Source organism: Taurulus bubalis (assembly GCF_910589615.1).
Source record: "Taurulus bubalis genome assembly, chromosome: 9".
Taxonomy (NCBI): domain Eukaryota; kingdom Metazoa; phylum Chordata; class Actinopteri; order Perciformes; family Cottidae; genus Taurulus; species Taurulus bubalis.
In genome coordinates this window covers 8,918,489-9,056,476 of record NC_136597.1, presented here as the reverse complement: position 1 = coordinate 9,056,476, position 137,988 = coordinate 8,918,489, and the positions used below count along the sequence as shown (strand labels likewise).

Sequence of the window (137,988 nt, the reverse complement as noted above, 5' to 3'; positions counted from 1 at the left end):
ACAGAGGCCCTCGGGGGTCCCTTGGATCCCATAGTTGCAACCTCACATTCTTACAAGTACAACTAAATGAACTGTGAAGAATCCAAAAGGACAACGAGTGTAACCCATAGATTGTAGGTGTAACCAATTTAAAGCCATAAACCAACCTCCACAATGCCGAGTAGGGATCATAATTATCTGTAAACTCATATCTCATATTCATGGACTACTGTGTTACCTTTGTACAAGCCTTGTAAAAAAAACGCATGTCAAGTATTACATTGGCTGGAAAAACATATACTCAAATGAAGATTTTTAAGAACTCCAGTTTCTAAAGCATCTAAAAAATAAAATAAATTGCCCTTCTTTGTCTCCTCCCTAGACATGTAGAGAGTGCTTTTAGGCGCGACCTCTCCCCGGCCGATGCGCGCACTGCGCCGGTCGTGATTACTTAATTTTCTGGCGCGTGATCCTTGCGCCGGCTGCACTAGAAGAGTATAAACTACGCTTTAGGCTTTGAAGGCTGAGATGACCCGAGATCTGCCCTGGTGATATGCATCCACTATCATTTTTATTACATCATTCACATCTATTTTAGGGTCAGTTCTCACCTCTTTTATAAAATAGTCTGCTATGTAAAGAAATCTTCTTTGAAAGCTCATACATGTCCCATCTTTGAGAATGATATATAGAGCAACGGCACCTTGTTTGAACCTGAGGTCATGTACCCCTGTAACCCAACTTCTTCTTTCCCTCTCAAGTTTATATTTCCTTTTATTTTTTTTCTTTCCAAAACAGGAACTGTGATGTTTTTTTTCCCTGGAGATGAATTTGTGATATCATCATAAGAAAAGATAGAACAGCTTTGGTCCAATATTCATCTTGACCACCTGGTATGTCGAATATTGTTCTATAACACTGTAGTTGTCTCTTGTTTATTGCCATGCCGAGGTATTTTGTAGTTTTGCAGTTCCATTTCAAGTTGCATGTATCCCTTATTATCTGAAATGGAGAGGTTTTTGCTATATTGATTTAATATCCTAAGAAGTGACCATAAACCATTTTTAGGGTTCCCTAAAAACAATAACATCATCTGTGAAGTCCAATAACGTGTCCTCCTGTCTCTATTACCTTCAGATAATTATTTTTGCCAAATTGCTACCACTAAAGATTGAATACAGAGGACAACGAGTGTAGGGCTCATACAACAGCCTTGTCTTGGAGCCCTTTCCATTCATATGCTATTAGATAAATGTCCATTTATTTTATTTCTGGCAGTTGGTTCTTGATATATGGTTCTAATGCTCTGGATTTAATAATCCTAATAGTTATACTTTGTTGGGAGTAAATATACTCACTACTGCTTCTAGTCGTGCACCTTAAGTTCAAGGTTGTGTCAGGTGCTTGGATGTGAGTACATGTGAGGTCTAATGAGAAAGACCGGACACAGTTAAATGACCACATACTGTAAGTATTGAGGTCAACGACTAAAACTCACACAGCATAAAGGTTTGACCTTTTAATTAGACTGCAATGTTTCTTATTTGTATATCAGTGAAGGGTGAAGGGCATACGATAACACATGGGAGGTGTGTGAAGTGATAAAAAGGTCAGGAAAGCTGCATTATGGATACACACGGGAAAGGAGAGAAAAGAGGGAGAACAAACCTGTGGAGTAGAGGACAGCGGAGAGAGTCTGGAGGCATGGAGAGTCAGAGGAGATGGAGGATGGGTTAGAGCAGGAGGAAAGTAAAAACATAGATGAGGAGGTGTTCCTGCATGCTGTGAGAAGACGGGCGGTGTGACGTCATCCAGACGTTCCACCCACCACACACGCACATTTATGACAACATATAACACAAAGAGGGAAAGACAAAGAGGCAAATGTGTTTGAGAAGTGACCATAGGTAGTTTAGTGGTCAGGGGTTTGGGTGAAGAAGCCGTAGCTGATAAGTGTCTCTTTATATCCGACTGCAGCTGAGGTCTGATCAGATTGGAATCAGGATGCAGGGGCTATATAAAGTATACTGAGTACAGACGTGCCAGCTGTTGGTTACACTGTCTAATGGAGTCTGATGGGAAGAGGCCTCTCAGTGTATTTATGCCTGAGTGGATGTAACACTTGTCCTCAGAGAAAAAGTAGCCACATACTGGACTAAAGCTTTCAAAAATGTGCATCGCCGAATGATACCTTTTAAGAACCATACAAATAAAGCATTTCCCAATTTTAGTACTGTGATCATATCATTTCTTTAGCATAATGTACGTTTGAGAGGTTTTTCGTCAGATTGCTTTAAATTCTAATCACAATAATGATCATCACAGTAAATTGAATGAAATCAAGCTTGCATATAAGATGCTATGCATACATCGCAGCAATCATGCAGTGTCTCCTTGATGAGGGATTGTGTGAAGGGCTCTTGGATTACACCATGACAGACTGGCTGCTCTTGGATTCACAGATAACATTAGCACATGCACTTCAAGTTTAGCAGACCAAACGTGTCTTTGCAGTTCACTGGAGTCTTATGTGGCAAATGAGCCACGCTGTTGCTCAAACTGTGGAAAATGAGATACAGTCAGAGGCGACCAGCCTTGTTATACCATCCGCTGTGTAGGGCATGAAACGCTAAAGCCACAATGAAACATACAATGCATTAAGTTCACTGGGCTCTGAAAGGTACCTATATATATTTGACAAACTAGACTGCGTGCATGTCCAGATAAATACCCCTCAACACAGAACCTGTGATACACATGCACAGTGCTGCACGGCATTGAACAATGGCATATGACATGTGAGAGAACCTGTGAAAGAAGCTATAATCTCCGCAGGCCTGGGTGAAGTGCTTAGGGATGAGGCCAGGTTTTCTCCTTAAAAGCCGCCCAGTAATTTAGGATCATATTTCGATCACTAATGTCAATTACCTGAATCCTGAGTACACAGCTTCATCATCGTCATCATAAATCACACTTCCTCCCGGGATAGAGGATTGTGCTGCTGGCAGAGTTCATGCACTGCATTTGAACACATTAAGAAAAAGACTCAAACTTGAACAATTTTAACAGCCAAGTTATATCCATAAGCTTCTGACCAGACACTGTGCGTTTAACCTGAAAGATGCTGAGTCATGCGGCCTACTTTACGATATTGTGCTTGATGAGCCTGATGAAATTCCCTCATATCGTCACATTTCACAACATTGAAGCAGTTCACAGGATGAATTTAAAAGGAAATTCAGTTTGTTTATTTTAGAATAAAACAAACTGAAAACAATATATATGAGACAATAAATAGTGAAACTGATGACCGAGCAAAACATTGTGCAGGAGAATTTGTAATCAAATGGTGTTTTATCGGCGTCATGTGAGTTTTGCAGTTGAGTCGCCCACATAAGGCTGATGTGAGGTGCCGTATAATTACATGCAGTTGACAGTAATTCTCTGCACTTTCCCTTCATGAATAATCCGGCATTATGATCGGCGGGTCGGCAAGCTGTGGGCAAATCCACAAACAATATTTTCAAAACCCACACGCAATCATGCAATCACCGGGTTGAAGGAATATTTGTGGTGAACATGCACTGAATCTGCTTTGATGGACTGTGAAGAGTGATATGTGACAATTTAAAAACACTTACACACCCACCGGCAGAGTGTAATGCACTTCAGGCTCCAGGGAGAAGCAAAGTCACTCCATTTATTAATGATATAATCTCATCTCCATATCAGTTAAAACCCCAAAAATGGATAAGAGGTAGTGTGGGATGAGCGAGGAAAAAAAAAGTTCTTTAAATCCTCCTTTCACTTACTGGAAATGCTGTCGGTATCAAAGAGCTTTTTAAGACTGCAGGCATGTCTGTAAATCATACAGAGAGGAGCAGAGCTGTTATAATTGCTTTGCAATGCCTGTGATGCCCCACCGCATTATCCATGTCATAGCTCATTGCTTTTTTATTGTTAAGTGCCTCGTAAAAACGGCATCAATACATGACCATTGATTTGTGCACGGCCGGGTAAGCTCCCCAGATGGTGAACATACATGATCCACACACACACACACGGAGAGGAAAAAGAGTGAGCAGAGGCAGTCACAAGAGGATGCCAGCATCAGATCTGCCACATTGGCTCACTGAATAAATGGATGTGTCCAGATGGGCAAGAGAGACGGAGGAAGGATTGACTAGAGGGATAGCGCTGAGGGACAAGCCCCTGTGCTGCTGGTGCTCACTTTGAAACGTAGCTTCTTGTCACAAGTGAACCAATGTGTGAGTGTGTATGCGTCAGTGTTTGCACTGTGGAGCATTGTCTGTATTAGCTCAGGCCCGCTTCCCACATCCTGGCTGGTGGCAACACAGTTACACCAAATACACACACACACACACACACACACACACACACACACACACACACACACACACACACACACACACACACACATGCACACACAATACGCAGGCTTATCAGAGAGAGCAGAACACTCTTCTGATTAATAAGCTATGGCACTGCCGAGTCACAAGCCAAAAGAATCCGTAACCAAATCTGGTTAGCGCCCAGGTTGCAATCCCTCCAAAAAATTAAGAAAAACTAAACCAAACATTGGTTTTGCTCTTCCAAAATTGAAGATAATTTAAGTCCTGATACGCTTTTGGGATCCCAGGAGCAGAACAGACCAGCCTAGTTTGGCCAAAACCAGTCTGTAAAAGTTGTGTTCCAAAATCAGCTCACCCAGAAACCCCTCCACTGCTCCCAGTCCTTTGTATCATCAAACCCTGCAGGGGCTCGAATGAGAATCTTAGCTATAACTCAATCTAATATTAATTGTTTTGTCTAAGAAAGGGCCAATTTCCTCCCCACAAAGGACTAGATGTTGTTCATTACCGTCAAAGAGCTGTCTTCATGACAGAGACATGTTCTAAACGGTATGCTAAGGTGCTCCAGTGATGGTGTGTGTGTGTTTGTGTGTGTGTGTGTGTGTGTGTGTGTGTGTGTGTGTGTGCACTCAGTGGGGGTTTATCTCCGACTATAGCTCATAGTTCTACATGTCTGGCGTTCCTCTGTGTCACATCATCGGCCGTCTAGCACAATCAATCAAGAGAGCCCATTGTGCCTCACAAAAAGCCAATGAGCTGCATCAATAACTGAGCCTGCGCTCCCCACCCATGAATATTCCCCTAATGAAACAATCTCTTACCGCAACACAGGCCTGGAAGTCAGTGAGGGGAAGAAAAAAAGGAAAGAGGCTGCACAGCGACAGGAATGTCCGTACTTTGTCTATTTCTGTCTCTCAATGAGAATGACAAAACAGAAAATGGAACATTTGAAAGAAAGCGAGATACACATGCGCACATTGACCCATGTGCTGCTTTTTGTCCTTTTGCATGTAAGCTGATGCCGTTAACAAAAGGGCACTAGCTGACTGTAACCCTTTCACTCTAATACCCATCCCCCAAAGATGCAACAAGAGAAAGCGATGGGAGGAAATAATGGCCACATTCACTTCTTCAAAACATCACACATGGAAGAATCACAGTAATGTCCTCCCTCAAGTAGCCTTCAATTCCATTAAAACAACATATCACTCCCCGGTCCCTATTAACCCGGGGAACCGGGCCATCCTCAGCTCGCACTAGCTGGAACACTTTGCACCGAAAACAGTGTGTTCATCACTTGGCCTCCCACTATTGCCATTAACTCTGTGCTAAGACCATTATTTAAACACTGAAAGCAGAGCGAGTAATTTGGAGCAACGCAGTGCCAGCTCTAACGTCTATTCTATAGCCGCAGCTGCAGTGTGTAGTCTGGAATCTGTCGAGGGGCCAGTAAGTGACGCTCCATTGAGCCTCCACAAACAACACAAGACAGAAATGAACCACTGAGGCAGGAGAAAAGGGGGAATGTTTTTCCTCCAGCAGAAAGAAGACAGACGACAAAGCATGAAAGAGGGGGGGAAGCGGAGAAAGAGACAATAGACAGGAGAATTGAGATGACAAATTTGAGGAAAAACAGAAAGGTTATGCTTATGATTTATTAAGGCATATGTGAGACAGAAGCACCAAGGAGGCAAATGCGTCATCAGCCAGGTGTTCTGAGTGAGAAATGCCATGCCTGGTTTTCTACCTTCCTATAGCAGCACCAAAGATGCATGTGACCCTTAATCCATAGCCTCTCCCCTCGCTGTGAGTCACGTGGATACCCCCTACCTGGGCCTGTGTCGCTAATGCTCGTGCCCACAAGCACAAGCAAACACAAGCAAACACGTACACAGCACTGTGCGTTCCCTCCCCACCGAGCACATCATCCACCTCAACAGCAACAGCGATATTTACAGCCGACCTCCTCGGCACATACAGGGCTGTCGGTGACTTCAACCATCACCGGCAATCTGAGGGAGAGGACAGCTACTCTGGCCCCCGGCAGGAAGCGCGACGCTGGTGTGAATCTGGCGTCAGAGGCACTTCAATCCTCGGGAAACAATAACAGAGGCCTGGCCTTTGACGTCAGCGTGGTCGTAAAAAAAGGCAGAATCAAGGGTAGAGATTAACAGGGGGTCTCTGAGGGGGCAGACCATCTTCCTGTTGCTAGGAGGCGCTGAGCATCTATCTTTTGATCGCCGAATGAGATAAATATTTAGAGGGTAGAGAAAGACAGAAATAGAGTAAACTGATACTTGGCTGTTCTTCACTTTGACATGTTGTTCATTGTATAATGTAAAGTGTGGCTGTTGATGCAAGTAACTCTATTGACACACATTTGATGTATTTTTTGCTAAAAATGGATAGTGCTTCAGATTATGGCCCATAACGTACAGAATAATAACGCATTTAAATGGCCTATTCTAAACTGAACTCTGTGATAATAGAATAAGCATCGACAATAGATGTTCTTACACGTACATTCTCACATTTTCAGCTCATATCTAGTTCCTTACTGGTACATTGAACACTGTACGTTGCGGGGCCACAATCTAAAGCCATAAAAACTCATCACTCGCATAGTTCCAGTGGTTTATCAGGCAGTCGTGGAGTGAGATGTTATCTATTAAACTCCACGCTGTGGCATCGATGGGATTATCAGTGGTATCAGTACTTATGTCCATTTCTCTGACAGTGGACAAAACGGAAAATGTCAAAAGAAGGTCAGTGGATGTGCTTTAACCTCTACGATACTCGAAAATAACCTTTTTACGGTTAGAAATGGATCTACCAGCTCTGATAGTTTCATGATCACATTTAGTCATGCCATTTGCTCATCAGGGAAACAGCAAATTGTGAAGGAGTTGTGTGCATCGAAATGATTAGACGCTGTGATAGATGGGAGCCCTACAGTGAGCCCCAATTAAACAGGGAACCCTCGCCATGTCGGGCCGCTGACGACACAAGTCAAACTGCATGTAAAAGGTGGAAGGTCAATGGGACTGCCTGGTCAGCAAAGCTGTCTCGTGTCCGCTATCTAGGTGATCCACACATGTGGCTTTGTGTGCGCGAGAATGTGAGAAGGGTGGAAGCTGTTGGTTGTTTTATGATACACACAGTCTTTTGGCACCTTAGCGGAAGCTGCTGACTCCCCAGTCAGGGCTTCACCCTTTGTGAGCAAAGAGAAATCCTGATTATACCAGAGGCTGTAAAGACTAGTAGCTCCTCCTCTTTAGCACACTTACTGAAACGACAGATGCACAGATGAACTTGTGTGTATGCAGGAGCAGAGGTTTGGCCATCGACATAAAGAGGACAGGCTTGGTGCAAAGGACAGCTTTACAAGGTTATCTTGATTAATTTGATTTCAGATGGGCATGAGCTTAGATTGAGTAACATGTAGGCCTTGTAGCTCTCTTCCTGTCTCTAGCTAACTGTGTCTGAAAACAATACTATGCGAAGTAAAGGGAGTCATTAGAGTTAAGTACTCAAGGTTTCCATATTATTCTAAAACAATTCCTTGATTATTAGCCTGCTGATTGTATGAAGCATGCCTGTACTTTTAAAACACACAGCAGAGTATTTGTCCTTGCTGTTCTCCAGCAACCCTGTCTCCTTCAATTACCGCTCGGTATTAGTGAGTTATGTTAAATGGCAACTTTAAGTGCCAATGCAGAAGAAATACTGCGAGGGGCTGCTTGCCTTTTTTTTTTAAAATGTAACCATGAATTTAATGTGAACCTTAAATAAGTGGCTCAATCATTTTGTTGACATGCAGGAAAATCTTACTAAAGTTCAATAAAACAAGGTCGGAAATTGAACGTTTCATCTGATACACTCTGACAGAAATTTGTATTTCCACAGAACCGGTTTTCCCAAAACACATTTTGCTAATATGATGTTATAATTAATTCATGGGGTGAAGTTGGCTGATATTCCCTGCTCTTTCTATTGGCAGGAGACCAACAAGTTAATTTAGAAGAGAACAATTAATAACAATAATAAGTGTCTTGCTCAAGGAGACCAGGGATCGAATCGGCTACCTTGTGATTACGGGACGACCACCATGAGCTACAGCTGTAATAAAAACATTTAAAATAAAAGTAAAATGACATATAAGATGATTGTCATTGTAAATTTCATTATGTTATAACAATTATTTCCATTAGCTAACTGGCCAATACGGTAATCTTTACCTGTGCAGAATCACATGTTGCTCCCAGCTGCTCTGCCTGTTAAAAATGAAGGATTTTTTTTAAAGCAAAGTGAAGAATAAAAGCTAAATAGCTTTTAGTAGCATAGTCCCTGTGCCTATCAACAAACTATCTCTAAACCAAAACATAACAGCCCAATTGTATGCAATTTTAACTGTGTCTGTTTCTTATGGTCTTGTCGTTCTAGCTTTTTATTGGCAGTATGATATACCAAAGTTGTAAATATTTTCTCATCTTCAAACATATATTACATACTACATGATTGGCTCCTGATGAGCTATCAATAAAAATAGTTATTTCTGATTTACTCAATAGTTTTCCCATTGCCCGCTAAACATTTTAACAAAGCTACCTCTTTGCACATAAGATGAGTGTCTGGTGTGATGTGAGGATGTTAAAGTGGGCGACTGACTTCCTTATTGTCACCTGAGAGCAATTCCTATTTGAATTTCATCATGAAAAGAGTGAGCAATCTGCTTTGTATCTCTGTAAAGACCCCTGGTTGTGCCTGCTGTACTCTAATGTGCATTCCATGTATGAAACACACACACACACACACCTTCATACACATAGAGGAACCCACATGCACTAACAAACTGTTGTCCCCATCAATGAAACCCTCCTGCAGATCGGCAGACAACAAAACTGTGCAACTACTCACGTCAGCAATCAGTCGATTCGGATTTGCAGGGGAATATCTCTGCACATACCCGCTGCTGATTTCAATAAGTAACTCAGCCGTGATTTATAGACTGAATCCCCCACAGGCAGCGTCTACAGCCAGCTCTAATGAAACACATTGGGTTGGATGTGATCTGAAGAGGCCAGATAGCTGTGCCATGTGGGAAAGAACATATGGATCACGGAGCTCCTCTCCAACATTCCTGAACAATCTGGACAGGACATTGAGCGTTTCAGCACCACAAGGTCTACTCACCAGTTGCACTGCAGAGGCATCCAGCTGCTTGTTCCCAGCGGCATAAGCATCCTATCTGTCCTCTGGAAAAACAGGAAGAGACCTCTTGCACATAGCTACTGCGAGGTCATGCTTTGTAACTTTATCAGTTGGAGAAACGTTCTCATATCGTCTGCGGTGATGATCTAATTTAAACTTTCAGAGCTCTGGTGGTTTATTCTACCAAAGCATAACTTTGTGATTGCATTGCATCTCATTGCAACTCTTCAATTACTTCAATGACAACTAGTGTAACTCATTCCTTTAAAGAAAGGTCAGCTTCACTTTTGTCTTCCTGACCCGTGACTCACTCTGTCCATAACCAAAGAAAGCATTTGGATTAGCGGAACATGTTGAAGCTCACTGATTGTGAGATCATCTGAGTATATGTCATCAGTTCCACTCGCACCATGGGAGCCTGAATGGACCCTGCTTTATGTTACACAGCATACTGCAGAGCTTAAGTGATTAGCTACTATTAGAGCATTTTATAGAAGAGGAGAGGAGTGAACAGGAGGATTGCAGTGGTAGTAATGCCTTGAGGCATTGTATTTCAGACAACAATCATCATGCTATCAGCTTCCTTATTATGAGGACTCCGAGTGGGCACATGTGGCATGCTGTCTATACACTGCCCTGAGCTGTAAAAGCTTACGTCCCTTTTCTATTTTCAGAGCAACAAATGCCTCTGTATCGCTCAGTAAATCAGGAGGATATGTGGTTGTATCTAAAGTTATCAGGGTTATCTGGCTCGTACTGCAAGTGTGTTCAAAACATTGTAGTTATAGGCTTCAAACATGATAAATCACAAAACCATTATGCTTTCGCAAGTTTGCCCATTCCTTTTTTTCTGCTGACTCCAGCAGATGTCACTCTAACCTGTGATCTCCAATAAAGTCATTGGAGCTGCAACCACCAACCAAACCTGACTGGGGCGGTCTGGGGCTGCAAGAGGTGGGGTCAGTCACTCAGTCACTCAGTCACTCAGTCACCGCTCTGCCTTCACCATGGGGGAGTTCACTAGAGGTTCACTTCGGCCCAGCATAGCAGTGTGAAACCCAGTCCGCCTGCCGCACTGTGGAGCACTCTGCTCCACAGCCTCAGGGGGAGGAAATGTGCCCTTGTTTGAATGTGTGTGCTAAACTGCTTTAGCTCAGCATTTAAGCCAATCCAAGATAACGATCATTAATTCATTATTTGGTGGCTTTGGCGTGTGGACCTTGAGAGCATTCATCTCAAGGAAATGGAAGAGGAGAGACATTCTTTGTGCTAAAACAAGCGAGGCTTTTAGATTTCCCAGGGCATGCACGGCTTGTGCTGTTCAGCATGTCAGACAGGAAAGAAACAGTAGTGCATAGATCTACAGCACTTGATAAACCACTGACATGCTGTGTTTCAAGGACACAACCTTTAGTTTGTTTTGCTGAGGAGTGAAGTTGAAGTGTGGGCGTAATTCTCTATTTGTCTCTGGACTTCGACTTCCCTGAACCCTGTCATTTCTAATCTTGGGGGCACAGCTGCTTTCATACAACTCTTATGCACATATCCAATGTTCTATAGGATGTCAATCTTATTTTATATTGATAGCAGGTTACATAAATTCCACAGCAGCTGCAGTTTCACGAACAGACAGGAATTTACATGTTCTGGACACAGTTTCTCTTTCTCTCTCTGTCATTCTGTGCATGAATGTGTGTACCTGTGCACACAATGTGTGCCCACGTGTATTTGCACACATAATAACAGTGCAAAACAGACATACAAACACCGCCTTCAGCAGTGGAGTAAGTTGGATCAAAAGCACTCACTCTGCACACTGCGTCTCGCCAACTGAAGGAAAAGTGCTACATCTTAAGTGGTTAATGTTTGTCCCACAATAGATGAGCTAAAACCTGGTGGGTCTCTTCAAGGTACACCAGACATGGCAGGCACTCTGCTTATATTAAGGTTTATTGTAGCACAATACTGTGCTCAGAGAGAAAGAAAGAGCAAAGGAGGGGTTGCCTTTTTCCCGTTGTGTTATCAATCGTGCAATGCTGGGTTACATGTGAGTTAAAGAAAGAGAGAGTAGAAAACTCGTTCACTTTGAGAAGACTTTTTGCAGATATAGTGGTGTTTGTTTTGGTCGGTCCATGCTTCAATTTTAGATTTAAACCCCTAAATAATTCCCCTTTGTCTGACATTTTAAACTCCTGCTGGCATTCAGGTTCAATTTAATTTGCAGGGGTCGAAGCCAGATAACCAAGCACGGAGGGTGCACAGTGTGCACAGCGAATACATATTGTGCACTAGGACAGAGGCCCATGAGCGCACAGATGGCATGTCCATTTGTGTTGTCTGCACTTTTTTTGCTGGCCCGTATTTAATTGGTTGGACAAAGGCTTTGATGGGACAGTGAGGTTATTTTCTTTGGGTCCCATCTCACAGAAATAATGGATTTCACGTGTGCTATTAGGACATTCAATAGCTTAATGGAGCTTAATTGGTTCTGTTCTTCCATAAAGTTGGAGAACTTGCGAGAGAGAGATTTAAAAAAAAGAAGGCAGTGGCCAAGATATCCTGACACAATGTAACAGAACCACATCGTATATTAGACCTCCCTGCCCTACGAATGCCTTCATCTTTTAAATTCAATGCCTTCAGATTATAAAGCAGTCTCTCTATCAAATTGAACTTGGACACAGAAGACGTTATACGACTGTTTTCACACACTGAGGGGTACTCCCCGGGATGATTTAACTGATCTTCATGTGTACAAATCAGCGGAATGGCTCTTTCATTTTAAAAGACACCAGTTATTAGCAATGTGTTTTGTCATTGAGTGGGACTTCCACAACATCATTCATGTTGTAATGAAGTCACATTTGGTCATGAAGTTTGACAAGCAAACGGTAGTTAAACTGTTTTTTTCTGGTCCACCAGCACCAGTGATGTGATTTAAACAGCATCTGACCTGCAGTGCCCATTAAAATCCAACTCAGACCATCGAAAGAGCAGCAACCCCCTTTAGCCGGTCTTGACAGTTTTTTTTTGTCATTGAGCTCAAGGCCGAAGTTATTTACTTTCCAGAAAGGCAAGACATGGAATACATTTATACATTAATTACAGCATCCATAATGGAGGAAACACTCCTTAGTGTCACACAACCATCACTATATTAAGGCAGAAGACAGACTACATGTACTGCAGATAGATGGCACCTGGAGCAAAAAGAAGAACATCAGGATGTGAAGCAAAGAAACCAGAAAAAACCCAGACAGAGCTTTTTGTACTTGATGTATCAACATTTTGAAGGATGACTCTAATGATTGTGATGACTCAGCTATTATATTTGAAGTGCATTAGTCATAGCATGTATCAAAGAAGCAAACCTCTCACTACTTTAAATGAAGACAGTAAGTGCTACATTCTTCTCCAGGCTACATCTCTTTGGACTCGGCTACAACCCTGTTTCATGCAGATTAGTTGATTGTTTTCCAAGGCAACCACTCTATCATTTGTTCCACCATTTATGTCAACGGCTTGGTGAAGCTCTCACCGTTCCCCTCCACTGTGACCCAGGAGGCCGTGTCCGTCCCCTTCTCAGTAACGTTGTGACAGTGATAAACCACTCAGAAGACCGTCGCATGCTGAGCCGCAGAAAGAACAAGCAGCGCAGAGAGACACAAGACAGGACGTTGCGACACAAGGAGAATGTTTTGAGACGCATATTGCTGAACACTCAAAATATAGAAAGAGAAGCTAGTGCTTGTGCTCTAGATTTTATAAGGCATGACACATTGCTTGATTGTTGAAAACAGAACTGCATGCATTGATGCGTGTGAAGCATATGGGACAATCATTTACGGCTTTGGGTTGTAATTCATGCGGCTTGTTTGTTGTTAAAGAAATGCCGTAGCTCAATCAAAAAGGTATTCAACGCCAAAATCATTGTCAGACAAATCTAAATTCTGTTTACTCTGCTGAGATGCTTGGTAAACCACCAGTTTCACAGGCAGGAAAAACATTGCACTCGAACATAACAACAAAAACCACAAAAAGGCTTTTGCACAAAAGAAAACACAGCATTTGTGTCGGAGCGGTGTCAGTCATTTAACAGCTCAGGTAGGCATGTTTTTATTGCCACAGTTGTATTTTCTCTTCGTGTTTTAGGTGGTTTCACAGACACTCTGGCATATGGTACCTTTTTACTGAACTCATTATGTCGCCTCATTGTCATCGAGTACTCAAGTCTTGTAACGCTAAAGCTGAGATCAATGAAACACAACTACTCAACCATCAGTTGGCATGGAAGAATACAAGGCCGATAACATGCAGACATCCATAAAAGTTTCTAAAAGTTCAGATTTTAGGGCTCCAGTGTTCGTGGGTGGATGTTTTATGACCTACAGTAATTACCTCTGAAAATCATTAACAAATGTTACTCATGCATGCCATTTTTTGATGTGACACATAAACAGATTGGTTGGGCCATGTACCAAACAGGAATTTTCTAGTTTGTTATTCAAGCGTGTGCCCCCCCCCTTTAAACTAGCCGGGTAAAAGTGATTTTCCCATGGAAATGTCAATTTAGAAGTCAATGATGTCGTCCATGTCAGCGAACCAAGAAACAACCCCTGATTATAACATGTATGAGGTAATAATTGGGCCTGCGGGACCAGCCAGTTGAGTACAGCACTTAGGTCTGAATCAGCACAGAGGCTATTTCGGTGCTAGGCAAGAGGTTAGAGTTCAATAACAACTGAGCATGTTTTCCACAACTGCAGGAGGGGCAGAGTGAAAACACATGATGTTTGGGTTCCTTGACTTCCACTAAACCGGATTTTCAAAGGAGTACACATGCCGTCCAAATAAACATAAATGAGAGATGTGAAGAGATATTTATTTATGTAGGACCACCTACATAACTCACTTTTGGATATAAGATACACCTGAACAAGTACGAGGCAACAAGAGATAATGAAAGAGTGGTGCCCCACAGTATATGAAGCTCAAGTAAAGGCTGCGTAATAAGAGAACTGAAATATTTATCTTCATATTGTGATTGAAGTCTCATGAAAGTTCAGGCATCTTTTTGTGTACCCTAGACACAACCACACACTTACCAGGCTTCTGTTTAAACTCAGGCCATGTGGTAATTCTGAAGCAGAGCTGGCCTGTGGCATAGGTAGTACAGGTGCCATCCATCCACATGGGAATGAGGAGAGAAATCAAATTCACAATTTATAACTTTTACAATGTTTTACTAACACATTTCTAATACTATTATTTGAAAAATATTACCCAAAAAAAGCCCACAACAACATTACTACGTCATCTAATAAATAGGCCCTATATTTTCTTGGCATCACCCCGACACATCATGGCTGCGATGCAAAGGGCACCAGCTAAAATCTTGCCATGGGCGCCAAATCGCTCAGGGCCGTCACACCATCACCATAACACAAACAGGAGCATCCAAAACTCAGCAGAAGTCAGTAAATATATTCTGTAAGTCTCTATGATTACAGTGGTTTTAATTCTATCAGCCGGGTAAATCTTTGGTACCTGTTTATAGTCAATTAAAACCCCTGCACTGCATGTGTACAATGTGCACTTTTCTTTTTGGTGCATTGTACAGATAGGTGGTACATGATAATAGTGAGAGAGTTTGTCAAACTAGTATTAGTGGGAGCCTTATTATAATTGCAAATCATGCACTGCTGGCAGTAACACGACTGTGACTTTATTCTTACAATCTAATAATACATATGTAACTTTTATTAACCTTTAGTTTTTAAGAAATCCTCAGTATTATCTCGGGCTAGCATTTACAGCCACTCTCCCACTGCTTAATAATCATTATTCTACCTGATTTATTGTTGAGTAGTAGTATCCACACGCACCATATCAACCTGTTTGTTACTGTCACTCACTGGGATTTGTAGTTCTGTCCTGTCACTCATATTTGTCCTACAAGGTGACCTTGGGGGAAGGGAGATGCATTAATCCATTGTAATTGCTGCTGACCATCTGTCTGTCTGTCAGTCTGTGTGTTCAACATATCATCATCTGTTGGTCTGTCACACACAATGTATTCAACAGCCATGACTGGATTCTAATGAAGCTTCAGGGCAAGATTGCTATATTCAGACTTTTTTTTAATTACACTAATTGGCCCAAGTGGGTTGTCATAGTATGGGTTTCAATACCTGTTGCACACCGTGTTGACTATATCATTCTTTACCCCCATGGAGACGTTTTAGAGTTACAATCTCAGTTTGGGAAAGCAACACAAGCAGTCAGAAATCTTTTATAGAAGTCCCCACTTTCACATAAACTCTTCTTGTTGGGAAGTGAAAGGTGAAATCATATTTTTAAGTTATTTCCCAAACAGTTGAGAAATGCTTTTTGCAGAACTACTTCCTTGCCCTTGAGTTAACGCAGTATTGCAATGAATGACTATAATGAACATTTTGAGTATGTTGACGTATTTTTTTATCTCCAAATACGCTGTTTAAATATTTTAAACAGTGCAAACGGGGAAAATATTATATAAATATAAAACTGGACTATAGATCTTTAAAACGATGGATTTGAAAGGCTTGGATTTTTCGGAAATTTAGGAGAAAGGGAGAAGAATATATATCTCACTGCTCCAATATGCCTTTTTATAATTGTACTAAAAGGCCTAAGGGAGGCACAATAGCTGCAACATTTATTTGGCCATACCACAATAAACCAGATGTTTCTATACTGAATGATTTGAATAATTTCTCTATTTCTGGGTTTTCAAATGTGCTGATTCTCCCGAGGAGGGCGTGGGTAGTGTTTAAATGCCTTTATGCCGTGCACACTTCTTTACAAGAAAGACGTTCCCTGCTGTAAAACCAGCAATCAAGAAGCCAAGTTAGCATTTTTCCTTATTGTCCAAATCCACACGACAACCCATGTTGGTCTGTTTATGACTCAATGCAACGGGCAATTAAAACCTATACAATTATAAGAATGAACCGGTAAACAATTTAGAAGAATAATATAAAGAAACGGTACCGCACAGTTCGATAGTTTGGGAATAATTATAAACATATTGTTTTGTATTGTATTCTGTAAATCCAGTATCTTCTCAATCATGCATAAGCTGCCACGCTCTATTTTCAACGTGCTCTCAGTATTGAGCAGTTCACCACAAGCAGTTGTTCCCTTTAGGAACATGCTCATGGCTTTTGTTGAGGAAGTAGCATGAATAAACAATGCACTGCTGATGGGAGCGTTGCATTACTTGGGTGTTTAAAGGCCAAACAAATACAGGTCTGCACGCCCTGTGGGCTTAAGACCTGATTTGATGTCCTGTCCTGCAGTTACATCACCACTCAAACCTGCAGTGGTCAGCTCTATGTGATGTGTGTGCAGGCTGAAGGCCCTGTGACATACTTAAACTCAATGAGTAATTGCACAACTCGTTGCAAAGCTGGATGGCATAGAACATGCACATCATCTGCTGAAGATATAGCATCTCTGATTGGTTTTTCACAGTGAGACAATGTAACTTTTTGATTGAATGTATGATTGTTCTGTCCAACAGCGGCAAGATCAAAGCACTTCTACAGAGACATATAGCTTTCAAATTTATTTTCAGCCTATAGTGCACTTTAGTTCTATAGGGTGAAATAGCTTTGCTCTAATGCTCTGCTATATTAACAACCTCCCACGTGTCGAAATCGACATGTCTAATTTAGAGGTTTGGTGGGCATATTGCTGCGAGTGCATTTTGGGGTCGCTGGTAAATGACAGATTACTCACATTTGTGTGAGCCTATGTAATCCGATTCCGCTCCAGTTCATTCTATGCAAACCTCATGTCGTCATACTGTGCCTACTGTAGGAGCGCTTCAGCCTCGCGCAGGCATGACAAAACACGCGCAGAATCATCCAACCCAGATGCACTTTGCACGGCTATGAATAATATGGACATCTGTCACATCATGTTTGAATAACTATATAATGTAACAGTAAGTAGCCTGCTTACTTGATTTCCATTTTTTTAAAGTATTATTATCATTATCATAATTTCTATAATTGTATATTTTTGTATTAGTAGTGGCAGTTATATGTGTACTATGTGTACTACATCACATGTTTTTTTTTTTTTTCAATCTATAGCATCCAACTCAAAATATAAGCAATCATATTTAACATTTCACAATAAAAAGGAGTAGGAAAAAAATAAATCTTCCTCCTCAAAATGAAAAAGAAGAATATATAGCTTAACATACAGTATACGTAGTAATAGTAGGATAGGTAGGCCTAATAGGATTAATAGTGCTTTGTAACGGTATTGCTGGTCTGTCATCATAGGTTGCATCTTTTTTAAATCTACTTTTATTACATTATAATATTTAATTTTCCTTTTGGCTTTCTTTTAAATGTTGCTCTAATATGTATTTATTCTCCTTGCAGTACGTGAATCACTTTAAACTGCCTCTGCGTTGAAAAAGTGTTAAAGGAAGAAAAACAACGTGCCTTACTAAAGCTCTTTTTATTCTCCTCTTTCCCCCCCTTTTTAAAGGCTACACATTGTTATTAATCATTACTGCGAATGCGTCCTGTTCTCCCTCTGTAAATGACGATGATAACGACGTTGGCACCCCCACTATCGTAGTATCTCCTCCTCGTCGCCTCCATCGACGCGCTCGTCGCTCGACTCGCTCACTGTATCCCAAACTCGCAGCGCTCTGACCACTGCAACTTTTGCAGAGACTCCTCACTCCTCAGACATGTCGCACAATAGCTGAAGTAAAACCCGTCACCAGCGGCTCATCATCGGAGCCTCCCGGAACACACCGCAGGTGGCTTTCGGATCGCAACAGCTTCGAGCTCCTCCGCAGCCGGCTGCCCTCGCGTCGGATCCTATACGTTTTGAAGAACAGAAAAAACACCGCCTGGATATGAATTATGAGCGTTTCCCTCACTAATGAACTGGGCCAGTAATGCAGGAGACCGCGGCGGCGACTCTCTCATCAGTGTTTCAAGATGGCAGATTTTCATTGAGTTTTGAACAGAAATCTTGCTTTATTTTTTTGCCATGAATAACAGAAACCCTTGCACCGATGGCCCCTGTATACGAAGGTAAGCGGCTTTTGAGAATGTGATGTTTTTTCCTCTTCTCCCCCTTCTGTCACTGAGCTACTGTATCAATTGCGATACGATTGAATTGCGGCTGATACGTAAAAAGAGATGCGTTGCACCTTCTCCTCTTTCTGTCAAAGACATATACAACATAAGCTGCGGGCTATTTGCGTGTTATAATCTATAGCAGAAGTAGGTTGTCATATTGCCCGCAGCTCTGTGCATTAGTGCGGTTGGTCACAGTTAAAGAGTAAATACTCTGAGCCGGGTCCGTTCAAATAGCGCTGATAAAGCAGCAAACCCCCTCCGGAATAAGGTCAAAGACAAGCTTGTCCCACGTAGCAGCCCGCCTGCATGTTGTGTTGTGTCCTCGTGTTTGTTCCCGGTACGGATGATAGAGATGATGGGATGAGAGAAGGTCGGAGACCGATCGGTGCGAGTCTCGCCTCTATATCTCACTCCGCGTCTTCTATGTCCGATTATTCCACGCCGATCTTAACACCGACTGACTTTTAGGTCATCCAGTGCCTCTGTGAATTGATTCAAATGTTTGTTTTCGTTTTTAGTTTTTTCTTCCGGAAGCTTAAAATACAGCGTATATTCGCAATCGCTGCAGTACTGTCGCTGTGACTAATCCAATTGAGAGAATGCGACCGCATGCTTCTCTAAATTGTTTGCTGTCACACAGGTTTTTGTTTTTTTTCCTCTTTCAGTCTGAGAGAGTTATTCACAGATAAACAGTGTGTTTGCTTTGCAATGTCGTTGCAAGGTGGGTTATAAATGTTAAACAGTGCAAAGCGGTCCGTTGGGATCCGTGCGTAGATTGGGAGTCTGTGGATGTGATACAACTGCAACTATACTAATAGTACCAATACGGTAAATATATGATGCATCAGGGGCGTTAGTATAAAACGGTTTTATGGACTGTTATGTGCGATTTTGCTTTAATTTCTCTGTAATAATGTACTTAGTGACTGTAGCCTGTAGAGATGCTTTTCTCTCATGCAATAAGACAGGTAACCTTTAACAGTATTTCCAAAGGAAACAGGGGTTCACATGCTGATCAGAAGCTTATGCAAATTCAATTGCAGCACAAAGCAAATGATGACCCTTGATGTTTCCAATATTTATTTTCCAGCAGCCTCATGTTTGATATCCTCTTGTCTACTCGATAGTCCCTCTGCTGGTGTTAAAGGGAAGCCCTTCTCTTCTGTCGAAAACTACCATTGAGAAAAATAACTATTGGAAAGTAATACTACACGTATTCAAGTGACATTATAGAACGCTCTCATGCAAAAGTGTCTCTAATATGGATATTTGGGTTATTTATTAGGCTGCTATAGACGATACACGATCATGAACAACACTGAGGTTGCTACAAACTACAACAATATTGTAGGGATTTCTCCTGGGGGGTGTTGAAGTTCATAACCCGAGACGCCGGCGTTTCAACATGAAAAGGAAAGTTGAAATGAGACTCCTATGCAAAAGGTAATTAGTGTAAATTACATTCCCCGGCTTTTCCCCTTCGCCACGGAGAGGAGGAGAAGCGAAGAGAAAGAGGCGGCAGGGGGAATTAATTACCTTGCCTGTCCTCCTCAGTGTTGGAGGGGCCTGTTATGTAGAGCAGTCATGGAAATGACCCGAGCCAACGGGGGAACATAGGTTTGGGGGGGCCGGCAGCCATGGTGATCACTCACCCTTTAGTACATGGCGACTAATAACTTAAATCTATATGATAAATGATTTCCTTTCATAGTTTAAAGTTGAGCTTGTTGAGGAAAAAGACTGAGACGTTTGTTTGTGTTTGCTAAACTTGCTTCACTTATTTGGACTTCTTTGTTTAAACACAGTGGAGCTTTTTTTTTTTTTTTTAGGATTGTTTAGAAGCTTGTAGTGGTCATTGTTGTGTCCTTTTTCCTTTTTCTTTTTTTTTACGTGTTTGCCTTTGGTCCGTCTTGGCCCAGACAGAAAGCCATGAGGCGGGCCTGCTGGCAGGCCGGGCAGCGTCCTGAACACCCTGGGAACCTGGTCTCATAACCCAAACTGACACCTTGATGGATGTCTGATGAACGGAGCAGGTCCAGCAGCCCCCAGCTGTGGAAAAGCTAATATTAACACAGCGCCAAACCCTGCCGGCCCTCTTCCCTGGCTGGATATTGGTGTTGTGGTGTGCTCATGCCTGCGTGAGCATTTGTCTCTATCTGCGTACATGCGCACTCACACATGTGGCTTCGCCCATTTGTATGGCAGGCCTGCAAGAGGATTAGACAGCTGCGAAGCTGGGCACCAGGCAGGGAGGCGACTTCATTTGCAGATCTGCCTCTCACAGGTCAACCAGTACTATTCCAGAGAGGATTCATTCATTCACGCCTGGAAAAAACGGACAGAGTATGACTCAGAGGCTGCTGGTGGTGACAGGCGCTACGGCATCACAGGCAGATTAATGTTTTATCCATCGACACGGCCATTATGTCTTCATGCGACTTTGAATAACCTCATGGTTTCCAGGTACGGGGAATGTACCTTGCCTTGTTTGAGGGGAAGTTACTCCTCTGAGGACAGAAGGGCAGACTTTCTCAGCAACTGCCCTCAACTCTCTCCGTCCCGTCCCTCCTCCTCTCCCCCTCACGCTTGTTTGGACCCGCTTGATTGATATCTTCCTCTCAGGCTACGACCCAGGCTTAGGCTCCAAGGTTGCAGCTTTTTAAAACTCTGATTAGAATTGCAGGAAGAGCCCCGGGGGCCTTTGGGAGCCGCGCCCGGTGGTAGAGTCGGGGGAGCCGAGGAGGGTCTCTCTCTTCCTGACTGTTATGACAAGCAGGGTGGTGTGTTTAGCTCTTCACCGTCCACAGCGGAGAAAGAGGGAGGCCTGGGGAGGGAGGTTAGCTAAACAGTTGAAAAGAGATGGGGCGATATTTTAAATAGCGCACAGGAAAGAACAGTCATCCCTCAAATCCTGTACTGTAGGTGCAAATCCTTGTAGGTGCCATTGAGAGTGTTTATCTCTTTTTTTTTTCCCCGCTGTCACTCAGCGGCCGTTTGGATCTGTTTGTTGACCTGATGCGTCACCCCATGACTTGTTTGAAAGGCGGTTTGCCCAGAAAGGGTTATGAAAATGGATAAGCTGTCTTTACAAGTATCGCTTTTGCATTATTCAAAGCTTCCTATCTGAAAAGGAAGATAAATCCAGTGTTCAGGGATTCTTTGTGCTATTGATTTGTTGAAGCATTTAGTAGAAGAAGCTGAAGCTTTGGAGGGAGATAGAATGTGAGTTTTGTGTGAGATGAGGTGTGCGGTGCGTGTGTGTGTGTGTGTGTGTGTGTGTGTGTGTGTGTGTGTAGCTCTCAGTTGAAGACAAGGGAATATGTGAGCTCTCTGATGTGCTGAAATAGTTCACAGGTGTGATCTGAAGGTTTTGGAAACAGATGAGGGGGGTGGATGTCAGCCTGAACTGAAATGACAGGTTAGTAGAGGCCAGTCGGACACAGGAGGCCCAGCCTTGAATACGAGCACAATACTTCTGGCTATTTCAACAGGCTCAACTTTTCATATAGTCTTTTTAGTACATTTCTCTGGAGTGACAGTGCCTCTAGTAACCCAGCACATCATTCTTCTGGCTCTTTTTTCTTTCTCTTAGCTTGGAGGAAATTCAATTGAGATGCAAGGGGCCTTTGCAATTCTTTAGTCAGTAAGCCTCCTGTTTTAGTGCTCCTGCCATATGTTTCAGACTTCTCTCGGAAACAACTCTGAAAGCCGGGCTCTGCAACCCTTGAAGCGGGAGACCACATCAATTGCTGACATGAGTTGGTTTTTATCGAAGGGGGAGGCTGGAAGGGATGGAGCCTCAACCCTGTTGACTGCTTACACAAGGCATTTCCGTGTTGGTTGTCATGCATGTGTGAAGGCCCTTTTTCTCCCTGCACTGTTGTTTCACACTGTGTATAGCGTCTGTTTGTGTGGAGCAGCTGCCTTTGGCTCTGACTCCAGGCTCTGTTAAGTAAGGAAACTAATGTTTCAGGCATCTTAAAGTTGCTTTGCTCTCTGGCCTGTAATGTATATATAGATTTAAGTTGCAAATATGTGATAGCTGCATTTAAAATGACAGCACGCAACTTTGTGAACCCGATAGAGCGGGGTTGTCCTTTAATCACAATGTTGGCGGTTCGATCCCCAGCTCCGCATGTTGCTCAGGTTCCTTGACCGAGTCACTGACCCCAAAGTTTCTCCCCGGGCGCTTCACAGCAGCTCCCTGCTCCTAAATGAGGGGTTAAATGCAGAGGTACAAATTCATGCGTATGAATCACTTAAGGTTTTGGATTTGCAGCATTTTAGAAACCTTGTTCTCATTGGTTGCCACATTACCTAGAAAACATACCCACCGTCTTGTATTTGAGGATCAGCGTAAGAGACAAAAATAGATGAGTGTCCCCCTTAAATCTCGATAACCTCCTCTTGCTAAAAGTAATATAATAAGCACTCAAGAGCGAGGATGAGAGTAGCATCTGCTAAAACGAGCTGAGAGTCTCTGCACCTTATGACACATCCATTGCTTTGATCTGCTATGAGAGCCCCGGTTCAAACAAAGGTTCACTTTTACTGCTTCTCAACACAGCACAGGGTGAATGAGGCCTTTTGTTAACTTGGACCTGCTAAGCAATAATTACGCCGGGATTCCTTGAAGCATAAAGGGCACTTTATATGCTGAGGGTGTCACTTTTTTATTTTATATATATATAGACAGTATATATTTAAGTGACTCATTTCGCACAGTGCAGCACTCGCATGATCTGCATTATACTCGCATGCCATATATCGCTTGCTCACTTTGTAATCATTCGCCAATGAGGCCTCCAATTCCCACCCCCGCACCGCGTTACCCCTCCCCACCCCCACATTCATCTCTTATCTGTCCTTCCATCCCACTCTGTTTGTTGATAAGCCGAGAGGCCATTGGCCAGCACACATGGTGCCCATGTGACACTTCAGCAACAGCCTGATGGCCAGATTGGAAGCCCCATGAATGTGTGTGTGTGTCATTGGAGGCTGGTTTGAGAAGATGTCTAACTACTGTAGCTTTTTTGTTCTCCCTAATCATGACCCCCGCCCCCCCCCAAAAAACGCCCCAACTCCCCCACCTTACTCAGCCCCCCCCCCCTGGTTGTCTTACTGCCATCACTAACCCCCCCAAACCAAACCACCAGCTTGTTTGTGGCACACATTGTCCCAGGTCTTAATCCTATTGTTTGTGATAGTGTCCCCCACCCCCTCACCCCCATACCAGTCCATTTGACATCACACCCTCTGGAAGAGAACTGCTGTATTCATCATGGGCTATTTTGGCCTTTCAACTTGACACGTCAACATGCACTCACCAAGCTGGTAAAAAATTACAAATTAAACTAAACCTAGAATGTGGTGCAAAATCAAGAGATGATGTAAGATACTACAGTCAAATGGTGAGGGCAACCACCACATTCACAGCCTCTTCATTTAAACAAAAGATCCTAACCGTCTCTATTACACGAAGCTCGGAGTGAAAAATGGTTGGCCGTTTTTAATCAAGCCTTTCATAACGTCCACACTTGTCTTCCGAGTGAAGGAGACAGGGAGGGAGGGTGAGGATGGAGCGTGTTTACAGGCAGACATGGACATAAACTGTGAAGGACTGGATCATTAAGATTAGGGCTCATGAGGTTGGCGTTTTTTAGGGTATATGCTCTCGTATTCATGGACATAGACACAACTGTGCCATGTCCAGCCAACGTGGACTAAGTGCCGATGCCAGCCCCATCACCGCTCCTGGCTCCGGCCCCTCTCGGTCATGGAAGGGAAGCGGAGCGATGGGTGGCTGCTGGCGGCCCCTTCACAGATGGCTGCAGGTACAGCGCTACGCTTGGCTGATAACCAAAGGACTTCAAAGCTCAGTCGACTAGCACTCGGGCCCATTTCTTTCCAGAGCCAGGAGGCAAAAGGCACAGAACAGAGAAAGGAGGCGGCAGTTGATGAGGACCGGTGGTCAAAAGAGTCAACAGGCATGGAAATGAGCAGCTTTAGCCCTCCCCTTCTCCCCCGGTTGCTTTCTTTGCAGTATTTGCACTCATGTTCTCATCTTCCACTTCTCATCTTCTTACTTTACCATTGTATTTTCTCTTTCTCTACATGCTGTATGATTCTCATTATTCTATTACTGGGAAAGTTGTTGTGATGACACAACCCTGTGCTAGCCAGAAATGGAAATAAAAGTGGCGGTCACTGTTACCCTCCCGTCATTTTCTCTTCATTTGGTTCAGACTGGTCATTCTCTTATAGGAAGCCCGTATTCTCTGTGGAAAATCTGGGTCACGATATAGTAAACTAACAGACGAGCAGGAGGTGGAAGTGTAGAAATGGGTTGAGACGTCTAGGAATTATAGTCATGAAATGTAATAGAATTGTCTCTATATCTATTTGATATTCACAGAGAAAATGATTTCTTGGTTACCATTGAAGGCTGGATACCATCCTTTTATGAGCTTTTAAAGGATGATGTAGGGAGAGAGTGAGTGTGAGAGAAAGAGAGAGAGAGAGTGAGAGAGAGAGAGAGAGAGAGAGAGAGAGAGAGAGAGAGAGAGAGATGTTAAAAAGTCATTGATTCAATTACACTATCTTGTGGCTCCTTTAATACCACTCCAGTACTGGCATGAGAAAATGCTGAATGTCCTAACTGCAATACATATCTCCTCACAGCTGCATGAACATCTCTGAATACATTTAGTAACATTAAATTGGAGTATAGGTGAAGGATTATGGTTGTTTAATGGCAGTTTGGACTTTTTAATTTGAAAATGCAATATTTAGAAAGATTTGAAGAAATGGTTATGCCTATTATTTTATTCTGAATTTCCAACTAAGGGCTTCTTTCAGCCATTGCATTTTAGTGCACTTAAAGCGGAAGAAAGCAATCTTTGCTTCGCTTTGAAGAACTTTAGTGCTCACTAAACAGAAACAATTGAGATATTTAGCCCTATTACTGAAAATGTTCCTCATGAACTCCTCGTGTAAGAATGTTCTACTACTCATGCTAAACTTAGCTAAACATCATTATTATTATTATTATAAATAGCATATTATTGTTATAAATAACAGCACCTGTTTATGTTTCTGGGCCTAAGTGTGTTGCAGGATAAAAAACAGGCTGCACACCTTTTAGATCCACTTCAAAGCTTCAAAGCCCCAAGCACCACGACCAACCAGCAGCTCAGCCTTTTGAACCGACCCCTTATATCAGCCTGAGAGACAGACGCCCAATCCCAATGTCCCCCTCAAGCCTTCAGCCCGAACCCTATGGGACCTAACTGACGTCACCTGGTAAATGGTCGAGTGGGAGAGGAGGTTGCAAGGGGTTGAAATGGTATAAATACGAATGGGACAGCACTTTGCAGCAATATATCACGTTACAGTGAAAACACTAAAACATCTTATGTGCAATTGTGTGGTTTTAGTTTACGTTTTTTACTCCCTGATTGAACGTCTTCCAGGCTCTTGCCTTACAAGACGAGAGGTATTTGTCAAATAATCTATTTACTAGGTTTTTGTCAAAACAGCTTCAGTAAGCAAAGTGAAAAGGAACTGTTGATGAATAAACCAGGTGTGTGACAGTCTCTGCTTGTATTCCTCTGAATCATGTCTTAAATGCTTAATGTTCACGTTTCTGTGTAAATGTAATATGCCAGGCTGAACACCCATATGCCTCTTTGTTTACCGCTTTGTTTCAGTCGCTGGGCTTCCCCTGGCAACCCTGTGTTTAACGTCACAACACTGTGCATTGTGGGTAATTCCATGAGGCAAAGTGCAGAAATGCGGTCTTATGGAAAGTGTGCATAAAGGGCTCAAAATGTCTTAGAAATCCCTCAACGAGTTCAACAATTTGACAGTGGGACAGCCCCTCATGGACTTTGTGGGAACTCAAAGGTCTGTGAGTCCGTGAGTGCGGACTTTGGGACTGGGCTGGAGAGTGAGAATGGCAGAGAGACAGGGAGTGACAGGGATTGAAGAAGTAAAGGAGAGGGGCAGTGAAGCTGGTGTGGGAAGATGAATACCCTCTTGTGGGGGCCCATGGGCCTAAGGGGCACCGACAGAGGTCAGGGGAGCTCGAGGGGCGGGATGGTGAGGAGGTGTGGGGGGTCAGTGGTCTAAAGAAGGATTTCGGAGGTTGTGTTGCGGTTATATCTCACCCTTTGTCTCCTTTAACCTGTCTCCTCCTTACATCTGCGATCAACGGCCTCCTGCGAAGTGTCCACCCCTCGGGCTCCCGTGACAGAGCCCAGCAGCTGCTAACACACACAAACATGCTCCCACCCCTCCATCACTTTCAGAGAAGTTGGCCCGGAAAAAGGCCAAAAGTTGACCTTTAGCTATGTGGACCTTTTTCGCTTTCCTTTACTGCTCCAGAGGGGTCCAGGCCTGGAAAGTTATTTTATTTTTTTCTCATTGGGTCTCTGTGAGACACAGACAGCGTGTGAGGAGGAGTTCTGCATTTTTAAGCATTAAACATAAAGACACAAACATGGCAGCGTTAAGTGGCATCCATCGCAGTAACATAAACCTCATTCAGATCCATTCAACATTTTAATAGCCTGGACAAAAACATACCCAGGCTAACGCACCACTAGCATTTATATTTGTATTCACAGTAAAGCATCTTAAAGGGTGATGAATCATTATTTACTGGCTTCCCACAGGTCATCCTGTCCATCTGTTAAAAACCCTCCCAGCTACTCAGCTGGGTTTAGAAACAGCTCAGACCACAGGAACAAACCCAAATTGGCAAGTTCTTATGGTAGATGGATCTTCTTTCATGTAATTAACTAAACAAAGTGTGTCATATCATAATGATTAGGACAAACAACTCTTCTTATTCTCACGTTTACCTTTTATACAAGCCAATTCAAAATGTGTCCTCCTCATATTCTCAGTGTGTGGGTGTTAAACTGACGGTCAGAATAGCCATTTCCTGCCTGGTTTTGGCTGCTATTTGCGACTGCGAGGACACTAAATATAATTGGTTAAAGCCATGATTTTCACGCTGAATCAGATGCAGAGGGCTGAGTTGGCTCGCCATATTTATTACCTCAGCTCTGTGGCCAAAAAGACTCAACCCCCATGTTTACGACACACTGTCAGTTGGATTAAGGACACATATGCTTTGCTAAATTGGTATGTGAGCATGTGTTTGTGTGTGTGTGCTATAATCTTTGAAAAGCTGTTTGAATATATAGCATGGTGGGCCTCCTTACTTTGTCAAAGACAGAATGAGAGGAGCTGCAGAAGGAGAGAGGGTTAAAAAGAAGATGATGAAGAGAGATTAGGAGATTAGAACAATTTGTCAAGCGTGTATATGGATGAGTCACCTGCAGTATGAAGGGAGGAGTGCATGTTGAGCATTTTAGAGGGAGAAAAAAAAACCATCTGTAGTCTAAATTAGTCTGATCTGTGGCCTTAATAAGCCCTGAGCAGCAGCCTCGCACACCCCACTGAAATACCACACAGTCCTGTTGCCTGGGGAGGCATGTGCACCATCTCCAGCTTGTATTTGATAGCATTGGGAGGTGGAGTACTGTGGGGGAGACAGGAGAGCAGAAGGCCAACCGCATGTGGGGGTTATAAAGAGCTCTGATGTGAAAGGGATAGAAGTTGCCGGTTTCCTCCTCTGTCTGCCGTCTATCAGGCAGTAAAATGTTGGCTTCGTGCTCCGGCGTCAGCACTAATCATTATCAAACACACTCACTGGCCTGTGTGCCACAACTTGTCATTAAAAAACACCCTGAGCCACCCTGGTTTCAAGCTGACAAGTTAGAAGTAACTGTGAGCAGAAAGTAACAGTCAGGCATTGGTAGCTGTTTACCAGCTGTGCACAACACAAACAAGGAAACAATAAGAAATCTGCAAAGCATTTTCTCTTATGAATATAGCAACTCTCGACTAAAGTAGCAGTTTGTTGTTTGAGTACAGCTGTGTTTTAGAATTACAGGAAGTGGTGGGCCTGCCTGTATGTGATTGGTTCCCAGGTGCCTGGTCAGGTTGGACTGGTTCCTCTGTTCCAGCTCATCGCAGGGTTTCGAAGGGGTGGGCATAAGTTTCATCCCTCTGGTGTGTGTGTGTGTGTGTGTGTGTGTGTGTGTGTGTGTGTGTGTGTGTGTGTGTGTGTGTGTGTGTGTGTGTGTGTGTGTGTGTGTTTTTTGGGGTGGTGGTTTTATGCATGTTGTTACAACACAGCTATGATTTTAAAGCTTTGACATACATTGGAGGAAGTCCTAAGAGGCAATAGTCATGAAGTTACACACACACACATGAACATGTGGACTCTGAAACATGCAGAGTTGCATGTCTGGGTGAGTACACGCCTCCAGTCACGTGCACAAACATCTGCACACATGCAGAGAGCTGTGTGTGCAGTGTTGGGTGCCTGCCTGGTGGAGCAGGACAGGCCTTATTGCAGCTGTATATGTTTCTGAACATTAATGCAGAAGCAGACCCCCTAGTTCAAGAACACACTCAAATGTGTGCTTGCTCCATAGAACAAGGCAGGGGGGCACACACTGCCAAAGGCAGGGCTTCCTCCACCTGGCATCTTTCCCCTCGACTGTCTCAGTCTTTGCCTGCAGTTTTTCATGTCTGCTGCTGTTTGACTTTTCTTACTTTGCACTCCAAATCAATAGTTTACCAACTGCAAATACTGCTCCAAAAATGTAGTCGAGAGAGAAGACTGTTAACTCCCTCAACACTTAGATCACAGGATTTGAGCATCATTTAAGTGGGGTTGTAACAAATCTAAACCGCATAAATATTAGGCAAACCATGCATAAGTAACGAGGGATCACACAAAATGGAAATTGTGGTGGATTTTCTTCTTTTTTTAATTCCTTTGTTTTTTTTCTTTTGGTCAGAGACTATAATCATATGTGTCTAGAGAGAGTTTAGATCTTTTAGAGATAAAATCTCGGCATACCTCATTCTACTTCAGCCTGACAGGAACCTAGCTCCCAGTGTTTGTGTTTGCAGGCATGTGTGCACACGTTTGAACATCAGCCTCATTGTATTTAATTTTGTATTTTGGCCTTTGTCCTTCACTCGCCGAAGCGCTGTCCTTTCAAAACCTCAGGTTGTGGCACATTGCGAGGGCAGCAAACAAGGCCGCCATTCACATTCACACTAAAAACCTCATACTTTGTCGGCACGCAACTAAATCCATACTGCACTGGCCCCTCTCAAATCAATTAGCCATTGTACAGTGTTTTCTTCCCACATTGTACTCATCTGTGTGTCCTCCCCCATTGCTGTCTGTGTTGGGTTACTGTTCCTTGCCTGCAGTTCTCATATGTTGATCTCATTATAGTACATTGTGTCCAGCTGTCATTGTTGCTCCTAATGACATAAGAGGAAGTGTGGTGTGGTGGGGTGTTTCTCGCTGTGTGTACACGATAAGCATTCTGGAGAACGGCTGCTTATCAGGTGTGTGTCCCTGCACGGCCCTGCAGCGTTGCAACGGTAGTCAAAGCTGTGGATGTCAACGGTAGTGCAGTCGAGCCGCGCGTTAACAGGTGCGGTTGGTTTTATGGTCGGTCACGTTTTCACTGTGTTCTCATGTTTATGCCGCCACACACAAGAACTTTGCACAGAACAAATAGTTTTTCTGATCCACATTCTGCTGCAGGAAGGGCATTTATTTCAAGGCCTCTTTCTATCCGTCAGTCTGTCTGTCTCTCTTTCTTTTCTTTCTTTCTTTCTTTCTCGGTGGGGAGGAAGTTGGGTGCTGTGCTTTGTATACTTGCTGCACTCGTGATTTGATTAATAAGAAATCCAGCTCAAGCAGAGCCACTCTGCTGCCCCTTCCTCCTCCTCCTCTTCCTCCTCCTCCTCCTCCCCGTCTCCCGCTCCTCTCCTCCACCCAGTGCTTTGGTTCACCGCCTGGTTAGGCTGACCTGGCAGTATAAACAAGGCAAATGTTTTTCTCACTCCAGCCGTTTTATGACCACACTTACAGCATTAATGGCAGCCTCCTTATCTACTGACAGTTACCCAGGGGAACCAGCTTTAGCAGCTTTACTTTAGATTAGAAATGTTAATATTTCTCAACCACCACCTCAATGGATGTGAACGTGTGTGGCCGCATGCGCCTCTTTGTATCGATGTTCCTGTGTGCTTGTCTCTCATTGTTGATGTATCTATGCATTGACATTTGAACAAGTACTGGCCGAACATGTTATCTCACAGCTAACACAACATGCTGTATCTTTGGCTGCTTGCGTCCAGGAAGGGGAGAGTTTAGGGAGTGTCACGTTTACAGCGGGCATGTTGCCGATTTTACGAGCTGAGAAGCCCTGTATGTGTCTGTCAAACGGCCTTCACATTTTCCTCTTACGCTGTCAATATGAGAGATGGATATTTGCCCTTCTTTTGTGTGTTTGTAAGAGAGCCGAGAGACACGGCGTGCCCATTCCAACTGGTCAAATACTGTGGTCAGGAAGAGCATAAAAGCTGATGGAGCAGCAGCCTGCATGGCAGTATCTCCCTGTGAGCTGGTCTGATGCATTATTCTATAAATAAGCAGAGATGAGAGAGCTAAAAAGGCAGACAGGATGGTAAATAGTGGTGGGGGTGAGAGAAAGAGGGCAGAGCTCAGTCAGGAGGCAGCAACTCAGGCTAGGCCGCTCTGTGTGGACAATGTGTTCCTCGCCGGTGGTGAGTTCACTGTTGTGTTTAACCACAGGGACACTGTCCCAGTTTGTCATCTAGTTGTTTCGTTGGTTTATCTATATATGTAGATGAATGTTACAGATAGGTGACACTGAATGCTTTGAGCACTAAATAGATTTGAGTCATATGCTCTGGCCTTTGCAGTCAACCCAGCTGCACACCTATCGGAGAGTTCGTACCGACATGTTCATCAAACTTCTAAAAGAGGGAATATCTTTTGGAAGTTTCATGTTCTTTCAGAGGATTTCCTTGGAGAATCTATCCAGGGTGAATTGAAGCGGTCCTGGTGGCTCGACACTTTACTAAGACACTTTATGTTGGTCTTTGTCTTCCATCTGTGTGTGTCAGGGTGTTCATAAAAGCGAGGTGCAGCAAGTATAGTGCTCCAACACCAAAACAGCAGCGAAGGGTGAGATAATGCTTTGTCTAGACAGTCAGAAGTCATTTCATTAGCTAGCAATTTGGGCCTCCCCCTCCCTCACCTTCCAGTCCTGCAGACACTTGGATGTCCAGTAAAGAGACAGGGTCATCAGAGCGTCTCGGTCTGTGTCGGTAGCCATTAGGCCTCAGGAAGTAGTCCAAATATATGCAGGCCAGGGATCATCGACCAGACAGACCTGACTAGGTGATGGCGGAGGGATATATTTAAAATTATAAGCCTGATTTTCTTTGTATTTATTTTTATCTCAACCTTAAATCGTTTTAAGTAATGATTTGTAAAAAAGCACAGACCTTTGAGAAGAGGCCTGGTTGCGTTGAATGATAAGCAGGTTTTGAATTAAAAGACTATTTGTAATTACAAAGGACTCTCTGGTAGGTTTGGTGGTGTCTAAAGGCGTCCTCATCAATACTCTCTGTCATGGTGTCAGCGCAGTATAAATGACGAGTTTAATAAAAGAGAGCAAACAGAAGCAGGTCACAGGCTAGAATGTGAGGGCCACTCATGGCCCCGCTCTCCACGCTCTGTTCTCCTTCCCTCCCTTTTCAGTCCATCTCTCGCCCTCGGATGGCATGCAGAACGGCCCTGATCCTCCCAAAAAGAAGATTAACAAAGCCCTGACAGAGAAGTAATCTCTCTGAAAACATTGACTCCTACCATTTCAACACGCTGCCTCTAAACATTGGAAAATGCCGCTCTGGTATGCTTAATTGCAGTATGCGGGACACACGGCGTGCCTTTAGGTATGCTAAATGGAAAGCCTCGGCTACTGAAGGCATTCCAACATTGTAAATGTGCAACAATGGACCTTTACAATTTCACACTTGGCAGGTTAAAAAATTCAAATAAACTTCAAGGGGACTATTTCAAGGGAAGGTGTTGTTCCTAACAATAGTAAAGTGGGTTTGGTTGTTTAGATTCTAGATCATAAATATGTTTGAACTTCAGTTTGGATGAAGAGTGATTCATGATGACTGGAGCGGCTTTTCTCAATGAAGTATAATTGGTCACATTGTTGTCTGTGTATGTTGTCGTGAGATAAAGTTCCAGGCATTTGACCTGTTACTTTTGGTCTATTTAATGACTTATCTGGGTTCCGCACAGGGCTCTAAACTGTGACGCTGTTTGTGCAGCCTTGAGTTTTGTGGCAAAAACCAGCCGTGCAAAATTTCTTTACAAGTCAAAGGTGAATTTTAAGAAAGCCCTATTCATTTCCAAATATTTTGCTCAGCTTTATTTTAGAGGCGTCCTCATTTTAGGAGAATATGTGTGGCCTTCAGTTCGTTGCACCGTGTAGGCAATGTCAAGTGAACTCTTTGACCAAAGTGTTAAAACTGACAGAGAGTCAATGAGTGACTAAGATCAGGGTTGGGGAGGAATTCATGTGATGCTAATGCAAAGAGCAGCACGCCTCGATCTGGCCTTGTACAACCCAGAGCTATCCATAATCCTACTGCCAGATATTTAATGCTGGAATTTTCCATAAAAGGAACAAGCCAGCTCTGTGTCTGTTCATCTATCTTTGTGTCCATCAGTCTGTGCCTGTGATTATCCTGTCAGGCTCTCCGTCACACACTGTTGACGCTGCTTTGTGACGCAACCCATCATTCAAATTATTTTTAGTGTAAAGTCCAGGCAGAGGAATTGGTAATCCAAGGAGTGACATCTGGCCTTCAGGGTTTATGTGATTAGCAGAGAGCCTTGCCCCTAATAGCCTAGCGGACGATCTTCATTACCTCTCTGGACTAGCCTACAGGACCGGTCATGAAGTGGCTCTGCTTGGGCACTTGAAGCAGCAAAAAAAAACAAGAAAAAAAAATCTTGATGATTGTTCAGATTATATGTGCAGATGTCATAGTTGATGCTTAAATAAGTATTTCAGGAAGCATTGGTGGGCTATGCTACATCAGCTACTGCACAACACCTACCAAGCTTACAGTGAGCCCTCATAATGTGCACTGCATCTTCAATCCTGCAGCATTAGGGCTAAGACCAGATGACCACGCAGATAACTAGTAAATCCAAGCAAGGCCACAGAGCGACAAAAAAAAGAAGGTAAAAAAGGAGCAGGGAGAGAGGTTAGGAGGGTTAAAGGGTTAAAACAAATGAGGCAAAGTATAGTGGAGGACTGCCAACTTCCTACTAAATTAATCATCATCACTACTCAAAGGGCTAATAATGACAAAGTGACCAGGCATGTCTCCTCCTCTCCGCTTTCTGTCCGCAGAAGAGAGCCCACAGTTGGAAGTCCTCCCGTCTTGGAGGGGAATGCTTCTCTAATTATCTTTGAACAGAACAAAACTTCTCAGCTTTCAAGAAGTCTATTAAACACAAACGCAATTATTTTTTTTCCTGAGCAGCAAACAGTTTGCGTGCATGGATTTTTCTAATGTTTGTGCGCGAGTTGCGACTGTGGCGCCCTTTGATTCAGCAGATCAAAAGCACAACCTAAGTGTGTGGGCATTGACACGGCCAGGTGGAAGCTCTTAGTTTAGTTTGTTAGCAGTAAACTCATGTTGGGTTTACTGGAAACACAGCATTACTACAAGTCTCGTATAATCTTTCTTGCTCTGTAATAATCATGTCAATGTTACAAACAAGCCTGTTTGCAAAGTGAGAGATAAAGAAAAGGACTATTTTTGGGCCGTTGTTTGCTTGGAGAAGCTTTTGCTTATTCTGAGGCAGCTTGTTCCCAGGAGTTCAGAGCACAGCCTCGCTGCAGTTTTGCTTTTGTTTTGTTGTCTTCAGGATCTGTAGTTGAGAGGGAGTTCAGTGCCCCTCTCCTGTTCTCATAGTTACTTGACCAAAATGTCTTCCTCCACCTTCCCCAAAGTGAGTAATTGTGTACCAATAAATGCAAGTGCTGGGTTGTGTGGAGGGGAAGGAAATTGCAATCACTCAGACTTTTCTGTGCGCCTGTTTTTGTGTACGGTTTTGTGTTGCTCTGCTGTCTCTGTGGAGTGACCCATGAAAGGGTGTTCTTTTAGTATTCAGCCTATTTACTTTGCTGCAGATGGGAACAGTGGGGAAATGGCATTGCCTCCGCATGAACCAGTGGTTTGCATAAGCACCACTCAATCTAAACCTGCTCATCTTTCTGCTAAACATTCTGACTTTTATTTACGTTATATAACAATATCAGAAACAACATATCATCGTGACCACAAAAAACAATCCCTTTCCCCCCAGTTGTATTGATGCAGAGCTAACAGTATTTTGCATAGCAATTATTTAAACAAATGCGTAATGACATTTTGAAGGTCTTTTATTTAGTGCGTGTTAGTTTACTATGATGTTAAAGAGTTCAAGAGGTAAACATGCTGACGTATCAGCATTTACGCTTGGTGTTTTAATGACCTGCTCTGACCCAAGCTGTCTTTATTTAAAGCTACTGGCTTCCACTCGTGTTTCAGACACTCTCAATTTCCTAACCTCTCACTTTCATCCCCCTCCTGTCCTGTTTGCTCCTCCCCTCTGCCCCTCTCTCATCACAGGTATGGCCTCGCAAGTGCAAGTGTTCTCCCCTCACACTCTCCAATCAAGTGCCTTCTTTAGCGTGAAGAAACTGAAGGTGGAGCAGAGTTGTAACTGGGATATGACAGGGTACGGCACCCACAGCAAAGTCTACAGCCACAACAGCAGCAAGAACTTGTCGGCCGCCACCGGCCCCCTCGGCATCAACAGCTCCCTGCAGATCGCCAGCTCCATACTGCCCTACGAGCAGGCACTCATCTTCCCAGCCAGCGCGGGCCACATTGTGGTCGCCTCAGCCAGCAGCACTTCGGGGGCCCTGGGGTCTCTGCTGGGCAGCGGGGGTGGAGGCAGCAGCAGCAACAGCAGCGGTGGTGGAGGCGGCGGCGGTGGCAGCGGTGTGGGTGGCGTGGTCGGTGTTCACAACCTGACGCGCCGCAGCACGGTCAGTCTCCTTGACACCTACCAGCGATGCGGGCTTAAACGCAAAAGTGAGGAGCTTGACAACAACAGCAGTGTGCACATCATCGAGGAGCACGGCGCACCGATGATCCAGAACGGGGCAGCAAGTGGAGCCACGGTGGCTACGGTGGCCGCCGCCACCTCCACCGCCACCTCCAAGAACAGCGGCTCCAACAGTGAGGGTGACTACCAGCTGGTGCAGCATGAGGTGCTCTGCTCCATGACCAACACCTACGAAGTGCTGGAGTTCTTGGGACGGGGCACCTTTGGACAGGTGGTCAAGTGCTGGAAGAGGGGCACCAACGAGATCGTGGCCATCAAGATCTTGAAGAACCACCCGTCGTACGCACGGCAGGGTCAGATCGAGGTCAGCATCCTGGCACGTCTCAGCACGGAGAATGCGGATGACTACAACTTTGTGAGGGCCTACGAGTGCTTCCAGCACAAGAACCACACGTGCCTGGTATTTGAGATGCTGGAGCAGAACCTGTACGACTTCCTCAAGCAGAACAAGTTCAGCCCCCTGCCGCTCAAGTACATCAGACCCGTTCTACAGCAGGTGGCCACAGCGCTAATGAAACTGAAGAGCCTGGGCCTGATCCACGCTGACCTGAAGCCAGAGAACATCATGCTCGTGGACCCGTCTCGGCAGCCCTACAGGGTCAAAGTCATTGACTTTGGCTCAGCCAGCCATGTGTCGAAAGCAGTCTGCTCCACTTATCTACAGTCCAGATACTACAGGTAAGAGCTGCCGCTTTGAAATGATAAATATATTGCTGTAAAACGGATATGAAAGACTTACTTTAGGCATTGTGTGTAACACTGTTGATGAGCAGAGGAAATGGCACAAGCAGAAAGAGATATGTCCCCCTGTTTGTTCCTGATCGTTTTGTTTGGATGATCATTGTGCTTTCTGCATCTTGTTTGATTTATCCCAGCTTTAATAGGAATGTTTTCCTGGTTGAGCTGATTATTTGGCCAAACACCCAGTTTTTTTGCCAGCCTCATGAGCTGCTGCTGATTCTGCCTTTCCTGTTAGCTTATTTACCCCCGTAGTTGACCCCCCTTCCAATGTGGGACAGAACAGTAAAACTCAAAGGCTTGCTGCTCAGTCAGCTGCTTATTGTGTTTAGTGTGATAAAAACAAGCATGTTGTGGTGTTACTTTGAAGACTATCAAAGGCCTGTTTAGTTGCTCCAGAACTCGATGAAACTCTGGTAAAGATGTGAGAGACTGCAGAAAATATTTGAAGCAATGACATGTTTTAGTGTCATGGAGAGGGTCCTGATTTTGAAAAACTCTCCCATTGAAGACGGACAGCAATCGTGTGAGGTGGCAGCCTGCCCACATGCCTCTATTCACCCGACCGCACCCCAGGCTCCTGGACCCTCAGCCCCCCATCACCATAGCTGGCTCCCATTTCCCCCGGGATAGAGATGAGAGGTCAGCCTGAGTTCTCCTGTAATATGTGCCTGTAATCCACACCAGCGGGCCCTGCATTAGAACCAGATGAGTCTCTGGGAAGGCCTTTCTTTCTTGTCCCAGTACTTCTTGAGCAGACTTCTTTCGCCCATACCAAACAGCATGTTTAGGTTTCAGCGGAGGCAGCATTGGGGAAACAGTGCGCGGAATCAGTGCCATGTCCGTACTGAGAGGAGCTTTGTTTGGGGCTCAGGCCTGGTGCCGGGGGAGAACAGGTGTGTGTGAGCCACACACACGTAAAAAAACACACATAAACCCAAAGACGAAGGCCAGGTGGAGCCTCCGCAACTGTGCACTGTGTAGTTTCTGTCGACAGAAGTTCAGTGGATTCTTAGTTTGGTTTTGTCAACTTTACATTTTATCACTGCCGTTTTTAAAGTGCTACACCGGAGACCCTTGTTTCCTGTTAAAACAAGAAGCTGGCAAGACCAACAGTATAGATAACTTTGAGTGAACAGTAATGGAATTCAAACTGCTGCATTTGGGAAAGAAACCTGTAAGCTGAGAAATCCTCGGATCCTGATCTTTTATCACGTCTGACAGGAATATTATTTTATCTGAGCTAGTGTTTAGTGAACTGTTTTGTATACACTTCTCCCCAACTGTATCTTGAAACTACATTATATTAAGGTCCCTGCATGGAAATTGGATTGTTTGTGTCAACAGGGCAGTGCTGTTATATCCGTTTAAGTAGCTCATCCTGAGGTAAACACCACGGGTAGCCTGTTGTTGCTCCTGGGCTGTAGGTCAACATGTGGGCCGTAAAGTGGTCCTGTTTGTTTTCTGGCGGAGTGACGAGTGGAGGAGAGAGGAGAGATCATCCCTTCATTTCCTCTTGGTAGTGGAGGACGGGAAAGGAAGGCTGAAAATTACCCACTAACCACCGATACCAGTTTGTGGCATTAGGTGTGGTGTGTGTGTGTGTGTGTGTGTGTGTGTGTGTGTGTGTGTGTGTGTGTGTGTGTGTGTGTGTGTGTGTGTGTGTGTGTGTCACAGGCCTCTCTGCAACGCATAATGTCATGCACGTACAGGATGTCAACAACAAGAGCGTTTGCTTTACCAGGTCTCATTGTGAGGAATGAGGCAAGCCTTACAATTCAATTCAAAGAATGGACTCATGGGAGATGAGCACTACGGGTGTCTCAGCATCGCATGCCGTTTGGGCAGCAAGCAAACTTGGGCTGCGGGTGGAGTTCATGGGGAGTTCAAAAGCTTAGAGGAGAACATCAAACCATCTTTGAGGATTTCAGATGAGAAGATTGCAGGATAGTTTCTGTTTCTGCAGACGGTACGTTTACAGGGTAGAGATTACATACAGGTGGGATTTGCCAGCTCCAACCTGCTGGCTCTGTGTTACTCTATATCCTCCACAATAGCAAAAACATTGTTGTCGTTTTTGATTCTTGTGAAATAAAATATTTGAGTCTTGTCTTAGTGCGCTTACGTTTTTCTCAACGAACCTTGTTTTGGGGTGATGAAATGAAATGACATGAGAATGAAGAAAGAGTCATTCTAGGCCTATTGCAGACATTCTACTTACAGAGCCATTATCACTCGCTTTTGCTTACATCCATTTGGTGGGAATTTTTATATCCCTCACACATTGCTGTTTGCATTTTGAATGCCATAGATAGCGTTGCATGTGCTGTAAGAGCCTTGCAAATGACTTATGGATTTTCCACAAGGTTGACTCATGCAAATTAAACACCAGGATTCAAGGTAAACAAGTGATGTGCTATTTGCAAGAACAGCTCTCAGGGCGCTTAGAGTTTCAACTTTGTTCGCTTCACTGCTTAGCGAATACTGGCTCATGTAGCTGAGCTCATCTATCCTTGTCAAATAGGCCTGTCTGGAGCACTTCTGCACTCGGTGCCAATGGACTCGAATTCAGCCTTCCCACTATCATTTGAAAGTATTTAACTTACCTACCTGTGCGGTCTGTTACGGTGTCTCTTTATCGTGTTCTTAATATTTGTGAGGCGTTTATATCCTCATTACATCAACTTGTGACCCACTCCTGGTCCCACTTATTTTATCCTCCTCTCTTTCCCTGCCACTCTTCTTGCGTCTCGCCCATAGCTAATGATGTCACAGGTAAGCCGGCTAGTCAAGCCTACCCCGGGCCCAATAAAGGGATTATTGTCTTGTCCCAGTTGGGCATGTTTGTCCTATTTATCTCATCAGGTAAAGGCCATGAGATGGGTGGAATGCAGCAAGACATTAAGACATTATTTAAGTTGATGTTAAGTTTCCTGAGGCGGTGCAGCTGGCAGGGGCCGGGCGTGTGGTAGAGGCAGTGATGTGAGGAGAACTCGCTCTCTTCCTATGTGACTGTCTGCTGGACCGTACAAAGGCCTCGTCTTTATCGCAAAGGGCCTTTACGTACATCCAGTAGAGCTCTGCATGGTTGTGAACCCGAAGCTTGTGATTGGTCCGTATCTGTGACTTCCAGACTCGACTACAAGCTGAGCCTAACTGGAGCCTAACCTGAACCCAAACCAATATTATACTTAAAAGGTTGATGCAAAGCACAAAAAAATCCTCACAGAACGCCTAAGCATACATGACAGAGGTCGAACAATTTCTGTAATTCTGGAACCGACAACCCATCTGCCTCACCTACTTTGCACAGTTCCTAGCTGAGGTGTGCAGAGATGAAAAATTATGCAGAGCTCTCTTCAATCTTACATTTTTCGAATAGTGCAACACTGTGAACGGCTTCTCGAAGCGTGCTCCATTATCCCAATATTTCAATAATTAATTATCGAGTCTATCCCCTTTCTTTTCACAACACCTTTGAGTGTGGCTGTTCAGAACAGCCTGCACCTGCACGCATCACAGACTTCACACTTGTGTGAGAAACCTACATGGCACATACACTACAGCAGCAGAGGCGGAGGAATTAGTATTTAAGACGTTGTACAATGAGTCAACAGTGTCTGAAAGGGAGGAAAGGACTTCTTGATGTCACCAGGGATCTGAAGTGGCCAAAGTCTGTGTACTCGTGATGCTTATCAGTGTGCAGCGAAAGGCCTCTGGCAGAAGAGATCTTAATGCATTCAGATGGAAACTTCACAAAAAGCCCAGATTATGGAACTCTCCGCACTTTACTTTTAGAACCAGTGTCTTTTTTATTCATGTTGGCAGTAGAAATGGGTGCAGCGGATGCTAGAGTGGGATCTCCGACACCGCCGGGCTTATGTCGAAGCCTTAAAAACTGATGAAATATGTATCTGTCTCCATCAGGGGTTGTGCAGTCACTGCTGAGGCGGCTGAGTGTAAGACGAGCCCCTACCCCACCTGCCTGTCTATCTCTCTATCTGTTGTTAGCGTTGCACAACCAGAAAGACAGGGCAGGCGTTCCAGCACATTTACCCTGACTCCGTGCGAAACATCAAGGTTTTTTTTTAATGAATGAGGTTGCTATTAGTTACTGTTCTGTGAAGCGTGTGTTAAAGTGTGTGTGCCGCAGATGGGGAGAGAGGTGTAGGTAAACGCCAGGATCGGGTTGCCACTGAGGAAAGATGGATTAGAAAAGGACAGAAAGGCAGATACGCTCCGCGGCAGTGTTAGTATTGTAGGAGTTGTTTATGTGAAGATCCTGGAGAAAGAATCTTCCATTAGAAGGGAAATGGGGGAGCAGAGGGTTGAGGGCCGGAGGTGGGTTGGTGGGTGGGTGGTGGGGTGTATAGAAGGTCGTTGTTTTGCATTCCTCACCAGCACCTGGAACAGCGCTATTTCCCCCCCAAGCCTTTGCAGATTATTACTAATGCAGATGAGCTTTCATTAGGTTCAGCCTGACTGGGTGGCTGCTGTGGCACGTTGTGACTTTGCTGCTGACTTTCTGGTTGGTTTCCGTTTGTTTTTTATTAAGCCTTATATTTCCAGTGCGTGGCCACTCAGGGCCTGGGCCATCTTGTTGTTGTTGACAGTAATTGCAAAAATCATTGACTGCTATAAGGAAATAAAAAAGAAATGCCCCTAAAATGATAATTACTGCTCCCTGTATTCACTTCTGTGCTCTTTATGACAACCATAACACCTTACTATGCATGACAGAATCCTAATAACCTGTTTCTCATTTATAATTTGCCTCTGGGCAGCTTCTCCATGTGTCTCAGCGGAGCAGCCGGTAAGCAGGAGACATGTAGCAGCTAAGCTAATTAACTACTGGTAGTCAAGCATATGCATAGGAACATATATACAGTAACCGCTTCATTTGGGCAAATAACAAATAAGAATTATTTAACTCTTATGGAAAAAGTGAACTTGGCCACCTAGCACCAATCAATACACTCTGACAAGCTGCCCTATATGTGTGAGTTTCTGTGTGTGTTTGTGCTACCCTGCTAGTGTGGGACTGTGTGCTCTGACGATAAGACAGCGCTTTCTGAGTTTCACCACATCGTTTCATCCTGGCTACTTGTCTTTGTTCTCCTTCGCAGTTCAATTTCCATACATTTCCCAGGATATTAAGCTGACGGAAATTAAGCTGCCTTGATAAAATACAGTGAGCCGCCCACTTGAGCTCAGGGAGGCTGCTCTATATTGATTGGCTTATTTGAAACATAGCATTTTTCCTCATCTAAGCTTTTTTTTGGGGGGGGGGGGGGGGGGGGGAGTTAATGTATGAAGGAACTTGCTCAACCTTAATGGTGTTTGTAGAGTTGCTGCATAACAGCATAGACTAACGTAGAACATGGAGTGGAAGGTCATTAAAAAGTCCAGACTCAACTGTGGGGTTACGACTATGAACAATGGAAATTTTTTCTTCTCACTTGAGTCTGAAAATCATTAACTGGACGGGTGAAATTTCCCTTAGCAGTAGTCGTATATTAATTTTCCTGCTTGCCACAGATTTGTCTTTCTTTTCCGGAGTCAAGCACCAGAGGGATGGCAGGGTGATGGCTGCCATCAGCGGCTGACTGGCACAGGTGCCCCCGGGTCTAAATAAATCATGAGGGCCCCTGCTGATCCCCCCCTTCCACCATTCCTGTATGCCCGCCATCCCTCCGCAGGGAGCTCCAGAAAGGGGGTAGCCCCCACCGCTGCCTCGGCTCCTTCCCGCCCTCCTTCCTTTTCTCTTCTCTCCCACCTCGCCTCACCTTCCCTTCAAACCCCCATCACCTCTTCCATCCACTGGCATGAATATTTAAAAGCCAGCACCAGGATGGAAAATATGCAACAAGGGCAATGAAGACTTGTGAAATGAAAGAAAAGAAATGTTCATTTTGGGACCTCTGAATTCATGGGGCGGTCATGAGAGTATTGATGAAATTCAGAGTTGTCCAATCACAGAGGGAGAGAGTTATGAAGACTGAGAGAAACAGTGATTGTCGGAAAGAGAGACAGAGAGAGGAGAGGAGAGACACTAAGAGAAGCTGATCCAAGCTGGATCGGGGAGGCCCGGTAGGGACCTGCAATTGGCTCCATGCTGGCTGTGTGTGTGTTTTTGTGTATGTGTGTGTGTGTGTTCGGACTGACTGCAACTTTGACAGTGAATGCCTGGTGTGCAGAGGCCCATGCAGGCTCCCATGAAGTTTTCAACAGAACAAAACAGATGCATTTGTTTTCTCAATTGGAGGAATTTGCTAATGTGCATATACAAGGCTAAATAGTTTGGCTAATTTGCAACAGGCAAGTGGGCAGAGCTCTCCATCGCTCAGCCAACCAGCTGCGGCTCCTGTGTAGAGAGAAAAAGAGGCTTTGATGACCCCCCCCCCCCCACCCTCCCATGTCTCTCTCTCTCTCTCTCTCTCTCTCTCTCTTCATTTAGTATCATCCCTGGCTCAACACAATAACTTGATTTTCCTCTAACTGACATTTGAACGATTTTATCTGCTTGCTTTTATGTCCCGCCTCTCGCTCCCTTTTAAATGTGTTGAGCGTGTTTGATAGAAGACGCTCAACATCCCAGTTAAACATAGCTCATATTCATCGTGACAGTTGTCGCTCTATACAAATGTTGCTATTTTTCATTGCAAAAGGCTGAATTAAATGAGGCTCTGTTCTTCTCACACAGGCTATTTTCAGACCCACTTACAAAGTCAAAAAGCAACATCGCCATGTGACTTTTAGATTCCAATCATTAACGCCTGACACATTTATGGTTGATCAGAGAGGATCAGATATGAGATTTTTTTTTTGCTTTAGTGAAGAGGGACTTATGAAAAATAAAATGAAACTAAGGCAAGGCAACAACAAAATACTATCTCAGCTTTGAATAAACATTACACAACCCTGAAGTTGTTTAACCATATAAGAATAGATGGGTCAACAAAAGAGTAAGGGAGGCGTATGAAATGACATTCATCAACACAAAGGATCTGATGTCGCTATCTGTTAGCATTGTGCAGTCATTTGTGGTGAAGTCTTTCACAGCAATCTTGTTTAGATATCATTAGAAAAGGCTGTTTCCACAGAAAACGTCAGCATCCTCATTCGTTTATTGACCTTGTGTCTCAGTGAACTCCTCACATATGGACGTCTCCTGGGTTTTCTGAGGATGAGCCACAGCAGCTTTTCATAGAAATTGCTTTTATGAAATATAAAGGCCACTCAAGAGTCTGTCGAGCAGTATAGTCATAAAACAGGTCTGAAGCAAATCCTATTTCACCCAAGCTTGATAAATAATTTAAAATGACTAATAGTGCCTTGTGACAGAGAATGTATCGCTGTGGTGTATCAGATTGCGGCGGTTTTGGCCTGAGGCGTAATTTGTTTGGAAAAATAATTACTCCTGTATTGGATCCTGGTTAAATATTAAAATGGTTAGCATTAGGAATGGTTCAGCATTCAAGGGTGTTTCAGTCGACTTCTGTGCAAACCCGTTGCTATAGACATCACGGCTGCAGACAGGCAGCCACAAATGGGGAACAACTGCTATATTTACTTTTATATTCAAACTGCTACATTGCTAAATTTCACAAGAAAGAGAGAAGCAAACTAATGAACTTCTCCTGTGTGCTTTGCCATCGAGCTTTGAAGACTAATCCCAGTGTTTTATGAGCGGAGAGCGTCGGATTGTCTGTTGAGTTCAGCTGGTTATTGAGTGCACAAGCTGGGAGGCACCAAAGAGAATTAAGACGCTATATATCAGCCCGCAGAGGAAAGCGAGAGAGAAAAAAAAGAAAAGAAAAAAAAACACGTTTCTAGGAGATTTTAGATAACAAAAAGAAGAAACACTACAATAAAAAAATGAACGGACAAAGAAACAAAAGAAGAATAGAATCACTTTTAATGTGAACATTAGCTTCATAACCCATACCAGGCAATTTGGCGTGCACACATGTGTGTGCCTGGCTGATAACAGAGGTGATGTCCTGTCCCTATACACACAACCTGTTCACACCCTCAAACCACCAAATGGCCCCGCAGGATCGACTCATTTACAGCATGTCGGGAAGGTACACACACACACACACACACACACACACATATAGACAGTAAACACAGGCAACGTGGCTCCGGGTTTTGCCCCCGACCGGCTATCACCGCGCTGAGAGAACACGGCTCTGTGTTATCAGCATGGACTGGACATAACTCACCTTTAAACACAGCCGTGACGTCAGGGAGCCACACAGCCTTTCATTACAGCCAGAATCTATATATCATCAAACAGATGGCTTCTCTTTAAAACAAGGACGCTGTTGTTGTCGACGCACAAGCCGGTGCCTCTGCAGACAGGACGAGTGAGGCAGGGTCTGGAGAGATGAGATCTGCCTGCACCTTATTAAAAGCTCTTACTATAACTGTGTGCTCCTGGTCTCATCTTTCCAGATCCTGTCACAGTGTTGTCCTTGTACCATGCGAAAGGGAATTAAATGCATCCCCCCCGCCCACCATCTTTGGTTCTATTTATGATGGCATTTACATATACATACTGGCTTCAAGCAGACTCTTTGTACATTTCTACATTCATACCATCCCTGAAGCAGAATTTAATTGTTCATTCACCAACACTACACTTTGACTAATCAACAGCGAAGGCTTTTCCACGATACAAAATGTGTTTTTCTCTTATGCAGAAATCAAGGCTCAGTATAGACATCTTACACAAATCTATTATCCCGGGAGTGACTTTCGACACGCAAATAAACTTCGGCATAATACTCTCATTTGAGCAGGAAGTGCATTGAAAACGTCCTTGCACCTTTTTTAATAGAAACCTTTTCTCAACGCTTTCTGTTCCGTGCTTTTATTTGACAAAATGAATGAAGAACATTAACACACATCATTTCACGTGACTCCTAAAAAAAAGAGTCTCTCTCTCTCTCACTCTGTTGCGGGCCGTCGCCATAGCAACCAACGCTCTTGTTCCAAAATGGTCCGTGTGCTTCTGAAGGTGCAACACCTGAATTAGACCGGGGCTGTTTTGATCTGCCCCAACCAACAGCTGTGTACTTTAGGGACAGGGAGGGCCCTTGAGCCACACTCTCATCTCGCTGTATTGTTTGCCCAGGTGGGCCCGTCTCCCCCTCTCCTCTCTGCCCAGCTCGTTCACTCTCTCACTCTCGATCTCTTCCTCTTTCTCCCTCGCTTCTTTCTGTCTTTGTTCCACAGGGACCTGTGGTCCAACTGAAGCTCTCGGTTACACAAAGAAACCAAATTGGCTTTCATCTGCAGCCTGTTACCAGCTGTGTGCATTGTGCGTTTGTGCTCCCTCTCAGCGCAGAAGAAAAGTATAGATTTTTACCCATGACAATGTTATTATTATTGGCTTTGAGTCACGACTTTTCTTGCTGAAAGGTTTTCTTCCCTTACAACTCCAGAGTAGATTTCTAATTCTTCTTATTAAGGTCTTGGGTGTTGCTGTTAAACATGCCCCCAGAAGCCCGTTCTCCACTTCCACCCTGGGTCAATATGTGTGCCAGGCTCTTGACATAACACACGTAGGTGATGGAGGAGCACAAAAACAACCCAAAGGCCCAAAGTCCCTCACCAGCCCTGTTATTCATTGTCACCATGGTGACAATAAGGCTTCAAGTCCAGACACAAAGATGTTTTTTTTAGGTGTGCTCATTCCCCGTTCCTGCTGAGTGTGCGCTTGAGAGAATAAGGAAGAGGTAGAAATGGCCTTTTTAGCATAGCAAGACATTTCTGGCCTTGCACACAGTGCTGCTCAGGGCACCGGGTAGGACAGCTGAGAAAACAGCAGGGTACTTTCATTAGTGATCCCTGCCCCTTATCCCACTTTCCCCTCTTTGCTTCTTTTTACATCTTTCCGTTCATCGTCATCCTCCCTTAACCTCCCTCTCCCCTCCTGTTTCTGTCCATCCCTCCCTTCCTCTCTCCATTTCCTTTATCCTGACCTCTGTCCCTCACGCATATCTGCCTGGCATTTCAATCATCACATCCAGCGGACATATAGGATCACAGAGCTTCATCCCTCTCAGCTGGCCATAAGGGAGGAGAGCTTCCAGACACTGTGCGTGTCAGTATTGTATTTCTTTATACAGTCGTTGGGTGTTTGAGCAGGAGCTTGTTCCTGAACATTCAACAGATCATTGAGCAGTGAGATGCTGTGAAAATAAAGAATGGAAAAAGATATATAGCTAACTGAAATATTTCCATACACATGCACCGAATATGTGCATGTTATGTTGCACAGAGGAGTTGTGGAAAACGTCTGAATATAGATAAATACAGCTCTTGAGTAAACAGGTGGTTAAAGGAAAGAAGGTCAGGTACTTATTGTGCCCTCCTTTGTGTGTGTGTGTGTGTGTGTGTGTGTGTGTGTGTGTGTGTGTGTGTGTGTGTGTGTGTGTGTGTGTGTGTGTGTGTGTGTGTGTGTGTGTGTGTGTGTGCTAACAGGTGTCTTACAGTCAAGTATCTGTACCCACTCGCATCACAGACACCCTTACTGTGACAGCGTTAAGGCTGCTGCTCTTGAATCAGTCAAAGGCAAGCGTTGCCGCAGGAGGAAAGAGTTTAACAGGCTCCTTGAACTCGTGCACGTCTCGGGTCTCTCACTCTCTTTGAATCGTCGATGCACACTGCAGCTCAAATCATAACTACAGCACCTGTTATTCAGCTTTAGTTTAAAATAAAGGCCTTGTTTGTTTGTTTGTCCGTGTTCTTGCTTTCTTCACCCTTTCTTCACGGGAGAAGGAGAATGGGTGACAAAATGCAGTGAATCATAAATGAGTGGAGCAGAGTGTTGGTGCAGTGGAGAGGCTCAGTGTGATAGCACCAGCTACCTGTCACATGTATGTCTCCTCTTTGTTTTCAGCCTGAAAAAGCTTCTCGTTCTCCTTTGCGAGCCCTACGAGTCATGATTTATGTAAAGAAGCCATTTTGTGGGTCAAATTGCATAAAGCCGACTGCTGAAGCTTCTGAGGAGAAGTCATAACACCTTTTGAATATACTGCAGACAGCTGAAGAAGGGCAGACCCTGGACCAGAGCAAATCACCGGTCACGAATGTTGAGCCTGCGTACAACAGACGATGACCCTCAGTCTGCTCCCACCATATAAGCCCAGTTTTTTCAAAAGGTGTATTTTACAGCACGTTCGGCTGGAGCAGAACAATATGCTATAAGAATATATAAGCATGTATAGATTATATCTGCTTGAAAGACAGTGAAGCAACTGTGTTCTTTGAAACAGCCTCCAAGTAAGTAAAGCAGCGTGCTCCGACACACCTCCCGCCTCCTTTCCCCGTGTTAAGCCGGGAGTGAGGAGTGCTATTTGCATTACAAGGTTCCCGTGGAGCAGAATAAAACACAGACAGAGCTGTGAGCAAAACGAACACTCTCAGGGTGGCCCTGCGCTAATTGCAACCGGGGTGCATTTACTGATTATAGTTAAGTGGTCCAAAATGGTCCCCTGCTCTCTGTTACATTGACCCAGTCCCTCCCCTGGTGGATGTGGTCAATAGCAGGCCTGTTGAGATGCCTTTCCACTGAGGAAAGAAAACAGGGTTCAATCATGCCTGGGTCCGTGTTTCATCTCGGAGCACACGGGACATTTGGAGGGAGGCTGCGCTGATTTTAAATCAGAGTTTATAACAAGGTGAACAATGAATTGGGGATAGCAGGAAGCAGAAACTGCTTTAAAATTAAAATAAAAACATGTTGAAATAAAAGTTTGAATTAAGACACATACTATGTGAAGAATGACTGAAAAAAGATTCAACACATTTTAGTTCTTAAGGCTGCAAATCTTTTTTTTTTGTGAGCGCATGTGCTGCTCATGACTATTCATGTTGCCCGCAAAAACATGCAAGTGTGGTCAAATGGAAATTAATGGAATGCAAAGTGGAATGTAAATGTAACTGCAGAAAGAGGGGGTTGGGATTAAATCCTCGTTAAAGATCCTCGAAGGTTGCATGCATTGACGGGCCCAGGTCAGTGTTTTGTATTCCCTCTCCTCCCGGTTGCCTGCGCCGTAACAGGAGGCCCCGCAGTGGGAGAGCAGGCCGGGGGTGATATAACAGCCACTGGATCACACAGGCTTTGATCTCCCCTCTGGGTTCCTGAGCGTCTATGGGATAGACTTTAGGCCCACTGATGAGGAGGTGGAGATCTCATACCCCCTCTAGTGCCGGCTCGCTAGCAGGTCTTTTTAACCACACTGAGCATATATTTAGGCCTGGGTGTCAGTGTGATATTTATTCCTGGATATACTGGTGAAATTGTTGGCAATTTCCTTCATTCTCATGCATAAATATAGAGTGATGCAAAAGTTCACTGACTCTGCTTTTCTTGATCGTTTTTTCCTGATGTACCATGGCTATCCTGAGCACAAAGAGCAGTGTTCTGGTGAAGCTAAAGAGGCCATCTCTTTCTCTCCTGAGGAGTTATTTCCTTCTAAATGTTTTTCTCAGAGGGGGCTGGAGTCTTACAGCAGGTCTAGTGTTTTACATAACCACAACACAGTGATGTCATTCCCTCTCCCCCTGAACGCTGGTGTCAAAAACACTGTGCTGTGTCCCTCCAGCCGCTCAGTCTGCCCTGTGTCATAATCTCTCTCATGCCTGGCCTGATCCCGCTCCAATTTATGTAATTAACTGATGTCACCGCTCTGGATCGCTTGCAAACACAGTATCACAGCCCCGATTTCCCTAAAAGTAACTGATCCTTGAGGAACTGTGGTCTACTCAGGCTGTTATTCACATAGCTTACAGTTAAATGAGGGGGGGATATTAAAAGGCAGGAAATAACAAGCCCCATTACATAAACATGGCAGAAAAAAAAGTTTCTTTTATTATAAGAACTAGCAAAATTACTACGTGCCAATTAGAGGGTGAGTGCTTTATGAGTTTGGCTTGCTGACGTAGAGGGATTTGTTTGTGTGTGTGTGTGTGTGTGTGTGTGTGTGTGTGTGTGTGTGTGTGTGTGTGTGTGTGTGTAAATGGGTGCATAGAGTGAGAAATGGGTTAGCATTGTGTGACTAATAGAACACACAACCTGTGCTTTTAGAGCATGAATACTAACAAGAGCACATAAAAGCCAGGCTCTGCTTTACAAAAAAAGAAGAAGAAAACTCCTATCATAGCTGGATTTGCACTCCTGTATGCACATCTGTGCATACAAGCACAAGCAAACATCCAACTGTGCTGGATGATTAGATATCCAGGGCATGGTCAGTGGCTCGTATGAGCTCATGCATCTTTACAGTGGGAGGGAAGGCAGGCGCTCTGGCAAGCAGGCCTGACCTACAAACAGTCCGACAGACGTATAGACAGACGTAAGCCAAATAGACCACCAGGAAGACGGAGAGACAGGCTGGCTATCTAGCAGATTGGCAAGAAGCAGAGAAACTGACTTACAGACAGATAGAGGGCAGGGTCTGGCTTCAGGGAGACACAGGCCCTTTGAATGAACATTTAGGTTAGACAGACTGGGTGCACGTGTCAGGCTTTGCGACTGCCCTGAGACATAGATCAAACATAGAACCAGCCATCCAGGACACATAACAACGCTCAAGGCCCAATGTCGGCCCTCCTGGAGGGAAGGAGAGCCAAAGATGTCTCCTGAAGTTTCCATGGTTGCATATCTCAGCGAGATCCAGCCTTGTTTGTTTCGCCTGCAACATGCTCCACTGCACCGACCCACATTAATGAAGTGCTCGCAGATTTAACCCTTGAGTGACCAGCTAGACAGCCAAACTTGCACACATTTGCATGGCACAGACGGTGCCATTTATTCTGTGTTCTCATTTCATTGCCGGCGTGACATTTAGGCTAACGTGTGATGGGATATAAACTTGGTTTGTGTTTCCTGTGTCCCATGCACCATGCCTGATGATAATGAGGGGGAAAAGGCCAGAGCAGAGGGGTGGGGTCAATATGCTAATAGTGGGTGTACATTTTGATGCCTCTCTACCAGCATGGAGTGGTTTGGATAGACAGGCTATCATTCTCCACCTCCTTTCCCCTCATTATCCCCCCGCGTCTCTCTCCATCTCTGTCCTCCCCCATCCCCTGCTTTCTGCTCTCATCTCTCTCCATGCCCTTCACTATCTTCTCTCCTCCATTTCTCCCCCCTTTGCTCCATCTCCCTCCTGGTGCTCCTCCCCTCCAACCTCCCACCCCCTCCACCAAGCGCCTCTCTCCCAGAATATGAGATACATTTGTTTTTCTCCGCCAGGCAACGCGAGTGGGACGCGTGGCGTGCAAAGTGCTGATGTGTTGGTTTCTGGGTAATTATAACATCCCTCGGTCTCCAAGAAAACTCCAAACTAATGTTTAATTTGCCTCTGCGCTCAAAGGAAGCCCTCCTTTGTTATTGCTGTGGCAATTAGCTGGAACTGGGGCCCAGGCATTTTCTGTGATTGTTGTGATTTGCATAGAGAGCGAATCAGAGAGAGTATCAAGACCCTATACTCCTCTTCTCTCACTGCCATTACAGCCACCCACTCCTCCTTTCCTACCACTTTCACTTCCGCCCCTCCCTCTATCCCCCTCTGAATCTCCATCAGTGGCCTAGCAACGGAAACTTCAACCCCTGTGTCTGATACCTCTGTACATTGTGGCTGATTGACAGTGGGGAAATTGACTAACTGGAGGGTACAACACAATGGTTTCTTTTCTTTTTTTTTCCAAGACGCAAGTGTCAGAGGGTCCCGTGTCTCTTCCCTAATGGTCATCCTCCAGTTTTAGCCGAGAGCTCCTCATTAACTTTCTGTTCGTAAACCAAGCTGGTAGCATTCCGCAGAGGACGCCGCTAATGGAAGTTGTTAATTGAAGGTGTAAACATACTGCGTGCATATAAAGATGCCACGCTGGCTTCGTGAACACTGGACACACACACACATGCATGCAGTGTTTTGAAAGTGCCACAGCAGCATGGAGGCCTGCGGGTAAATTAATGAGATTATCAGTCAAAAAGTAAACAGTCGATGTTGGTGAACGTGCTTTTTTCGGTCCTGAGGGGAAACCATTAGCTAGCAACGCTGCATCACAGTGCTATTGTGTTCTCCGCTCTCTCCAGATAAGAAACAGATTCCCACCAACTGTTTAATCCCAGAGAGTGAATGTAGCTGCCATCTTTCTTTATGGCAGCCTCGTTACCCCATGTCTGAATAAGTCACAATTGGCATGCATTATTGTATTAGCACTCGTGTCATATTTGTTATCACAGAGTATCTTTGAGTCTCTGGATTTTAGTGTGTCGAATCTAACCTTAATTAACTCCTACGCAACAGTCCACCTTTGCAGCTTTGCTAAGCTTTAGTTTCATTAGAATACCTGAATGAATTTGCATCGCCTTGTTATCAGCCACTGCCTCCGTGTCTACGCTTACTATAATAGTACCACTGTGTGGTATGATAACCACATTTGCTTCGCCGCTTCTCTCTTACGCTCTCATCAGATTATTAGAACTGGTATTTTCCCATTTGTGGGTTTTGATGCTGAGAGCTGTGCCTTCAGGGAGTCTGTTTAGTGGAGAGAGAGAGAGAGAGAGAGAGAGAGAGAGAGAGAGAGAGAGAGAGAGAGAGAGAGAGAGAGAAAGAAAAAGATGAGAGAAAGAAAAAGATGAGAGAAAGAAAATGGTAGGCAAGGAGCTAATGGCGAGATAGAGGGGTAAGCTGTGGGGCTGTTAAACCTGAGGAGTGGCTAATCCATGAGACGGCACTCTGAGCTCATCTGCTCTGGACTGGTGTGGCATGGTCGGCAAGTGGCACATCCTGGGCCCCGGCAGTCAGACATAGCCTCCTGATCTATATTTCAAAGCCGAGAGTAGAGAGGAATTCAGTAATGAGCTCCCATCTTCCTTTTGGTAGAGGAAGACTCTCTTTGTGGAACTAATTGAAAGTGGCATGTGGAGCGCCGGGGAGCTCTTTGGGGGCTGTGCCACGTTTCAAGGGATGTGGAGAGATAAGCCGGCATGCCGGCGTGGCTTTTGTGTCACAGGTCTGAAATAAACAGGTCTCTACGAGGAGAGTGATGCACTTTGCGTCTGCCATTGTGGTGGGCGATGTTTTTTGGGTTGTTTGTGTATGTGTGTGTGTGTGTGTGTGTGTGTGTGTGTGTGTGTGTGTGTGTGGTGTTTGACTGTGTGTTTTTGTCTACAGCAAACTGTGTCCATTTCTGAAACTACACCCCCCACACGCATTCAGCATCTCTCCTTCTCTCCCTCCCCTTTAATAAATCTAGTTTTCTGTGTCAGCTCATCAGAGATACGGTGTGTGTGTGTGTGTGTGTGCGTGTGTGTGCATTTGTGCAGACACGTGTGTGTTATTTGAGCTCTCTGAGCGCAGTGGAGGAGATGGGCTTTCTCCATTACAGATGTGGATATGGCCCGAGACGTATGCAGTTAGACTGATATACTGCATGGCATTTACTGAAATGATGAAACAGAGCCCGACCTTAACTATTTACACACACACACACACACACACACACACACACACACACACACACACACACACACACACACACACACACACACGTACACACACGTGCACATACACTCATATGCATGAACACTAATACACCCACGTGTGAAAAATCACATTCAGAGACATATACTGCCATTTGGGGGTCTCTTAATGTGCTTCTCAGGTGTGTGTAGTCTGCCTTTTTTTTGTCCAATTGGCTTGCGGTATATACTTTTTTCTCATTTCCGTGGAGTCAGTGAGAAACCCATGGGCAGGATGGACAGGCGCATGTTGCTGTGACTTCTTCATGAGTTTCTTTTCAACAAAATGAAGCTTTGAACATGTGGGAACTGTGCGTGTTTGCTCTTCTTTGAGGAAATAACTTCTGAAAGTACATTCTGATGGTAATACATAATTAGACATGACTCAACTATCAGCTCATTCTCAACTTTAATTGATAGTTAAATGACATTCACCGCTGCTGAACAGGTGCCAAAAGAGGAGGAACTGACAGAGGCAGCGTGTCTCATACCTTTTTATGTATTGCATTATGAGGTCTGTTTCATACGTTGACTGCTATTGCTGTACGCTGGCAACCAGATAGCCTCGCAGTCACAGATGAATTTATTAGATTATGTAGTCTGTCTGCTGACATGTATTTTTACCCCTGTCAACATGGCACACCTTAAAAGAAACCGCTGCTACAGGAGAATACAACGACATTCGATTGCAGCAGAATTCAAAAGACCTCATTAACATTCCGGCCGCTCTTGGTCGCCCTGATCCACCGGTGTTTTGTGGGCCTCAGCCACTTTTGTATAACCTCAGCATGTAAACTGTGTCTGAGCCGATGGGCGCGAGGGCAGGGCGAGTTCTCCTTTCCCGTCCATTTGATCCACTGATGCAGGGGTGAAAGAAAGATATGTTTTAGGGTGTGTGAGGTGGTGAGCAGAAGGAGGGAGGAGGGTTTGGCGATGGTGAAAGTCGAGCCAGGGAGACAGGGAGCAGCCCAGCTCGGTGCCCAGCTGTGAAGATGCCCCCCGGGGCTTTGGGAGGCTCTGGAATGTGGCTGATGTGAGTCTGGGTTTGGGCTGGAGATAGCAAAGGCCCGGGGCATGCAGCTGTGAGCAGTGATGTCTGGGAAAAGGTTGTGTGTGCACATCCATACCTACATGTTCAAAGAAGGAGAAGAGAGGACACAGAGAGACAATGTGTGGTTGCAGTTATGTGTTTTTGTCTGTCTTGTGTGTACATCAGCTTTCGGACATGTTTGTATTTAGACATGCAGTGTTGTTTGTAACCCTCTATCGGCCATAGCTGAGGCCTCATCTCAGGGAAAGGAACGACATTCGGACTCATTTCCTGTTTAAGGGTTCAGGGCAGGCTTGTTTGCCTCGCTCACCAGAGACGTCTGGAATTTGAGACAGAACCAGATTACAACAAGCTACCTCCCTCAAGGATTGGTCGGTTTGCCAGTCAGCTGAGAGCAGCTTTGTTCACAGCGAGCCTGTCAGGCGGAGATGACAGCTAGCTTTTGTTCTGGAGATTTCCTGTCCTGTTCTGGGCAAAGGGTCGGTTAAAGTGCATAGAGGAGACGTAGCCCCACTCCCGCCCTGTCTCCTCCTCACGCCCTCCCTTTTTTCCCGCCACTCCAATCCCCACTGGTCATATTTCCCACCCACCGACCAATTACAGTGCCCTATGTGTCGGGAAGAAGTGATCCGATTGGCTGTGTCGGGGGTGTCTGGGAGGTCAGAGCTGTGTTCGTTTCACACTGTGTCCTTTTGGACTCCCTCCAGCAGCACCATCAGAGCGCTACACATACAGCGGAAGAATGAAAGTGGAGAAAGGGGAGAAAAAAGGAGAAAAGAGGGAGACAAATATACGAGAAAGAGAGAATTCCTCTGTACACAGCCTTCAGTGCGATATGAATTCTTGCCTAAGAAATCGTAAATGTGTCATGTTTAGTACTAGTTTAAAATTCACATTGACTCCAGCGAGCTCCTGCGTTGCTGCTGCTCCACAGTCTGCGCTAAAACTGTCTGTTGCCTCCAACTTGACAACAAAAAGAAATATTCAGAGCCAGAAGGCCTTTGTTGTGAGTGTGTGTGTGTGAGTGTGTGTGTGTGTGTGTGTGTGTGTGTGTGTGTGTGTGTGTGTGTGTGTTCAGTGAGAGGGGATGGTCTTCCCTCTAGGCAAGGTAAACCTAGACAGGAAAACACCTGGCTGGTTAAGGAAGGCAACCATCAGTTACAGAGATGTCACAGGACATGCATATCTGTATGGAATGTTTCTTATCGCATTCAGACCATGATGAAAGCATTTTTGTTATCTGTTCCCTGGTATGTCTTGTCATGGAAAAATATCTCAGCATCCTTGAAAGAGCTGAGCTATCATGTCTGTCATTAGAGTCCCAAGAGCAACAGTCTCCAATCTCAGGTGGTGCTATCACTTCTTTTCAGACTTTATCGTGTGGCTTGTAAACATGACCTTTCCCCCTGTCTGTATCTTAGTTTATAGCTTTTTAACTTCAGGGCAAAATAGAAACCAATGGCTAAGAGTCATTTGACTTTCCAAGCCTCCACAAAAACACAAGGTGCTTTCCATTCGTTCCGTCTCGTGTGAAGCGTTTCGCTCCATGTTTTCGGCTAGGTGTTGGGGCATGGACGTTTGATCAAGAAATAATCAAGACATCACTGTGAACTGTGGGAAATGATGTCATACGCACATATACATATTTCACTATTTTATAAACTAAAGAATATATGAGTTGATAAAAAATAAAGATTAAATGAAATGAAAATAAAAATGATTGCTAATTCTAGTTCAAATTCTTATGAAGCTTTTCAGAACCAGTCACACCTGTTCATTTCCACATTGCATCTTAAGCAAAGCCATGACAATACATTTACGTCACTCGCTTTCTTAATCAGACACATCAATGTATCTAATTCCCCCCTGGACATAGCAATGTGATAGCCAGAATAGATCAATCCGAGTCAAATTACATTTTAGAAGGAGTCAAAGCTTTTTTTCCTTGAGTGAGGCCACAGCAGCAGAAATAACAATGCCTATTTGTCCATAATAATTGAATCGTCAAGTATGGCTACATGAAAAGGATAATGCCGTATTGATTATTGCTGTACAGTAATTGTTTTCCCTCAATAGACAGTGTATGGCATATTAAACGCCAACCATGCCTTCATTGTTTGTCATGGTACACCGTATAGGGGACAGCAAAATATGATCACTCTTTATATGACAGAGGCAAGGAATGGGTATTGTCATTGAGAGGTGATTAACTGTGACTCTCCTTACAAATGACTGCAGGGCACTGTTGCCTGGCCAAATTAATTACCTGTCATTGTGACTGATTGTTTTTGAACTGAAGACATCTCTTATTGTTGTTGCCTGCTCTAAAAATGGAGTTCAAACTGCATTGCACCATGCATTGGCAATGTAAACATACATCGCAGAGTTAGAAGCTAAATAACATATTGTGCACCTGTGTGTCTGATTCATACGTGGCTCAGCTAAATCATTGCTTTGAGTTTTGAATTGGTGTGTCTTAAGAGAAGTAGAGTAAGAAGAACATCACCTGGCTCTTGTTTTATAAATGTATGCATGCACATATCCACGGATGCGTGTGAAAACATTACCAGCAGTGTTTTTCTCAGTGTGTTAATGTGGCTGAAACAAATGCACACATCTGTCCCCTTCATGACATGGCTATGCCTCGTCCAAGACTGATCCTGACATGAGCAACTGCTCTCTCACTTGCAAGTCCAAAAACACGCCACACACATCTCTATCTGTCTTCGTTTGGCTAGCAGGCTATGAGGGAATGGCCTATTTGTCCATATTCCTTCCGAAAGCCTTAATAGTCCTGCTGTTGTTTGTCTACGTGATAACATTTCTAATTCTTGTCAGGAAAGAATGCAGCGTGACAAACGGCATCAAGAGTGTCTGAAGGCCGAGCAGGCAAGGCGGCATGCTGGGGCAGATAGAGGGACACGAGTCTGAGGAGGGAAGACTCGTGATCGAAGACTTCACCTTTCCCGAAGGACACTGTGGAGGGTGTTAGTGTGCTTAGGGATCTGCGTATTTTCTTGTATGCTTATGTGTTCGCTGGCGTGCGTGTATGATGTTAATTGCGGCAAAAGGGACAGGGTGGGTCAGACTTTGTGGTCTGACCACATCTGGCTGACAGTTGTGATCAGCCTCTGTCAGTCTGTCCAATCCCGTCTCTTATTAAGCATGAGACTGCTGCACTCCGGGGACTCGCACACGTGCGCCACAAAGAATATAACGGCACAGACCGACCGACAGACACTGAGGTGAGCAGATAAAGAAGGTTAAGGCTGGGGAATCTCATCCAGGAGGACTCTCCCTGTGTTACATTTTAGAGAGAGATAGGGAGCTGCTCTATAGGACCTGTGCGAGCTTTAGTTACAGCCCTCTGAGGCCCTGTAGCTTGTTGTGAGGCAGCGCAGCCTTGGGCACCGAGAATTCATGTCATACAGACTAGAATTTGATTAGGCAGGAGATGGTATTACTGCCCGACTGGGTGGGAGGAAGGAAGACGGTAGTCAAACAAGGGATGGTGATAGAGAGTGGGAGGGGGGGATGGGTGGAGGTAGAGAAGTGTAATGCACGCTGTACTGTATGTCAGCGCATGCCGGATGGGGGTATGATGGAGATTTTGCAGTCTGCCTTGCAAATCTCTCCCCCATGTGCTCTTTCACTTGCCCCAGAAATAAGGAACTAGTCAACCAGAGCAGCGTTTATGATTGAAACTGTGCTGGGGCGTGTGTGTTTTGCGCGCGTGTTTGCGCGTCTTGAATGGCAGGGAGACGTATGTCATTACGGTAGGACGGCGCCCCCGTGGCTCCTCGCTATATGTTCTCAGGCGCCACATTTCAAATGGATTTTCGCCGTCTGTTGTTTTACCACATACCCAGTATGTAAGGATCCGCCAGCCAACCGCATTGATTGTGGTCCCCCCACACACACACACACACACACTTCTCTTCCTCACTATCACTTGATCTCTGTCTCAGTCCCCCTAAATCAACAGAATGGGACATATCAATGCGGGGCCTTGCGGTTTCTTGCCCTGGACTGTATTGAACTAAAGCAACTGCTGGAGGAAGCTCGACAATAAAACGACGATAAAGCCCATCAACCAGACAGCAGAGAATATACAGACAAACCGAAAGAGAGGGAGGGAGACAGACAGACAGTCAAGCAGGCAGATGAGATTGTGATTGGTTTGGCCAGCAGTTTACATAACTGTCATTCTGGACTCTCGGACTGAAAGGCTGTGATAGAACATTACGATATATATATATACAGTATATATATAAATATATATAGCCTGTGGGCTGCTCTGCTGCGGCTTGCACTGTGCTGGATGAAGGATTTAAGTCTAGCTCACCGAATCCCTCATACACTCTAATCTGCTGAAGTGATCAAGGCTTTGGTTTTCGCATCCCTCTGCCACGAGCGGACCCAATCTCATCGGCCTGACTGGCGGAGGCGTCTGTGGAGTGTCTCTCGCTGCCCGCTATGCTGTTCTCCTGTCTGTTTTGTTCGAACGCCTCGGCCGAGGTGACAGGCTTGCCAGCTGGTTGACTGAGTGACTGCATGTTAGAATGTGTTATCGTCTGTCTGCATTTCTGCCTTTAGTTTGGCTTCACCCACTCGTAGCCAGCTCTCTGCGTGACCCACATATTTCCTCTGGGCTTGTTGACAGTGGAGAAGAGACTTACAGAGAATGAGGGTGGGATGGCTTCATTCTGAAGGGGGCAGCACCAGATTATATATTTTCCAAGAAAACGTGTCTCTTTTTTTATTTTTAGCTAGGATCACTTTTTTGATTTATCCATTTTCAAGTAATTGTTGAGAGATTTTACTAAAGTTTCATATAGCAGGGCTGCACATGCCTGAGGGTTGGGTCAGTGTCTGGCCAGTGGCTGGTAGACTGGCCTAATACTGTCTGACTGTCAGTCTAATACCCTAATAGGGCTGGAGAGACTTGAGGGTACCTCTCTGCGTCCCCTACATCTTCTCTCCAGGCTGTCTGCTGAGCAGAGAGCATCATTGTGTGACAGATACCCATCATTTACCGATCGCAAATCCTTCCCGGCACTCTTCCCTTTGACAAGAGAGGCAGAGGGGACCTGTGTGTGTGTGTGTGTGTGTGTGTGTGTGTGTGTGTGTGTGTGTGTGTGTGTGTGTGTGTGTGTGTGTGTGTGTGTAGGTATGGATGGCTGGGTGTTGATGGAGAGGGGCATTCATCTTCCATTCTTTTGCCCACCCCACCCTCTCCGTCTTTCCCTGCCTCGTCTCCTTTCCGTCGCTTCTCCCTCTCTTTCCACCTTCGTTCCATAGAGAGAGGTTTGTCCCTTTGACCCCTGCACCAGGCGATGGGGGTTGGGGGTATAGAGGGTACTGCAGGGAGCGGTGGACAGCCTGCTGGCTGCAGGTGGAAATGAGATGTATTACTTATAGGATCAGCCACCTGCTGGAAAATAATAATAACCACAGGAAAGAGGTAATTACCAACCAGGAGCAATGAACCGCTGCATAGACTTCTCAACGTACAACTGAGCCGCGCTTATTGTTTGGTTTTTGTAGTTGTTAGCGTTGCTAATGAAAGTTTTTCCGAGCAGAGGGAGAGGAACGAAGAGGGCGGGAGTAAAAGGGTACCACACTGCTTCTCCGAGGGGGGAGAAAGTCTCCATAGCAGCAAATGTATCGCTGGACCAATAAAACATGTGTTTGATGTAATGTGTTACATAACAATAAATCTGATACGTTATCTAACACCGCTATGAACACAGCCCCATTTGAAAAACAGCTTGTTTCAAAGGACATAGGGTGATGCCATGTGAGAGAATGTGGCATATCCCGTGTGCTAATATTGTCTGCGCCACGCTTCGACAACAGGCCTTGATGTGTCATATGCGTGCCGCGGTGACCGGGGCGGCCCTCTGCCCACTGAGGAGTTAAATGTGCGGCGGTGAGACCGGGACAGGGAAGAGACACGTCCTTTGAGCAATAAAATGCTATCTATGTTAGCTCTCAGTTACAGTTTACTCCCTCAGAGGCTGCTCAGCTGAACTGTACTTCAACTTGTGTTGAATCAGCACAAGCATACGCGCAGCTGTCACTCATATGTCATTAGCCTGCTATGATGCATGTGAGGTGCTGCAATCACAGCTTATGTTGAAGGTGAGGTGTATTAACAGTCCCATTGACCAATTTTCTGGATATCGACCCCTCCCTTTTGTATGAAACACCCTCTCTCCTTCTTTCCTTCCACGGGCCTGTATGTGCCTTGTTGTAATGCATTGCTAAAGCAACACAGGTACTTTAACAAGTAAAACAGTGACAGCCTCGTCAGCGCTTTCACTGTGCCTTTTTTCTGAGAGCGAGAGAAAGAAAAAGAGAGAGGAAGGCTTGTTTTCTGGACCTTGAGCATCAGGAATGTCTCCCCTGCTGAGAGAGCGAGACAACATATCGCAAGGACTCTGGGAAAATAATGTACCTTGTCCAGATACAACCCTCCTCCTTTCCACCCCTGAACCACCTGGACCACACAGTCTCTAAATGTAAATGTCATCTACAGCCCCTGCCTTGATAAACGTGCATTTACATGAGTACTGCCATGCTTTGCTTATGTGCAGAGTTTTCTGATGTGATGGGAGCAGGTGGAGCGGTCGGAGAGGTATAGTGTGCACTGTATGTATGTGTGTATGTGTGTGTGAGTGTCTTTTTGGGGGTTGGGGCGGGCTCCTGCGAGCCACAGGTGCACGGTAGGGGATGTAGCTCTGCACATTGATTTCACAGTCAGCGACCACCATGCAATATATCTAGAAAAGTGTTTCTCCATGGTGCGTCTTCAAAGAGGTTGTGGAGGAACTTTTGAGGGCATGAATATGTAGATGAGTTGCCCGCGGGAGGAAGGGAGTCATTCACAACACCAACCCGAGCCTTTTACATTAGGCAAGGAAGGGCAGAGCGTGGTATGGAGCGAGGGAAAGAGGCAAAGAGAAGGAAAGGGACAGAGAAGAGGCAGATGGAGGGGACAAAAGTTAATGGAAGCCTCTTTTCTTGTGAAGTGCTTTTCCCTTTTAGTACTGGACGCCTGTCTCTCTCTCCAACCAGCACTATGTCACAACTCTGCTCTCAACATACCCAGAATAAGATTTTATTTACCTCCAGTATACATGCTGCTCTTTACTTATGACTGCCCTCCTGCCTGTTGAATAAAACATACTTGCATGATGAAGTCTTCGGAAAGAGATCAAACCCATTACCTCTGACTGGCTGACCCCTGTATGTTTGTGCGTGTGTGTGTGTGTGTGTGTGTGTTTTTGTGCGTGTGTGTGTGTGTTTGTGTTTGTGTTTCTAAATGCTGCGGGGGTCTAGGGATCCATCAGTCTCCCGTCTGGAGCCAAGCTAAGGGAAGGTCAGCCTGATGGATACATACTGACATGCACACAGCCTGTGATGTCAGCGATGTGTGTGTCTGCGCCTGTGTGTCTGCTTGTGTGTTCATGTGTGTGGCCAGCCAAGCGCAGGCACAGTTCAACAGAGCAGAGGGCGGACAGGCGAGCAGGGGAGGGAGCGCTAGCCGGGCCTCGGCGCCCTAGTTTGAGGGGTTTGAAGGGGGTTTTGCTGGCAGTGGGGTTGTAAGGAGGGGGTGAATGGTGAGGCTGGGTTAGGTGTAGGGTTGGCTGCGATGGCAGAGGGGGCGGGTGAAGGGGCTGAGGTGTAGGGGTGGGCTGGGGTGGCAGAAGAAAGGCTCCATTCATGAGTCGTGCCATCTCTGGCTCCTAAAGGGACTGGGGCTCATCAATGACCAGGCCAGCTGGGAGGATGTCAGCATGCAGACTCTCTCCCTTCCTCTCTCTCTCTCTCTCTCTCTCTCTCTCTCTCTCTCTCTCTCTCTCTCTCTCTCTCTCTCTCTCTCTCGGCCTCCCTCACCCTCACCCATCTCACCCTCCCTCTTTCTTTTGTCAAGGGCCACTGCTGTCAGAGCCACTAGCCCGAACACTGAGGCCTCTCATGTAGTTGGGTCCCTATTGAGATCCAGAGAAAGCCTCTGGCTAGCCGGTGGTTTGCACACCGTCTGTGCTCTATTTGACATCTCTGGTCTGCAGCGAGAAGCTCACCACCACCCTCCGAGGGACACTGTCTGTGGTAGCCATGCCAACTGGAGATGAGCTAGGTGGGGTGCAGCTTAAAGAGTGATAAATTGGCATCTGTGTCAGCTGATGGTGTATCCAAGTACCTTGTTTATAGAAATTACCAAGAGGCTAGGAAGTAGTTTATAGCCATACGAGGGATGTGGCTCTGGAATGGAGTTTCGTCACCTTTTTAATTGGTTATTTTTGTCTCCATACTTAATAACGTGCAAACATTTTACCTGCTGAACATCACCACGGTCGCCTCGCCTTCATGAGCACGTTAGCATGCTGATTAAGTTTGCCTAAAGTACAGCCTCACACAGCCACTAGCATGGCCAAAGACTCTAATGTTGTTCTGTTTTTGACCCACAAAACTGATAGACAAAACAGTAATTCCCTTTAAAACATTACTCTTCTGCTGTCCTTTTTTTTTTTTTTTTAAGTTAAGTCTTGATACACCCCAGAATTCCTTTAAACAAATAGTCAAATAACAAAAATGTGTCAACCTAACATCTGGCTGCTCGTGTGCAGTTTTTTAAACTTTCAATTGAGATTAGCTATGACATCCCCTCTAGCATCAAGAACTGAAATGGCCCTATCTGCATAAATTGTCATTCTCATGTGCTCTGCTACTTTAGGAAGGAAAGGGGGACAGGAAAGGAGCAAGGTTTGTGAGCTGCGCAGATGTGTGTGCTGTTTATCACTGCCAGCGAAAGGCCTGCATCAGCAGCAGCTGTGGGGCGCTTTGCATGCGATGGCAGCGGTGCATTGGTAGGGACAGATTTGCATTTGTGGTTTCATATCATGAGCAACGATGTTACTCCCTCTCTCTTCCTTCCTCCCTTCCTTTGCTCTCTCTCTCTCTCTCTCTCTCTCTCTCTTTCTCTCTCTCTCTCTCTGTCTCTCTGACTTTCGCTGAACGGGAGGAGCTTTCCGTGAGCGGCAGAGGAGCCATGAGAACAGCCTAAGTGGAGCACTGGAGCATAACCCAGGAAGGTTCAGGCTGAAATGGATCCAAGCATAACATCAACACTAGCAAATCTCACCATCACACTCAAGGGCAAAGTCCATGTGGTCATGGCACACAGCTATACACACATGAATAGAAACATTGCAGTAAAGCTGAATACCTAATTCTGCTCTAATGAAAGTACATTCTGTTGAAGTTGTCTGCTATGAAAGCCACCCTTCTTTGACATTCTGTGTAAATTACATACCATGGTGGTGACTCGTGTTTGAAGTGACTTAGTTCAGTGTCTTGGTTATAAAAAATAAAAAAAGGGAAAGGTTGACGGGGGTCCTGGGGTCTGCTTGTGTCCGCTGGAGTCACAGTGATCTGGAGGACCATCTGATGAAAGGGTTTCCTGTTGCTTTCATCTCCACAATGTGTTTTGATGCGGAGAATTTTCTCGCAGCTAAGTCAAAATAGAGCTTTGTGTTGTGAGAACAGCCTCTTTTTGCAGCTCACGATAGCTCATACTCATTTTGGTTTTCTGAAAGACAAAGAGAACTCATCCTCACACAAATAAGGCGGTACATGTTTAATGTTTTTGTGTCGGGATGAGTCCTATTTAGATGACAAATGCAGCGCAGAACTGCTGCAGGATGTTGGTTTCACTGTATCGTTAAAATATTGCACAGGTAGAAAACACAATATATGTGATGATGATGGAGTCCTGCTTGTTTCTATTATCAACCTCTGCACAGACAGCGTGATAAGAAAGGAGTTGAAAGTACCAACAGTGATATTTGAATATATAAATAGAACATAATCTTCCTAAACGTCTGTATTGCACTGTGTATGTCAAGGGGAGGTTGTCATTAAACTGTTCATGTGATTTGGCTTCAGTTTCTGGAGAATTTAAATTGACCCACTCCAAAGGAATTCTGGATAACGAGACGGTTAAGTGTGTTCATGAGCATGTGCATGTGGATTCCTCATGTTTGATTGAGCACAGCTCCTGCTGATGGTGTGATGGGCTCTGAACCATCCGTGAAGACGGCTCCTGTAGTTTACTCATATGTTTGCCTTTTTGTGGTGGTCTACCTGTCCACATGTGCGTACAGGTGTTATAGTTCCCTCTCCGTTACATCCACTGTGAAAGTCCAGCTATTCTAAGGAGCACGATGCTGACCCCGGTCCGGGTCTCCCATCTCTTCAGCAGACCTCGCTCTGCCCCTCTGCTATCGCCTCGAATCAGACTCCTTTATGCCTCTTTGGCAGCCCATTGATAGACGTCTCGGCTCATTGTCTGTGAAGGTTTCTTTGTATTGGTGTGTAATGGTGCCCTAAGATACTGTTGCTAGCGTGTTGTCTTGGTGTCTGTTCCACTGCTGCCCTTTAGACCCCAATAACCACCTTCTGTGACAGGAGCTCGTCACTGAGCTCTTCACTGCTCCCCCTCATTTACTTTATTTGTGCCTGTGCCTCTCTTGAACTCCCGTCGCCTTGTTCCGGGTTTTATGTTTCTTATACAGCTCCTCATCGTCTATACTTGTGGCGTCTTCTGTCTTTCTGTATTCAATCCATCTCAGTATACAATGAATCGCCTGTGCCCTCTTTTCGATTCGCTTTTTTTGTGTGTCCGCGAGCACTGAATAGAGGGGCAGGGAGCTACAGTTGGAAATTAGCTTTTAAGTATGTGAGGTATGTTCATTAATTCTCCTCCAAATCCCCCCTGCTGCCCCCGGACCGCTTCCCTCTAGAACAAGCGTATAAAGTCCTTTAGGGGACCCCATGCTGCTTTCCATATTCTCTGTTTCCCTGTTACCTCCAGTTCCATCGGGACCTCTTCTCTCTCTGCGACCCCGCCAGAGCCCTCCTCGGCTTAGGGGGGTGAGCCAGCCCAGTTACCATGGTCACAGCAATCAGCATTGTGAACTAAGCCATGAATGAGAAACTTTCCAAGATCAGCCATAAGATCCTGTGATCTGTGTGCCATGCTGTTAATATGTTATACATAGAGAAGGATTTCCGATCCAGCAGTTCAGTCTAGATTGAAGTTATAGAGTGGCTAAGTTTCACCAATGGGTAACATGTAAGACCAAAAGATGTTCCCCCATGTGCTGATGACAGCCAGAAAACCTCTTGAAAGGGATTGTTTGGATTGTTCGTCGCTGTGTTCTTGGTTATTTTAAGCCCCATCAGAGACGTGAGCTCACTAGAAGTGTATTAGTCTTTCTGACAGGATATAAAACGTGTTGAATGGAAGTTGCCGATTGTTTTGGACTGCAGTGCTGCTCAAATAACTGAAGCAATATTTCTTCTTCTTTTATCAAATCATAGATGTTTATCTCCTCTTCCACTGAAATGGTCTCTTTGCGCATCACTGTTAGTTAGAGTGTATGTATGACTCGTAAAAAGCCAGTGTCTAGGAATTAAGCGCGAGCATTATTAACTCAAGTGCAGCCCACTAAAAGCCAGGATGAAGCTCATTGCATGCGCCACAGAATCTTTATGTTTTTTTTTTTGTTTTTTTATGGCATAATTGCTTCCACATTGCTTTGTGGCTGTGGACCGTGGAACTCTGTAAACATACCCTTCTACCTCTACGCAGAGCTCCTGCATGTTTATCAATCAGCTATCTGCCATGTGGCACCTTGAAGAACTGCCTAAACAAGTGATGTGAAAAAATGACAACCTACTGCACAAGGCTACATTGAGAGATCAATGTTAAGATAACACAACAGCCTTCAGACATGGAAGATTAATGGATTGATTGATAGTCTGTCTTGGTGTGGAAAAGTGTGTTTGTGTGCAAAACGAAATGTAATCATCTGTGTGTATGTTGTCTAATTAGATCTTATTGGCTTTGGAAAACTCTCCAGCTCACTCCTACATTAGATTATTTTCTCTTCTGACCTGTGTGTACTGCGCTGGGCTCATTCGTCTGAGTCCTTGTCAGTCACGGCACAGCGCTGCTCCGTGGGGTCTTATACATTTATGTCTGATTTCTAACTATGCTGTGTGTGTGTGTGTGTGTTTTCTCTATACACAGGGCACCAGAGATCATCCTGGGCTTGCCGTTCTCTGAGGCCATAGACATGTGGTCCCTGGGCTGTGTGATAGCCGAGCTCTTCCTGGGATGGCCCCTCTACCCCGGAGCCTCGGAGTTCGATCAGGTAACATACAATGATTGCTGGGACTGTCATCTGACCTCTGCAACTTATAATCGTACGTTTCTGGGTGCACACATAATCACGAATCTGACTTCCTGTGCAGTTATATTTACGCGTATGCACTTGCGTGTGTTCTCGCTCCACCAGTGTGTGTTTGGGAGGGTGGGGTGCTTCTCCAATCCCCCTGACAGACCCTGATGATTCTTGCGCAGCCTCCCTGTTTATCTGAACAGATGCCACAGAGCCACTTGTCCAATTAGCACAGCCCCTGTGCTCCAGAGCAAGACATTGCCGCGTTCCCCCTTCTCTATCAGTCAGACGAGGCTCAGTGGGAAAACCTTGAGCAAGTTGTGCTCCATCACTCAACAAGCCCGCCTGATTTTTCACTAGCCCGAAAACTTTGCAAAGTGTCTCATTTACAAGTCTCAAATCAATCTTAGACTCTTGAGCTGAGTTTGCAGCCAGATGAGTCTGGAGCAGTTAATTTCAGCATAGATCTTCCATCTGCCAAAAGAACATCAATCCCAAAGTTTTAGCCTTTTTTTTTTGGTCTTTGGTTACATTCACCGGAGTTCCCCAATCCAATACAACGTATCGCTCAATCATGCATTTGATGTGTAAAGCTTCACATACATTTGTCATCTTTTTTCATCTTCTGTCTTGCAGATCCGGTACATCTCACAGACACAGGGTCTGCCTGCAGAGTATCTGTTGAGTGCGGGGACAAAAACCACCAGGTTCTTCAACAGAGACCCCGACTCCACCTATCCTCTCTGGAGACTTAAGGTATGGCTGGAATGATGGAGATGCATGCACACAAACCCACAAATGCCTTCCGGTAGCATCAAGAACATCCTTCTAAGAGCAGGTGCTATTTTTACCAGCAATATCTGTCATTAATATTCTACGACAATCTGGCATGCTCTATTTGAGGCCCTGACGACCCTGGCTATAAAGAAAGTCAGAGGGTAATGAGAGCAAAGTGGATCACTGTGAGAGGATTTGGCAAATGGAAGCCCAGCCGGATGAATCCAGCTCCTTCCACTGTCCCTCCATGTAGGCCGCTCTGTGAGGAGATCCGCTCTTTTCTTTTTTACCCTCATTAACTTAAGTTGAACTTTTCTCCTGTAGGGTAGTGATGTCTTTAAAGTGTCTAATCCGGCTGAGCCTAGAATTGCCTATTGCGTTTGCCTCTTATGAATCCCAGTTACACACCATGATAATTGCCCTTTAAATTAAGTCATATAGCAACATTGAGTACATAGTAAATGCTCTCGAGTCAGCTGTTCATGGGTTTTTAGCAGTTGTCTGGTAAACGTTGCGCCACCTCTTCATGTTTTTGCTCAAATAAAAAAAATCTCAGTCCTCTTGGGATAGGGAGGCTTTTTTATGAGACGTTGTTGTTGAATAAGGGGATATTTGAGGTCCTGGAGATAAGAGATGACAGCAGCATTGTAGGGAAGACCCCGACCCGACACCACTGCTGCAACTAGTCTCTTTGCTTTGTGGAAAATCAAACGTCAAAGCATCCTGACGACTTTTTTCCACTCTGAAGAGTGATTGCTCAGCTTTAATTTGACCTTGCCATGTTTTTCCACATAACAGCAGCTGCATTGCTTTGCTGACTGTAATTAAACATATCATGTGTTCAGTGGGGGGGCTTCTAAAGTCAACTCAGATTAGTTTTGTGTAAATGTTTTCAAACCTTTGAAAAACAGTGATCACCTGTGTTCAAGTGAATGTGTGTCCATGTGCACTTGTGTGTGCAGTTTACATTTTGCATGTCATCTGGGTGATATAGTGTGTGCCTCCACATGCCGTCTCCCCCGTCTCCCCCCATCTTGCCTGACTGTTAGATGAGTGTTTGTGTGCTACCCCAGGGTTGCTCGGAGGGCAAGCCGAGTCCTGCTGCACATCAACAACAAGAGGCTGTAATGAGCCAAATGTAAATAGTGCGTTTCCAGAGGGAAAGTGTGATGGGATTTGAGAGGAACATCTGCTTCTTGTCTCCCGCAGACTCCAGAGGACCACGAGGGTGAAACGGGGATCAAGTCCAAGGAGGCTCGCAAGTACATCTTCAACTGCTTGGATGACATGGCGCAGGTATGCTGTTTCAGTAACACAAAGCACGACTCTTTCTCCCACGAATCGTACAATAGATATATTATTTGCCTTTGCTCTGTCTTTTGCTCGACTCACATCCACCTGTCATGCATTTGAAGCTTCAACTGATGGGTCTACTCAGGTCCCGGGGTTAGTTTCATCCATCACATCCCGAGAATTATCCATCAAATATTTGAAATCCTTTAAAATATGTATGCTGCCAAGGCCTAATCTCCAAATGCAGTGTAGCTCCGCTTCTATATAGAAGTTTACAAAGTGAAATGAAAGCAGCTGTTCACTAGAACCCCTCCTCAACTCTGCCTCTGCTCTTCCTTTTGCCTAACCGCTATATAATAAGTTACAGACATTTAAGCTGAGCATGTGATAAGGGTGGTTAATGTATATATGCAGTTTGCCTTCTTATTTAAACTGGAGTGAGTGTAGGTCTTCACTTTCTACATCAATAGTATGGTGAGCATGTAGAGGACAAGGGAACTAAATGTTTCACTCTCTCCCCCTCTTTCTAAGCACATATATACACACACACACACACACACACACACACACACACACACACACACACACACACACACACACACACACACACACACACACACATTCCAGAGTTTCCCCACCAGTTTTTCAGACCAGCTCAGTGGGACCCGCACCATGTTGTGTCTTCATGACTCAGCTGGTTAGCCCCTCTCTCCCTGCAGCCCTGCACGTCACCTGTGGGAATCTGCTTGTTAAGAAAGCTCTTGTTTTAACCCCAGTTTTTGACTTGTATTATAACGAGACTTCTATATGAATGCGGCTACATCTAATGTCACTTTTCCTCTATGTCTCAGAGTGAATTGGTCTCTCCACGGTGGGAAAGTTCACATGTAGCCATTACATTTTGATAGGACGTGCCTGACAGGGAGATGATATTAAGTGTTGTTTTTTGACCCTTACTTGGCCAAATACTGGTTCTGCGACAGATATGGCAGCGTGGTGGAAAATTACAATGTTTTTCCCAGGGCCCCTCGAATCTGTGACAGTACTCTCATGTCATCATGCGCCTCGATCCTTCCTCTGATAAAGACCAGCCAAGAGATAAGAGTTAAGCAGGTGAATTATTTCTTTTTGAAAATGGTCGACTTGGTGCCCGACCAGGAGCAGCTTCTGGAGACTGTCCATGTGGATAAGTAGAGACTTAAGTGATGGAGACAATTATGGTCCAGTAGCGCCCAGGGCCGTTGTCAGGCCTGTCTGGAATAACATGCTGTCGGCTGGGACAAGATAGTATCGCTGCCCGGGCTTGTTGAGTTTACAGCACGCGCGCACACACACACACACACACACACACACACACACACACACACACACACACACACACACACACACACACACACACACACACACATGCAGTTTAATGAAACCAACCTGCACTAGTATGATATCCCCTGGGTCATCTCTGTCTACGCTTCAAGCTCTGTGTCCCATCTTCCTCTCACTGCAGCAGCTCACTACAAAGGCGATACAGCCGAGCTGCACAAGCTTAATGTGGGAGAAAACTGCCTATTTTGCCCCATCTCACTATCCCGACCGTATAAACAAGTCAGCATTGTGGACATCTGTCTCCGCGTGTATAATGGATGATGTAGCTGAAGGCCCTGTAAGACAGAGAGGCTGGGTGCCAGGAAGAGATAATGAACCTCCTCTCAGTCGTGGGAAATGTTGGGAGGCTTTAGTCACAAGTATATCTAATTTGGGTAAATCAGAGACCAACTTAGAGCAAATGCAGCTTTAGGCCTGATGTAGATGGGAGGAAGGCCTGCTCGAAAAATGCATTCACTTTGATCTGCAAACCTTCAATATCTGTAAAGTGAAGCCATGGCAGCATGGCCTTTACTATGTCTTTTTTTTCTACATACACTTGCAAATACACTTTCACAATCTTCTGCTACTCTTCCCTCTGAGTAGTAAAGTTTATGAGTAAATCTGCACACGTCGTGGTGCTGTGCAGAAGACAGGCCTGCATCCTGCATGCCGTCTCCACACCTCCTGAGGCGAAGCCCGGTCTGTCTCGCTGCTCGACATCTGCCATCCCTGCCCTAACTCCAGAGTGGCATGTCAGTGCTCCCCACGGCACAGATGTGGCTCCATAAAGAGCTGTTGACATGCAAAACACGCAAGGCTGACCATATTAGCTGTTTTTATGGTTTTTTCTTTAGTGGCCTTTTTAAATTTTCATTTAAGAGTAAAACATGTTTTTTGCAGAAAATGAAGCATGAAAATGCCTTTTCTATGTAGTAAATTCCCATCTTTAATGGATGATCTTGAAATTAATATTTCCTCTTCGGGCTTACGCTTATCCAGTCTGATTATTGTGGCACACCTCAGCCAACTCCCACCTGCTATCCATGCGCAACCAAGCTGTGTACATTTCCCAAAGTCATCTCTTCACCTCGCAGAGGACGACGTGATTATGTCTCACCTCATTCTGCAGATTATTCCTTTATCACAGCCAGCGGAGGTGGCAAGCAGAGAGGAATGGTTACAGAGCCTGAATAACCTGCATAGAGAAAGAGAATTGAATCAGATTTGCGGCGTTGACTGGCAGCACATCTGATAGCCCCTGGAGCAGGCCTACAGATAAGCGCTGCGTCTTTATTAAAAACAGCCCTGCTACCTCTGCATGGCAGTCACAATAAACAAGGCTGCCTGTCTGTGCCTCTGTCCTCGTCTCTGTCCTTGCACTTCCTGCCGAACTGCTTGTTCGCTTTAACCCAGACTATCTGTATAACGACCACATCCCACTTCTTTCATACCTTCCCCCACATAAACGTAAACCCATTCCCCAGAATTAGTCCCCCTGCTTAACAACTTAATCCCTGCTAGTTATGTAGGTTTTCATTAGAGCACAAAATCTGCAGAAATCTGCTGCTTTGCCCCATGTTCATCCACAACACAAGCTGCTTTACAGATGAAGCGACGCAATGTTCCAAAGCAGCTTCTCAGAATTGCTTCAAAACATATTCAAGTTAAGTTGTCTCACGTCAGCTCTCCAAGAGGCTCTCACAAAACGGTGTCCTTTGTGAAAGGACTAGCCAATGGCAACATTTATTTGGTTCATGTTTTTGTTTGTTTTCACATCTCAGGAATAGATAAAAAACTCAGCGAGGGCGCCAGGAGATATTTCAAGTGGTGCTAGAAATACCAGTGCAAATGTTTATAATGTCACTAAGGTGCAAGGTTATCACCGGGTTCTGTGACACTCACACTGACACCCTAACTGATGAGGCCTTGTGAGTATTAATAGGCCCCTCTATGGGAATAGGTTGTGGGATTTTTTTCCTCTGCCGTCCGCAGAAATACGAGAGTCCTTGAATACTCAATCAGGCCTTATGCTAAGACCCATGTGTGTCTGTTTCCGTGCCTCCAGGTGAACATGACATCGGACCTGGAGGGGAGCGAAATGCTGGCAGAGAAGGCTGACAGGAGGGAGTTCATCGACTTGTTAACCAAGATGCTGACCATCGACGCGGACAAGAGGATCACCCCTATCGAAACGCTCAACCACCCCTTTGTTACTATGTCGCATCTGCTCGATTTCCCACACAGCACACAGTACGTGCCAAAACGGGCTCTGTTGTTGTGTACATAATCATCATTCAAAAAAAGTGAAATAACATCTGCCGCTGTCACAGGACGCAGCACTTATTCCTTCTCCCTCTCTCTCTCTCTCTCTGTCCGTGCAGTGTGAAGTCGTGCTTCCAAAACATGGAGATCTGTAAGCGTCGTGTCAACATGTACGACCAGAGCAAGACGCCCTTTATCACCCACCTGGCCCCCAACACCTCCACCAACCTCACCATGACCTTCAACAACCAGCTGAACACTGTGCACAGCCAGGTAAAGCCTCTCTCGTCAGTGTGTCAGGCAACCTCTGACAAGATCACTTTTTAATGCTGTGAGATGCAAGTATGTTACATGTTTTAGCTATGGTTTACACCAGTTACATTGGGAATAAAGATGGCATAAGAAATGCGGTGTGGAATATCAAGTAAACATATCACAATGGAAAATTAAAGCCGAGCTGCCTCAGGCAACAACACGAATGATGCATCTTGCTTACACACCCAGTCAAATGCTGTCTTCACCAAATAATCTTATTTTAAACGCCCAACTGTCAGTAGTTTAACAGCTCAGCAGCCCATAAGCGGCTGTTTGTCTCTTTGTTCTATTTTCTGTGTCCGTTCTTCCTGTCTGTTTCCATGCTTACTGGCCTGCCTTTCTGCTTTGGTGCATGTATATCTGTCTGCCTGCATTTCTGTCTGTGCCCCAGGTCCTGTGGGATTGTCACAAAGTGCTGATTACACACATGACAAGCCCCACTTCCTGCTTGCCTTGCATTCTGGGGCTTTCAGGCCTTAAGAATCCCTTTACCAGGCTTCCTCTCCCTTTCCCTCCTCTCAATCCTGTCCTCCTCTGTCTTCTCCTCTTTCCTCCCATTTCCCGGGGTTGAGCCTGTGGTGCTTTACCGCTTCGTTCCCGTACGGTCTGTGAATCGAAACTGCTGATTTTTGGCTTATGCCGGAATCACCGTGTTGCAAGGTTTTCCAGATTGTGCTTAGTTACGACTCCTGCTCTCTCCCCCACCCCTCTCTTTAGTAAACAAAGTTCTTTATCACCAACTATATCGAGCCAGCTCACACTGTGTAGCATGCGACAAAAACCCCATCTTGCTGTGATTTAAATGGATTAACATTCCCTCAGCTTGTCTTTTCTGCTCCTGCCTCTCAGGGCATATAAACAGACTTAAGTTAGTGATTTATTCAGCTCGATTCATTTGCAAGGCTGGAATGCATCTTTGGCTTGTGTTTTGCTGCTTCCGTGCTTGTTTATGATGAATGCCACAGTGGCGTATTGATTATGTTCCCTCCCCTGGTGTTTATCGAACACGCTAAAGAGAGCAAATGAAAAATGAAAGCGCTGTCTCTCTATTTCCCTCCGCCCCTATGTGCACTTAATGAAAGGGCTAAAATTAGACAGTGTCTCGTGAAGCTATACTACTTACGAGATGAGCAAACGGTGTCTCTTAAAAGCATTTGTTTGTATCGAGGATGTTCACCGGCATGTCTTCCACATGTCTTATTAATGGTCAAGACATGCTGGAGTTACCTAAGCTTACACAATTATATAATGACTGCTGGCTGTGAAATATTACTCCTGTCAGGCATATTGATTTGGGGGCTAGATAGTGAAGCTGTGACATGAAATGTCAAGTTTAGCTGCAGCTCGTTATCTTGGCTCGTTATAATTCAGTTACATTTACATTTAAACACAGTCTTGTAATATGATCTCCTTATGCCTTTAACACTCATCATTTAAACGGGATAATACAGGGGATGTTAATGCTGTTGTTGTTGCTAAATTGTGTACTGAGACATATAATACATTTATGTTCAGTATATTGTCACCAGAAGTCTCGACGTAAAAGCTGTAAATGATGCACAATTATCAAAATCCCAGTCTAAATGTGCTCGGGTGGCATTTTGCTCATTGATGGTTGATTATTCTAGGAATTGCAGCATTGATTGCATCTCTCCTAACAGCCTTTCCCTTCTCTCTAATTAATCAAATCAACAGTCCGCATATTTAAAGACACTTTCAAATCAGTCGTCTAATTTCCTTTTTCTTGCATCAGCTCTCATCTTATCTTGAGCTGGTGGTTTTTTTGCATCTTTGTGTATGCATTTTTCATTTTATTTTAGAATACTGTTATCTTTTTATCGTGCCTGCTGTTCAACCCTGCCTCCCTAGAGCACTTCCACTTCCCTGTTGTTCCCATCAGTTCCTCCACTCTCATGATTTTTATTTTGGTCCCATCATTCCTTTAGGCCACCAACCTGGTTCCCTCCTCCACCAACAATGCCACCCTTTCCTTTACAAGTCCTGATGTCTCCATACTAAACTACCAATCTGCACTCTACCAGCCCTCCGCGGCCTCCATGGCAGCCGTGTCCCAGAGGAGCATGCCCCTGCAGCCGGGGCCTCCTCAGCTCTGCGCTGCCCGGCCCGACCCCTTCCAGCAGGCGCTCATCGTCTGCCCACCTGGCTTCCAAGGTAAGGAGCTTTGACCAGTCAGTATGCATTAGTGTGAGTGGTGGGATTTGTGGTCATCTGTGCAAAACATAAAATCCCAGCCATGAGCGCCTGCACTAGAACATGATATGAGGATAAAACACGACGAAACATTTATTCAATACAATACATACAGCTCTGTATATCACTTTTGGTCATTTTGCTTTGCCCTTTTGGTCTTGCACCCCCACAGGTAGTGTCAATCATACCATACAAACTGTCATTCCATGATAACGTGATGAAGCAATTAATAATTTGAAAGGAAATTGAATATGTTTGTGTAAGGCTTACTCACTCCCCTGTTTGTGTCCTCTGTGATAGCGCTGGGAGGGCAGAAGAGCTCTAAGGCATTATTCTGTTTGTTTACTTATTCTTTTTATGGAATGGGTGATAAAAAATCCATTATTAGACGCAGTTTTTATACTATTGCCATGACTACTGTTTGTGTTTTCCTAAGTGTCGTTTCTATATTCGAACACAACAGAGAGGTTTTGACATCTGTTTGAATGCACATAAATCAGTGTGCAAATAAAACACATTGTGTGATCTCTCGCTCATAATTCTGCAGAAATGCATACAATTATTTTTGTTGTTTTTGTATCAGTGGCTATGTTTTGTTGACATTCTCTGTACATGTGCTTTTTTTTGTGCACAGGGCTGCAGGCGTCCCCTTCCAAGCACACCAGTTACTCTGTGCGGATGGAGAATGCTGTTCCCATAGTGACGCAGGCCCCTGGTGCCCAGCCTCTGCAGATTCAACCTGGCCTGCTTACACAGGTAGAGTACCACAAAGAAGGAACTAATAGAGTTTTTTGGCTCTGAAGACAAACAGTGCCTTTCAGACTTGGAACTGCTCGCATTCGAACAAAGCTCTCTGCATCCTTTTTTTTCATAAGCCTTCACTAAGAATAGTACCTATCGATGGAGGCTGGAAATCACTCAGTGTTCCTGACCCTGCCCCTGCTGGCAGCTGTTTTTTTTTCCTGAGCTCATTCAGGCCAAGCTCTCCTGTGCATTGCTCCCTGCCTCGCTCTCTCTCTCCCTCCTCTTACTCTCTCCCCCTCACTCGCTCTTTCTGCTGTCCCGCTCTCCTGGAGGCTGAGGCTGCCATGGTCTGATGCACACAAAGGCAGGAGCCTTTCACACAGAGAAGGCCTTCACTGGAGCCTGCACAGTGGGGCCGAAGCTTTAGCGTCTAATATACAGTTGTTGGAAGTAACAGGGAGTGACTGTGCATCACTCTCTCTGCACGCACACACACACACCTACACACAAACACACACACAGACACACAGACTCAAGCACACACACACACACACATACCCTGTAGACCACTTCCATCACCACACCTCCTCTTTCCCTATGGAAATTTCCATGAAGGCTTTAAATATCCCTGTGAATCCAGGGAGTTTGAAGCGCTCCCTTATCTCCAGTTAATCATGCAGTCGGCAGGCAGACAGGCAGCGAAGCTCTGTGTGTGTGTGTGTGTGTGTGTGTGTGTGTGTGTGTGTGTGTGTGTGTGTGTGTGTGTGTGTGTGTGTGTGTGTGCCTGGGTTTCTATGGTGGGTTAATCTGTCAGATACCAAATGCTGATTAGCTCCAGGGCTGCTTCCAAGTCAGGCGCTCCAAATTATAGGCCTCGGAGGATCCTGGGAGGTCAGGGGAAGCTTGGCTGAGGCTCTGCATGACCAGAGAATTCACAGCATCACCAGATCCATGGACATGATAGTTGCGTCAGAGGCAAAACGAATTAAAGCATCTCTGTGTCTTTAAGGGAAATGTAAATTACATGGCATGTTGTATCAAGTGTGGATCACACATCGGTGCCCAGGTCTGCAGGTATTCACCTCTGTCTGCACACGTGTTAAGCAAAGACATGCAATAGATAACGGTTGTCGGTTGAATTCTCCCCACCTGCGTCTTCACCCACCCACTGCTCACTGCTACACATGCCCATACCCTCTGCCCACCTTGGACCCATGCAACTTTAGCCCTGAGCACCCTGGGCGAGCAGAGAGGTGGGAGAGGAAAGGAGGCTCTAAGTAGGGAAGCAGGGAGACCAGCAGGACATTTATCTGGAGCAGGAATGCAGAAAATGTGGAAACAATTGGGGAGTGAGAGCTGGGGCTTTCAAGGCCCCGAGGTGACAAAGGGTTTTCACCCGGGGAGTGTAGGTCGAGGTGGGAGGCGGTGGGTCGCTGATAGTGATGGTGTACTCTGAGAAGAAAGAAATGGCCTCTTAACTGGGTTACCATTTCAGGGCAGACAGGGTGGTTACACAACGCAGACGCCGAGTGAGAGAGGCACGTAGAGTGCCGGGAATGGAGATAGAGCGAGCAGGAGGAGCGGGAGATGGATGGATGTATTACAGTCTCTTAATGGCATGTTGATAAAAGGCCTTGGATGTGGTCTTAGATGTAAAGACCATCTCCAGCTCCAGAATGTTCCATTAGAGATGTCAGTCATCAGTGCACAGACAAGGCAGCACCGCTGGCCTGCAGATGCCCCCTGCAGCACTTCAACCACAGGCTTGTTGGTTTGGACTTTGCAACCTGCTTCAGACAAAAACAATTCCACTTCCACAAGCCTGCAGCCAGAATACAGAACAGAACAGCTACTTTGTGTCAGAATATAATGGAAACAGACAGTGCAAAGCAAATATGTGAATACAAAGATAAAGGTTAAGATAAAGTTAAAAGATGAAGGTAAAAAATAAAGTTACCGTAGCTAATGCACAGATGATCTGCTTTGCATTTTGTATGGTGCCTCTCTGTCTCACTCCCTCCCTCTCTCTCTCTCTTTCTCTCTCTCTCTCCCTCCCTCTCTCTCTCTCTCTGCTTGTCTATCTTTGTGTCTTTTTATTCCTCTATTTAAACGTGTGTGCTGCAGCACATACTGATGCTGTTGTAAATTGATGTGCAAAAGGTATTAAAGGAACAATTCATTAGCCCTGACATTAAAGTGCTAATCAATAGAACTGCATTAAACTATTAGGGTTACACACGCAAACACGTCCATGCATGCACGGACGCACACTCATCTTGGGGCACATAATGTCGGATACTCCTCCTGTTCTGCATCAGAAATACAAAGTAGCCTCTTTCACAGCTGCTTGAATAGGCCTACGAATTTAATTAGAACATAGGTTGAAGTCAAACACATAATCACACTAACACACACACACACACACACACACACACACACACACACACACACACACACACACACACTCATACGAAAGCAGACAAAGAAAGGAGCTGCTGTACATCTTTATTAATACCTGCTTATCTCCTTTGTGGATGGATGTCTCCTTGAAGCTGGCGGAGTTCATTTTACATGCCCAGTAGCTGGTTTAGACCAGCTGTTATGCACTTTGGAAAAGATACTGTAATTTATTACACACCCTCAGAACTAATGAATGAGTTCAATGAGTTCCCTTTGTCCCTTCATTTATTATGCCTAAATGAAAAGACTCAATCATGGGTGACTTTGCAGTCCCTGACAGACTTTAGAAAACAAATTAATAAAATGCATTGCTCGGTTGTTTTGTTACATGGCAGCTGACTGTTTTTCTGTATCTCCTCTTTCTGTCCTTTCAACACATTGTTTATCCCCCACTCTGTGTTCTCTTCCCTCAGCAGGCTTGGCCCAGTGGCACCCAGCAGATCCTGCTGCCTCCAGCCTGGCAGCAGCTCACCCACACCTCAGTCCAGCATGCCACTGTCATCCCCGACTCCATGAGCAGCGCACAGCCTCTCGCCAACTGGAGGTGAACAACACTGCTTTCTTTCTTGTAACTGCTCCCAGCCCGTCTTAACCGTTGATGTCTGAATATTGTGTCCCGCAGAGTCCACCTATCTTCTCCCAAGGATTTAGCTTGATTAATAAATCTAACAGGTGGACATGTGCCACTTTAAAGCTTTGAGAACAAAGCACTTTTGTAAAATCAAGTTTATACACATAACATTCGGGGCAAGACTGTAGGTCAGGGCAGACAAATTGATTTCAAAGGCGAGCAGTGGTTTTATGGCTTTTATAGGTCAAAATGTGCTATAGGAAGATGGTATAGCGTAAGACTGATTGACCGAGGAGCCTGCATCTCCCTGACAGCTTGTCCTTTATTGTCAATGAATCACAGTCCCCACGTGAACGCCGGCGCTTTTATAAGAGCACATTTACCTCAGGGAAATGGGATATATGTACATGTAGAGACATCAGGTCTAGTATAGCCTGTCACTCAATAAATGGATGGATAGATGGCAGAAGCCGATCTGCAGGGAGATAAGGAGGATGCAGGTACATATTGTGTATGCCGAGGACTGCTGGGGCCATGTATGCACAAATTCATTTGGAGCAGTCCATCTGTGACCAGACGCTCACCTCGGCGTCCCTCCCCTCCCTTCCTGTCCAGTGGCAGCTCTGTTGTCCTCAGAGAGACGATTGGGAAAGTGTCGCACTTCCTCTGCAGAGCTATCGCTCCACAGCTGCTGGTGTCAGCTCCCTCTGCCCTCCCTCTTCGCTCTCTCCCTCACTTGTTCCCTCTCCTGCTTTGGTTCTCTTTTGAAAAGTTAGCTGCTGCCACCCGCTGGCTTCTGCGGGAAATACTTCCCCCTGTCTTTCTTTTTCCTCAGGGTTGGGTTTGATTATCCTGATGTATCGATGTATTTTTCAGCCTGTCCTATTGTTGTGGTCTCATAAAACGTGTTGTGTTACAGGAATACCCATCCACATGGCAGCCATTACAATCCCATCATGCAGCAGCCAGCCTTGTTGGCTGGCCACGTCACGCTCCCATCCAACCAGACGCTCAATGTGGGAGTGGCACACGTTATGAGGCAGCCCTCGACCAATAACAACTCCACTTCCAAAAAGAACAAACAGCACCAGATGTCTGCCAGGTACTCCCACACAGCTGATTCTAGACTTATTGTAAATAATCCTATAATGGCAGCTGAAGACAATCACAAAAAGATTATCATGCCTCACAGCTCTGAATCAACAGTGTCTGCTTATATGACACTTAACTCCTGCTCTGTCTTTCAATTAGGAACATGTCAGCCTACGAGGTGTCGTCCTCTCAGGCGGTGCTATCCCCGCAGCGCTCCAAGCGGGTGAAGGAGAACACACCTCCGCGCTGCGCCGTGCTACAGAACGGCTCGGCCTCCAACTGCCTGCCCCCGCAGGGCTGTGGGGGCGGCGGGTGGGGGGTTAGCGAAGCAGAGCAGGCTTCCAGCACCACCCGCGACCACCAGCACCAGCACCAGCACCACGTCCCCAGACAGACCATCATCATCCCCGACACGCCCAGCCCTGCAGTCAGCATCATCACAATCAGCAGTGACACGGATGAGGAAGATGACCACAAACAAAACAAGAGGTCAGTTCTGGGTTCTAAGGGAATAATGTGGTTCTGCTTCGCTCGGGTTGATCGCTTAACCGGATTTAGTGATTTGCCACACGGGTAAAAGGTTTGCAGGCTTGTCGTTGATATATGAACCTTCACAAAAAGTACATCACAGAGGCCCAACACAGAGAAAAAAGAGACCTCTGTTGAAACATGGCATGTGTCTACTTTGACTTAGAGACATGTTTTCACCATACCAGTAGAACTAAGAAGCCAACTTTCTGCCATCTTATGTATGTTTCTGTGATCACATATTTGGGTTTTAAACATTTGAATAATATAAAGCATTTTAAATGACTTATTGCTGTGTTTCTAGTATCAGATGACCATAAAAGCAATTTGATCTGAAGTCATATACTGCTAATGGGGCCATGCAAGGCCAGTGGTAATTACTGTGGCAGTGGTACTTTGTGACCATGGATCAAATCAATTTTATTACCATGCAGTCATCTGACAACAGAACAGAAAAGAGGTGCCAAAGACAAGTCCTTCATGATATGCCGTACTCAAACACAAACTAAGCAATCACAGAGTAGGAAAAAAAAGAAAACCAAGCAGCTCGCAGTTTATCCACTGTGAAAGTATGTTTTGACGCACATAATGAGGTTCAGTTCTTGGCAGCCGCTTATAATTAAAGAGAGAACAAATAATCTGATGATGAAAAATACAGTGAAGACATTTTACCATTAAACCAGCACATATGATATCATAATATTGATTGCCTTGAGTTTTGCTCATTCACAGAACGTAACTTTCTTCCCTTCTGTTTCCTGCAGATCATCTTCAAAGCAGCGGAAGAATGTCATCAGTTGCGTGACGGTCCACGATTCACCCAATTCAGACTGTTCCAGCAACAACAGCCCTTACACTGTGGAATCCAGACTCCCCAACAACAATAGCTACGACACAAAGACCACCATCCTGGACAACTACAACAATGGGAACCCCCGCACCATCATCATTCCACCTTTCAAAACCCAGAGCAGTGAGGTCCCAAATGAGTGCGAGCGCCTGATGCCAGGTAAGGGGCCGTGAGAGAGTCCTCCCTCACCTAAAACACAGCCTCATGCATTAGCTAGTAACACTTACGTTGTGTATTGGAGTTACTGCTTCCCAAATAACCAAATGTGTATCCTCTCCTGTACAGAAGTAATGAACCATCAGAATGCAGTTTACAAGTTCAAATCCTCCAATGGAGTGCTGTCTGGCAATAATCACCTGCACGGGGTCGTGACCGGAGGCGGGTCCTACCGACAGCAGCGCTCTGGACTACACTCCCTCCAGCAGCAGCCTCTCAATCTCAGCCAGGTATGATGAGCGTCAGCGTGGGAATAAATATGTATGATGTGTTTAGTGGAATAGTGTATATATTGTATATACAGGGCTCTCAAGTGTCACGCATTGAGCGTGACTGTCACGCATTTCGGTCTTAAGTCACGCCCTACCGCCACACATCGTATTTTTCATGCTGAAAAAAAACTCTAGGCTATTTAATGTGCCGCAGCGCGCAAACATGACCTGGTCGCGCTGCCCTCACCATGGAGGAATCAAGGACGTCTCCCCCGAATCCCCAGCCAATCAATAAAAAGAGATGGGCGACACGAATAGCCAATCAGAAAAACGTATCTGTTGTATCTGGGTGAAATGTAATCCCGGCCGTGCCTCCTCCCCCCTCTTCCTCCCCCCCCCCCCCCCGGCCGCACCTCCGTCCGGGGGGAGAGAGAGAGAGATGTCACGCTTACCTGTCTTAAAAACTTGAGAGCCCTGTATATAGTATGCACAGTATGCATAGCTTAATTTGGGGAATAAGCTTTTTCAGGTTCTGTTAGCTTGGAAATGACAGCTAGCCTGACTTTGTCCAAATAAGCTCATTTCCCAAATGATACATGATAATAATAATAATAATAATAATAATAATAATAATAATAATAATAATTTGCAAAATGATCCAATACAAAGTGTTTCATATTGTGCTAAAACATCTCCTCATCCAGGCCCAGCAGCATATGGTAGCTGAGCGAAATGGTCATCGGCGCCAGCAGGCCTACATCACGCCCACCATCACCACTCAGGCCCCGTACTCTTTCCACCACAATAGCCCCTCTCACACGGGCAATGTCCACCCACATCTGGCTGCCACACACCTACCCAGCCAGCCCCACCTCTATACCTACACAGCCTCTGCTGCTCTGGGCTCCACCGGCACCGTGGCCCACCTGGTGGCAACACAAGGCTCGGCGCGCCACGCAATCCAGCACGGAAGCTACCCACCAAGCATCGTCCACCAGGTCCCGGTCAGCATGGGCCACGGCGTGCTGCCTTCGCCCTCCTTGCACCACAGCCAGTACCAGGCCCAGTTTGCCCACCAGGCCTACATCAGCGCTTCGCCTGCCTCCGCTGTCTACACTGGATACCCTCTGAGCCCCACCAAGGTCAACCAGTACCCTTACCTCTAGAGAAGACACTGACTGACACTGGAGAGCCTGACCCAGCGCTGCTGCTGCCCCCAAACCCTCCCGCCCTGAACCCCGTCGACATCCTAAACATCCTCTCCTCGACCTCAGACATAAACAGAGACAGAGGAACATGCAATCCTCATGAAACTGTCACGTATAACTTGAAGATATAACGACAGAGAGAAAAGAAGAAGAAAAAAGAATTCACAGCCTCTCTAGAAGGGAAAGACGGGGTTGAATTTCAGAGGGGTACAGTTCAAGATGTTTTCTTTCAATTTTTTTTTTTCTCCTGAAAGGGCCAGTTGTTGTGTTTATTTGTCTATTCTTCACTTTTCTTTATGAGGAAAGTAATGTCTTATTCGTTTTACAGGGAAGTTTGAAGCCGGCCTTTTGGGACAGTGGAGGCTTTTTGGTTTGTTTTCTTTTATTTTTCCCCTCTTAAATTTGGGAAGAGACTGTTGAACAGGGGTTACTGACTGGAAGTTTGGAATCCCAAGACATTTGGGAGAAGGTGAAATACGAAAACCTGCTGCTCTTCAAAGAAAAAAAAATATTGATGGCCTTGAACTGTCTTAATATTTCCAAATCATTCATGGTGTGGGGAGAAAAGAGAGGCAACTCCCCCCACTCCACCTTCTCCAGCCGAGGAGGCTTCTGGAAATATAACCAACAGAAGACAACAAACTTTTTAGTGTATTTATAGATATTCTGTTCCTTTATGTTTCACTTTTATGACGATACTTCAGTTTTAGCTAGGTGTCTTAGTTGGGCCCCGTTCTTAGAATGTAGCAGTCTGCACCTGTTTGTTTTAAGAAGAAACACTTCTTTTGTTTTCCTGATACCAATAGATTTATTTCTTCCTCTTTTTTCAATGTGATTGCACAAAGTGGTTATAATAACATAGGCATGTACAACGTGATTGTCTGTGTGTGCTACTGTCAGCCATGCGTGTGTAGTCCACCTCCTTAAAACTCTCTTCAGTCTTTAGGTTTTGACCATTGTTCCCTCGTAGTGCCTTACAGATATAACGACACAGTTTACTTGGCTTAAGATCCTGAAAGCCACAAGAGACTCTAGCTACACGTAGAGAGACATGTTTCCCTGGTTTGGCATCCTAGTCGGGGCAGTTGTAGCTCTCTTCCAGGTGTAGGCTCAGCCCTTGCTGTTTCTTGTCCTTAATGACAGCGTACTATAGATGATGAAGATTAATGTCAGAGTTGATATCACGCTGAGCTATTTTATTATGTGTGCATGAGATAACTTGCCTGGGGTACTTACCAAAGTCATAGATAAATTCTTGTTACATTTTGCTCTGGATATTAATGTAAATATGAAAATGTACAGTATAGCTGTAGCTGTAAACCTCTATCACAGTGGCACCCAAATTGTGGCTTTAGTTTGGAATATATTTGTTTTTTTTATAATCACACAAGGGAATTCATGCATCGTGACAACGGAGCAGAGATATTAGCTCAGTTTTCATGTCCAGGGAGTGAGTTACAGGACAATGTTTGAGACACAGTAGAGGTCGTTCTTTTAAGGTTTAAAGCTAGTCTGAGAGAAGGGCCTGACAGGAAGTTATTGTTGCCATGAGGGCGGTCTGTGAGGCTCGGGATAGCCAGGCTGCAGAGGAGAGGCAGAGTATCGAGGGTTGTGTGAGAGAGATACTGCGTGGGCACGAGGGAAGGGGCTGTTTGAAGGAGTAGGGTCAGTTTAGGTAGGGACTGTGGAGGGCAGGGTGAAACGCTATCTTAAACGGGACTAAAATGGTAGCAAGTTGGCACTGAGCAGGTTGATAGTGACACTGAGCTTGGGTGGTTGGTAGGAGCTGAAAGGAGGCACTACCTCACCTGAATGCACACTTATAATTCTGACATGGATTCTTTTGTTGTTGTCATTTGTTGATAATGTTGTTTGTTCCTCCAGCCAAGATAATTGCAAGTTATTTGTTGAGCTTAAGATTTGGGTTGCGTCTCAGAGCTGCAAGAACAGAACAGAAGGGAAATGCCACAGCATACACCTGGAAGGGCACCTTGTGGACGATTTTGTGGCCACTGTCCATTTGTCTTCGAGCTAGGTAAATCACAGACATCGCCACGCCAGCCGAACGGGATACCTGAACACTTAGAGAACCAATAGGGCTGTCACGTTGTGTGTTTGCTGCTTGATTTAACAGACATATTCTTCTTTTTTGTTTTTCTTGTAGCCAATGATACAAATAATCTCCTCTGTTCATTTGTCCTCTTGAACGTATACGCACATCAGTACTACTGGTGGTTTAGTGAAAGCCTTCCCCTCTCCTTCATGGTTTGCCATAGTACTTGCATTTTGAAGTGATTTTTTCTTTTTTTTTTTAACTTAACATTATCTTGAATTTTTTGACATGGCTGTAGTGCATATTGTGTTTATTTTTTAGAGATTGTTGCAATAATTCTTGTGGATGTGTCTTTTTATGATATGTCAGGCTCATTTCTATTTTGTAACCTGGAGGTTGATGTACAGTAATGTTTAGTATTCCGTGGAGGTGGGTGCACCTGTGTATAGTGTTGCAACACTGCTGGTGATAGTAAGTGTTGAGTTGATGATAACCCAATGGGGCCCCTATAGATAGATGCTTTGGCTTGAGGGGGCCATGGCCAGGTTAGAAATACAACAATCTCGTAAAAACATCACTTGATGGGCCCCTTAGTGGTTTGTCATCCTGGTACTCCCCTCGCCCCTGAACTCTCCACTCCCCGTCAGCTCCAGCATGCAAGCCTGAGGTCAGGATAGTTAAAGATGTGATTACATAGTACGTTGCTGGTTACATCATTCTTCTCTGTTCTGTTGTTGTCTTTTTATTTGATTTACTTAATGTCCTCTAGGTCATTGGGGCCTAAGCACACACACATGCATAAGGGAGAGGATTATCTGCAATCTGTTGGCTCCTCTGTTATGAGACAGACTACTGAAACATTCCACTGTTTGAGGGAATCTGGCGTTGCCCATGCTCCACTGCTGTCCTGTCCCCTCTCCTGTCAGCACGGGGATAGCGTTGTCACACTTGGTCTTTTTTCGCTTCTCCCACCAAAGAATTCAACAGCCGATCATGTACAGCACAGCACAGTACAAGCAATCCTCCTCCGCTTTGCTCGAGCAGCCGACAGGCAATAACGTTTGGTCTCATCTTTAAATGCTTTATGGGTAATTTTGAGGACATGTCCCCCCCCCCCCCCCCCCCCCCCCCCCCCCCCGAGCAAATGCATGTTCATGAGGACGATTTAACGTATTTAAAGCATACAGCACAGTAATCAATTTGTTTAGAATCTGGACGTTCAACTATGAGAAAAGCTGCAGTCTGTTTTGAAGCTTGTTTGCTTTCACTTTCATTACTCCTCCCACCTGTTTATGTTGAATGATCAATAATTATCTCTCCAAATTGATAAGCCAGTTGTTGTTGTTTTTTGTTTTTTACGTTGTTGATGTTGTAGCTTTATTGGTGTTGTATGAAAATGAATTTGTTAACTAAAAAGTTTGTTTTACATTAGCGTGCCATGGAATAGAATGACGTGTAAAAATGAATTAATCAAAAATGTACCAACTATACCTTTAAAACCACGGTCACCCGCACAAAATGAATGTAATGTGTGACCTGCGACATCTGAAAATGGCTTTAGATCTTTCTCAGTGGGTGACCATTCATTTAATTTCTACACCGTAAGTGGCCATGCATGATGCAATAATTATAGATCTGATCTCCAGCAAAATCCCATGTAAGAGAAGTAATGTAAAACTACTACTATCCTCATGATTAGGGGGTGTCAAATAATTGCTATTTTCTCAAATGAAAGATCCAATTAAGAGAGGCCCTGTATGCGCAACATTGTGGAAAATGACTTGATGTGTATGATACCTTTGTCTATTACTCTGTTTCACATAACCAATGTTTTGTGTTTTATAAAAAAAAAGGGGGGAATCAGAAATGTGAGCATTAACGTAGATCGAGTGACCTTACAATTACCAAAATGTGCTTAAGTAGAGTGTAAAAATGTTTTGTGTTGTTGAGGTGAGCATAGCCTTCCCAACTAGCGACTTTACTGTTAGAGTACTGCCTTCCAAATAGCCAACAATACCTAGAAGGGTCATGGTGACATTTAAAAACTAAACAAGGCAGTGTCTCACTCTCTATGAAGCCCGGCGTTCTCCTATAAAATACACTCAAACTTCCAGCTTTGCTCATGGTGTTATTGTGATTACTCCCCCTGGAGCTTTGGAAACACTGGGAAACATTCCTGAGAGCGCTGAGGGCGCGCAATGCTACATTCGTCTTCAGACAAACTCCTCTGAGGTGACTTGGAGAGCAGACAACCCACAACATCAACCCGCACAAGCTTCAGTATAAACAGTTTGGCAAAGTCGCAGCTGCCTCCCAAAGTACAGGAGTCAGGAAGAGGTGTTAGGTGGATTAATCATGAGCTGATGTACTCTCTGTCACCAGCTACTTCATAATCTAGCCACAGAGCATTCTTAAAGCCCTTTCGGATGAGAGTATATGTTTTTTTTTTTACTTTTCGTTGAGGAGATCTGCTCCTTTTGCTGGCTATTCCTTGGGGGAATTCAGGGTGAGGTGGTCAAGGTTTGATGCCAAATGAATGGAATTAAGAACCAAAACGGATTGAAATACGATTGTTTTCCTATTATCTTAATTTATTCTAATTTATGTAAAACCAGGCAAGGATATGGATCCATTTGTATCACTTTAAATCCCCTAAATTGCTGTGTTGTAAGATCTTTGGTCCTACTTTACATAACTGAAAAATGTACCTTTTGCCATCTTACTTTCAGAGAGATTTCTAGCCAAAGAGTTATTTTTGTGGTGTTAACGGAATCTAGAAGTGGCAGATCAAAGCTACATTCAAAGGCAGATTTGCCTGTTTACACTACAAAAATATGAACCTAAAGCTAGAGGTCATGTCAAAGTCACTGTTCCTTTCTGGTACATTCTCAAAATTGTAAATCGCTCAATTTCTACTCCATTGATGTATCAGTTTATTTGCATTTTCTAAAGACCTAAGAGTGCATCAAACCCTGACCCCCTTTTATGTCCATTGCTGTATGATTTCTCAATGGTGTAAAATCTCATTCTTTGTCGATAAAGGTAATGTGTGCTGCAGTATTCCTAGTATACTTCTCTGTTAATTGTCTTTTCTTATTTACTTTTGTTTATTGGGGTGTGATGTCTCATTATTTCAATCTTCTGATCTGTAGCGTTCTATGTATACCCTGTTCCTTAGCCTAATATTATTAAGGATGTTATGAGAATGGATATTTTACTGGCTTTATAGAATGTTTAAATAAATATAATAATGACAATAAGAAGAAGGATTAACTAAACCTCCTAAGAAGTTGAGTACTTGCTACTAAGCGCTTGTGTTACCATTATGATGTTGTGTGCTTCTCTTAATCATTTTCGTTGTAGAAAAATGGAGTGAATTTATATTAGGCTTCGAAAAAACTAATGATAGCGTTGTAAATTTTTCAGGAGGATTTTAACAGACAAGCAGCTTCGTCAAATAGAAGAATATAGTTATTTTAATTGTCCTCTTTACTAACTGTAGGGTGAGAAGGGGCTCGCGTTGTGGTGAACTATGTTATAGCTTGTTATTCACTGTTACTTTTGATCATTTTTTCGGTCTCCGAGGTGAATCGAGTTATTAATGAGAATTTGTATGCTCACATATGCATATTGTATATGTGTAGAAATGTAATCACACTTTGTCTTGGATTTACATTAAACTGTTAAGTCACGGCACCGGTCTCCTGCTTTCTGGTGTCTTTGTGTGCGTATGTGTGTGTGTGCGCATGTGTGTGTGTGTGTGTGTGTGCATGTGACAGTGCTTGAGGTTTGTTGTGAGTGCCTGAGCAACTTTTTTAATACATCTGAAAATAAATGAAATTAGACAATGCAAATATACTACACATTATAATTCCAAAATGTAAAAAAAATGGATAAAAAAAAATGTAAATGCTATACACACAGTGTTTTCACTTATTTTACTTATACACCCCGTTGAAGTGGCCCCAAGTAAGAGATTGAATCCAGCAATGCAAGAATGTTCTGTTCACCGGCATAAGTGAAAATAGAAGTACCACTTTTTAACCTTCCTCTTGTGTTCGCTTTCTGTTACCATCTCTTATGTTAACGGGTCGATTTTGACCCATGTCTTAAATCAGCTGTGAAATTCGTTTCTCATCTCTTGGTTACCTTGTTAGACTAGGCTTCCTTATTCATGAAAACATTGTTATATGTTTTAATATTTTTGGTGTGGGCCTCTGGGCCTTTTCTTTGTCAGTATACCCCTCGATTTCAATAAAAAAAATGGTCAAATGAACCTCAAGAGAATCATATAAATAAATAAAAAGGTTGATGTGTTACCTGACTATTACTGAGGGGTAATAGAATACATCTCTTAAATTTGTTTTATTTATTTTTTAATTTTAATATTATTAACTATAGTAATATCTATGGTGTTATGGGTCAATTTCGACCCATATATATTTACTTAAAGAAAAAGGCTAAAAAGTATTTTTTTCAGCAATGGAACTTTAGTACAAACACAAAATGAAAAGCAAAACAAGTCTTAACACAACATATAGATTTGCAAGGTCAAACTAACAACAACCAACCAAGCAAATCTTATTTTTATAACTGGGTTGAAACCAGCCCTAACAACACAAAGGTCATAATTTCAACCAGAGCATTTTATAATTTAGTGAAAAAAATGATTTTGTTGAAATAGAGGTTCCTGACAAAAAACAAAAAGCCTTGATGCAATAAACTAATTGATGTGGTTCTTTTATGCATTTTAACCTAAAACGGATCGGTGTCGACCCTAACACAAGAGAAGGGTTAAGAAATACTATAAACATACTAAATTACCGAAAGTCATGGAACATGGTAATTATTAATATATTCTAATAGTTAGTCGAGGTAGAACTCCTTTTATTTACTTTATACAATTGGGTAGTTACAATATTTTGCATAAACTCTTTATACTGTATGTTTTTTTATTTAACATCTTTATCTGGAAAGTAACTGTCAAATATATGTAGTGGGGTACAAAGTACAATGCAATATTTGCCTCTGGAATTTAGGGAAGTAAAAATGAAGTAGCATAACCTGATAATAATCAAATCAAGTAGAAGTACAAAACTAAATACAGTGGTTAGTTACAGTAGTCCACCACAGGCTTGCAGCTGCTTTCATATAAGTAAATAAGGGTTTTTCATGTTTTGAAAAGAGACATTCTTTAGGATTGTATTTTGCATTATACCATGGCGCACACAATACCAGCTAAATGTTCAGATGGAAATTATAATAGAAAGCCAAAATGATTAAACGTCAGCAACGTTAGTCACACTATTCTACCACCAAGTGGCGGTGTGCACCAAAATGTTGATGTCCATTCTACTGGCGCTGACGTGATGAGGTTATGCTGAACGTCTCCATTTATTTTCAACCAGAAAACCAGCACGATGTAAACCGTGCTGGCTCTTTGGAACTTGGGGCATTTACTTCCTGACTGAAATCATGCAGACGAAGTGTGCATCGTGGTTGTGTCTTATCAGAAACGTCCTTACATAGACTTAAACATGCTGATAGGATTGTATATTACTGGACCCAACAACCACTCGGCTGCACCAAAAATGACTCATTACAGAAAGGTAAACGGTGCCTCTGTGATGACTCGGGTTATGACTTCTTTCAGCATGACTCGTCTCTGGCTAAACTCCATTCAGCCAATAAAAAGCCTAGCATCGACACGTCCATCCGTGGCCTATACCTCGTTAAGTGCATCATCGCATGAGGCAACGTTGCCGTGGAAGCCGCAGACGCCAGTCGAAGAGGACCAACCTAATTTTAAAAGCCCACTTTGACAGAAATGAGCCACAGCCAATGAAAGCCCGACCCATAAATCATAAACTAATCAGATCAGCCGGGGGGCGGGACTAACCCGATTCTCGGGACGGGAGAAGGTAACCGTTACCAAAAGAGTGTCAGATGAAAGCCAGCGACGAGCTCGCGCACAGTCCGTTTGCACTGAAATAACTTCAGACGCAGGCAGGTGGTTACGGGAGGTTTTTAATGACGAAGCCTCTGAACGAATTGTATTTCTCCCAAGGATATTTCTCGTAACCCAGACAAAGGAATTAATAGAGTTGGAGCTCCCTTTTTGTGTTGGTAAGTCTGAATGCGCAGCTCCGAGCGGGCTGACAGGAATGGCTGGGGGGGAGAGGGGAAAAAAATCCTGTTATCTGTGCACTCAAAGCTAGCTGTCGGACCAAAAGTATGTTAGCTAGCCCGTGTGTAGCATTGTACAGCAACACTGAGAGGAGATATATAACCTGCTGTGTCTGTCGAGCCTCACCAGACACATGACCGCTAAACTTGTAACGAGACGTCGGGATGTCGGACTAGAGACGGTGTCATGATGAGAGCGAATGAGAGCTAGCCGCACAGCCGGGGATGGAGTCCGGCTGCTTCCTTCTGCCTTTTTTCACCACGTCTGTACGTCTAATCGGAGTTAGTTAGGTTGTTTACTTTATCTAATGGGGTGATAATACTTCATTTGTGTTCGTTTGACTAATATTATTAGCTTTGATGACCGGCCATGTGCTTTAAATGTGTCAGGTTTCTTTCACAATGTCAAAACCCCCCAAATGTGTGATTTATTTAATAATAGTTTTTATTTTCACGACATTTCACTTTAGTGGAAAGATGCATATATAAATGCATATATGAATGTTAAAAGTATTGAGTGAGAAGGCACTAACATAGGATAGATATCTATTCTTTTTAAATCCACAACAAAAATATTTAATTTTAAAATCCAAATTAAACGTACCATTCAATGACTTGTATAAGAAAAGCTCAGTGCTTAGATTATGCAGAATGTAGATCATAAACACATTTAAACTATCAATGGCTATTTTCCTATGAATCATTCATTTTCAATTCCAAAAGAATGTCCCACGTGCCTCTGTTATTACGTTTTTATTGTTATTATTATTGTGTGCATTGGGAATGTAACTTTATAGAGCTTGTGCTTACGTGGGCCTCCGTGGTTCTTTCCACTTAATGGCTGATTAATGAAGTTGATCAAGTAGTAAGATAAAATGTTATTGCTTTGTTTTGAGTCTCACACTGTTGCTCTTTTGTCTTCAACAGCCATTCTTCATTTCGAGCACATGTTATGGAAGGAGGGGCCTTAAACTAAAGGAGACCAAACCAGGCAGCCCAAAAGAACCAAGTCCTCAATAGTCTCTTCGGAATGAATCTTCTCTTCTTAATTGGATGAAATGCCTTGATCATACCCCCGCCGTACCATGGCAGGTTTAGTCTCCTCTGTGGGTTTAGTGGTGATGCTCGAGGTTCTGATGCATGCCCATGGCCAGCGTGCAGTGTTTCTGGGGATTACAGTGTTGGTATCAGTGATCGCAGCTGATTCACCTGTTGCAGGTAAGAGAGCACCTGTCGCTGACTCACAACATTATCCACTACTTTGTTCCTTGTGTCACAGCATCTTGTACAACATTCAGTTAGCTTTGAAGCGTTGGCAAGCGATAGATGCCGAGTTCATTTAAATCTGCACTTGTAAGGTGGTTAATGAAAACGATTAATAACTTAAGAGATACTTTTGAATGTGTTAATGGAATCCAGGATCCATCCAACAAAGGTGTAATCAAGAAGATCTTTGTCTTGATGGATTTTAGTTTCTTGCTTCTCATGTCCTGAGAATTGGGTTAGAGAAACATCAGAAGCTTGCAACTATCCATCCATGCTCTGTACCGCTTGTCCAATACAGTGAGTAGCAGCAAATTACAAAATGTAAATATCTTCATATATATTTTTGTCTTGAACCTTTATTTACCCTGGGTAGATTAGCTGAGCATGCTAATTTGCAGCAATAACTGACACGTTTACACACATCCACATCTAGGAGATGCTTAGAACAGCCGCGGTCTTGTTTGTGAGCTTCCGAGCAGCTGCACTGGAGGTTTGATGATGTGCCTTGCTGCAGGCCAACGTAACCAGCGACCTTCCAGTCGGAAGATTGCTGTCTTAACCTTCAGGCCACTGTTACCAACTCTTTTACTTAAAGCTTGTCATCCCCTTAATACAAAGACATCATAGATGACATATCGCCTGTGGTTTGTTTTCCCTTAAGTTTAGTTGTGCATGTTGTTTGAAACGCCAAAGTCTATGTCGGGTAGTTTACCTCAACATGAACTTAGTAATGTCTCGATTTTCTTGTGAACAAAGTCAGGGCTGCTGCATCATCTTCGATAGTTAATATTCATAATGAAGACACTCTCGTGTTTGATTCTGGGTTTTCACAAGCGGTGAAGCGGCTCGATCCCTTCAGTACAGAGTCTGTGGCGTTAAACCACTTTCCAGTAATTAGGGGAAGAGAAAGGGCCTACATCCATCCACTTGATGGGTGTTTTCCCCGGGCTTACTTTTATACATAGTGACATGATCCACACACCCATCCCCCTACACATTGCCCAGTGAAAGGAACACGCTTTAGGAGCAACCAAAAACTCATGCTATTACATGCAATAGGATTATGTAGTAAATGCCAGAACCAAAGCTTGGTGCAGGAAATCAGGAATTAGTCAATTTTAAACTTTTATTATGAACAGTCACAACTTTATTTTATTTGTGGGCTACCACAAATGTATCTGCAGTTGACTGCTGATACATTTGTCAGGCCCAAATAAAAGACCACAAATCAAATTTCTGATTTTGTTTAACTAGTGACCTTGTGTAGGCAAAATACAGCTCAGCCAAAGTTTAAACGATTGCACAAGTGGGAAGTTTTGATAATGTTGTCAATACTTTGGCAATGATTTTTTTGTTTAAAAAATATCTCAATCTCTCTAGTTGAATGGGCATCACATTTTGCTCTGGTTTTGACAAAAATGCTGGATTTATGTATCATCTCTTATGAGAATATGTCTTCTGGAGCTGGTTTTTATTGATATTTCCTCATGGTTTTGATGACCATACTACAATTAATGAAGCACTTTTATGATCACGTCAAACCAATGCACTGGACCAATTTAAGACAACTGTGTGCCTTTTGCAGCACTTTAACTTATTGCTGCTCATTGGAACACCAATTTAGTAAGAATAATTGTAAAAATAAAAAAAAATTAATCAGAGCCCGTTGTTTGTAAAGTATTACATATAACAGTTGCAAATGTGTGGTATAATTTAGGTGTGCAGCAATAGTATGGATTTGTTCAGCACATTAGGATTTGTAGCACAGTACAAACAGAAGATCTTGCTACATTACGTCAACAAACAAATCTTCACTAGTATGTTGGCCCATAGACTTCGCCATACTTAAGGATTACATATCACCACGATGTGACACTGTAGATTTTTACAAGCCAAGTAAGCAGAATTTTTTTTCTTCTTTTCGCTAAACATCGTAGGTAACAAGGGGCTGAGCTGAAATTGCCATTTGTTGTCATTAGCTGATCATGACAACAGCTTCAATGTAAGATTCACGGGGCCATCTTTGGTCCTTGGTGTTGAAACATTCACGGGTGGATTCATTGCTGCTCGGGTTTTAATTTGGCCTGTTTCTTTAAACCAGCAGTTATTTTGATGTTTAAGATTCTTGACTTTTATTTTCAGCGACACACAAGCCAATTTCGTTGGAAGAAGTGGGACCTGTTCTTTCTGTTGAATCAGTATTATCTGCAGAGCAAGCCTTTGCCTGTTGCAGAAAACTACAGTTGTATAATTATGGTTATATGTGCTACTTGTATGTCACAGTCAAAGATATAATTAGTTGTGGTCAAATTCTCGCCCTAAAAGGGTATATTAGTTATTGTATGACAGGAGGTGCTATAATTAATTCATGCACAGAATGACAACTGTGTTTCCATGGTGTAGTTCAACAGTGAAATCACCAGTCATACAGCTTTCCTCTTACAGAATCAGAAAAGCACACGTTATAGTTTCTAGGTCAAATCCTACGTTCCTCCAATTCCGACATCATAGTCATCTTCCTCTTTAATACTTCCGTACTTATCTGCTCAAGTTCTGGGGAAATTAATAAAAAAAATGTCCACATCTATACCCCTAGATCTAAGATGAAATATCTTTTCGAACATATAGGATATAATTGGAAACTTTATATGAGATATCATAAAGTGCCCTTGCAGTTTCACTTCAGTAGTCTCTTTCTCTGCACTGCAGTGGTTGGCAAGTTCAACACAGCAAGCTGCAGGCCGGCCAAGTCCTGGCTAATTACCAGTCCAGTGCCATGTGAAATTTGATCTGTGTGGGATGACAATATGGCCATTCATTATTCATTAGAGCTGGAAGCCAGTTGCAGATCAATAGGTAGAAAAACCAATCAAAAGTCAAACAGTGGGTATTTTTGCTCTCACCAGGCCTGCAGCTTAACCAGAAAGATCTTTTGGAAAGCAGCTCAGTGGCTGACCCTGCCTTTCTGTCCACTGGCCTCTCCCAGCATTATCTGGCTATGTGGTCAAAGGGTGGCTCAATGAAAGCAGACTGGCACATTTTAAAAACGGCATCTCAACGTTATTCCTCCACACATGACAATCAGTGTCCATACATCTACATCTGTTCTAGTAGTTATACGTTATTATACGCTCAGCTATTCTGAGCATAGCTCAGATGGCATCCATCAGAATCAAAATTGTTTAATACTAATAACTTTAATACTGGTAGAAGATTGTAAAGTGAACTGTGAACGTACCATAGTTCAGGGAGGGGGGGTTGGGAATATACATCTGGTAGTGATTTTGTGTACCCTTTCTTGTGTTTTACCAAGGCAATTTTCCACTGAAGTTTAAGCATCCTACAAGTGTCCAAACCTTGCATCAATTGTGTGGACAACAAACTTATGTAGTGAAGTACTCAAACAACTCACCAGTGCTTCTTTGTGTTTGTGTTTTGTTTTTTTTGCCATATGTAATTACTATGTATGTATAAGTTTGAGGTCATTATTTGTCTACTGCTTGAACCATGATAGTTTAATTTATTTAATTTACATTTTTGCACTCAATTATGATTAGTCAAGTGGAAATAACCAATTGTTGCGTTTAGGATATATGTTAATATATTATTTATTATACTGTTTTATATTGATTTGCTATTCATTTTTGACCCATTGCATCACACATTAAGGTGCCAGAAGTTGTTGGTATACAACACAAGCCTCCAGTAAACTTTTATTCTGACTAGATTATCCTGACTGTGTTTACAGTTTCTTGCACAAGCGGCCCGTCAGTGTTGGGAGCATTGAGGCCGTTCTGTGCTCAGCCCAAATCGCTGTGCTCTGATGAGCTGCAGCTGATTATTGATATATTTATCAGAGCAGATGGTCCGGTTCAGCACGGCCTCTTTTGAGCTAATCCAGGCTAAATCATTTTGTTTTGGACAGCAACTACTTTGAAACCTTACCAAAGTGTTTTGCTTACCCCAACACAGATATTTCTCTTTTCTGCTCACATACATAAGAGAGCTGAACCTAACTCAGTAGACATGTGTTTGTTCTCAAAGGACCTAAAGCCTGAGAGTGGCTGGGAGGACTCAGGAAAAGTAGAGGAGGGTGGCGAGTGACACAGTCCTCTGGGCCTCTCTGGTTACAAGTATTTGCCTTCCTGTCTTTCAAAGAAAATCAGGACTGCAGAAAGTGAAGGAGTTTACCCAAATAGTGTGTGTCTGTCTGCCACTATTTGAAATTGGTCATAGCATCATAGCCATGGATTCTGGGGAAGCTTCGGTGAATGGGTTAGGGAGCTTGAATGAACTTAAGTCCTTAAGACTCACTGAAATTGTTAAGTAAAGTCAGCTATCCTTGTAGCTAACCTTTAACTCAGTTAATCAGCTCATTCTCCCTCTGTTACCCCTTGTACCTTTCTAAATTGTACTCTTGTACTACTCCCCTTCCCCTAAGCCTGCTCCCCTTTCTCTTACTCTCCCCTTTCTCTTATCTTGAAAAGTATTCCCTCAGGAAAACAAAACAAGGGTCACATGAATATTGAGTGCATGACCTCGGTCCGTTATCTATTCACATGCTCATTTTTGGCCAAATCAGACCACTAAATACAATTACGGTAGATGTACTTCTCCAGCTATACAACTTGTATGTTGTGCTTTCCCTTCATTGACCTTTTAGATCATGGGCAAGATTTGGATTAGCTTTCAAACTTAGCTTATATTTCTAGCATTCACTGTATTACTTCAATCTGTTCTTTAATCTATTACTGTTTGATGTAGAATGAATTCAACAAGTAAGTGCTCAGGAAAGCAACTAGTGTTGATTTATAATAAATGCACCCTTTATAAAGTTTTTTCTCGAGAGGGGAGGAGGGGCGGTTGTAGAGAGCTTCGGCAGAGAGCTTGATCTAATTGAACTCCACTGATAAAAACAATGGAATCTTTCCCATCTTAAAAGCTTCCCCGATAAACCAAACGTCAACACAGCCATATCTTGATTGTTCGACTGCACTCAGCGTACTGCCTGCCTGCCAACTGAAAAGAGCCAGTCACGCAAAGGGCTTAACTGAAAACAGAACCATGTGTGGGGTTCTAGTTAGCTAGCATTAATACCAAAAGACCCTTTCTTCTCTCTCCTCTTTTTTCAAATTATACAACCATTAAATAACTTCTTCTTTTTTTCAATAAGGAGTCTGGCAAACATAGGAAATGATATCATTAGAGGGCTCTGTAATTGCTATCTCAGGTTACTCAACACACACAGGAATGCATGTGTGCTTGTTTGCATTATTCTGTGTGGCGATTGCATGTGCACTGCACACACATCACTGCTTGGCTGATGCTTTTTATTCGCCTGCTATAGAAACCTTTTTCTGATAATTAAAGGTAGGTTGTTTTGCCCCCAAAATCAGTACTGAACAATTCCGTTCAACCTCATGTCTTTATGGTGCGTTTCTCTGTTCATGTGCAGTTTGTTTGTAGTGAGATCCATCCATACAGCATGCCTCTTGCTTGGAAGCATTAAACAAATAGCACACTTATTTAGTCACCAGGCAATTCATATTTGGGCTTCATCCAGCCACTTGCATTAAAGCAGATGGAGACAGAAGTTCTGTAAATGCTGCTGTAAACATAATAGTTTTGCCTGTCAAGCCTCACATGCCCAAATATTTCACTTTGTTGAAGGGCATCGATTCAGTTTAGATATTGCCTTGCTTTCTTTTTTCTATGTAGTCGGGTATAGTAAAGGAGACCATGGAAAGGTATTTTCAATGATTCAATTCCAGACATCAGCAAAGTGCTGTCTGCAGACAGGCATTATCAGGTTAATGTTTTTTAGCCTTGGGATCAGTACAATAGACATGGGAGGACAGCACCTTTTATCTTACTTTGAGGATTATGTTTTGTTTGTGTTCATTGTTACAGGCTTTGTTCATGTCGCCCTTTTTTGTGATCAAAGTGTTGCTGCTTGCTAGGATATGCATTGAAACTAGTAATTAAAAAATCTCATAAAGTCACATAAATCAGCCCTATATGCACAAAGCAGAATTATTGTGCAGTTTATAACTATATGAAAAATGAATTGAAAGTTCTGGGAACATAATTCTCAAATCTTGCATAAAACTTTAAAAAAATAAACATCCAAACATTGATATTCATGTTCAAACAAGTCAAATAAAGGCAAAACATTTCTTGCCTGCGATGTAACTAAACATATTTTATACTCGTTTGACTGTTGGAGAAGGCTACATAATATTATCCCCCTACTGGGTCTGACCTTTCAGAAACAAACTCTTCACATTCTGTAAAGGTTAAATTGATTAAGTTAAAATGAAATTAAGCAAGTAAACTTGCCACTGATGGCAACACTACACAAATAGAATTTTTTTTTTTTTTTTTGCCATCTCAATTGTCATGTGTAAAAGCAGGTTTATTCAGACACACTGTGCCTCTGCAGAGCCATTCTTACCAGTCAGACACATCTATGTTAGTGGAGAGATGTGATGATCCAATATATGATCTCATACGATTTAGCCAATATCCATCCTGGGTAAGTGGGTTAGTGCTTTTTCAGATGCCTGACGTCGTGTCTGCCTTCAACAGTCTTTCTACCGTTGGTCGACCCTGTTTTTTCCTTTTTTACATTTTATCGTGGGGATTTTGCAAACACTTTAAACATCAGATCGGCCAACAGCAGTAATAATCCCTCTCTTGTTAGAATCCTTTTTACATGATTGCTGGCAGGGATCCAAGCCTGCAACCAATTGTATAACGGAAACAGAATAAACCCAACAAGCTACAAGAAGGACATCATCTGCTTAAATCTGGACAAATAGGTTTCCACTGAAACATTGTTATAGATGGAAATGTGTAATTAAGTTTACAGAAAAACGATACTCTACCACCTTGTAGAAAACAACAAAGGCAAAAACTATCTTTCATGCTTCCACTTACTTCCCAGTCGCTGCTGTGCATCATGTGATTGAATTAATAGAGGTAATAATGCAATAAGATAACCACCTGTTTATAAGCCATAGTATACAAGCTAGAGTGAAATGACGAAAGACTTGTACAATTCTTAACTTGTCAATTTGGCCGAATGCAAATGTAGTAGCTTGTACAAGGCAGCTATTCATTAGACCAAGTCGAGCCGAAAAGACACATCCTGGTCTGATGAATGGAAATGGAATCTCATTAGCCTGAGATTTTTCATGTAATGAATAAATGAAAACTCACTGCATTAATTCTTTAGTGTTGTCAGAGCAATGAGACTGTGCCTTTTATATTTTCATTCATGTGTTTTCTGAGGAGATGACGCAGGGTATTATAACTGTTTTTGTGAGTAGGCAGGAACATATTATTTATTTAAGGTGCTTTTATGAGTCTTTATAAACCACATATATTGTTTAATTCTCACTTGTAATGACTGCTAATTTAATAACAGCCTGACCGTGTCTCTGCAATGAGTTTTTTTTTTTTAATCATCAGTGAAATGATGATCTATTGGGGGAAATAATTCACATATTCCAGAAAGAGAAAAGGTGACTGTGAGTGAGATTAGAAGGAGAGAAGATGACTGTTCAATTTACGTGAGCTGAGCACTTAACATTAACGCTCTTGTGACCTGATATTTAAAGTTGTCCCTCTGCAGGGGTCTCATTGCTTAGTCTCACAGACAAGCCGAACAATGAGCGGCCAGCCGAGTGTGACACACTCGTGTTTCCAGGGACAGGTGGCATTCCTGCTTTCTGTAATGTCAGCCTCAATTCAGTCTGTGTCTGGCTGCTGTCTTACCTGAGCGTAGCCTCCACGTTATAGGACCATGCCGTTCGAAGAACTGCAGTTTTTGGCACATGGGCTTCATTTCGCTGCAGCGGAGAATGTTGCTGGACAATAACCGGCCAGGTCTTTCAAAAATAAAAATTCTAATGTTTATTTTGTTATTTTACATGGAACTATTACCATAACTATATTATTAACCTCACAAAGCTGTATTTTACAGAAATTATTATAAGCACTGCTTCATTGTGAAAGAGATTTTTAGTTCCACTATATTTTCTATGTCTGTCTGTATTTCTTGTCCTTGTCTTTAACTACCACCATTATTTTCATGATCAGTCCAATTTTTAGGGTTATCATCAATTACCTGCCAATAATAGTTTTTGTCTTAATTAGCTCGATGTTTTGTCCTCCATTCATGCATGTTTAATTCATTTGGAGTCACAAGTGGGACGATTTGTTTGTCACTGTAGGGGTATGCTGAGATGAGATGACATTTTGGGGTCATGTACCACAGTGTGACCTCAAACATCATCACGTTCTTCAGACAAACATGGTCTCCTATAGAGCTTGTCTGCATAGTCTTTGCCTGTTCTTTTATCCATCTGCAGCACTTATTTACGTTTATTTATTATTTATTTATGTTTATTTACAGCCAAATGGAAAGACAAGTGCAGAGTTTTACATATCATATTGTATGTTTCAGTGAACAGAGAACCACACTCACATTGACCTTTCACTTTTTGTTCCATAACGTGCTTAAACTGACACACTTTATTCTTTGTGATTTCAGTCTAAACAATTTTTTGTTTATCACAAATAGCTCTAGAAGAATTGACAGAGCACAGCAAACCAAATGTTGTCTTCTTCTTTCCATGCTTGTGATTATTTATAACTTCCTCACAAAACTGAGAAATCAGGTCATCAATAAAGAAGCCTGGATAGAACAGACAACTAGTGGACGGTTCAGCATTGGGTCTGCTCAGAGCGAGCTAAGAGTTGGTCCGTGCTTGTGTGTATCTGCCCAGCTGCGTGATACGTCTCTGGGCGTTCAAACACTTGGCACAGCAGACAAAGAGCTGTGTGGCAGTTTTGGAAGATGTGCAGCGCAGACCAGCCTTCAGAGAAGAAAGTATTGGCTTTTCTTTCCAATGGGCTCTGTTATAATAGCATGCTGACTCAATTAAGGTACCAGTGTAGGTTATAATTAAGTTGGGAGTTTTCTTCTGGGCCAAGCCAGCGGCAGTCTTGTTGTATGAAGCGATGCAGTAAATTGAAGATGACTCTCCAGAAGTATATTCTTTTTTGTTGATGCTTTTTATACATGATCTGTTCTGTGCTCCCAGCGTTAAAAATAGTCTTCTCCCTCAGCTTCTGCGTCTGTTTCCAAGTGTGTATGATTCTACAGAGCCTCTCCAAAGAGCAGCAGCATTACCAGCAGCTGCTGAGTCACTATGAAGAGTGTTCTGGTGACTTGCTTCTGGCAATGGAAATAATGGCGCCATTAAAGTCTTGCTTCGTTCAAGACCTTCTTTCAAGACATGTGGTCTGCGTTGACCTTTGCTAAACAGAATCGTTGTGTGTTTTCGCCTTGATGTGGTCTGTTTAGGCTTGTAAACTCTCTATGCATATATATTGCATATATATTGATTTTCTATAACCCCAATAACTATAAGATATCATCCTTCAATGTGAGGTAAAGGTTTCTCTCATCAGAACCATCAAAATGTCTGCTTGGGCTTTGAATATTAAACATGTTTAGGCAATATAAAGAGGCTAACTTATACTGTTACCGCCTACATTGAACTGTGAAGTCTATTACTATGAATTATATAGGAATTATTCTGTTCCTTTACCTTTAGTTTATCTAGTCTTCTTTGAATACGTATATGTTAGATTCATGTAGTGTAAAGGAAGGCTCTTCCCAAATTAAATTATGCATGATACACTATGTTATGCAATATGAAGACACAGGCCTTTGGCACTCAAATTAAGTCGGAAATGTGTTGCGTAAGCCACATTTGACGATCTAATGTCACCCTGAAGGATCTCAATGTTGTGTGTAAGAAGTAGAGTTCCTTTCCCGATGAGCTCAAAACTAACTGCCCCATCCATCACTCCAAGGTCGGGTACTAAAAAAAAGGATAGATGTTCTCCCTAGAGTGCATCGCTAAAAAGCTCAGGTCATCGAGGTGCGGAGCCAAAACGACCACTCATTCATTTTGCAGCATATGTTCAGTGCATGCATGTCAGCATATTCCCTTAGTTCAAAACTGGAACACAGTCATTGTCAGCTTTTATTATGACTCCACACTATAGCCTAGCATCGTCTTTTTATCATTGGCAGTGTATTAGCCTGTGACTGTTTTCTTACTCCCTCATCTTATCGACATGTTTCTCAGGGTGAGTGGTTCCATTTTGTAGCCACTTTAGCAAATGTGAGATGAAGTGGTAAATGTCAGTTGATGGACGGTAAAATGAGCTGGGCTGAATAATTAGTGTTTACTGGTAAACCGACGTCACTATTTTACAGATCTCACATTTCACTTTGTATCAATAGTTGTTGTTTGTAAATCATCTGTCAATATAGTATTGATTTGATCTAAATATAGGCCAAGATTAAGATGAGATAACATCATCCTTTATTAGTCCTGCAGTGAGGAAATTGCAGGATTACAGCAGCAAGAAATACAAAATCAAGTAATATAAATAGACAGTAATAAAAACAGTAAAGAAGAACACAATAGCAGTCTAAACCCACAGGTTATTTCCAGTACTATACAGCCTATTTATCACTTTTAATTTCATTGTAGTTCATGTTCAGTTATCCTGCTTTTCTGTTGAACAATTTGGCCACACTATTTTTGCTGAAAGTGATGACATTATAGTTGATTGAATCTTAAGACTGATATCAGATAATAACACATTGACGTGTATTCATGTGTGTAAAAGTAACTACTTTTCTAAATTATTCACATCGAGATTTCACTTTCAGTAATAATCAACTGTGGTGATGAAAAGAAATCCGATTGAGTGGAAGCAGTATTTTAATCACAGTATATATCCCTCATCCCTGTAATTTACTTTGTTTGAAGTCAGTGGTGAATCTTTCATTCAATACTAAACTGAAGCACTTTGTTCCTCTGCAGATGATTCTCCTTTGGCCTCCACAAACCACCCCATGGGATTTCCTGGACATGGTCAAAGTTCAACGGGGTTCAACCCATCCGCCTTACCAGCCTCATATTATACTGCCTTTGAGAGCCCAGACTCACCTGGTGCCCTGCCATCCATTTCTGAACCAAACCGTGTAGTTAGGACTGCCGACATCCCACATTTTCAGTGGGCACGTGTTGCTTTTGAAAACTCCAAATCCTTCACAGCAAGTGAAGTCCCTCCAAAAGAACCATATCCTCTGGCCACTCCAACATTAAGCCCCTCTGAACCTATATTGGGTTCTAGTCCGCAATTTGAGGCAACTCCTTCTAAACCCCAGCTGCAGCTGCAGCCTCAGTCAAATATATCCATGGCATCATTAAACCCCTCTACTTTTACAAGGTCAACTTCACCTCAGCTAGATCCTAATTCTGAGCAGAAACCAATCAACAAGCAGCAGGATGGTGCATCAGATCAAACCGAAGCAATCATTACCTCATTTCCTGCTCCGCCTCTTGAGCCCCCTAAACAGTCTTTCAATGACTTTGCAGCAGATAAATCTTTTAGTAGAATCCTGGATGTGAACCAGCCGAGCCCCAGCAGCGCCCCCTTGAAGGACAACAAACCAATACATGACATAAGCATGCTACCAAACCCAGATGAGATTCTGGCCCCTGGCTACAATGTGCCTTTCATCGCCCCCCACCCGACATCACCTTCATCTGAACCCACTGAGGTCCCTCCAGAGGACTTCTACCCCACCAACACCATGGAAGTAGACTGGGGGTCTGGAGACTACTTGGAGACAATGTCCTTCTTAAATGCAGACGGAGAGGACTACTCTATGGTCACAAAGGTGCCCTCTGACTCGTATGATCTGGAGGACTATACAGAAAGCTATGACACATCCTTCCCTTCCAGAGTAGGCATATCCCCTTCGTCTTTGCAACCTCTTCATGCCTCACGTTCTCCCAGCCTCACCACAACCTACAGCACCATTGTTCCACTGAAATCCATTGATCCTTCCTCTTTGTCTTCTACGATTCATTATACACTGGACCCTACTCCCACAGCTAACAGTGATATACCCGACGCATCAGACATAGATTGGCCTGATACTTTCACAATTCAACCGACAGATGTTCTCTTACCTGACATGAACAGCTTGGAGTATTACGTCACTCAGTTGACCAAGGAGAACAACGGTTCAGACACTGTAGTTGAACACAAAGGGAACGTTACCGTAGTATCCATCAGTGCTACAGACATCACACCCACAGGCAGCGTCACAAATGATACCAAATTGACTGAGAATGAGTCCTCCGGTGATCTATCAGGGTTTGAGCCTCAAGATGAACCAACCCCAGTAGTAACAACAGAGGAGAGTCCTCAGCTGGTCAATGGCTCTGAGCCTTTTCTGGATCCGTCTATAGTCCCATCCCACTTCTTTGATCTATCTTCTTCTGTCCAGGGTGGTCAAGTGTCCACCACAGATTGGTCTGCACATACTCTAACTGTTGGCCTGGACAGCACTGTGTTAACAGAAGCTATGCTACCCACTGCCACGCCTTTGCTGCCAGATGATGTAATATTGTCCTCCTCTCTGACAGATGTTCATTGGTTTGTTACAGAGACATTCCCATCAAGTACCATACACACCACTCCTGTCTTAACTGCAACAACAGCCTTCTCCCTTGTTCCCACCGAACCTCCTGCCAACACCACAGCTGGTATGACAGAATTAACTCCCCAAGACCCTACTTTCACAACTGAACAAACTCTCAATATAACTTCAGTTTCAACTGAACCCATATCTAACATCACTTTGGGCCCTCCGGGCGTGTTGGGTGATCAGGGGGTGACTGAAGATCAAGTTGACATCCCAGCCACAATGACCTTGATCCCAACTAGCAGGGAAGCTAATACAGACTCTGCTGTACCCAAAACCACAGCTGCCACCACTACTTCTCATCAAGCTACAACTAAATCTACTGCTACCACTGAAGCATCAAGTAGTGTCAACGTCATCTCCACCACCAGTGGAAGGACCACAACAACAGCACCAATGTTAAGACCGTACTTCTGCAAACTTGACAGGCCTGCTTATTTAGTAAAAATTGGTATGTTTGTCATTTATTTATTTTCCAAAAAAAAACGAACAAATGTTATCCACATTTTGACAGAAAACTATAACTTTTAATTCAAATATATGTTTATGAGCGCTATACTGGAATAAGCTATGATAACAAGCTTATGCTTTCTTCTTAAGGTTTTCCTTCCGGGGCCACTGTTGGATATGCCAAATCTCAAGTGAGAGACATACTGAAAGGGGAATTCAACAAGTCTATGGAGCTGCAGGTAAATTTAAAATATTTTATTAATTTTAAGGTCATACTAGACAAGATGGTAGCCTTCTTTTGGCGATTTTAGAAGGATCTTTGAGGGCAACATAGACACAATTTGATGTGAAAGAGATCCTATATCTCTGTATAATATAAATAATGTAAAAATATAAAGTGATTCTGAGGAGGATGGCCGTGTAAAGGTCCCCACATACAATATGTGTGTATGTTGTTTTCTTATATGTAGCTTGTGTGAATATGTATGTATTGTATTTTGTATGAGTGTGTGTATATTACAGTGGTACAGATGATCCATTAAGGCCAGACCACTTCCTGAATATTCTTTTTTAAATATATATTTATTCTGATTTTACAACTTTACAAGACAAAAACTTTAAGGATACAGTACAAAAGAAAGAGGGAAAGAGAAAACTAAAAAATAGAAAAAAAATAATAACACATTCACACATCAAGTACATCTTGGTTATATCATCAGTTCAAGTCCGCGTCAGGACAAGTGTTTTTTATCTGGCAGAGCAAAGTCCAGTCCGGAGGGGTCCACCATGTCTAAGACCGGTTTCCATACAAATCCCTTGACATTGTCATGGAGGGTGTGGGTCTTCCTGAGTATTTTATCAGTGGTTCTGTAATAAACAAACCGCAGGAGTAGTCACATCAAGATCCACAAGATCACGATGATCTTCAAAAACACCAGCTGTTTATTTAACACAAGTAATTTCACCGTGAGTGAATGACTCCAATGAGGGATTTAACTATGTCATATATTCTTGATTTGTCTCTGAAGGTTGTGGACCCCCCACCAAAGTTTGTGTTTCGTGTGGTGTCTGGTCCAGTTGTGTACACAGCCATATCTGTCATCAATGCCCTGCGAAGGTCAGGACGCCGATTCTTGTCTGTGTCTCCCAACTGGACAACACCAGACAGAAAATATCAAGTCCACACAGGTAGATGACCTTTCAACAAGCTGTCAAGATTTGTTCTTGTCTGTGATTACTTTCAGTTGTTAAACCTGATCTAAAACTCCTGTGTCTTCACTCCGTGCAGTGCTGCAGTTTGTTCCCAGTGACATAGATGTGCGGTTCTGCAACTTCAGTGAGAGCATCGAGAAAGGTTTGACCATGGCCTTTGCAGAAGTGCGTCGTCGCTCAAAGGAGTCAACCAACTTCACAGTGCATGTGAGTGGGACCAGAAAGCAGGGAAGCTTGATTAGCCTCGCTCCTGCATTTCACTGAGATGTTTTCATTAGTATGTGTTTGGTTGTGACTTCGCGCCTCAATGGTGAATGACCCAGTGACCATGCTCTTAACTCTTTTGAATAATGGCCTTGTCTGCCACAGCTACTTATCTCCAGTGGGGGCTATAGTTTTACTAATCATTTTGGTTTTAGTCTGTCTGAAAAAGGATTTAAAAAGTTTATTTATGCTATATGTGCAATATTTGCTGATTGAGCTGAACCCAGACCACCTCCAGTCACTTCACCAGTGGATGACTTGGATTGCTGCAGCGGAGGCTAACGTGGATTGGGATATTGCTCTGCAAGCAGGAGCTGTTCTGTCTAATCCCAATAAAGGGTGGCAGAAGTGGTTACATGGGGAGCCAGAGAAAGCTAGTTTATTAAGATTACTGTTTACTATAAGGCCAACATTTTCTAGTTTGGTTTGAGAAAATTAAATTCATGCTAAATAATTCATTAGGGGTCTGGATGAAACTATCAGCATGGCAAGCATAGTAGCCCAGACATCACTCTCCCCGTCCATATTCTATTTTTCTTGTTAGATTTCATCTTGATAAGATACTCAGAGAACCTCAGTTGGCTCCTTTCAACACAAAAGAGAGATTCTACTACAAGCTAATTTTTGCCAGCTATATCCACAATCTTTCAGGTCACTGCACTGATGTTATGACCATAGGCGCATTACAACTCAGCTTTTTCCTTACTCTGACTGGCCACACAAATCATCCTTCCCACCTCATTGTCCATTTTACCATCACTGATAAACAAGACGCCAGAATGGATCCTTGGATCCTCGTACTTGAGTATTAAAGAAGCTTACTGTTTGTTAATAAAGAGCTTATTTGGCTCTGTGGTTAGTTGGTTTCGATAGAGTTTTCTGTAATCCTATTACACTGATGCCTGTATTATCGTTAAGTATTAAATCAAGCCTTTTTTTGCAGCGTAGAAACGTTTTATGGACAACTAGCATACTGTGCCCTGAGCCACAATGCTCAATTTTGTGTTCTACTTTCCAATCACTGAAACCAGTGGTTTTCCGATTGAGAACTTAACTTAACTCTTACAGAGGCAAAACAAGCTTCTCCAGAAACAACATCAACATCAGATTTGAATTTTTTTCGTACATTCTGTTGCATAATCGTCTGGCCACTGAACAGTACATGTCTGTCTAATTGTTTTTTAGATTGTAAACATCACCGTGGCCGCTCCTAAATATCAGGAACAAAGGCTGGTGAGACAACCAGTGGACTTGACCTTCACAGTGCACGGTTCAAGGGGTTATCTGGTGGGGTCAGAGGTCAGCAATGCTCTGATGAAGCTCACAATGGTGGAATTCAGCTATTACATGGGCTTCCCTGTACTGCAGATTGCTGAGCGTGAGTAACACAACAGAGTTGTCTCTCTTTATTTGAACTATTTCCATTTTCTCGTATGTCACCTTTACTGTCATAGCTGGTGCTTTCTGATTGTTTTGTGATTCTGACAACACTTAACTTGGGTAAAACCTTACTCTGCCTAAACCTATTTTTTTTACTTTTTCTACCAGCTTTCCATTATCCAGAATTGAACACCAGCCAGTTGCTTCGCTCCTCCTGGGTTAGAACAGGTACCAGTTTCAGTTCATGGCGTGGTGAAAAGCTGCTACAGCTTCTTAAAGTTAAGACCTTTTGTGCTGATGTTTCCTCTTGTCTGCGTACACAGTGATCCTGGGTGTGCTGGACCAGAAAGTGGGTGAGAGGACCTTCCAAGCCAACATGGAGCGCCGGGTGGCCATGTTGCTCGGGGAGGCAACAGGACTAATCAGACGTGTTAGGAGAGCTACCCTTATAGGCAACAGCAGTGTTCAGGTATTGAATCTATCTATACATTTATTCAATAATGTATTCAGTGGTTATTTACAGCTGCATAGCCTTTGAAGAAGGTAATACATACAGTGCAAAATGTATAAAGCCTCTCTAGAAATCAGAAACAAGTAGTGTGGAGTAATTTCATGTCAGGTGTTTTTTTTTGGTGGGACGGAGGAAGGCAACCAGGGTAAATAACTTCACGTGTATGAAATACAACTAAATATAAATTAGTTGCCGAAATCAAGTTACAGGCAGACTTCTTTTACTTTTTTATCATAAATCAAAATTTAAAAACTCAACATTAGACTGTTATGATGATGATAGTGTCCTTCCTCTGGAAAGTATACAAAATAAATACGAGTTTAATGTCTTGTTTATTACCCAACAAACCTTTCAAAACTCTTTCAAACAGGAAGTTTGTTAAAGGATTACTTACTAAATCTTGAAAAAGCTTCCTTCCTTGAGCTTTTTATTTCACGATTCCCTGAGGAAAGCTCTCTCCAACTACCTTGTCTTGAGTACTGAGAGCTCATTATGTGAGCGCTGTAGTGTTTGTAACCACTGAAAGCCCTACTGCTTTACTAATCAGGCACTTGCTTTTGTGGGTTTGCCCCGCACCTGCTCATCTCTGAGGGGACAGGATGGTGCTCTGTCTCCATGGCAACAGCATCCCATTCAGCCCAGGGGCAAGCCACTCAAAGACCACAACCTCATGAGTCCTTGTTCTTTTTCCTCTTCCTCATTTCTCCAGTCCTGCTACTTGATGTCTCCTGTGAGCCACAGAACTGCTAAGAGCGGATCAATTATTAATTGTTTCTCTTTCTCTGTCTGCATCCTTCAGTTGTGATGATTAAGAGTGCGCCTCTGTTGTTGAGAGGTTCAACATTACGGAGGTGGAGATACAGAAAAGCTTTAGAAATCAGAGGACTTGTTATGGAAGACGAAAGATGGTTATTTTGAACTGACCTTATAAAGTCTGAGCACATACTGTATGGTGGTCTTTAAACAGCAGGGCTGTCAGAGCGATACGTATCATTTTTGGCTGAACAGCAGCCTCACTCTTTCTGACCTTTCTGCCTCCATTGTTGTCTCAACCAACCCACGGAGCAATTTAGGAAAACAGATGACCATTTCAGTGGTGAAACTTGCCTCTGTCTCCGTGCCAAGATAAGGTCTTTCATTTTAGACTTTGGCATCCCTTCTCTCTTTCAAATATGAATAAGTTATACATCGAAGCCTTGCGTGTTTGTTTTCTTTGTTGCCTTTTTTCGCATTTCAAAGACACTCCTCTTTGAGTGTCTGTTGAATATAATGAGAGTGAGGTGACTCAGACTGAGCGTCTAAACTTCAGAAGAATCCTTTATCTTGCTCTCTTGCACATACAACCACACACACAACCACATACACACACACACACACACACACACACACACACAGCCACACATCAGGCACTATCTCAAACAGATGCCATAGACAGAATTTGACAGAAGCAATGAGTGTTGTCACCTTTGAGAATTTGTTATGAGTCTGCCTAGACAGATAAAAGAGGAGGTTGAATTGAGGTCGTGCAATAACACACACTCACCCTGCCGTCTTTCCACTCTAATAACCATGCATGGACTGGATTAGACCCTGGACGAGAGAGCCTGCCCCGCCGTTTTTCTGTGTCAGCCCAGGCATGACCTGCGCTTTACTCTTTCCAGTAATGCAGACAGCAGACTGTGCTGCGCCTCAGGGCACCCGGAGGGAGCCCGCACACACAGCGCACACACAGCGCACACACACAGACATATTAGACAACGAGGAAAAATATTTAAACAATGAATACTCTAATGGGGCTACAGAACGCAAGCCGGTATATATCATGAGTGTGCTATTTCTGTGTATGTGTGTGTGTGTGTGTGTGTGTGTGTGTGTGTGTGTGTGTGTGTGTGTGTGTGTGTGTGTGTGTGTGTGTGTGTGTGTGTGTGTGACAATAGACAAAGTAATGGAAACACCTCATGTAAAATGCCTTGCAGCAATTGTAATTACAGCTACACTGGCAAGTTAAGTTAAAGGGGTCTACAATACATACAAATACCTCTAATATAATTACAATATTTAACATGTTATTTCTGTGCTTGAAGACTTAAAGTACATGTAAATTCAATTCAATTTCAATTCAATTCATTTTTTATAGCCCAAAATCTGAAATATTTGCCTCAGAGGGCTATACAATCTGTACACATACGACATCCTCTGGGACCCCACATCGAAAAAACAAAAACTCCCCCAAAAATAACCCTTCAATGGGGAGAAAAGGGGAAGAAACCTTCAGGAGAGCAACAGCGGAGGTCATGTATACAGAATAAACAACATAACAGTTCAAACACATTCAATGCATATGCCAGAAATTATTCATATAATGCGAGTAGTAGGCATGATGACTAATAACTACTAATATTAACAGCAGTGGATATAGTAGAATAATAATTATATTAATGAATTAGCACTTCTATGTCCAAATGTGTGACAGATTTAAAAATAATCTTCAAAAATGTAGTTTCACTTGGATGTTTTATCTGGGGCTTATCCACGTTTCAATACGGCAGATAAGGTAGCAAAATAGTTGGTGCCTGAATTTCGGTTTCTGCAGTCACAAAAATTCCAAAAGTGATTAACGTCACAGGATGCCATAGAAAATGAAGCACCACACTCTGCATTAAAAAGTCATCTTTTTTATTAAATTGGTGACACCTCGCTCGTTAGGGCCTTCATCAGAATTTCCATTTTTTATGTTAAGAGTGCAGTGCCTCATCTTCCATGAATCCTTTGTTCATTTTTGGAACCACTTTTTCGAGTTGACCCTCAACAGCGTAATTGCTAAAAAAAAACACAAACAAAGAGGATTTCAAGCTTGTGTTCCTGAGCAATGTGAATAAGTAATGAGGTTTATTGGCTGACCTTCAGACTTGTTCCTCTATCTGGACATGCTTGGAAAATGAGATACGATGTCTTCCAACTGTTTAAATGGGGCGTCTGTGGCTCAGTGGTTAGCATGCCTGTCTTTCAATCAGAGGTTCAAGCCCTGGCTCTGCTAGTCTAGGACGATGTGTCCTTGAGCAAGACACTCCTAATTGTTCCCTGTTGCTGTGTCTAGAGCAAAAATGTAAGTCGTTTTGGATAAAAGCTTCAGCTAAATGAAATGTTATGTACTGTAAAAGAGTCGTGGACTCTACCAGCAACCATCTTGTCGGCTTGGTGATTGCTCTGTGTAAGAGAGCCAGCAAGCATATGGGGCTTTTGTATCCTTTCCACATACAAGACAATGTAAAAAAAGAGAGGAATGTTTCCTCATGAATCCAACATACTAATGCCCCCGAAACACTTAAATTAATAAACTGAAGAGTTTTTACTCATCAATTGTCAGATTTCACAAAATATTTGTACTCCAGTAACTCAATGCTAATGATAATAATAATCAATTATAATGATACATTTGATTTTTTAAGCGTTTTAAAAGGTACTCAAAGACACTTTACATGGTAAAAACAGCAACAAAAATGACAAACAGCTCAGGACTTGGAGAACAGTATTCAGAGATGGATTAAAGTTGCTCTGTTGACAAAGGTTGGCCTTGCATCTTATTGGGTATTGGGTATTTATTTTACAATGTAATACATGTGTTTAACATGTATTTTTACATCTTCAGTCGAAAACAATCGTTGTATGAATGACACAGTGTGCTTTTTTCTCCCTCCTCCCAGGTTGTAAGTGCGAGCCGGCTGGTGGGTGCCGACCATCCCTTGGAGATAGTGTATTTTGTGGAGAGTCCTAGTGGTCAGAGGACGCCTGCAACTCAAGCAGCCAACCTACTCAACAGCCTGGACGTTCAAAGGGCTGCCATCGTCTTGGGATATCGTGTCCAGGGCATTTTGGCACAGCGTGAGTACCACTTGCATATTAGATAACTGACATTCAAGGGAAGCAGAGTGATGTCGTGATTAACAAGATGATCTTCAACATGGACAAACTGTATTTGCAAAACAATCCCTGCACTGCAGATGTATTTATGTGAATTGCACTTGGCAAAGACACTTTGTAGCATCTAGTTGCACCAAACTGAGTTAAGCTGAATAGATGTTGGAATGGAGGGATGGAAAGAGAAAGGACTGGATTGTTCACAAGCTCCTAATAAGTAATAAAAAAAGAAAACAATCTAGCTGCTGGCTCCATGTGTTCCTTTGTATGTTTATAGTAACATTTGAGCTAATTACCGCCCTTTGTACACACTGTACCACAAGCCTGTCTTCCTCATTAAGAATCTAAACAAGGGATGAGTGCCTAAAGAAAGTCCCTCAAGGGAGTTCTGTCTCTGTGCTGACTGTGTTCTCTTACACTACCTTCCCAGGGGATGCAATGAGTGTTAATTATAGCTAATGAAGGTCTGCATTAAAGATTACAGCACAGAGAAAAGCCAACCATTCTGCATGTTCAGCTTCGCATTCTCAGGGTGTTTGTGTGCGGGCTTCAAGGCAACACAGGGATAAGCTTGAAATATTGAACCACATACACACATGAAATTAGTCCTTATGGTGCATATTTGTGTCTGAAGGCCGAACTTAAAACTAAAGCCTCTCCGTTACTCACTCCATCACTTTGTCCACAGCTGTAGAGAAGATGACGTCATCGCCCTCTGACGCCGAGAACACCAACATGTGGATCGTCATCGGGGTTGTGATTCCCCTCATCGTTGTCATCGTCATCATTTCCATCCTGTACTGGAAACTGTGTCGAACAGACAAGCTGGAGTTCCAGCCCGACGCCATGACCTCCATCCAGCAGAGACAGAAGGTAGAGTCGGATCAGTGCTGCGCAGTGTCTGGCTTCACGTCTGGCTTGGTTGTGTTTGTGGTTTTAAAGTCTTTTCAGATCTGCAATTAATTCTTTTCATGACATATTAGAAATATTTAAGTTGACAGTAATTAGCACAACAGTCACCCATGAAGTTTACTGGCTGCATATAAACAGCTGATGTATGTATTAGCGGTGTTACATTGGGTTGTAGTGATGCCCTGGTCATACTGGTTCTGGGCGAGCGTACTTCTGTAAAGGTTTTTTATTTAAATATATAAGATTAATGTACATTACTTATTTACTTAGAGAAACATTGCCGTACAGGTGGTTGATAAACACATATTTTTTAACACACTATTAGGTTGAGTTCTGTTAATGGACACAACCAGCTTTCCAAACATTACTGTGTTCTGCATAGAAAGGTTCAAGGCAGTCGATGTGGGAAGCCAGAAAGAACCACTTTTAAATTCAAATGAACTTCAAATTAATTAGGTGTATCAGTCATTGTCATGAATGTGCTGTAGGACTGTGCGGAATCTGGACCTCATAATTTCTTCTTTTAGATAGGATTAGTAAATCTTTTATGAGAAAGACTTATTAGAGGACATGAGCTGGAATAGACGTCATGATGCTGCTGGTGCATTTAATGGACCTTGGCTGCTCTTTTATTTTATTCAAATCTTTTTTGATGTTTTCTTACATACTCTTTCACTTAAAGCGCCAACAACCCCGTCCTTCAGTTCCCTCTAGTCCCATTTTTATTTTCAGTTGTGACAATTGAAAAACTTCTTCCTTTCTGCCTTCACTTGAAATAGAAATAATGCCATTTGGCTGCTCAGAGGCTGTTTCCTGTCAAAATATTGCCTCTCTCGTACTTAAAGTACGTCCCTTTTGCCCTGAAGTTGATTGACACAAAATATTCTCTCTGCTCTTTGAGGTCGCGCATATAGAACGTCTTCATGAATAAAATGTTTTGATACAAACAATAAAATGACGGGCAATATAGTCGGAAACGGGGTCAAGTTAACCAGAGAATCAAAAAACAAGAGAGGGTTATGTGACACTGAATAACATTCTTGTGTGCATCCAACATGTCATTTATTGTGATATTTGAAAGCAATGCCAATGCCGAAAGAAGCCCAAAGCTTTAAAAGCCAAACTGTCAGTGTTTTGAGTTCCTAATTCGTGGTACAGTTTAAAAGTGTCTTGTATTTTTGATAGTTACATTAATGTGAAGGAGACATGAAGGACTAATGCACAGGTGTGTGGCAACTCCGCTGCCCTGCAGTGACCACCAGCAATACCAGAGAGCTTTGTACTCTCTGAGGCACAGCAGTAACTGGATCTCAGTCTCAGCTGCCGCTTTACAGTCAAGTCCAACTGACTCTTTCATCACTAAATCAGATGTCGTCGACTAAAATAGATTTTTTTTTTGTATGGAGAGTTACAGCTGGCTTGTCGTGGAGGTTTGTTATTGTATATTTCAGCTTCCCGACTGATCGTTCTGTGTGTGTCTGGCTTTTTTTTCCCTCCACTTAAATTTTTTTTACTGAGTTGAGCTGTGAACTTAACTCTCCAGATTGGGTGAATGCAACGGATCTAGCGTGCTGAAGTAACTATCACTTAGCCTCCCCGCTCTGCTTAACACAATCATCTGTCACTCAACACCATTCACCCTCTCTCAGTCTACTACCTCCTTCAGAGAATCACGGACCTCTCTTCAGCAGACTCTCCCTCCTACGGAAAAGGAAATAGATTTTAGTGATGAGGAAGAGGGGGAGTATGAGGAAGAAGAAGGGGAGTATGAAGAAGAGGAGGAGGAGGAGGAGGAGATTAAAAGAGGGAAGGTACATAGCAGTGTCTGTTGGTTTCTAGAAGATGTAGAAGGGACCTAGTTTATGTGTGTTTGTAGTTGTTTCAATCTTGCATAGTTATATGAAGAACAACACAGTAATCAATAGTTCATGGTCTTGGTTTTACATTTTGGATGTCAGTCATAGTAAATAGCATCACTAGAAATATTTATGCTATCCACCATTGCTTCTGCTTAGACACCAGTAGCTCTTCCCAAGAGTAAACGGACAATCAGCAGTGAGGAGGAAGAAGAGGAGGAGGAGGAGGAGGAGGAGGAGGAGGAAGAAGAGGAAGAAGTGGAGGAGGAGGAAGCGGAGGAAGAAGATGAAGACAAAGATGAGGAAAAAGAGAAATTTAAAAAGAAAGGAGTTAAACGAGAAGAACAAAAAAGACAAGAGAGCAAATCAATGATAATGAAAACGGGAGAGCCGAAGAAGGAAGACAAAATGAAAGTGTTACCTAAAGGGAGGAGAACCAAGGACGAGGTATATTGTTCAGTAGTCATAGATAGTCTTGCTGCGCTAGTAGATATTAGCATCCTGCTTTACCCAGTTATTATGTCCAGACCACGGAAAATCCAGTATTACACATTACAGTGGATTTCGCTGTGGATTTGGTAATGGTGTCTTTATAGTCTATAGATTCTGATGAGAATACCAGATCACTGTGTTGTGAAATTGTAGATTAATAGTCATGGGTTTACATGTATCAACTGTTTGTTGTGAGTGATTCCCCAATTTACCATCAGACCAGGCTGAGTATTAGTTAGTGAGTCGATGGGTGTTTTTTCTCATTCAGTCTTGTGTTAACCCTTTCAAAGAGTGGCCTGTTTATATGCCGCAGAGAGCAACACACACAAACGTATTCTCTCTCGCTCTCTCTTTCAGGATTAGCAGTTTCATACTGGCAAGAATCACACTAGCTTAGCAGTTTAATACCAAAAAGCCTCTTTAAGCCAGGCGTTTTGCATCAATAAAGTACGTAGAATTACCAGCAGCGTGTCATGTCACGCTTCTCTGCATGTTGGGGCAGAAGACCAGAGTTTCACAAATGGCAAGCACACATACTGAGATCTGACATCCTCTGTTTACTCTGTTTTATGCTGTTGGAAAGTCCAGAGGGCTTCAGACTCAAATAGTCTCACTGCTTCCATCTTCAGCCTCCATCCCCCATCGCCTCAAAGGAAAGCAAGCGGCTCAGTGTTTCCCCACATCGCTCCCTGTCCCTCTTTTTCATATTCTTTCTTTTTATTAATTAATGCCTGTCTGAGTCTCCCTCCTGGACATCCATTCATCAGTCATTCAGTCTAATTATGTCTCATGGAAGTAGGGCTGGGTGATAATTCAAGCTGTATATTTTGATTTGACCTATGCGACCTATAATTTATTTTTGAAATTGGATGGATGGATTGAATGGACTTAATGTCACGCTGCCAAAAGTGTCATATTGAATGATTCCATTTAAATATGATGAATACTACATTACTAAACATGTTTCTGTCATTAAGTATAGATTAACAGTATTGTTAAGATCTCTTTCCTATGTAGTTTCTGCTATATGGCTTTCCGACTTTATTTCCATTTCCTATGTCCTAAAACTGAATATTCCTTCTCCTCTGCGTCTGTCCTCAGTTGCAGGCTCCCAGTGTGAAAGGATTTGACTTTGCCAAGCTGCACCTTGGCCAGCACAGTAAGGATGATGTCATGGTGATCCAGGAGCCAGTCCCGCAGGGGCCTGGACCCGGCCCCCTCCACTTGTCCCTTAAAGGCGGCCTCAGTCCATCTGAGAACGGGGAGATCCCTACACCCATGTCCAAAACCTCCACCAAGGCGTCCCGCAGCAGTCGAAGACGAGAAAGGTCAGTGCTTCGCGTGGTACAGGGCAGGAGGAGAGACTTAGACTCCAAAAACAGTTAATAGTGAGTGAAAATGAATATGACGAAATGAGAACATTAAATTACGTTAGGTTTTGTCTGTCTGGATCATGCTGTCATACACAACAATTAGTAAAACAATTAGCATCACCAGTCCATTTGTGTGTGCTGTTTTACTCTATTATTCTCTTTTTCCCCCCACCACCTCATCAAAACACTTGTTTTAATCACAGAAATGTTTTATTCTTTTATTTTTTATACTCTACGTTATGAAGTTACTAAGATATTTATTTAGACATTTAACAGCTTGTTTTTGTTTTTTACCCCATCGAGCTGATTTTCCACCCACCTCAGTTGGGACCAGTCAACCTGACAAAAAGCTTTTGACAGATCCTCTGATGAATTATTGATGCACTAGACATTTAGGGTCATCGTTCACTCTGGCAGGCTGTCTATATTACTTCCAGTATATTAATTTATGGTATAAACCTTTCTGTTCTGTTGTTTGCAGATTATATTTGTGCCTTATTTCAAGTAGTTTAAATTAATATACACATGCTATATTTATTTGAAATTTACAGTTCTTGTGATAATTGTAATAACATAAATGAATATTACCAACATGTCCCAGAACGCTAACTGCTCTGGTTATATACAATGGACATAATATGAAACACAATAGCACAGCAGTTATTGCTTCATGCATTAACTTCTGTCTTCATTAATAATGCTTTGTTTTTGAGTGGGAGGTTGATATCGGTTATTTCTCCTCACTTGATAGCCAGCCAGGACAAATTCATCAGGAATTTAATAATTCCGTCAGTGGGAATACTTTGTAGCATGCGGCACTACAAGCTTCAAATCAGATTAGCATTTCTTAGAAGTCTCCTCAGCTTTTATCTTTCTGCAAAAGCACTATTTCCGATTATGCATGGGGCATTTCAGCATGTTAGTGTGTTCGTGGACTTCTATTATTTATGTGTGTGTGTGTGTGTGTTCTCTGTAGGATCTCACCGTCTGACGGTGACTCTGTGGTAAGTGACCCTTCCAGCGAGCGGGAATCAACTGAGGAGAACCTGAGAGCCCACGCCACGCCCAACGACAGCAAGCAGACCCGTAAGGTCCCCATCAATGTTTTAAATGGCAAGTAGCCTTGGCGACACTCCCATCAATCCTCCAAACACAGAGAGAACTAACACGGGGGAGGGGAGAGGAATGGGGAGACATAAAGGGACAAAAAGAGACCAACTTCAGCTCGCATGATTTGATTGACACAAGGGCAAGATCGGGGGCAGGGGAGACTTTAAAGAAGTGAAAAAAGAGGACGCAGAGAAAGGCCGAGAAAAAGTGCAGCGTCAACCCAAGCAGTGACATGAAGATTACAGAGGGGATCGGTGGTAAAAGAAACACCTAGTAGGAACTTCGAAAGAAGTCCTGAGAGAGGAGGGAGCGTGGAATAGGAGGGGAAAAGAGCTGAGGTTACTCTATCTGACAGCCTGTTGATAGATTCAAGCCTGCAATGCCAGTCAGAGGCTACGTGCTGGAGCCAGAGGCATTCAGGCACACAGACTCTCGCCTGACTCACCGACAGAGGAATGGGCTCTGTTTTGTTATGGATAAATCTCTGCCTGGAACTGTATATGCTCTGCTACAATGTTTAGAAGTAGGTTGTATATAAGACTCAGTATTTTTGTAATGTACCGTCATTCTGCCTGTGTTCACCAGAAGCAGCTTCTTCCCTTCTTCTCTCTGATTAATGAACTTCACAAGAGAAGCTTTCATCAGCTACAGAAATGCCGTTTCCACTTTATTTTTAAAAGTTTAAACAGCACTCATGGTGACACAATTCAATTCCCTCTGCTTTTTCTTAACCACCTCTATCTTATTTGTTCTTTTTCACCTCAATAAACCTATTTTTCTTTTCTATTGCGGTTTGCAGGCAAGAATAGAATTGGTAAGAGTTTGTCCTCTTTTCGTCTGTGTCTCCATCGACCTCAGACTTGACCTCCAGCAGCTGTGTCTGTGTGTTGTCCGTTTGTTTCTGTGGTAGTTTTGTGCTCGGCTTGCTCTCACCATCCATCACTGTCTGCTGAGCCGTCAGTCACAGTGTCGAGAGAATCAACTTCACAAACAAAGGCAACGCCGTTGTTTATGAAGTTTAGCTTTTTGAAATATAAATCAGTGTTCATTTTATGTCACCTTCAGGCAAACATTACTCCACACTTTTGTTACAAGCAATATTTCAGATATAGCCATGTCAATAAAATAAAAAGGGAAATGTTTTCATACCGATCTTAACAGTAGTCATCTGTGCTCCACATTAGCATTTAGCCTCGCAATGACCACACTGAGCTGACTGAGTTATGACCTCTGTTTTTATTTTGTACTTCCTTGCTTCCTTCCTCAGGTCCTCCTCCTTTGAATGGTACAAATGAGCAGCTGTCCTCAGCCTCCATCTTTGAACATGTTGATCGGATGTCTCGTGCCACAGATGCAAGCAGGAGACTACCGAACAAAATCCAGCTTATCGCCATGCAGCCCATGCCTGTCCCACCGCTGCACAGCCCGCCCATCAACGGCAAAGTGTCTGACACCAACCAAATCAACAAAGAGGTTTGCTCTTCCGACTTCCTCGCTTGCAAAAAAAACCTTTTTTTTTGCAAAAAAAAAAATTCTGAAGTATGAAACATTGGTAAAATATGAAAGAAAATCTGCGAATATGCTTGAGTCAAGTGGCTTTTTATTGATACTGTTGGGACATTATTTAAGGGTTCAAGGATAATGTATTGTCATTGTGCAGCACAGGGATGCACAACGAAATGCAGTTGTTGCTCATTTGCAACACAAGAAGAACATCAAAATTTAAAAAAAAACAGTAGTGCATTTGGCTTAAGAAACTTATTTTCATCCAACTAGTGCAGCCGCATTAGAAATGCATAACAATCATTGTGAATCATCCCTCAAAGGACTGGCAGCACTGTCATCTGCTCGTGTTAAATATTCTTATTTAACACAAAGACACATTACAATGTTTCAAGCCCAATTTGGCTCCTTGTGAGTTACAGAGGAATCAAAGATTTGAATTACTTTCATCAGTTTAATACAGACAACCTCATAGGAGCAGATGACAGCCTTTTCAAGTCCTTTTGAATATATACTATTCTGGTTAAAATATACATTATATTATTCATCTGATGCTGCTGTAGTTCTTTTGATTTGTCACTGATGGTGTGCACTGCATGTGTGCATGACATAATGTTATCCTCCTCGAAGTCTGCAGTTGGTCTAATCTGTGCATATTTGAAGGACGGGGTCTAATAAAGGTAATTGTCTCCTCAGATCCAGGTAGCATTGCGACACAAGTCAGAGATCGAGCACCATCGTAACAAGATACGTCTGCGTGCCAAGAGGAAGGGCCACTACGACTTCCCTACTATGGATGACACGACGAGTGGCCTCGGAGATGCGAAGGACCAGGATCGCATCTATCAGAAAGCACAGATACAGATCGATAAGATCCTGGACCCGGATGCCCAGATGCCCCCCATCTTCATGGAATCCAAGAAAAGGTTTGGGTCATTGCACTTGATTGGTTTTGTGGTGAACAAGTTGATATGCATATATGGGTTTGTAGAGCTGACTACATTTTACATCCAGCCTGGTTTTAAATGGACAGTTCACCCCAAAATCAAAAATACATATTTTTCCTCTGACGTTTATTCTTGTGTACTATATGCTTTATCAATCTAGATTGTTTTGGGTTGAGTTGCCTAGTTTTGGAGATATTGGCTGTAGAGATGTCGGCCTTCTCTCAAATATAATGGGACCACATGTCACTTAGCTTGCGGGGCCAAAAAAATACTTTAAAAAAACTCAACAGCAATGTCTCTTCCATGAAAGTAGGACCCGGTTACTCAAGATTATCCACAGACCTTGTAGTGAGCAGTTTCATGCAGGAACTATTTTCTTTCTTCTGAGCTAAACCCGCCAACCGTATCATGTGCAGAAGGAAGCTTAACCATACTTACTGGTCTCCCAGCACCACTGATATAGCTAACGTTACAGCTCAGCTGAGGAGGTCGCTATTAATGTTTATATCTCCATCTGTCATGAGCATGAGCCTCTCCTCCATAAGTAGGTGCACACTTCTTTCTGCGCGATGACATGGTTTCTTCTCTTGTTTCTCAGTAGTCGTGGTAGGCGCTCTCCCAAGCAGAGAATGAAGGATCAGATGAGTGGAGGCCTAATGGAGGCAGACAAAGACCACCTCATCACTGAAGACAGTGATGCTGTTTACAGAAAGTGTCCTGGAGTCCACAATGTGGCCTACGTGGTGAGTAGTACAGGGGAAGTATTACATTTGTACAATTACAAAAACAGTATATCCTCTAACTGTCTGTAAATGTGTCGTGTTTATTCCAGTCGGACCCTGACCAAGGCCCAGGATCCCCTCACAGGAGCCCCTCCCCCACCGATGACGTCTTCCTGGGTCCCGCTTCCTCCCCTCCAGGCCATGCCCCTCCCCCACCCCCCTACATGCCTCCACAGCCATCCATTGAGGAGGCGCGACAGCAGATGCACTCCCTGCTGGACGACGCCTTTGCCCTGGTGTCGCCCACCTCTCAGGGCAGCACTGCAGGGATCACTCTCCCTGGGGTCAACATCAACCCGCCTGTCTCCAGCCCTCCAGGCCGTGGGCCCAGACCTTTGGGTCCCTCTTACCAAGCTCTTAGTCCTTTCCCTAGTGTAAGTAGCCATCCATGGCTCTTCAATCAGCGGGATGCTTTGAAAGAAGAATTAACCAGTCAGTCAACATCACATCATGCTGCTTTCCCGTTATGTGTTTGCAGCAAATGGTTCTCCTTTGCTCATATAAATTCCTGTAAAATGTATTCTATCACAAATCTGGGCATGGTCTAAAGCGGGATCGGCTCCCGTTAAAACTTGTAATAGCAGAACAGCAAAACAGGAAAGAGACACGTCCTTTGCATTCACTATCTCCTCCCTTTCTCAATCTTTTTCCAGCTCATTCGCAGCATGAGCCCTATAGCTTCATGTTTAATCGTGTCCTCTTAGCAAACTAATCAGTTAAGTATTCCTCCATCTGTTGCCCCCATGAAGCTGCGACCTTATAACCCCTGTCAGCTATCTACAACTCTAAGACTCTACAGGAACATTCCCTGCATATGCTTGATCTGCATTATCTCCTGTTAGTGTCGGTTAGATTCAGAGACGGTGCAGTAACATAATGCCCTGAAGGCTGCTGGAATGAAGCTCCGTGTTTGTATTTGTTTTTGTACTAATATTACATTTTGGCTGTTTGTGGAAGAGAGGACTTGGCAAATCATCACGATACAAAGACCTTTTTATGCAATGCTGCAGTTTGTTAACACATTCAACCTGAAGTCCATAATACTGCATGTGCCGCACACTCCTAGTGTTTCATGTTATGGGGGCAACTGCCAAGAGACAAAGTTATCTCGTAGTTATCTATAGCATATCGCCTTCGGGCATTATATGCAGAGAAAAGGTTAAGAGTAGTTTAGAGATGGCAGAGCAAAACTTAAACATGACAGGAAGCTGCTATGGTTATTGTACATTAAATTAGCAATGAGGCAGTTTCACAGTTATGATATGATGTGTTATTGTAATAACACTTTCCTATCTTGCCTTTAGCTTAATTATCACTATGGTAACTGAACTTCTCCCTTGCGTTGTTAAAATGTATACTTAAATGCATTTCACAGCTATCATCATCATCCATTAATCACTACTCTTTCTCCTAATGTTCAACACCAGTCTTCACCCAGGTGACAAATATAATAGTGAGCAGTGGAGCCCAAAAAGCTATTTGCTGGTTCTGCTTTTGCATGTTTAGTGCTTTAATATGCTGCAAAAGGTCAGCTGTAAAAAAATAAAGAATACATAAAAAGGTTATCCAACAAAACCAAGCTCGGTGAAAACAACAGTGTAGAAAAAGAGACCCACGACCCAAATATACTGCACATAGCATACACAGCATTGCTTTGCATTCATAAGAAGAACATCCACTGTGAGCTGTCTTTGCATTAATTGCTGTAACATATACACTTTTCAGTCTTTGTCATTACCATTGTTGCTCACGTCCTCCTAAGCACTCTCTTTCCTTGTCTTCCCCAGAGGTTCACTGAGCTGAGCTTGTCCCCTTCTCCTGTCCAAGGCCTGACACCAAGGTTAGTCGAGGGGGCAATGAAAATTGAGTATTCATGTATGAATTAATAAATAATATGCCTCTTTGATGTTCACCTCTTCCCACACCGAAGTGATTTCTTATTGATCAGTCCTGATTTCCACCACTTTACCAGTGGGAATGTTTTCCTTTCGGGCCACCCAGTGAGTTGGACCTCATGAATAGCGAAGGAGGAGTTATATTTATTTTATTGCATTAATGGATCAAGTCCAAACAGTTGTCTCTGAACTGGCTCCCACAAGACCAACGTATCAACAGCGGCTGTCATCACTCATGGACATTAATTGTGAAACAGTAAAGAGTATGAGACCAATGAGATGAGACCAATTTTAAGTTATGTTTTGTACAACATAACTCAATCAGGGCAAGTGGCGACCATGTTGTTGGTATGGTCAAGCATTCAAACACGCAATAGGAACTGTCCACTAGGTCTATCATATTGCACATACTAAATGCCGGATTGACATCAGTTCAGCAAGTTTTTTTTTACCTCATTAGTTAACTTAACCAGAGCATAGGTGATTGGTTTACATCTGCAACCGCTTTTGTTGAGTTGGACACAGACATATCCTTTTTTTTGTTTTCAAGGCACTGTTGATCTGATGGTGTACTGTAGAGACTGCAACATGTTTCATTAAAAGTGAATGACAAATTCATGTCTTTGTGTTTCAGGCAGGGCCTTGGCTCGAGCTATCTGTCCCCAGGAGAAACTGGAGGGCAGTGTGAGCAGCTCCAGCCTGACAGCCTGTACTCCAGCAGGGGCCTCTACGCTGATGAGATGCCCTCATCTGCCAGACCCCGACCAGTGGGGGGAACTACAGGTACAAGAGGAAATCACACACAGGCCCCAAAGTTGTTTTCATGACTCCTGTTGGATTCAGATGTAAACAAAGACCGAATCTCATTTCCACTTCTTACATCTTCATTTAAGTACAACATATGTTTTCATATGAAATAACAACATTAGTCAACACTTGAAGGTTGATAAACATATGTATTGTCTTGATACTGTTTGTCTGTAGACACAGTTTATTTAAGATCACTTCTGGATGTAGGCCATAGCACCGCTCCTCGATACAGACACACACCTCCACCCCATAAACCTGTCAAACTGAAAGAGCCTCGTCTCTCTCTTAAATTATTGAAGGACCTAGCCTGATGCTGCTGCCATCGTGTGACTTACGTTAATAGCAATGGATTCTGGCATTTTACAGAGTGCAGCACAGCAGAGACGGAGTGCTTCTCAGACTGCGGCGATTGCATCAAAGTATATTAAAGCGACAGCTGAGGATTGAGTGTCAGTTGCTGTAGCTCTGATGTGTGTGTGTGTGTGTGTGTGTGTGTGTGTGTGTGTGTGTGTGTGTGTGTGTGTGTGTGTGTGTGTGTGTGTGTGTGTGTGTGTGTGTGTGTATAGGCGCCCAGCTCCATCGTCTTACACAGGTGGGACTGTCCAGTCGGATGAATGGTTACCCAGCAGGGGTCAGGGCGGCTCCAGGGCAGAACGGAGGCATTGGCTGGAACCACTACCATGGCGACAATTTCTCCAGGGCAGAGCCTGAAAAAGATGCAGTGAGTGAAACACGGATGTAATTCTGTAAAGACCGAGGTCTTGTCTTTCGTTCATTTTTGTTCATTTTCCCGTCAACAAATCCCACCAAAAGACCAAAAACTAACAAAGAACTGATCCTAAGAACAAATATTGTCTGTGCATCTGAAGCCTGATACACAGCAGCGTATTCCTTTGTGCCATACAGCTCCGTGTTTGTTCAGAAACTATTAAAAACACATCAGTTAGCAGCACTGTTGCAGTGGGTGACATTCCTTTAATTGCCATGAAAATGGGCACTGAGTCAATACCACATACACTGCACCAAATGTGAATCAATCCATGGCTGAAAATAGTCCCCAACAAATGCACTATTTAATCCGGTTTGAGTAATATTTGCTAAAAACAACTGTTCCCATCAGTTTTAGGTAATTGCCATGCTTTTTTATAAAAATGTAACTATGTATTTGTGACCTCATGTTAAGGCTAGACAAACAAAAGCATAGAGTATTAAGATAAACATTATTTTGCTTGAGTAATGCCAGCCTTATTCTCTAAGCTCTCTACGTTTTTTTCATGAATGTCTATGTATGTGTTATATTTGATATATCGCCCCTTCTCTCACAAACTCTTGTTCTGTCACTTGAAATGTTTCCTTTTATTTTCTTCTCAATCGTTTCCCTCCACTCCTCCCTATCCTTCTCTCTGCCCTTCCTTCCGGCCTTCAGTTCCTGGACTGTCCTGACTACACGTCCTCCTCTGTCTTCCAGACGCCCAGAGGTGGCATCAGGGAGCCTTCTGCGCCGCCTGTCCACCTCGACACTCCGGGGGTGGGATATCTGTCAGCCCCGCCTCCCCTGGATACGTCTCCTCCAAACCACTCCTCTGCCTCCCTGATCAAGGCCATCCGGGAGGAGCTGCTGCGGCTCTCCCAGAAACAAGCAGCTGTGCCCAGCTACCACAGCTGAAGCCGCAGCCTCCAGTCTGCAGCTCTTACCAGTCACGCCACTGACCCTGCCTGCCTGCTTCGCCCAATCTGAAACTACTTCCCATGGAAGTCCCCGAGGGTGTACTGCAGAGAGATAATCCTGCTAAACTGAAGTGAAGAGGTGGTTCACAGAGATTTCTAACTGGAGAACTGAAGGACAGGATGGTTGACACAGCTCCTCGACTATTCAGAGTACAGAATCCGATCAACTGCAGTATGTCAGAACAGAGACAGTGTTATGAAGTGAAGAACAATATGAACAGTGTTGCTGGACCTATGAGATGACGTGGCATGTGTCAGTCCTGTACCCCATTGTGGATCAGGGAAGGAACATGCCATGTCCTGGCCAATTTATTTGAGATGTTGCTGCATTTATTCAGACTCAGTATTCTGTGTCACGGTTTCATTCTCATGCTGCCTTCACTAAACAGTAATACCCCCTAAGACACATGTCTTTTTTTTACATTACTTAAACTACCATACAGGTCCTTAGTTGTGTTCCGATGCAGGCCCGTAACCTCTTTATCACCATCAGGTGCTACTTCATGTTTCCTGCCATGATGAGCCATGCTATGCCTTGACACTGTGATGTAGTTCACCCGACCCAGTCTACTGTACAAGCCTGCAGTAAGGTCAAAGTTCACAGCGAGCCAGTTCAGACAGTAGGCACGAAGGGGCAGCCATAGAGACTAATAATACTTATTAACACTCCCTAGTCTTTCCGTACTCACTGCAGTAGCACAGTTAGTCTGGTGTTGATATTCTTTTATCTCTTGACTTAAAGTAAATACTTGTTTTCTTTCTGGACAACTTGCATTCATGTCCTGTGTTTTTATTTATGTTTAGTAGCTAATAGACGGATGGACCGACATGACAAAAATGGCCTTGAAATCAAACATGACTTGTTCGAGATACAGACACAGATGTGTTCCAAATAATAAGTGAAGATTTGTGGTATGTACTTGACAATAAGGGTGTATTGTATTTGGTTGTAGTTTGATGCACTGTAAGCAGAATACTTGGTACAGCTCAGGTCTTTCAAAAGAGATTCGTTGCGGACAAATCAGTGATAAGACAGTTTGAATGGTTAATGAGGGAGTCACAAAGACCAGTATTCTTTTTTACATTAACTAGTATTTACTATGTACTGAACCACCATCTCTGTTTCATGCAGTATTCAACATGTTCTTTGCCTTTTTGTTCGCAGAAGGGAAAAAAGTGTACTGCATTTGTTGTCTTTTATGGTTTACTTCAACCAGTGTTGTGGTTTTATTTATTTTCTTGAATGTCTTTGGATTGACCTTGCCTCGTGTCCTTTTGTTCCTCTCAAATTGATCTCAGTCATCGTGCTGGTTGGAAATCATGCTAGGTTACCTATAGCTTTTTTTTACATGCCCCTCCCCCGACATATTGTGATGTTTTGGGGAATTAAGTAATATTTTATTTAACTGAAATAAAGAGAAAATGATGGATTGTGTAATGCAGCGCTTGGGAATATGTTTCAGTAGAGCGAGTTGAAACATCCTCCGGACCAAATCCTCTTTTGTTTGTGCCTTTTGGACTCGAGAGTTTCTCTGTGTGTGCCGTTTAACCGTCATACTGTCAGTGTATCGAAGGTCATGATTCAGCCTGAATTACAACCGTAGTCCGTTCTATAAACGACTAAGATACTACAGTTAGGCTGCTGATCTGTTGGTGCTCTCGGGAGCATCAGGATGACATTCCATTCAGGAAACAAACAACAACAAACACTGTCATCGTATGGCGTCTCCTTCCACATGCAGGGAGATCGTTCAGTGTCTGGTTTTTCCATCTCGCCTCTTATGATCATGTTTTGTGTTACCAATTTCACACTGTATGCCTCCATCTGCTGTTTTTTTACTGTAACAACAGCCCATCCACCTGTGTTCATCTTTAATTCATTTTTATGATAATAATTATGTTTTTGTTGATGGTGTTGTTGTTTTTTCATCTATTTCTACATCTTAAATTTTGTAAAAAAAAAAAAAAAAAGAGAAGGATCTGTTGGCTGGCCCAACTTTATGTTTGATTGATGTTGCATGTTTAACTATTGTATTTCTTTTTGTTTGTTTTTGAGCATGCTGTTCCAAAATTCTTGAAATACAAAAGAAACTGTCACTTGATGTGTCCTCAAATTTGAAGTTCATAACCACCAAAGTTGATTTGATGTGTCGACACGATTGTCTTTTAAGTTCTCACACATCATCCTCACTGCATTAGTAGACGTGAAAAGGGGAACCGGCATATTCTAATTATATTCCATCCTGAAGGTGAGCTGCATTTTGATTTGGCGTTAAATAGTTATAAAAACACACCATGCACGCATCATCATATCTCATGTCATGCATTCAACTTCAAGGCACTCTTGCATGTACTTACCTCAAATCACCAGAAGGTGGCAGCACGTTACAGGAAAACCAAATCCACTCTATTCACAACAAAGACTGCTCTCCTGGCTGCAGCTGCGGATGATGTAACCGATTCCTGAGGATGTTTCTGTGAGATTATTATATGTACTCTTCATTGTTTTTTTAGTATTATTATTGGAGGAATTGTGGGCATGTCAAGTGTGGAAGTGGCGTTTGTGGAGGATGAATGGTTCCATGTTGATCAATGATGATTCTGATATACAAACGGGACGCTTTGGGCTTTATATTACAGTTTAAGCAATAATCTATTTATATCGATGGATATAAATGGAGACCAGTGTGTGTACCGTGGTAAAGTATGCACTTTTACTGGAAACATTGCAGTGTTTTTGGTGTCAATCAGTGTGATTATCTGCGAGTCCTGTTCATACTGTACTTCCACTTGTGCCGAAGGAGTACTTCCTGGGCATGTATTGAGTTCTGCCTTATCTCATCAGATGCTTCTCCCCTCTAATCCTATCACAGGATCCAAAGCCAGTGAGTGAAGCAGCTAAACAGTCAGCAAAGCTCCCCAGCTCCCTCTGCAGGGGTTGGACCTCACACAACTCAGCAAGTATTAGACAGAACCCACTCGGATAGTCACCGCATTGATGCTTTTCACAGTCGGATTGTGTTTCTATATATATATATATATATATATATATATATATATATATATATATATATATATATATATATATATATATATATTTAAAGTAGAGAACCTAATCTGATATTCGTTTGAACAGCAAGGATTGGTGACTATTCAGGTGATCACAGCTGTGTCTCCTCGGCTCTGATCTCCTGACCGTCCCGAGCTTTTCACCTCTCTGGTCTCCACCATGACTCTGGGAGACAGCAGCACACAGAACAGCACTGCAGCTACAGATGCAGTTCAGCAAAGCTGTCACATGTTAAAGAGCCTGTGGCAGACCAGTGTCAATTCAAATCATCTTTAATGTCGGTGTTTATTATCCACGTATATGAATTAATGTACTTTTCTGTGTGCGTTATTGATTCATCACTTTCTGCATTACAAAACGTGTGTCAAATTTGACACGCCTGTATGCCTCTGACATGTGGGTGAAGTTTTCTTGGTATTTTCATTCTGTTAGCTCAGTGTCTTGTCTCCTGCGGGGCTTAAGAGTGTCCCGTCTCGTCTGGCTGCCTCTGGCCCTCCTTGTGGGGTCTTAATACCCCTCCCACACACACACACAGTAATCCTGTCTGTGTGTTGTCCCGTCCCAGCTCTGCTAGCTGAGTCTGGCCCGACCAAGTGTAGCACAACAAGAGCACACCCAGGAGTTAATCTGGATCATGACGGTAATTACTGCCCGGGTGTCCAGCCTGTAGGAGGGTGAAGGGGAGGGAGCACTTGTCCAGGAAAGGAGGAGTCAAATAGTCAATTCTTCCCAGTGACCTTGGAGAAAACTATGAGGGAGGGAGGGAGGGAAGGAGGAGGGAGGGAAGGAGGAGAGAAACGGAGAGCTAGGCAGAGCTAGGCAGAGCAAACCCAACCATTAGCATACTGACAGAGTTCCAGCACTGCAGATCTCGCTCTGTCTTCACAACACTCGTCTTTTTATTTTTAGTCTGCTGGTGAAAGACGGGAAGACAGGCAGAGCAGCGAGGAGGACAAGTGTGAGACAAATCCTTTGGCACATGAGAAAAGAGGATATCTGCCTTTTCACTGATCCCAGCACAGATTCAGAAGCACTTGTGAGTAGACCGCTATCAGCTTGCCATTCACTGTCTTGTGCTACACCTCAGGAATTTGCAATAGGAAGAGTTTCTTAACCGGAGCCGACAGGGATGTTTTCCCACAGTGTTTGTTACAGTAACCAAGGTGCATGTTTGTTTTCTCCAGTGGGACGACTGAGCTTGATGCAATCTAGCTGCAGACATTTGTTTGCTTTATGTAGTGTGTGTGTGTGTGTGTGTGTGTGTGTGTGTGTGTGTGTGTGTGTGTGTGTGTGTGTGTGTGTGTGTGTGTGTGTGTGTGTGTGTGCGCACATGGCCACCATGGCACATGTCCCTCCAGCTCCAGCTGTCAGAAACAGACATTCCTGCGGTTTGATGAGGATGAATGAGCAGTAATAGAGCAAGTATTTTAGCGGCATGCAGCGATGCGGCCGTAACCCTCATTGCAGTGGGAGGATGTGGTCACAGCCCTCCTTGTTTACCAGCTTTTTTTTATTTTTTATTATCATTATGCAACCCTCTGCATGTTGCGTTGCCTCAGAGTTGCTGCTCGTGAATCAATGGCATCAGGATGGGTTGGCTAACCGAGACACTGCAGCAGCCAGGCATCTTGTGCAGCATCCAGCGATGTGCCAACTGTCACCGCTGTCCCCGAGGGATGTCACTGCTCTCACTTTCAGTGTGTGTATGTGTGTGTGTTTGTGAATTCTACCAGGGGGAGTGGAGCGGTCGCAGCTCACCCAAACTCAATCCACCATCTATCCACCAATATCTGATTTTTCCACCATCTTTATGACTACAAGTCCACTGGTGATGATGTCACTGCAGCTCCTCTTACTGTCTGAACGCCCCCTTACGACTATCTCTCCTCTCTCCCATCATCATCTCCGCTGCTCCCTCTCCACCGGCCCTCCCAGTGCCGGTTATCTTCGCGCCGTAATTGGGTCATTTTCTCATTTCTCTGTCTGACGTTGGCGTCAGGAAACACAGTAAAGAGGGGTGGGGGTGAGAGCTCGATTTCCTGGTGGTGCAGAAAGACAAGGTTGTGAGGTAAAGGTTACATTTTGAGCATGTGTGTGTGTATCACGAGCAAACGCGTCTGACGTAACAGAGAGGAGGAGTGGACCCCAGGCGATGTCTGTTTTCATAACAGATGACTAAGCAGCTGGGAAGGAGGGACTGATAAGGGTTAACAAAAGAATATGAAAGTGGGAGTTTTTTTCTTCTTCTAGCCAGTGGCTATTGCTGCCCTGCTCGCTGGTGCATGACGCAGAACTGTATGTTCTCCGAGGTTAGAACCAAAAGTAGCTGCTTTTGTCGCATCCATCCCACTGTGGTGCGTCAGGTCGGAGAATTCTCGCTGACACAAACTCTTCTCGCCTCCTGTCCCCAGATGTCTGTCCTCAAGGTCGCGGTGCAGGTTATCTCCGTCTCCCTCCCTCCGCACCAGGCTCTACTGTATCAGGACACAGTGCCATATTGTGCCGCACTGTGCTGAGTAGGAGGCAGCGCTCATGTGATGTTCATGGGGGGGGCTGAATAGCTGTCATTCATAAGAGAGAACCCGTTTGCTCGGCAGCTGCCCTCTGCTCTGACTTCAGACACTGATCCTGCCAGTCAGCTGCTGCCGGTCTTCTTCCACAGCGCGCGCCCCCCCCCCCCCCCCCCCCCCCACCATGACCACAGGCTTGATACTTTAAACGTGTTGATTGTGCTGTGATAAGTGGTGTGGTGGCATGCTCTTCCAGTGGTGTGAGTCAAAAATAAAATGCTGAGTAGATTATTGAGCTTTTTCATGTTTTCTAGCCTGCATTTCTTCAGCAAACAGAGAAAATACTGTGTTATCGTATGAGGAGGACATGTCATCAGTGAAAGTAGAGATATATAAAGGGGAAGGTATTATACTGTCCTACTATACTCTGGATTCCAGCAAATGTTATTGGAATTTAATGCAGTCCATAGAATCATTCTACATTTTATTATTTTGCAGGATGTCCAATTAAAACTACAAATATGGCAACGAGGTGTACAAAATGCACACTTTTATACAAAAGTGGTGCACTATATGGAGTTCCGTGGCAGAGGTATTTTGTTAAACTTTAAAAGGCCGCCCGGCATGCTACAGCTGATCATCTGACAGCGTAAATCCCTGCTGGCAGACACTGGATCTCTCTGCACGGCCGTCCTGCAGACCGCAGCCTCTGGATGTTTTCAGAGCAGTCAGCAGCAGCAGAATGCAGCTCTGGCAGGATAAGTCAGGGCTGTGCGAGTGTGTGTGGGAGAGGAGCCTTCTGCAGGATGAACAGTGAAACCATTCCACCAAGTGCACTTTACCCGTTTCATGCACCAGAACGGTACATTTTTCATTTATTGCTCTTGCAGGTGTCCACAAGTGCAGCAGCAGTGCGGATAGAGGCCGGTTCGAAAGTGTGTTTGTTAAACATGAACCTGAAGGGAATGAGAAAGGACTTGAAGGGCATCACATGCGTACGTTGTATTTTGTCTCTGCTTGTACAACAACATGCCGTCCTTCTCAGAGCGTCAGTTTGGGGTTTATTTTTTGTATACATTTTTGTTTCTGTCCGCACGATAATCATCAGATAATCCTGTCAAACTATTATCGCTTAAATAGCTTTGTCTTGGACAGCAGATGGCCACTGCATGGGTGTATTGGATCTGGTCTGACTGTTCCATTGTAAATCTGTGTCCACCTTGAAACATTCCCCGCATCTCCCTCAATCTTTTTTTCATTTCACCCAACAACTCGCTACTCATCATGAAGAACTGCACCCGTCGCACCTTATTTATTCTCATGTGAAGAGGATTACTTGGGTCATTGCATGGTTAGTAAAAACTCTATCCACTTTAACCGAGCTCGGAGTTTAGATGACCTAATCAGCAGTTCAGTGACTTTTTCAGTCCCGATGCCGATACCCGGGCTTTGCGTATCGGCCAATACCAAGTACCAGTCAGATACCAGTAATAATTAATAATCTGTGTTCCTCGCTGTGTGGAAGTGACTAGGATCCTCCTTTCATGTGTAAGTCAGGCTTGACTTAGACATTCCTAACATTGTAAGACAAAAATGTAACTGATAAAGACATACATTTACTGAATTGTTATTTCATTTTAAATTATAAATCGTATAAATGAGCTCTTCTCAGGTTGTATGTATTTACATACATGAATATGAATTAATAGATAGATAGTTTGAAATGAAGATTTCCAGCAAATTAAATGGAAAATGTAGAGATTATCTTAATACACAGATTTGATTTGATTTATTTGCTGCAAGTACAGCGCTCTTCACTGCAGCTGAAATGTCCATGAGCTCATCACTAAGGGGACAGTCGGCCATTGTTGTTTTGATACCCTCCCCCACTCATGGCTCTTGTCAGATGTTTATTTGACTCTACAGGCCTTGCGTTAGGTGCTCCCCTTTCATCCTTCAGCGTGGACAAATGTTGTTATTCTTTGGGGAATTGACTATTGTTAAGAATACATGGAAAGAGAACAAACCTTTAATCTGATGAGGGGGAAATAAAGGAGAACAATAACTACTGGAAGCATTTTGAGAATGATCTTTTCATTTGAATAAGCCGACAATTTTCATCATTCTCAAAAATACCAGCTTGCTGTTACGCTGAAATGATGGCCTGATGCTTAATTATGAGCTGTATGCTCATTGGATTACACAGGAAACATATGGACACCATATGTGATTACACTGCTGACTTCTGTATCAGATTTCTGCTCATGCACACATGCTACATACACAGAAACATTGCTGATATTGTCAAACACTTTTAATTTAGAACAAAGACACACGCAAGAAAAAAAGGATTAACTATAATTGTGACATGCCAGTAAACGAGTCAACGGCGACAAGAAAACAAAAACATTCTAAGCCGCTAAGAGTTTTTCTCTCAAAAGGCTTTGGTGTTTCTAATAGACGAAGACACATCTGTTGAAGTTTAAATTGCAGTCTGCTGGAAAGATGCATTTCCAATAGATCTGCTACTTGACAGAAGAGTTGTCTGCTGCCTGTCTTTTGTTTACACATGGTCACGCTAACCTGCTTCAGCTGTGGGTGACTTATGGCAAGCAAGAGGTCAGAGGGCAGTGTGGCAGGTTTGGGCACATTTCTCTGCATATTCGTTAAATAATGAAAACATTGACAAAGTTATGGATCATTTCATCTGACCTCCATTCTCCAACTCTGTAATATAAGCTAGGTTAGGCGGTGTGAAATGAGAACAAGCAGCCTTTAGTGACAGATCGCCTAAATCTGACAAGAGACTAGTAACATTTCTCAGGAGTCCAACATTCCTCGGCTCAGCAGCAGCCTAGCTCCTTCACACCTTTGGCAGGACTCTCCATGAATGACAACACTTCCAAAGCTGGCAGATATGGGACCAGAGCCACGTTGTTTCAAAGTCTATATCACCATTGTAGTTCCCCCAACCCCAATCTGTTGACTTTTCTAATGGCTTACCCTCAACGTAACCTTACTCTAACCCCAATCAATTGTGGCTGTGACCCTTAACCATAACCTAACCTCACCACAAAGGGCAGCGCTTCAGGAAAGCAGAAAGACCCCGGCTCAAAACCGGCTTTGATGCTACATTCAGCTGTAGTGGGTCCAAATCAGCAACCTGTGTTCCACTGATTGTGGCTTAAAAGGTTCTATACGGCTGCCTCTCTGCACTGCTCTCTCGGTTACAGCTGACAATGAGGTGCCGACTGGCCGTGGCAGTCTGAGAGATCACTCTCAGGTAAACACTGTTACAGGGCTCTCAAGTGTCACGCATTGAGCGTGACTGTCACGCATTTCGGTCTTAAGTCACGCCCTCCCGCCACACATCGTATTTCTCACGCTGAAAAAAAACTCTAGATTATTTAATGTGCCGCAGCGCGCAAACATGACCTGGTCGCGCTGCCCTCACCATGGAGGAATCAAGCACGTCTCCCCCGAGGAGGGGGAGGAGGATATGTCACTCTTACCTGTCTTAAAAACTTGAGAGCCCTGCTGTTAGCTCTGTCAGCACGTTTGCCGTTAGTTTGTGCTGTTAGCAGCTAAAGAGCTGGTGATTTTTCTCAGGAGAGGGAGGAGACCAAAAACAGAGCTAAAAGGAAAATGTACTTGAATGAGAGTTGCTTCATGTTTGCTGAATGTGCAAATACAAGCCTGTTTGCTCGCCATACCGACTTTATAAGACGATGATATGTCATTGTTAATAGCTTGCTCCACTGCCCCCTAGTGGCCACACAAATACAATAAAAACAATGCAGCTTTAATTACTTTAAGCTATTTGTTTCGTAGGTGTGTGATTGTGCTTGTGTCTGAAGGAGGTCAGCAGGGAGGGAAGGTCAGATGGCAGAGAGGCAGAAAACAGGATAAGGCAACGCTGAAACTTTGAGAAGAGCGAGAGTTCCACACCTCAACACCTACAAACACCACGGGGTGTTGGCATGAGGTCAGACGCGGGGTCAGAAGTTCATAAATAGATGCAACGCACATTTTGACATGTGATTCATGTCCACACAACAGAGAGGGGAGCGAGTCCCAACTGGACTCAAGTCTTCGCTGCAGCTGTCTTTCTGGTTCTTCCCAATCCCACCGGGATCAACTTTCGGACAGGCGGTGTGTCAGTCACACAACAACCAGAGTCACCAAGTTATGAAACACACCCTCAGTAATAACACTGTAGTAATAATGATGTTGATAAATATCACTACTGACCTCATACCAGTGGTTTTGACACAATCATAGCAATAATACTCTGTATTGATACATGTATTGAACGTTAGAGGTGAATGCCCTGGAAGTTGTCTTCAATTGCAATACGTGAGGTTATATTTGTGATAAAGGAATTTTTAGAATATGTAATACTTTCATCAAATGTGTATTGATCATCTGACTTAAATGCAAAGGTCAGAGTGTTGAAGTGATTTTTGAAAAGCAACCTAAGAATGTCAATCAAATCATTTTATTATTTTCATTTTATTGCCTTTAAAATAGTTATCTACATAGTGACTCTTTATCCAAATAAATACATTATTAAATTCACTTTGACATTGCCTTTTGTGTCCTTCTATGGCCTCATTTTGTGGACCCTCCACAATGACTCGACTCACTGGTGGACGCTCGACAGGTTTTTTATATGTATTTTGGAGTCCCAATTGAATACTGGATTAAAGAAAGCCCGTCTGACGGTGGAGATTCCAGCTGAGCACTCATGCAGGTTCAACAACCGAGGGCCAGTCAGGCGGAGGGCTGAGCGTGAGCAGCCCTCGGCAGGAGAACAGCAGGGATTGTGCAGAGAATGATGTTCATCCCATTTTCATAATCCACATCTCTGTACTTGTACTTCCCTGAATTGGTTGAGCTCGGGCCAACCGGCCACATGGATTGTGGGAATCTTCTTTTCCCCAGATGTATTCTGTGTAAAGTCCTGTTGAGTGTGGTTGGATGCTCTGGGTGCGGTTGGTTTTATTCTTGGCTTCAGTGGATTTTTCCTCTGCGAGGGGACGATGGGTTCATTTCAGGCTTTAACACTAAGCTGCCTGCACCTCTACAACCATGTATCTGTTTGTCCCGTATTCACCTTCAAGTCGCTACCGGGTGTCACATGACTTCGCTGAAACCTGTCTGTCTAAGGCTACTCTCTTGTCTCTCTTAAAGCATTTCACAAGTTGCAGTGAGACCCATGCAGCTCTCATACGGAGACGGCCGCTGTCCGAGAGTGCACGGTTACCACGGTAGCTCACACCACAGTAAGGCTGACTAAGGGATTTAGAGTTACCCAACTTTCTGCTCCACACCCTGACTGGATAGCAAAATGATGGCATGCCTGTTCCAGCTGAGATGAGTGTTGTTCTCGTGGGTGACATCCAGCTTGTGTACGGGACGTATGACCCGCAATTATGTTCTCACTTTCAATCCAGCGGCATGCTGGGACAGTCAGCTTGTTAGGTGAAGCATAAGAACTTCAACTAAAAGAAAAAACGTTACTGTAATGTAACTTGGGTTTCTCCACAGACTGACACGCAGAGTAAATGTTGGAAACCCTTTCCTTTACTCTCTTGATGATAAGCTCTGTGGTTTATTTGGACGGGGGGCTGAGGGAGAGAAAACAAAGACGTGAGGTCACAGATCAGAGCTGATGTCAGGACGACACACACACACACACACACACACACACACACACACACACACACACACACACACACACACACACACACACGCACGCACACACAATCATATCTTCAGGGGATTTCATGCCAATATACTGTCCAGCTCCTAAGAATGTGTGCTGGAATGCTATTGTAGGTCAATTGAAATGATAAAGAGATCTCATTCCATCAGTTTGCCGTGATTAAGTTGTTTATTTGCATCTGATTGCATGAACAGATTTTGCTTCATTTTTGCTATATTTGAGTTTAACTCAAAACTATAGTGGATTTATTACAAAAAAGTTATGATTATTTCAAAAGCTGAAATGAGAACATCCATTAACCATAATTATTAACACATTCGCAAGACGTTCATGTGAGCAATCATGTCAGAAGAGAAGGCCTCCTATATTTCAAATCTTCTTTAATAATTCAGACTACCTAATTTTCGAATGAAAATTCTTTTGTTTTGTGCAATAATGTCTAGAGAGTATCCTGCTTTCAAACACATAGTTACAGAATTGCAGCTCGGCAGGGGTGTGTATCACTATATAACAAGGAGATTTCTGAAAGTTGATGGCAATGCAAAATATTTATAGTTGTTATAGTTCTCTTTTATGTGAAGGTGATGAATATGATTGCCAAGTGTTTTCGAAAGGTAAAAGACAAATTGAATTCTTCCATGGATGTTTGTTATCCCTAGATGGGCCTTTTCTCACTTGAACCAGGCTTGTTTTATGGCCTCACTGAGCCATGTTATGTATTAAGGTATCCAGACACACTGCAGCTCCCAAAATGTGCCAGAATCCCCTCAGATCAAAGTATTATTTCATACCTCCGTGCCTCATGAGGAGCCAAGACTGTAGAGCCTCATCAGGCCAAGAAGAAAAGCGTACATGACATACACAAGTCAAGGCCTCTTCAATGAGGTCACGCCTCAACCCTGGGATT

At 43.6% G+C, this 137,988-nt stretch overlaps 2 protein-coding genes across 4 annotated transcripts; both read left to right on the top strand.

Moving 5' to 3' along the window:
• Positions 1-35,343: 35,343 nt before the first annotated feature.
• hipk2 (homeodomain interacting protein kinase 2) lies at positions 35,344-82,494 on the top strand (the record flags this gene model as incomplete). Of its 3 annotated transcripts, none has more annotated exons than XM_079223798.1 (14): positions 35,344-36,521; positions 66,282-66,405; positions 67,069-67,188; positions 68,419-68,505; positions 71,933-72,117; positions 72,249-72,402; positions 74,487-74,616; positions 75,290-75,411; positions 78,273-78,403; positions 79,350-79,532; positions 79,682-80,011; positions 80,815-81,059; positions 81,186-81,346; positions 82,033-82,494. In XM_079223798.1, the coding sequence occupies 14 exons, from the start codon at positions 35,344-35,346 to the stop codon at positions 82,492-82,494; spliced, it is 3,612 nt and encodes a 1,203-aa protein (XP_079079924.1). The 3 variants fall into 3 exon arrangements, with proteins under 3 accessions (XP_079079924.1, XP_079079923.1, XP_079079922.1); XM_079223797.1 differs by having other exon boundaries at positions 74,391-74,616; XM_079223796.1 differs by having other exon boundaries at positions 74,391-74,616; positions 80,815-81,069; positions 81,142-81,346.
• Positions 82,495-91,860: 9,366 nt separating this feature from the next.
• Positions 91,861-125,711, top strand: LOC306740826 (UPF0606 protein KIAA1549; the record flags this gene model as incomplete). The annotated part of the gene is made up of 20 exons (XM_079223061.1): positions 91,861-91,993; positions 102,955-105,081; positions 105,231-105,319; positions 106,109-106,268; positions 106,369-106,499; positions 107,742-107,934; positions 108,105-108,164; positions 108,260-108,405; positions 112,152-112,329; positions 113,054-113,238; positions 116,727-116,953; positions 117,975-118,111; positions 119,376-119,581; positions 120,308-120,537; positions 121,157-121,301; positions 121,391-121,714; positions 123,128-123,180; positions 123,870-124,018; positions 124,612-124,766; positions 125,472-125,711. 20 exons carry the CDS (start codon positions 91,861-91,863, stop codon positions 125,709-125,711), a joined length of 5,268 nt encoding a protein of 1,755 aa, XP_079079187.1.
• Between the last annotated feature and the right edge of the window lie 12,277 nt (positions 125,712-137,988).